Below are 144,179 nucleotides of genomic sequence, written 5' to 3' on the forward strand. Positions count from 1 at the left end.
TTTTTGGAAACAGAGAACTAAATAAATCAAAGAGTTGTCTCTGGTTTTTTTTTTGGTAGAGATGATTCGTGGGATTTATGATTTCATTTCTCCAGCAAATCTCTGATCCTCAGATTTCAAATAACCTCTCGCACCTGTAAAATTCCATAGCAGACTCTTTAGACAGATATATAAGCTAAGTTATAGTACCACGTTCCATCATTTATGTATTCATTTATTCAGTAGTAACCTAAACCCTCAGTGTGAGCAAGATACTCTCTTAGGTGCTGGGATTATAAAGGAAAGCAAAAGTATTTTTGGCTGTCAATTAGCTTATGGTCTAGTATGTGTTATTTGAAAGCTAGATCCATGTGTAATTAATCTTTCTGTCAACTTCTGTGCCAGGCATCAGACTCTTACTAAATATTCAGTCATGTATTATTTAATTATTATTAGATTTTATTATTTTAATATTATTAGATTATTAAATTATTTCTTTCATAATTGGAGAATTGGAAACCTGGTGTGTTTGGTTCTGTATTATCATAAATATTGGCTCTTGTCCTTATTCCTGGACAGAGGACACTAGGATTTGAAACAAGGCTTAATTCTTCCCTAAACCACTAACTACTTGGTCTTAATAGTTTTTTCTTCCATCAAAGTTTGTCACTCATTTCTATGAGCATATTGTTGACCCAGTAGAGAGTATATAATATTTTGTAATTTAAACTAAGACACAAAATAATTCAATAACACAATAATTCAAAGACAGAGTAATTCAATAAAATTCAAGTAAAATATTCTATTTAGTATACAATTTTTAAACCCATTTTCTTAGATTTAGTAAAAGTAGATAAATAGGCTGTCTTGAAAGTTTAAAAAAGACCCAGAATAATGTAACTCATGAGTTTTCTTTGCTTCTACAGGTTGAAAGACCACCTTGATCCTGGTCAGGACTAGTGAACTTCGGGATACAGGGTACCCCTTGGATCTATAATTGATAACAAATAGATATCAAATGATAATAAAAACTGAATGAAGGTAAGCCACCCATTATACTTCTTGTAAGGTATTGACCAATAAGGACTTTTGCTCACCCACATCCTAGCTTACAAGTGACCTTTGATCAAAAGGCTAAAGGTTCTGTATCTCATTACTGATCTACTAAGCCATGTTGCACTGTAACGCTTCAGAGAATCCCAGTTAATTTGATGGTTTAGGGTGTATGGATTAGCCTTTAATTAGATACATGAAATATTTGTACTCCAGAAACTATCATAGTTCTAATCTCAAATTCTGCCATCTAAGGCTCATTAGTACTCACCAAATAAAAATTAAGAAAATTAATATTCCTGAGATGACTACCTGAAGAATTATCAGTTCATTCATTCTTCTAGATACTGTAAACACTAATGTTGGATTAAACTATACTATCGGTTCTGTATACCTGGATCCCATCATTCCAGTATACCTTGATTTTCCACTACATTGTTTATATTAAATTATGTTTTACCATATTGCCATTTATTCACTTTGAATATTTTATTAAAAAAACTATCACAAAACTCATTATATTATGTGCTATCAGGAGGTTTAGGTCATTGTTAATTTTATCATAAGTGTAGAATTGAATATATACCGCAAAAGGGGTTATTTCCAGGTGATGAGATAATGAATTTGTTTTATTTTTCTTTTTTTCCTTATAAACCATATGAATCAATTTTCTAACCACAAGGAGAAAAAAGCAAAAAAACAAAAAAAATGTGAGTTAAAAGAGAACCTTGGATTGAGGCGTTCACTACAGATTGTGCTATGTATTATTCAAAGCCATTTTTATAGCTGCAAAAGTTATTATTCTTTGTAAAATGTTAGGTGTATGGAATAACTTCCACTTGATTAATAGGATTTCTCGGCAACTTCTTTATTTTTTGTATGAGAAATGCTTATTCTCTTAAAATAGTTTAAAACATCTAAATATGATTTCATTATAGCCTTCTGTAAGTTGGAGCTGTCAAAAATAATTGCAGAAAACAAAGTTCTAATTTTTTTCAATTTTATGTTGTTTGAAAAATATTTAAAACCTCTTAAATTTACATATGGACAAAGTGAGTTTATAAGCATACAGCAAAAGGGCTGGGGGAAGGAGAGAAACAGATTTCTGTATGATTTTAATGAGCCAGACAATGTGCTAGTTAAGTTAAATTTGGCATATTATTTAATTCTCACAGTCGTGTTAGGTAAGTACTCTATTCTCATTCTACTCAGGGGAAATTAAGTTTAAAGAAGTTAAATAACTTCCTGGGGTAACACACTAGAAATTGATAGAACAGATATTTATGCCCGGTTCTGATTCTTTCTACCATCTGATAATGCCCCTAAATAGAAATAGTAACATTTAAGTTTAGGGAGATTTAGAGCAAATAATTTTCAAATTGTCTTAAATCATTTTCTCAATTGTTTTTAACTGTTTCATTTTTTTGTTTTTATCTCATAGCTAAAACATATATTGAGATACTTCTAGTAGTCTAATGATTTCTATTAGTTTGAGTTTATGATGTTAGAAGGGAAATTTTGTGTTTTTATAAGTTTGTGTTCAGTGTAATGATGACTTTTCCTTTCCTCTTTGGTTCGGTGCCTTTTTCAATTCCGACACAAAATTGTAAGAGCTGATGGTGCCATATCCTTGACAGCACAGCAACCATACTGCCTTCATTTTCTGGAACAGAACCTCCAGAAAAGCAAAAGACTGCTGCATTCTGAAAATCTAGAATGGTGTTTGTTAGGCATTCAATATTTGTGAAATGAATGAATGCATGTATGAAGCTATTGCACTCTTATAGACAGTAGTACCACCTGTCAGGGGGTTAAGGAGAGAGGAGGTCTTTATTTTACCTCCTCATAGCCACACAAAAGAAAAAAAAAAGCAATATAACGTACGTGTTCTAGGAATACAACTTCAAAAGTCTGGAATATTCTCTTAATCATATTGCCTCCTGTAAGTTCCTCCTGAATAAAATTCAGAAAGCCCATTGCTTCCACATGTTTACAAAATAATTTGAGAAGGCTTATTTTCAAACCATCATAGCCACATTAGAATCAAAAAGCAGACCAAAAGCTGTATAATAAAGGATAGTGAAGCAGTGGCCATGCTAGAAAAATATAAGATATGCAAATAAAATTAAGAACAAATTTAGGTCCTAGTGGACTTCCAGGAAAGGGAATATGGAAATATATCACTTATATAATTCTTAATATTAAGTGGGAGATGCATATTAGTTTCTAAGAAAGAAAACACAGCATATTCTTTCTTAACGTTAAATTTTTAACTTTATAATTAAGAACATAAAGAACACACTCATAAAGATGTCCAGATGTTCCTCATGAGGAAATGTCTGTAGGGATACTTTGCAAAACTATTCTCTTGCTTATTTTATATTTCCTATCTAAGTAGAACAGTACCTTTGAAGAGAAATAGTTAATTTCAAAAGCCTTTAAAGTCTTATTTTTCTTTTGGTCATTTCAGAAATAACAACGTTTTCATTTCCTTAAGAGAAAATTATATTTGGTTATCAAGTGATCATCCTTAGTGACTTCTGCTTCTAAAAATATGGAATAGACATATTTTCCCTAGTCCTCCTACTAAGGTACATCTAAAAATCCTGGCTAGTACATATAAAACAAACCTAAGAAGACTTTAAAGGGTGGAAAAGAGAAGGCAGAATGGCCAGGTGACCTGAGGAACAACCCAGTATTGAGTTCCTAACCACTCCGCTCCCACCAAACACCGTGGAAAGCAACCTCACACCTGCCAGCAAAAGCTGGAGTAGTGTCAGAGAACACCAAGAAAGGAGGCAGAAATTTCACCATCATGAGGGCTACCCTGAGGCCTACTGCCATAGCTCTCCAAAGGCTGAGTGGACGGGAAGAGAACTGAAATAAGTCACTTTGAGGCGTGCCAGGTCTTCACTGCGTCCACTTTGGAGGAATGGTCCTCCCAAAGCTGGAGAAGAGGTGAGAGGCTGGACAGGTATCTTCCAGGCTGTAGAAATCTAGGGGCAGATCTGGAAAGAAAACTGAACCCACCAGAGATTTTTTAAAAATTGATTTCTTACTGTAAAGTAGAAGAAAATGTCCCACAGTGTTGTAATCACCTCTTCTTCAGCCCCTTGGTGAGGGAGGAATTCCCACTCTAGGGTTATGGGGACGGCTGAACACATGACCCAACCCGACATCGGATAAACGAAATTGGCAGCAGCGTATACACATACTCACAGCTCTGGGGAGGAAGACATGACAAACCACACCAGTCACGCAGGGCTTGCACTCGGGGACAGAGTGGACAATCGAGGACTATGGGAGGCACACTTTGTAATATCAATAGCCCAGGGTGTTCCTTGGCTTCCAAAGGAGGATATGATTGGCTTCCTTGAAGACTTCTGTGGGTTGGCAGGAAGCTGAAACCCACTACTCAGGGATAAGCAGGGACAGTGCCTGGTCCCCCTGATAAGGGGGCTGGGTATTGGACCTTATCCACAAGAGCACAGTGGGGAAGGGAGCTTGTGGTTAAGGCCATCAGACGCCCTCTGGTTTCAGATGTCAAGGCAGCACATAATATTGGATCTTAATTTTAGGCCATATGCCACGCACAATTTAGAAATCTTTTTCTCTGTGTTAGAAAGGACAAAGAACTCTCCAGAGCTTTGCCCCTGCTCAGATCTCAAGCTTAGTTGGAGAAACAAATATTCTAATCATGCCCTCAAAGTAGTTTAAGACCATGATGAGTTAAAACTAATTAAAGCTACAACAACTTTGGTTTAGAGGAGACCTAGCTCAATTACACATTGGGGTAACTCAGCTCCCACCATACAGGGCTGACAGGATAAGGAGTCTGTCCTGCTCTGAGGTGAGGATTCTTTACTACAGTCTTCACTGGGTTTTTTAATTCACAATGCCCCTATTCATATAATCAACAATTATGAGACAAATGAAGAAATAAGGAAACATGATCTATGGTTAAGACAGAAACCCTCAATAAAAAGAAAAATCCAATTGAAATAAAAATCACAGCAATGGTATGGTAGGATTCATAGCATTTGTAGTGAAAATGAAGGACAATTATAAGCTGGGTGTGCACTACACCCATTAGGTGTGAATATACCCATCCCTTCCTCTGGGGGACGGACGTGCTTGAAGCTCTGACTCAGGCAGGGCAAAGGCAATATATGTAACCTAAACATTTGTAACCCCGCAATATTATGAAATAAAAAAAAAAAAAGAAGCTGGCAGGTGGGAAGTGATAGAACTGCCATCTGAGCCCAGGCCCTTTTACTTTAAGGCTTAACCCTGTCCCCCAAGGTAACTTGATTTCATCTTTTAATTTAGATTCTTAGTAATTTTGTTGACACACACAAGTCAACTTCTGCTACATTGGAAAATGGATGGAAACAGCAAACCCAGAGCTTGGTTTCAAAAGAAAAAGAAAAAAGCATTTGTATTTGTAAATATACCATTGTCCTCCCCCAGGCTTTCTGTACCCAGAGCAATCAGGATATCTGTAAAATTAAACCAGCAACACGCCGTGTCCCAAAGATTAACAGTTTCACAGCACAAAGGTTGTTGATTTAGTGGTTGATGTAGCCTGTCAGCTAAAGTGCTGTAAGCGATAACATGATAACAGTAGTCAATATAGATGCTTTTCTTCAGGCTATTTTCATATGTCTTGTGGAATTCTGCTAGAAGATTTTTCTCTGCACACACATTACTGGATTATAAATGCCACACATTTTTTAAAAAAAATTGATACTTTTTCAAAAAAGTCAATGAATGTTACACAAAGTGTTGAAATATTAGTACTCAAAACAGACCTGTAATCTCATTAGAAGCAACAATAGCAAACTTTGATTTTTTTGAGAAAAGCAGAATGTTAATTAAAAAAAAATATATATTGGCATCTCTTACCTTAATAATCTTTGCCCATGATGTATCCTAGATGCTAACATATAGAAACCTCTGTTGGCTTCTCTGTAGGCTGTCTCCAAGTATTCACTTATTTTCAGAAGTGGAGAAGGGGGAGTTTAAAAAGGGTGGGAGAGAAAGCCACCCTTACAATGGCCCTGCCATTGTTCTCTCAGCGAATGCCTAGCAACAGAAGTCCAGGGGCCTAGTAACTTAGATGCCTGAGGTCACTGACCCCCAGCCTGTCTCGTGTCCTTTCGGTTAGCCCTGGACCATAGAGCTCTTAGTGAAAAGTATTATCCAACCTGAAGATTTAGCCACCACCATGATTAAAGTGTTCAGAATAATGTAAGGCTAAGAGAATTTTCTCAAATATATTGATGGTATTATATTTTGTTAATCAATAATATTTAAGCCAAACAATAGGCATAATATATAAATCTTATATATTAAGATTTAGACATTTAAGTCCACCCACTTTAGAAACAAGAAAAAATAGTGGAAGCTGGGCTAATCTCCTGCCCTAGCTTTTTGATTAGCACAATTATTGCAGCCCGGGATTGCATTCCTGGTCCCATTTCATAGTCACCCCCACAACTCACAGATAAAATCTCTTAAGACTTTGCTAATGCAGGATAGAGTTTCGCATACAGCTTCGTTACGTGGATGGGGAAAAAGTTACTGGGAATCTTTGTCATAGAGAAACTTCAGTGTGCTTTAGTCAGCGGAATCCCTTTACACTTGGCAGCTTTGTTGCAACATTCGTCACATTTCTTCTGTTGAGTAAATATAATAGATCTTCCTCTGCAAACTGATGGTGGGAGGGACCTGTGCTTTGTTCGTCTTTTCAATATGGAAGGCCCAATCTCGAGCATGATAGCTGATCAATAAGTGTGTTGAACTGAAGTGACTTCCTATTTGCTTTTGTAGCTCAAAGTAGTGGAAGCAGTGACATAAGTTTGCGTTCTTCCTCACATTTATTTGGCTCCCTTATGGATTTTCTTGACTCTCTGATCTGCTGAAACTCCCCAGCTAAGGACATTGTTCACTGTTGAAAAGCAGTCTCCAGGCTGTTCCTTGCTGAAAAAGTCTCCAGACTTTGTCACATTCAGATCACTCTGCCTGAAACGCTTTTGAAAGTTTAGACTGATATAGGTGAAAGTGTTCATTGTATCTAAATTTCAGTGAATTTTTAAAATATTCTGCTTTTCAGAGACAAAAATAAAGAAAAAAGAAAATATAAAATCTATTTAGAGGAAAGAAAAACTAGAACACGGTGTTCTTTCTTTTTTTGTAAGTGAAGCAGGCATTTCATTAGTTGCCCTGCTTTTATGAAATGAGTAGAACCATAATATACTATTATAAATCTCTCTCATAAAATAATTCAAGTTCTATCACAGAATTCTCCACCAACACGACCTACCAGGAAGAGCACTGACTTCACCTCTCCCCTCTCTGTCACCAGCCTGTCCTATTTAGAGTCAGGGTACGCAACTTCTTAATGGCTTTATAAAAACATAATCCTGTCACAAGTAGACTAAATGAATGAGTCATAAATAAAAACTAATATTTTTGCTTTGACACATATGCTTGACTTAAGCATTACCTTTTAAAATAAATTATGCTTGGGTGTACATATTTTCACATAAAATTAAAAAAGGCAAAGATATTTAAAGCAATAATTGTCTAATGAAATAAAAATTTGAAGTTCATATCATAGAAACATATAAACACAAGTCTGTGAATTCAGCAGAGAATACTATGTGGGCACGATGCAAGCAAACATCAAGATGACACTGTGGGCCAGGCGTGGTGGCTCACGCCTGTAATCTTAGCATTCTGGGAGGCCGAGGCGGGTGGATCGGTCGAGGTCAGGAGTTCGAGACCAGCCTGAGCAAGAGTGAGACCCCTTCTCTACTAAAAATAGAAAGAAATTATCTGGCCAACTAAAATATATATAGAAAAAATGAGCTGGGCATGGTGGCACATGACTGTAGTCCCAGCTACCAGGGAGACTGAGGCAGTAGGATTGCTTAAGCCCAGGAGTTTGAGGTTGCTGTGAGCTAGGCTGACGCCACAGCACTCACTCTAGCCAGGGCAACAAAGCAACACTGTGTCTCAAAAAAAAAAAAAAAAAAAAAAAAAGATGACACTGTGCAAATTACTGTAGTACAGTTAGTAGTACCCTTACTCAAATGGTACAAACAACATAAAAACTCTTAATATTAATGCATAATTTAGTATATAATATATGTGACATTATATATACTATATAGGATATATATATGTACATATACATACATGACATCAAGGTACAGCACATAGAATATATGCATAATTTAGTATATATAGCATATATATGCACACATATGTACACACTAAACTCTACTAGAAGGTGGAAAGGAATAAGCACTTTAAAGGGAAAAAACAGCTATGGGAGTCGTTCAGAGGTTTCATCCATTCATTTTTATAAATTTATATGTGTGCATAGATTATAGAGAGGAATGTTCACGCAATGACGAAATTGCCTAACAATGCATTTTTCAGAATGTATCTCCACCCTTAAACAATGCATGACTTGTATATCCATAACAGTGTAAAATTATATTTACCATAGAGATACATCACAGAGTGCACTGCTACAAACCTAGGTGGTGTAGCCTACCACACACCTAGGCTATATGGTATAACCTGCTGCTCCTAGGCTACTCACCTGTATAGCATACAGTAACTGAATACTGTAGGAAATGGTGACACGACAAGTAAGTATTTGTGTGCCTAAACATAGAAAAGGTAGAATAAAATACATTATAAAAGAAAAAAAATGGTCTGCCTATCTAGGGCATTTACCACAAATGGAGCATGCAGGACTGGAAGTTGCTCTGAGTCAGTAAGTGTAACTTTTTTATCTTATAAACTTTTAAATTTCTTAAAACTTTTTCACTCTTGTAATAACATTTAGTGTAAAATACAAACACATTATACAACTGTGTAAAATATTTTCTTTCTTTATGTCTTTATTCTATGAGCTTTTCTTCTATTTAACTGTTTTTTAACCTTTTAAACTTTTTTGTTAAAAACTAAGTCATAAACACACACATTAGCCTAGACCTACACAGAGTCAAGATCATTAATATCACTGTCTTCCGCCTCCACATATTGTCCCACTGTATACGTCTTGTCTTCCCAACTCTGTCTGTACTTTGTTTGATGTAAAGAACAAAGCATTGCTTTATTATTAATTCAGGAATATCATGCTTCCCTGTTTTCCTGGCTTTTGTGTCTTCTATCTTATTTTCTAAACACTGTAAGCAGAGTTTTAGCATCGAAGTTTAAATATTCTTAACCTAAAATATGTGTGGTTAAGTTTTTCATTTTATAGCCTTTTAGCATGTAAAAACAAAACAAAACATTTTTGATTAGATAAAGTGAAGTATTTCTTTCATGTAAATTGTTCAACACTTTAAAATTGTCCACTCTATATCCATTTTTAAATAACCTGAGCAGTTTTGCTGAAACTGGGTACACTGGTATCAAAATACCCTATCATTCAATTTGTGTTTCAGTGAGCCATTATCAAAAAAAAAAAAAACTTAAAAAAACAAAAACAAAATAAAAATTTAAAAGTCTGCAAAATCATATATTACTATTTCTAATAGATTTCTGTGTTGATGTGAATATGGTAAAAAAAAAAAGAAAACAGAAAAAAAATCTGTCTATACTCTTTGCCTTCAGATATAACCCCATTTCTCTGTTCATTTTTACTGAAAATCAGTGGACCATACTCCACGTGTCCACTTCCTTATATCCTAGTCTCTCCACAGCCCCTACTGTCCAGTAAGGTTTCATTATTTCTTATTCTGCTAAATCAGTTATTCTCAAAATCTCCTTGACCTGGCTCCATAATGATTTCCATCCTGCCTAATTCTAATGGTCAATTCTCAGATGTCATATTAATTCAGCTATCAGCAATATTTGATGTGCTTTGTGGCCCCATCTTTTTAAAAGCATTGTCTGTACTTGGAATGTAGGAAACAAGACTGCTCTTCATTTTTCTCACCATCTCATTGGCCGCTGTCCGTCTCTTTTCCTTACTCTCCCTACTCTCCCCATCCTCTAAAGTTAGAATGCCCCATAGCTGAGTACATGGCCCCCTTGCATTCCCTGTCTTATATTTAGTACCTAGAGGGTCATCTCAAATCTGAAGATTTTAAGCATCATCTGTGTTCAGATGACTCCAAAATTTGTATCTCTGACCCAATATTCTCCCCTGCACTCCACAGCTAATGGCCTAATTCAAACCTCCACTTAGGTGTCTATGGGATAAGTTCAAAACTGAGCTTTTTATTTCCCTGTCCCCATTAAAAACAAACAAAAACAAAACCAAAATCTCTCTTCTAGCCACTTCACTAACAGTAAATGACCACAATTCATCCAACTGCTTTCTCTCATGATGCATATCCATTACACAGACAAAAGGGACAGCTCTACCTTCAAAATACATCTGAAATCTAACCTATTCCTGTGACCTCCACTCATTCCCATTTAGTCAAAGCCATTACCATCTTAGACGTACTGATATTCTTTCTAGTCCAAACACATCAAACTGATTCCCATCTCAGGACTTTTTATTTACTGTTTCCTCTCTGTGTGCTTTTCATTCTTACATTTATGACTTTTCTGGAATACATCTTTTCCAGCTGTCCTTTTATGACCAACTTATTACATTTAGCCCTGTAGTTAGTTCTTAGTTGCAAACAATAGAAGTCACTAAAGGCAGTTTAAGAAGAAAAAAATTTATTAAAGGATATTAAGTAACACATCATGTCAATACTACAACTCATATCAGTGACTCTAGGGCCCCACTCACACCAATATTGTTGGGAACTATACCACAGTCAGCCAGTACTGGTCCTGAAGACTGGATTCCTCTGCTATCACATCTATCAAGAAACGCAATGTCCTAAATGAAACCAGTGTCTTCATGATGTTAAGGTCATATTGAAATCTTAGGTTAGTGTATGTGTTTAGTATAACACAAGATATGGTCTGCATCCTAGCTGAAATTGGTTGGGAAAGTACGTTTTCTATCTTCCATTTTGCAAAAGGTAAAAATTCCTAATGTAGAACATTATTAAAATGTAATGTGAGTCCTTAAAAATATTGGTCATCCTTAAATGGCATGCTCATTATATACTTCTATCATTTTTATTGCACTTATCGCTCTCTGATATAAGATATGCTTATTATTGCCTGGTTGTCTCCCTTGTGAAAATATAAGATCTCTAAGAGCAAAAACTTTGTCTGCTTGGAGGACTGTACATTCAATTGCCAACATAACAGTGTATAATTTTGTTAGTGGATAGACAGACACACTAATACATTTGACCTTGGAGTTGAACATTATGAAAACTTTTGTTTCATTTAGGACACTGAGTTTCTTGGTAGATACAAGAATCTGTGTCTTCAGCAGCAGTACAGGCAAAGTATCAGACATCCAAGTTAATCTTACTTTCCAATCCTCGGTTGCTTCACCTGGAGATCACAGTAGCACCTGCTTTATAGGATTATTATGAAGTACAAATAAAATAGTCTAGGACTTAGTAAAAGACTTTCCATCTAGAAAATGTTAGATAAAAATATTATCAATAATAATGTCTATTTTATCTCTATCTTTGTATATGACTAAGCAAGGGCTCTAGCTTAGGAGGGAGAATACATCCTTGTGTGGACACAATGACTTATTTAAGACAAAAGTCAGTTGAAAGTAGAGATTTTTATCTGTTTAAAAAGTCCATAGAACATCTGTACAGCAAAGAATCCAAGAACCACACTGAAACCACTGGGAAGAAAAAAATACTAAATTACCAACTTAAATTAAGGGACTAAAAGAATCCCTTGTAATTAACATTTATCTGTGAAAGTGGAAAAAGAAACAACATTTTACATTTAAAACGTATCTGCAAAGGTGGAAAAACAATTCTACCTGCTAGAAATTAATGTAATATCCAATGCCAGTCAGAGATCGATTTTTATTATAAAAACTTTACACGGTGACTTAATTATCTCAGACTTTTCAAATTTCATCTTCCAAAAGAAATCTCCCTCAAACTTGAAGGAGACGGATAAATTTGCCATCAGTCAGCATATGATCATTGAAAGATGATAGGATGATTCATTAAGCTTCACTCTTTTGTTAGCTCAGGTTCAGTAGCGTGTACTGGAAAATGACACAAATTCACATTTTTCTGGAATGTGATGAACGGCATCATCAGCATTAAATCATCATCTACCCACTCTCCACCAAGTGCCTTGCTATTGAAGACCCCTTAATAAAGGAAAGGCAAACGCAATACACACACACACAGAGAGAGAGAGATGCTGTCATTGATTTTGCGTGAAGAAAGAAGGGACACTTTTTTATTTTTATGAAAAATTTGTTTAACCTTTAGGGAAATATACAAAGAAAACATTTCAGGCTTTCTAAAACTCCTGACAGATTTTATCACTGAGGGTCCATATGGCCTAAATCAAATGCAGCTTTGTAAATGTGTCGCAATAACGTTGGAACTAAGACCTAATATTACTAATTGTGATATGTGGGACAAATGCTTATTCGAAAGAATGCTGGGCCTCCACTTATTCCTGCTCCGACTATTTTCATTTTCTATGCTCTATCATCATCACCTGGGCTGCTTTTGTTATTTTCTTTTCTCTGATATTTCATGTAAGTTTAAATGCACTGAAGCTGTTAAGTATGTAACCTAAGCCCTCTATGATTGAAAAAAATAAAATATCAGATATGTGATTTAAGTGATAGTGCAGTGAATTAGTTGTCTTAGTCATGACAATCACAAAAATTACACAAATGCATTATATGGATTGAGCACCTTCATTTAAAGTCGCATATAATGCCAATTTTAATATGCTTATAAATAAAATTAACTGCTTGATTCTCTCCCTAATTTAGTATGCAAGGAAGATTAAAAGATTTTTAAAATAATACGCATTCAAGGCAAAGCTACATGTACAATGAAATTGTCATTACTCTTTAAGAAATGCCACCAAGTTGGGTGTTGGTTTAAACAAACCAATTGCAAAAAGACATTTTGAGAAAATAAAAAAATATTTGGTTTTGGACTAGGTGTCAGATAACTAATTTGACTTAGTTACATGTGATAATGATTTTGTAATAATATAAGAATATGTCCATATATTCAGATATGTATGCTGAAATATAGGAGGGGGCAATAATATGGAATTGCTTTAAAATACTTCAGCAAAAGGAAAAAAGAATAAAATAAAAATTTTGTCAAAATCTTGATACTTTTATCTGGATATTGGGAATATGGGAGTTTATTTTATTATTTTATCATTTTCTAATTTCTTTAGATGGAGGACTGAGTAAATATGCAAAAGCAATGAAAAATTGGTTGCTTGGAAGTTCATAAAAGAGAAAGATACTGATTGTTTTAAAAATACCATTCATTTTGCTTATTTACATCACTTCTCTTGCAGAAGGTGATTTAGACGGAAGAACTCCTTCTTGGGAATTTGTGATATTTGCCATTGTCCCTAGACCACTTGATTTCCTTTATAGAATGGCTAACAAGCCTATGCAGGCTGCACCTCGCCCCCATCTGACCTTGTCTCTACACCGTGCCCATTGTGGGCCCGCCACACTGGTCTTACCTCAGGGCCTTTGCACAGGCTGTTTCTTCTGCCAGAAACACTCTTCCTCAGGTATCCAAATGGCTTTCTCCCTCACTCTTTCAAGTCTTTTTAAAATTATCACCTCATTGAGGCTTTCCCTGATTATTTTTTTAAAAACAGTAGAACCTACCCCCGGCCCCAATATTCTGCATTTCCCTGCTTTATTTTTCTTATAGTGCTTATTCTTATCTAATATATTATACAATTTACTTTTAATTTTGTATGTTGCCTTCCCCCTCTCTACTAGAATATAAACTCCATTAAGGCAGAATTTTGTTCCTGCTCTAGGAACAGCGATATTTCTAGTCCTTGCTGCATAAATTCATAGGACGGGTTATGAAAGATAGCAGACTAGCTATATTTTTACCTGTGGTTCCTAAGCAAAGATGTAGAGACCAGGAGAAGGTGGTGAAGGAAGGACAGTGTTGCAAATGTGACTCAGCCCCCAGTGGCCACAAGGCACAGAAACAGTCCATTGTGCAAAAATGTCTCAACTTTTCATACCATAAGATTTCATTTAGGTTCAAAAGTTATGTTTTAAATTAACCCTTTTAGAAAATTAAACCTTTACTTCATGATGAAAGACTTACATAATAAGTTCTGCAGCAATCAAGAAACGATGAATATTTTCGTTGTCATGGGAATCTGATGAATGATTGGGTCACATTGGAGAATATATCAGGTAGGGTGGAGAACGTTAGACACACAGCTCTGTAGCAGATGGGTAGAGATGGGGGTTCCCACATATGTATGATGCTGATATTTAAATCTATTATACTTTTATCTGTAAAAATATAAATTTTATAACAAAATGCTATGGTTAAGAAATGAATTCTTTTAAAGATATCTAAAATCCGAAATCAGAATTCTTATCCTATTTTTAAAGTGTTATTGAATATATTTAACGAATGTTTAATCTTGTACTTTATAGAAGTAATTCTCTTAATGAAATGTCCTTATTTTTATGAGCCTCGTTGTTTTCTGATACTGTTTCACCTGAATGTCTGCTTGGATTGTCTTGCACCTATATGCTGAGATAATATTATCATCAAATATAATTTTACATCATCTAGTTAGGCATCTCATTCAATAAATATCAAACTCAGACAATGTAGATTTCAGATCAAAAAATATTACCAGTGATAAATAAAGTCATTTTATAGTGATACAGTATTCAATTAATCAAGAGGACATAACAATTTTAAATGTTTATGCACTGTATCAGTTTTATGTCACTGCATAACAAATTGCCACAAACTTAATGTTTTAAAAAGTATCCATTTATTAGCTCACAGTTCTGTAGGTCAGAAGTCTGGACACAACATTCTTCTATTCAGTTTCATAAGGATAAAATCAAGATGCCAGCTAAACTGTGTTCCCGCCTGGAGATCAGGGTTCTCTTCCAAGCCACAGGCTTACTATAAAATTTAATTTCTTGCAGTTTGAGAGCTGAGGTTCCCGTTTTCTTGCTGGCTGTCACCTGGTGGCCACCCTCAGCTCCTAGAGGTCGTCTGCATGCCTTGTCACATGGCCCCCTCCATTTTCAAAGCCAGCAACATGGAGTCCCTCTCACACGGAATTCTGCAAGAGGGCTATTGATTTTGTTTATCCTTTCAAAAAGCCACATTTTTGTTGCATTGAAACTTTGTGTTGCTTTTTGATTTCCATTTTGTATAGTTCTACTCTGAGCTTTGTTATTTCCTTTCTTCTGTGGGCTTTGTGGTTGGTTTGCTCTTCCTTTCCCAGTTCCTTGAGATGTTTCTCTGTTTGGAATACATTGAGAACATGAACAAAATTTTTTCTTGAAAATTAACAGAGAAATTGCAGCTTTAAAGCACATGCAATTTTGTTTCTAAACAACAGATGGCACTATCAAATTCTAGATTCACATATAATTATTTGTCTACTTTTGTCCTTTCTTTTTTATTAAAAAAAATTCATAATGACTGTCCCAGCTTCAGAAACACAAGTAGATTTAATTCAGGAATTAATTTTACTGGCGTTCAACCTTGAAGTAAAATGTTTTGTACTATCTTGAATAAAATATTGCTTGTTCAGAATTGACATCTAACAGTAGTTGAGAAGCTGATTGATCACATTTTAGAAACATTAACATTAAAGCATATGAAATCAAGCTCATAATCAAATTGATTTACCCAGATAGCAATTTAACCCTCTACTTTGAAACCATGATATTCTCTTCTGAGCATGGGTGGAGCTAAGGATTGTCTGTGGGGGAAGAGGCTGGACTCTTCCAGTGGAGACTAGAACTTCATAGCCATTGGGAAGCCCCATGCCTGGCAGTCACATGGAATTTACAAAGTAAAGTAAAATAAAGTAGCAAAATTGTCAACTTGTCTTTTCCTTTCCCTCAAGAACTATAGTCAAGGGTAGAACATATGGGGAGAAGGAAGGAAGAAAGATAAAAAAAAAATTGTTTCGTTCCGACAGAAGATAATAATACCCTAGTCTGGTGTAGGAAAAGCAGACTCATTTATTGTAGATTTTTGCCATGGACTTGAGTTCTTTGGCAGGTGTGTTTAAATTCAGCAACTTTATCTCAATGTCTCCCTTATTCTGGTCCACCTTGGGGCTGACGGTGAGGGCCAGAGGTAGAGTTGCCAACTTTAACCATTCATTTATGTCCTTATGTGTTCTATTACATCCTACTTTCAGCAATCCTGGTGATATACCCTCTGTTGTGACAAGTATTTTTCCTTAGAACAACGTTCTGGAAATTTAGTCTTAAAATATTCTTGATCTGTCATTATCCTATTTCTCTTATTTATATCATTTTTCTTAAAAAATATATACTTTTCCTCTCTAATGTTTTCTTTATCATTCAAGAGTAATTTATCCCATAACTTTGTTCTCCTCACTTAGCAAAATATTAATAATTTATCCTTTAGTATTTTCCCTACCCCACTCCTTTCAAATTCTTATTTTGCTTGACAAAATAGATCTTGAATATAACTAAACTGCTTTAATCTCACTTAATGTATTTTTTCTATTTCAATGTATCTCTTCATATGTAGCTTAGAAGAGACTGCTATTTTAGTTTATATGTTCACTATTTCTAGTTCTCTATAGAATTTATATAAATGGATTGTTCAACTGTTTTGAGTATTCTATGAACAGTATGCATTTGCTCTGCTAATTTAGTAACATCGAGAGTAAGATTTAATTATCTTTACCTATTTTCCCAAGACTGAAAAACAAAATCCTTAAGTAGTCACTCCCCATTTCTGATTATGCAAAAGTCTAGGGCTTTATGAATTATCTTGGTATGTCATGATGTTCTCACAAGCAAAACGAGATAAATATAAGGAGTGTCTTAGGTGTATTGCGATCTCTGATGGGGGGATGTCAGGTTAAGAGTGGGGTTAAATCCCTGAGAGCTGCCAGCATCCTGTTGACAATCCAGAGACCACCAAAACAATAATAGCAGTAACAGGAGTAGTGAACTCAAATGTTTACAGGTGACAGACATATATGTATGAATAAAGATCATATGAATGAATAAAGATCAATTTTTCTTGAAAAATATAGATGTCTAGTCCATCTTTCATATTTCCACTTTTCATAGAGATATAGCACGTTAGGATTAATATAAACTGCAAAAAGCAGAAAGATGCAAAAGAACAATGGCTTAAATAGAAATAATTTCTCTCTTGGAAAAGTTCTGAGAAAGACAGTCAAGTGCTGGAAGGGCCACTCTGTTCCAGAAAGTTCTCAAGGACCCAGATATAGCTAAGCCACTTCTCTGCCATCTCTAGTTTATATCTTGTGTCTTGAGGGTTCAAAATGATAGTAAGAGCTCTCTCCACCATATCTGTGTTGCAGGAGGTAGCACAGAGAATAGATGGGAAAGAAAAGGAAGCAAAGAGTGTGCACAAGATGTCTTTTAAGGAAGATCCCAGAGGCTGCTATAAAACACTTCTGCTAATACTTAACTGGCCAAAATTTAATCTCATATCACACCAAGCTGCAAGAGATGCTAAATGTACCTTTCTTCACTCTACCTGGACATTATTATAGAGTATCGCTCAACATACAGGCCTATGTAACCAATATCGAAAGGTAAGAGTGGACAAAAACCTAATCCTTTATCTCTATTTGGAAGTAGAAATGCTCTAATTACTAGTCTCTTTCTCTGTCTCTCTCTTATTTTTGGTTTTGGCAATCAAATCTAACGAATTTGATTGAAAACAAAATCAAGGAAAATGCATTATACTCTGTTGTTATGGTAACTGGAATGGTTGAAATGTATGCATTATTTCCACAGCACAAATAATACATTCCTAACCATATATTCCAAGAAATTGCCAGAGAGTGGCAAAAATATAATGGAATATTCATTTCTCAGTTGGCAAAAATACAGTTTTTACTAATTGGACAGATTTTTAGCAGATCTGTAATTTATTTTGATTAAATTAAATTTTCAGCTTGTTTTCACGATGAGCTATTGGAAATAAAAATCTAGGAGTCTAAAGAGGAGAAGTTAAAATTTGAATATTTTTGGTTGAATGACTTATAATTTTCACTTGTAATTCACAGACAGAATAAATAAATTCTTCCACTGGATATGAACCATCTCAAAGAGAACATGACAAATTCCAATATTACTAGGGATTTAAAGTAACCTATAGAATATGTTCTGTCTCATAGTCCACAAAATGTTATAATTTGTATATTAAATATTAAGAAAAACATTGTTTATGACATGACACCCACATGTAGGAGGCATGCATGTGGATAAAGAGAGATAAAGTTGTGAAAAATGTTTAAAGTTTTGTCTACAGTCAGAATTTTCATTTTTCAGAAAAACAAAATGTAAACTACTCAAGCATAATGAAATCAATACATGTAATCAAAAATATTTGTACCCCCGTAATATTTTGAAATTACAAACAAGGAACAAAATGATCATTTTTAAAATACATGTGCCATGGCTGTATAAGATGTTAATGTCAGAGAGAACTAAATGCAAAATATACAGGAACTCTTTATACTTCCCAGTTCTTTTGTAAATCTCATATCATTTCAAAAGAAACAATTTTAAATATGTTCAGTCTTAAAATATATTAGAAACATTTATCTAAAGTTGTGTTTGGTTCATGTTAATATATTAATAAGGTTACATACAAGAAGGCAAAGAATACACCTAAAGTTAGTTTGAATATGACTGTTGTTTTAAGTCATTCGCATTCAACCTTATCAATTGCCTCAAGTTGGTCCATATTATCTCCCAACATATAAACACATGGTTACACTCAGCATTTAAAGTACACAGCAGGAGCACTGAGATATCAAGGATCTGCTCTGTGTCAGGAAATGATAAAGTTTCCCAGCCTCTCGTCCCGTGTGCCAGGCTGTCTTAGGAAAGCACCTGCTACAGCCTTAAATAATGACCCATGGGTTTGAAAGGCAAGTAAGCAGAAGTGTTTGTCCTAGCAATGCATGAAAACATTGAAAAAAAGAAAATGAAGTCTGTTTTCCTCAGAACCACAGTGTCTTCCTGCCTCTTTCTTTCACAATTAAAACTGCCACTATTTTTCCAGATGCCCAAGAGAAAAAAATTAACTCAGAAATGCATGCTTTTGTTGCTGAGATACAGGTTTGTTGTTTATACTCAACAGTCCTTTCCATTGCACTCTTCTAGCTCAGCTTGCTCTCACAGATGCTGCCTCTTGGTGCTGCTTACATAATTCATTCCGTGAAGCACCGTCAGATTTTTCTAGTGCACGTCAAAATCTCTGGGCCTTCCATGATGCCCACCCCCCCTCCACCCTCATGGACATACATACACATTCAAGCATCGTAAGACTCAGTGCTGAACTCCAGCATTTAGTTCTATTTAGGTCAACAAATCAAAAGCACATTTTATTCCAGGCTGTATTTAGTAAACACTTTCATTCACAAAGAATTAAGATGAAATTCTTGCACTTGAGGAAAACAGTGGGGAAGTTGGTCATTTAACACTGTTCTCTTTCCTATCCTTCAAATTTACTGCTTGGTATGTTTTCACAAACCTAACAGAGCCATGTAACCAGCACCCAGACCAAGAAAGAGATGATAACCATGACCAGAAAAGCTAGGCTTCCCTGCTGGACCTGACCTGACCAGAGAGCACCAGAATGATGCCTCAGGTGTGAGCCCCAGACTTCTTTGGGGTATCTGGCTGACTCCATAGCTGGTGGGTCTAGGGTGTCAGATTAGAACTTGGAAAGGGAGAAGGGACTGGCTCATCGGGACCCTGTTCAGGCTGGGAGTGCCTTTCCTGAAAGGCACTGCACACCCTGCAGATCCTGGCACGAGCTACCCAATTTAAAATCACCAGAAAATGGTTAAATCTTACTTCTTTCTTTAAGCGACCTCCATGTTTATTATGACTTTTGAGAGGAGGGCAGCCTTCCAGCTGAAGTTTAGAGCGTTGTCATACGTCCCTGAGGTATAGCTCCCCCCTCGATTGGAATCTAGGGCACGGAACCCATAAACGAGGATTTACACAAGCCTGTGTTATTGTCTAGGGAATAAATTGTGGGCCATAAAAGTGAAATATACAATTCCCAGTGCCTTTTAAATGTATAAATATGCCCGGGCAGCTCAATGTGCTTTGCATTGGATTAACAACGTGCTGTTACACAGTGACACTGCCCAAAGCACCTTATATTTCAAAGCCGGATACATTAGTGCTAGAAAAAGAGGAGCAGAGCTCTGGGGTATATCCCTGATGCCTCTGTGAATTTGTTGGCTAAGGCAGAACAGAAGAGCATGCTGCCAAAAACAATGCTCCAGATCAGCCCCCACTGGGTCCTCAGTCCCAATCTATGGCCTTGGTGATTCTGTTTCCTTATCTGCAAAGCGAATATCATTATTAATACCCAGCACACTTCAGAGGATTAAATGAGCTTGATTAATTTAAAGCACTTAGAGCACAGCCTGGGCCAGAATAGGATATCAATAAACACTTACTCATTTGGGACATGGAATGACAATATATGCATAACTTGCATATATAAAGAATTAATGTAAGAAAAACTATTTTTTAGAAATAGTTAGGCTATTTTAGAAAATAGCCTAAGGTGCTAAAAGAAATAGAAATTAAAGTAGTAAAATTGTGGTTTAATTTAGCTTGTGTTTGTTTGGCACCAGCCAGCTGGACATTTCAGTCAGTTTAGTGCAGTCATTGTCCAGGGGTGGTTCATAGGACAGCAGCACCAGCGTCACCTGGGGAACGAGTCAGAAATGCAAATTCTCAGCCCTCCCCTCAGGCTCACCTGAGAACCACCGATGCAGTGTATGTATTTTGGGAGGTTTAATGTTTGGTGCTGCTATTCACCCAAATGAGGACATCAGGATGAGAAATAAGTTTTAGAGGAGCAATGAATAAGACAGAGAGAGAGGAATCTATAAAAAAAGACTGTGAAGAAATAGAGAGGCAGGAAAATAATCAGCAAAGAACCATGTAGAAACCTGAGGTTAGAGAGTTTCAAACTGTAGAGGATTATCAACAGTAAAAAATGCTACAGACTAGTCCACGATTATAAGAACAGAAAAGAATAAGAAATATATTCCTACGTAGGCATCTGAATTCAATCATGAATGCTTTTGCCAAAATCATGGCATAATGTATAAAAGCTTATTTAATTATACTTCACATTTATTGGAATTGGTTCTTCTAAGTTTCAGGGTTTAGGCTGGGACCTGTGCATGCTCACCTGGACAGGACCAAGCTCTGACACCAGGACTCGCTGTTCAGAGGGCAAGTCAGACATGGAAACCGAGGCAGCCCCTGTATTGGGCAGCTTCACCTGGACTGAATGTAAATATGAAGCTTTTTTATTCACTTGATTGCTTTTAACCACACAATGTTTGCTTTCTCTTTCCCATCCTTTCACAGAATCTGGGTAAAACTGATAACTCTATGACAAATTTCAATGACTATATTTAGTCCAACAGATGCTAAACCAATTCAAAACTTCCTCCCCGCCCCCCCCCACATTAGGCCAGAACTGTATGATATCTCTGGAGACATCTTCTCACACCTTTCCCCTTTGCAATACACAGAGATCAATTTATGCATCCGTGGTCGATACATGGTGTGAGCACATCACGTCCCTGGTCGCTATTGTGTTCTGATTTCATCAGCTGCAGGTAGTTTTTGCTAATACGTGGCTCTCTGTGCAGGGTTTGCCGGCAGTGTCAGACTTTCTGGTGGTCTCTCGTTGGTATGGAGGAGTGGCGTCGCCCTCATCAGAGGTTTTCACGGGTAGCCCTTCTCTGGATGCCTCACGACAGATGCCTTACAGCCCCTGCCTGCAACCTCTCTCCTCCTTCACTGGAGGCACATGAAGTACTGGGGTCTTCGCTCACATGCTCCAGGGCTGCAGGGAGCTGCGATGGCAAGATGCTCACCCTGGGTCTCCTGGGCACGTGACAGTACAGTCCCTTCCAAGCCTTCAGGTAACATGTTTCTTCCACCTTCAGAAATCTCTGAATCCGAAATAGGTCTCAGTCTCTGTTTATATATCCCTCCTCCAACTCCAACAGGTTGGTGTTAAAACTCAATTTTGTTGACCAGACAAGACAATCCTTCAGATTCCACATCTCAGTGACCACCCAGCCAATGCAACAATCTCTTCTTTGCACCCTAACTCTATGAGTGATTTTCTTTCAGGAAGCTCCAATATGGCTATTCAGAACTCTCCTTATGTGGAAAGTAGGGCCTGAGGCTTCAGTGGAAAAGAAATGGGTGTGTTTTTCCAGGTACAGGTACCTAATTGTTGACAGATCTCTTTAGAATGTGGGCGCTCATGCATTTTATTCCTAAGTCTTGGGTCTTTGCAAAAATTCTGGGAATTAGGGAGCATAATACCCAATAGCCTGTTAAATACATAATTACAAAATACTATGTTCCCTATAATTATTTTTTTATAAACCCTCTGCCCAATAATGGCTAATTCCAGTGAGCCTGGAATTGGCCTGGGTTATTTCATTCACTGCAATTAGCTGTTATTGGACTGAAAGCTTATACCTTTTTTTTTTTTTATGAAGTTTAGTGATTCGCATGTTCCCTGGACTAAAATGCTAACAGATACAGTTGGTGATAATATTAAATTTAACCAGTAGGAACAGTTTAGCTATTCTCAATATGTACACATGTTACGTAAAGCTCAGTAGTGTTTTCCAATAGGGTGCGTGTGTTGAAGGTTGGTTGATAAACTGATCTGGACTGGTTCTAATCCTAGCAGCATAACTCATACTGGAAGGTCAAATATCAACCTGACATGGGCTTGGGGAGAGGGGAGAAAAGATACTTCCTGACTCTGACCCCGCATGGTGATTTTATCATGAAGGCCTTGAGCAAGGACGAAAGAGGATTCCTGAGTAGTCTTTCTGGGAGTTACTATTTTGGAGGAAAACATACGACTTAATCACTTGAGATCTTATTTCTTTTTCTTGTGAACATTCTGTGTTTACAGAGAAAGTTGCTGAAAGTGGCTCTTTATCATTTTGGTCACAAAATCTAGATTTAAATGTATAAATTCAGTGCTTTTACTGCTAGTGCCTCTGAATTTAACATATTCCCTGCATAGAATCTGTCTGGCACTTTGTCCTGTGGGAATTCCTCAAATTTTAAGCAAACACTGAGTGTTAATGCATGTCAACTCTCCTCTTGCCATTTTGAGATTTTTGATACCTTACTCGCTTTGAAAGTTCAATCAGGTGAAAGACACTGCAATGTTTTTAAAATTTAAATCTCAAAGGCCTGGAGACATACTACAAGATTTTTTAAAAATATAAGTGTTTTTCAATAAATAATAAAGAATAATTTGTTCGAAAGAAGCACAACAAATATGTGACATAACTGAAGCATTCAAGCAATGGCTGTATTAAATTCCCGAAATTAGTTTAAAGAAACATAAGATCTACGTATTAATATGCATGACTGTTTGTAAAAAGAATATGAGTTAAAATTTCCCTCAACAATTGATATTAAACACAATGTTCAAACACAATTGAGAATTTAATTGGGATTCTTAATTAAAATCATGTGACTTATATGCCAATTAAAAAAAAATGGGATCACTGGGAGATTGGCCTTTTTAGAAACTCATACAGGGAATGAAAACTGTGGCTGTTGTTATGAATTGTCACTGGTCAATGAGTTGACCATAAACACATATACATACATATTAATACATGCAATAAATACCACATGAGATTTTAAAAAAGCTATGCATTTGTGGGAAAGCAACTCAAACTTTTCACAGATTTTAAATGCAAATATTTGAGAAATGAATGAAGAGGAGAAGGAGAAGGAGAGGAAGGAGAGGAGGGGATGGGAAACACACCCTGGAGAAACAAAGTGTGATATATTGGTGCATTCTGGGGAAAAAAAAAAGTCATGTGAAAGAGAATTGAATGAAATTGGCAACTAGAGATTTAACTTGTTCTTTCCATATAATGACCATATTAAATAGCAACTAGGCTAAGAATGCATTAATGGAAAACAGCAGGCATTGGGGGCAGGAGAACTGGGTTCAAACACTGGGCCTGCACTTTAAGCTCCCCAAGGACTCAGTTTCCTCACGTTCCAAGTAAAAGAAAGAAAGGGACTCACAATTTTGTAAACTGAAAATAAAATACTGAGCCCCTTAAACACTACATGGACCCCTACTCCTTAGCCAAGAAGACCCTGGAGAAATCTGAAAAACTGAGTTCCCTGCCATGACCGGACAGGAGGTCAGACATGCATGCCTCGTTATACCCTCTCCCTTTTGCAGTTTAGGCACAACAACTGACCAGCATTAATGTTAAAATAGAGATCATATGACTGACAGAATGGACTTTCTGTGGCAATAAGATACCAAAATATAAATAGGTCACATTTGGCAGGCTTCGAATTTACTACCTGGAGAAGGTCTTCAGATTCATGGCTCACATACTGTTCCTGAGTAAAGAATCTTACTGTGAGTCTCTTGAGCCACTGATGTGCAGATTAATACATAATCTACTGACATTGAAAGGGACACTGATATGTTTCTAAATCATAAAGTTTTGTTGATTTGTTTCTGAATCATGAAGTTCTACTGATTATCTTAGCCTGTATGTTGTCATCTGTAGCCAAAGATTGTAACCTCTGTATTGTACCCTCCAATGAGAAAAGACTAGTCTGGTATGTCCTCCTAAACTTCCTTAAAAAGCATTCCAACTTGTAACAGATTTTGGAACACTCTCAACTTTGTCAGTGTGTCTTCCCAGGTTGATCCTCAAATTTGGCTTTCAAAGAACCTTTAATTATTTCTGCCTTAACAGATTTAATTTCGGTGGACAATTCCTACCTCAAAGGTTAATGTAGGGATTAAATGGTATATGAAAGAAGAAGCATATTACCTGCTACATGCTAATGCTCAAAAAATATTATCCCTTTTTCATATTCTCCATATGAAAAGTGCTGAGTTCTTAATCTTCATACATTTCCGTGTTTGTTTTACATACAAGTAGAGGGAAGGCAAGAAACTATCTTGAGTCATTTTAATCTATGATCTAGAGAAAGGATGTTTTCGATCAAATTATCCTTGTTCATTGACTTCACTATACTAGATAGAATAAGTATTAGTTTGCAGACTTCAGGGCAACAATAATAAAATAGAATCCTATGTATCTATAAGTTTAAGTAGAATTTCCACTGTGGAATTTTAAAACTTTTTGTAGTTATTCAGACTCTCCTAGTCCAAATTTTTGAATCAGTATTGAAGTAGAGACTGAAGTTTACTTTTTCTTTCCTTCTTTGCAAGAATTACAATAATAACATTGAAAACATATACTAGAAATATTGTACATTTGATTTGTTAATGTTTATTGTTATTTTAGGTATTATATAAACTAATAATATAAAAGCTTTGCTTATTCAATCTGTTTTTATGTTCTTAAGATAAATTTTTTGTAAAGTATTCTATAATTTTACTGTCATTAATTCAGAATAGTCTTACCCATATTTTATCCAGATCACTGAGTATATTAGTAAAGTCTTAGGAAAACAGCAACAACAGCAGATTTTCAACAGAGAGAATTTAATATAGGGATTGGTTCAATTGTATTGAAGGACTGCAAAAGGACATAATGGGATAACAGAAAGTTTAATAAGTGTGCAGGAAGCAGGGATCTCCCCTAAGACTAGGGCAATAAAGGGCAGAAGTTGGGGTTAGCAGAACCAACAAGCTTAAAGCAGGACTTCCGTAGAGTTGGCACTCACACTTCTAAGGAGAGGGTGCCCCAGGCTTATGCTTGCACCTCAGGAGGTCAGGGGAAAAGCTTGAAGAGCTGCAGTCAGACCCATGATCCAGGGGCACTACCTGGATGGCTGATGCTGGTAACTCAGGATTCCAGAGGAGGAATCCCACATTGCTGGACCCCAGACATCCAAGGAGACAGTGTTGCTCTCCTGGTCCTGGAATCCCTGAGGAGAGCAATACGACTGTTTCTGGAAATACAGAAAGAAGCCAGAGGCTGGAACTAATTGCTGCTGTTGGAATGAAGGAAGATGACAGAAATGGGGTGACACTGGCAGTCACAGCCATCAAATAAGAGGATCAAATCCCTTTTCCTCTGCCTTCTACTATCCTCTAAGGTCCTCAGTTGGTGGAATCTTATAGAAAGTCAGCCAGCACAAGAATACAATTTGCAGAGCCTGGCCCCAGGACCAGAACAAAAAGAAAAGAAAAATAGACTCAGACTTAAAGAGCAGTAGCTTTGTAACTAGCACAGTGACATTTTGTAAGTTTAGAAAAATCTTTCTCATCAGCGTTTTGTTCAGCAAATTCACTTATTCAGGTATTAATGTGTGCTGGTTTTGTGACAATCCGTCAACAAAGCATTGAGTATCTGGTGATTGTGGAAAGAAAATTAATGTCTTCGTATAATTTTCAATTCAATATTCGATGTCTTGATTTAATACAATCAGAGAACTGTTGAAGTATCACCATCTGTTCAACTGATTACCCAAATACGAGGATCTAGTTGTAAAACTGGCATTAATTCTGACATACTATTACTTGTCATCATAATCTTAGATATTCATGAACAAGATACATCTTCTGTTTTAGGACTCTAAAGTTATTAATAAGTGGATTATTACTATTATCTAGTGCATAAATACCCTGCTGTGTTATTTATTGAAACAGCAGTATCCGATACCCTGAATCAGTCCAATGTTGAAGTAATTCTCTTCTATTTGCTGTGTCCAGTGGTAGAAAATGTGACAGTGATCTGATTGGGATAATAGATATTTGATTTTAGTTTTCAACGGCAGCTAGCCTTTCATGTTGCCCAAATACTTACTGCTAATATAATCATCTTTATTCCTGGTGCTTGTTTCAGCATCTACAAAACCACATTTATTTTAAAGTTCCACTTGAATCACAATTTTGCCACTTGAACATAAAGAACACTCTGTTGCACTTGGAAGGGCAGGCCATTTGAAGAGTACAGCGTAAAACTAATGTTTTAAGCAGAGTACTCTAATTTTTCCCAATGGACCCGTGAATCTACACCCCTCTGGATAGCTGCTCTCAAGGTTTTGTTTTCTTTGCAGAGTGTTCAATGGTTCTGTCATTGAAAAGTGTTGCTTCCAGAATTGATGGTGTTAAATAAAATTTATAGGAGCCATTGGTTTGGACTGAGCTCCAGCACCAGGCCCCACAGATGGAACGAAAATGGAGTGACTTGTGCTAAAGTCCCACCTCACCAAGCCCAAACCAAGTTGCTTATCTGACCTTCCTCGAAATCAGGAAAGTGGGAGACAGCATGGCCAAATCCCCAGACAAGCCCGTTTTAGGGGGCATGATTTGGAAGTTCTCTGTGCTTTGACTTTCACAAGGAAAGTAACTTCGAAATGACCAGTCTAGTTTTTGTTCTGTGTTTCTGCTTTCCTCGGCCCTTTTCTGTCTATAAAACCAAATTCCTCTGCTCAGCTCATTGGAAGACGCATCCTCTTTTATAGAGTGAAGTGTTGCCTGACTCTAGAATCACAAATAAAAGCCAATTAAGGTCTTTAAACTAAATTTGCTGTAATTTTGTCTTTTGACAATAGTTTCTGAACTGAGTTGGGGAAAGAAACAATCTGACATCCAGGTGAAATGAATGGAAATAGATGAATGAGTTCTTCAAAGCTGTCTTTTCTTATTCTGACAAATTCCATCACTGTACCAAAATAAATAATTCTACTGTCTGGATAAATTTGATTCATGAATGGGAGAATAAGAGTAATATCTTCAGTAAAAGTGGAAATTGTGGGTAAGAAAGGGAAAGAATTAAAGTGCCTGAACCAATCTTATTCTGGTGAAAATATCCAATAGCCAAACTAGTATGATGCAATAACATTTTGAACCAGAAGTAGTCATTTCATGCAGAAAAAAGTCTGTGTTTAGGAAGCCTTCGGGGCCAAATGCCAAGTTCCAAAGACAAGTACTGTCCAGACCAAAGCAGGCCCCTGGAGTAAGTAGACAGTTTTCTACTGCAAGAAGCAATGGAGCCAAAGGAGAGGCTGAGTACTATAAACTGAAGATCAGCAGGTGTAGAATTGCTTGGGAACCTCCTGAGTACTTGCTGTGAGCACACGCCAGGCACTGGAGATGTGAAGGAATGTGTGGTCCTCAATTGTTCCATAAATTGGCATCGATTTGTGCTAAATATTCAGTAACATGTCAGTTCATGATCAGAATTTCAAAGCCCAAATACATTTAAACAAATTTATTTTTAATAAACATATTAAAGATACATTTAAAGACATTTAAAAGGTTAATCCCTTAGAATATTCTCTATTGTCTATGCCCTATTTAGCAGTCAACATGTGCACTTTCTACTGAATTGTCTAGACAGTTTCGAATGGAAAGTCCCACAGAGGAGGAAGTTCAAGAGTTAATAGATGCTTTTGTTCTTCCAAATGGTTCTAGTAAGGGTGGTAAAATCAGAAAACACATTCTTTATAACTTGGTTATAATTCAATTCCTTATGTTCTCAGACCTAAACTCTGTTTACTATACTGATGATTTTTGAGGTTAACCCCCTCTTTTTTTTTTTTTTTTTTTTTTTTTTTTTTGAGACAGGGTCTCACTTTGTTGCCCAGGCTAGAGTGAGTGCCATGGCGTCAGCCTAGCTCACAGCAACCTCAAACTCCTGAGCTCAAGGGATCCTCCTGTCTCAGCCTCCCAAGTAGTTGGGACTACAGGCATGCACCACCATGCCCGGCTAATTTTTTCTATATATATTTTTAGCTGTCCATATAATTTCTTTCTATTTTTAGTAGAGATGGGGTCTCGCTCTTGCTCAGGCTGGTCTCGAACTCCTGAGCTCAAACGATCCGCCCACCTCGGCCTCCCAGAGTGCTAGGATTACAGGCGTGAGCCACCGCGCCCGGCCTAACCCCCTCTTTTTAAAGAGTGAAAGCTGAAATTATAACAGCAATATGAAATTGATGAGGTTGGTTTTAGAGGCTCAGATTCAAGATTCAGAACTTATTTTTAGTTGTACATATTTAAAATTGAACAAAATGCCGTAAAATATATGTCTTTGATATGTGACGCTTTTTCTTAGGATACATTTCTAGAAGTGGAATTGCTGAGTCAAGACGTATGTTGAATGATTTTGGTACATATTTTTAAGTGGGCTTTTAGGAAAGGTAATTTTTAATAGGAAAGACAAAAGGTTATCTCTTGTTGCTGGGCATACTGATATTTTGCTTATTTTTTCCTTTTTCTTATCTGCATCTACTTACTTTTCTTTAATGAACATGTACTATTAGTATAACACGAGAAAATAAAGAAGAATTATATTTGTGGAGGGTTACGGCAGTTTTTCCTGTCATGGAAATCCACTTTGTCTTTTAACCTACCTTGAGTATGTTATTTTAGCTATTTAAATATTCCCTATAGGTTAGGACCATAATTCAAGATGATTAAGGAGGTTGAATTCTCATTTGATTGTTGCTGCAGACACTCACACAGAGATAAACAAAGCCATTAAACACAGGTCTCGTTTACATTTAAAAAGACTTGACACATAATTTCACCACTACTCTTTCTTTAGCATATATAACGTCTGCATTCTGTGTCTGTGCGTGTATGTGTGTGCATGTATTCTGTTCTTTTGTCTCTATCTTAATGATCTGGTAAGTATATGCTCTTCTTTACTTGAAAATGAGCTGCACACATTTGAGTAACAACAGGGAGGTTTGTTTATATAAATCAGTTTTTCCTTTTGAATATTACACTATGTGAAGATGCTTGGATACTATTTTTTCTTTGTTATACATGTATTTAAAAATATGACTGTGAAATATCTAGCTAGACTTTCTGTAGGAATCAGAGATTTACTATGTAAACAGATATATTTCTGTACTATAAATTTTGATAAGTAAAGTAAGAATTCACAACTTTTTCAACCATTCTCAAGTGTTACTATCAAAAAATCTTTGTGGTCAATGTGATTACTTGGAGTTTCTTCTTATTCCGATTAACCACCCCCCCCCCAAAAAAAAATTCACACATAGCAACTTTTAGTGCAATATTTTAATGTGGAAAGTTAAAGAGAATTTAAATAGAAATGGACTGAGAAAAGAACCAGTGAGACTTAGAGAGGAATCATTGTCTACTATACAGAAGTTGATTTAAGAGTAACATAATGATGTTTAAATATATATAAAGGATTAGTAGACTGAGTATATAGACAAGTTTTCCTACTCTTGGGAAGACAAAAGAACAGAAATTGAATTCAATTGATGTATATTTAAAAGTTAAAAATACAAACAAATTAAAAATAGATGATTGATTAAACACACACTGTAATGTAACATTTTATAGTCAAAATTATGTTACAAACCTGTATTGATTGACATAGATATGTTTTCATATCAAAGTCGCTATCAAATAACCACTAAAATAATTTCTTCTCTGAATAATTTCCTTTTTTAAATTTCTTAATAACAAAGTTTCAGTGTTATGTGGAATAACAAGTTTTCAAAACAGTAATGATGTGTTTTTTATATAGTGGTGAAGAAAATCTTAAATGTCACTTCATACTCTCAAATTAACTAAAGAGGAAAATATATTCGACGCCTGGGTATTTTTGATGTTATAAGAAACATGCTCATTTTATTAATTGGTTGTGATTTCTCTGTTTACAAAGGCATTTGTACTTGGCAATTGAACTTCAATTCAAAACAATACACAAAACATAAATTCCTCTGAGGTTTTCAAAATTCATTTATTCTCTGCCTTTTTGAATACAGATGCTCTTGAAAAGTAGATTTGTCATTGTCTCATCAGTCTGTCAATTCGTCACTCACCTGGAATGTTAGAGGCTGAGTTCATCTCTGACTTGGATATTCATTCTGAAGCCTTTCTGAGCCACTAGCACAAAGAATCTGGAAAACTTGGAACACCATTTCCTGTATCATTTTATTTTTCTCTCTTGGAAAATCAGATAATTCATACAGAAGAACTCTGCCACTGTCCCTGTAAGTAAACCAGGCTTAAGGATACAAAAATGTCAATAAAGATAGTGAATGTTAATTCTGCCCCTGTTATTATGCTTCATCACTGCTGCTAATGCAAACTGCTCTGACTGATGTTATTGTAACCCATATATTAGGGAGAGAAAAGAGACGTTTGGCAGCTTTTTCATTAATGATCCCTATCAATGCTCCTTGACTCCTCCCACTGTCTCTCCACCACTTCCATCCCTAGTTATTGATGGAAAGCATCAGATACCTCCTGTGTGTTGCTGGTGGGGTGGGAGACTGGGAAGGGCTGAGAATAAGGTTGAAAACAACTGCAATGCAAAAAAGTGCTTCCTAGGGTACCCCCAAAACATGGGGGCCAGATAATAATAACGATGGCTACTTGTGTTGAGGACTACCACTGTGCCTGACTCTTTGTTAAGAACCCTATTATTTACCTCTTACAACAACCATGCAAAACAAGCAAAATATCATTTCATTTCTACAGATGGGAAACCTAGAGATCAGAGAGGTGAGATACTTGATCTGAGTCACTGCTAACGAGTAGTAGAGTCTTGGTAAGTCCCTGCATTGAAGTTGCACCTAGTACCTTTACTCTCAGAAGTCTACCATGCTCACCAGAGTTGAGTATACTTCTTGGGCTCATCAATATGGTTTTTGTCAAATATTAAAATCATTTGAACTTTTTAGATCCTAAAATATTTACATCTATTTTCCATCTGGCTTTAAATCGTTAATCTTGAAATTTTACATGTCTTCATATTCTTATGACCACGAAAACCACAGGGCTATTTAAAATGATATCCAATTGAATTTTAACATGTTTAACACAGTGTTTTCCAGCAGTTACAATTCATAGTCATTCTAGATTGTTGCCCATTACTTTTTGCTGTCTATGGTATTGTAGAAACAATATGAAGTTGCCCATGAGTCAAATCAGAGAATCTTATTTAGACACTTACTTCTCTTCCTATATCTTTGGAGTAACTCTATTGCCCTGTCTCAAGCGGACTCCCTTTCCAAAATCATGCATAATGCCATCCTAACAGTATACATTAGGCTTTCCCTCTTGTACCCACTATGAAATTACAGGAGAAGCCTATTGAGATCCCACTACTGTATATCACATTTACTTACAGAAGATGAGAAGAAGGTACAGATAGAGAATAGAGCAGGTGGACCAAGGATCAACATGACATTACCCCTTGTGTTCACAACAAACATAGAATATCATCCAAAGATAGTAAAGAGTGTATTTTCTTCACTTAAACATATCCAATCAATTTTAATCATTTGGTCACAGGCTGATTCCTTATTTTGATGCCATTCTACACTGCTGTCATTGCTATAGCACAGGCTCACCAAACAACATATACCTACAAATTCAGTTGTACTATGGGGAAAACACAGAAAATCTATGTTAAGCATACATTTCATAGAATGTTACCCTCTGGTTAAATCACTGAATTAAACCCAGATAAAACAATCCTATTAAGAATGTTTAGATTTCATTCATCAGTGAGAAAACCAAACATACATGTGGTGCACATTAACAAAATGTGCCTATTAGTAGTGTTTCCCAGTGGGTTATTATTTCCGACTCCTACAGGCCATTCAATTAGTTTAAATTTTAAAGTAATATTCAGAGAGGCTAAAGATTTACTCAAGACCATACTGTTACTCAGCGATGAAAAGAAAAAGAAAAAACACTTTCTTATAGATTCCACTTCCCTTCTTTGTCCTTGAATAGCTCTGCCTCTTTAAGAATACAGTGCTAAGAGACCATAGGTAGAACATAAGCAATATCACTATTGATATTATTTGTAATTAAAAGTTCACTGAATGCTCACTGTGTTCAAGGCACTTTGAGGAGTGAAAAAGCAAAACATATAATTATAATTCTACATGACAAAATATTATTTAACGGTTTTTGGGGTGTAGTGAGAAATCATCTCCCCATATTGCCAATAAAGAAGAGGCAAAATTTCACATATGAAAGTACTGTTTTATAATAGCATAAATTCTCCCTGATTTCCATTGTCACATACAAATTCAAAGGCTATTTCTAACACATCTGAGTTCTACTTTTTTCCTTTCCAGCTTTACCACACCCAATCTGTGAGTCTTCAGAGAATAACTGCTAATTCGGGAGACAGAATTGTTGCCCTCTGGAACAATCCCTGTTGGATTATCTCAGCTCTGTCACTTAAAAGCTAAATGATCTCAGCCTTTATCACCAAAATTCTTTGAGCCCCCAGATTCCCTGTCTATAAAAGGTACGTAAAATTTAACTTATCCACTTGTTATGATTAAATGACATAGTACATTAGTCCTCTGCCAAACATAAAATACCATATAAAAGTGTGGAATCATGCTATGTTTATGAGAAGCACAACCTTTCCCAAATAATTCCCTTTTTGGTCTGCTAATGAGACCTAAAATAGCTGTCATTATATGCACCTCTTTGACTGAAAGTACCAGGACTCAAGAAGTTCCCCGTTAAACTATCAATATGTCATATGAAATAATATATTAAATAATTATTAAAATAGTCCATTGAGGTACCTAGTTGTGATGGGTCACTGTGGAAAACATTTATTATTGGTAGTAATAAAAAGAAACAAACTACTGATTCATGCAACAACATGAATGGACCTCACAAATATGCTGATCGAAAAAGAAGTCAGAGGCAAAACAAAGGTCGTAAAATATGATTAGATTTTTATTAACTTCTAGCATATGCACAAGGAGGGTACAAGGGAATTTTCTGAAGTGATGAAATGTTCTGTGTCTTCAAAATGGTGTGGGTTATGTTAATACATGAACTGTTCAAAACTGATTTAAAGGGACACTTAAGATCTGAGCATTTCACTCTATGTAAATTATACTGCAATTATAAAATAGTCTAATGCTACTGTGGTTATTTTTAAATAATTCTTATACTTTATGGAGGTATGCTGAAATGTTTTCAAATGAAAAGATATATGTAAAGCTTGAAATTAGTAAACTGAAAGAGGGAGGGGTTGGTAGTGAGAAAGTGTGTGAGCATATAGATGAGACATGATTAGCTAAGCACTGAAAAATTGTGGAAGTTGGGTGATATTCACATGGGAGTCCTTTCTTCTCCCTACTTTTATATATGTTTGGATATTTTCTGCAATAAAAAGTGGAAGAGAGGGATCATCTGGGTTCATCCCCTCATTTGCAAAAGAGAAAACTGGAAATAGAAAAACATAATTTGTCGAAGGTCTCAAAACCAGACAGGAAACCTGTTTCCAAGTCCAACCTTCTTTCTCTGATCCCAAGAAAACATGGAATTTGAGCTACTGCATTATGGAAAAAATACTCTTCTAAAAGACAGACCAAGAGTGCAGGGATGTGTTTAAGCAATAAATATTTGTGACCTTACTTCTTTGTTTTTTTTTTAGTATACTTTATTTCATATACATCTTTTATATATATTCGTTTGCTTCCTGTTCCTTGTGGTTTCAAACAGTTGTTTTGTAGATTTAAATTGGATTTTACTCAACTTTCAGAACCCAAATGAGGGAAAGGATCAGAGAAAGCATTATTTTCTACAAAAATAAACCCAAAACAAAATTAAAAAAAAAAAAAAAAAAAAAAAAAACAGGCAGCAAAAATTTGTTTTTCCTTCCAGTGCTGAACTCATCTTCCCAATCCAGGCGCTGCAAACAGAGGCAATCTGCTAGTGGGAGGAGCTTGGTTGTCCTTTCTGGTGTGATCTAGGAACAGCTGTCTCCTCCCGCAGCTCTGAGAGAGGTGAAAATGTGTTAAGCGATGCAAAAACATGTCTTGAAGTTCGCGTGTGTCTGTCTGTGTGCGGTGGGGAGGAGAGGAGGGTGTGGGCTCCGAGGGCAACGCGGATCATAAGCCAGAGAGGTGAGTGGGGTGTAGAATGAATGTCCCTTCCAGAAGGAGCTGAAGAAAGAGGATGTGATGGTCCAGGAGGATACGTCACGCTGAATTTGTCGCCTGGACCCCGGACTTGGGTCTGGAAAGTAATTCCCATTTCGAGAGCGAAAAGCCTTTTCTGACCGCTGGTTTTAGACGGCTGGGGCGTGTTTATCCCGCGTTCCGCCGATGGGAAAAGAAGCGTCTGGCAGCCGCCGATTGGCGGAGGAGGAAATGGTGACAGTGGGGTGGGACGAGGATTCGCTGCGCCTCCTCCTGCCTCCTCCACCTGTAACTCCTGCTCAGCCGTCGCCTCGCCACCCGCGCGACCCTTTCGGGCTAGTCCTACCTTGAGAACAAACGAAAATCTCGAGGCTATTTGAACTAAAACGACCCTTCACGTTGTGTCCTGTGGCCATTTATGAAATGTCCGCGACCCGAGGGAAACGCGCACTTGGCGGTGCCGGCGTGATGTGAGCAGCCTTCCCGAGCCGCCCGTCCCTTTCCGCAGCTCCGCAAGTGACAGGCTCTGCCTTTGGGGGCCGACCCGGGAGGCCCCCGGCTCCCCCACGTTGGCTCTGACGAGGGGGTCCCCAAGAGGAGGCAGAGGGAAGGCGGAGACAGGAAAGGAGGGGGATGGGAAAGAGCAGGAGTCCCGGTGACCCTGAACTTGAGCTGGAGCGCAGAGCTCCCCGCCTTCCCGCCTCGGCTGCGGTGGGTGGTACCCGCTGTCCCCACCCCTGTCCCCACCCCCACCGCCACCCCCACCCGAGGGAAGGAGCGAAGCGCACGCGGCGGGGAAAGCAGCGCGCGCGGAGAGAGGGGCGGGCAGAGGCGCTGACAAATCAGCTGTGGGGGCGGTGAGCCGAGGACAGGCGGGAGGAAGGTGGGGAGGAGGAGGAGGAGGAGGACCGCGACGAGGAGCAGGGGGCCCGAGAGAGGGGGCGAGCGACCGAGCGCCGCGACGCGGGAGCCAGGTGTGTGCGGGCTTTAGCGCAGACCCGGGTCCCAGCCCTGCCTGGAGCATCCTTCGCGCTCCCTCCCCGCCTGCCCTTCCGACCCTCTGCCTCTTCCTCCCGGATCCTCTCGCGCGGGGGACGGGGAGCGGCAATTCGACGACAGGTTCGCGGGTTTGCCTCCCACGCCCCCAGCCTCCTGTCGCCGGGTGGTGCTGCCAGCAGCCTCCTCTGGGGACCATCCCTCTCCGGGTTCCGCCTCCGCCCTTCCTGTGCGCTCCTTTTCCTCCCTCTTCCCATTTAAATAATATTTGGGAATTGTTTAATTTTTTTTTTTTTTAAAGAGGGGGGAGGAATCGGAGTCGTGGAGAAGCAGAGGCACTCAGGTAAGTACTTGGGGATCTAAGCGGACATCTTTGGAAATCCTGGAGAACCTGGGTGGGAGAGGAGTCGTCGTGAACGCCGGGAGGGGGGTTGGTGTCGCGGTGAGGACCCGCAGTGCCACGTCTCTGGGCGGTGAGCACTTGTCCCTTTGATGAGCTTAGGGAAAGTAAGTTGCCCTGGCTTTCCTCCTGCTCCCTGCGTTCCCCTCTCGTCCTCCCCAAAGGCTGAGAGGGTCAGGCTGCTTGTCTTTGGGGAAACGCGAGGATGCTCCCAGGAGCAAGAGCTTCCAACTTTTGTTTCTCTCTTACTCATATTCCTCTGACCGTTTTCTCGGTTTTTTCCGTAGAGTAAGCTGCATTTGGCAAATAATTAAATGGGCGTGCAGGGAGGGCAAGTCAACAGGTGGTAAAGGGTTAACCAGTGAAGGCGCGGGGTCCGCTAGGACTCCCGCTGAGAACGGCCCCTCGGGTGGCTGGCGCTGGTCCCCAGACTGCCCGCGGTGTGAACCCACGGCGCCTGCTCCGGGGAGATAGCTGAGGGCGGGGGTGGGTGGTCTGATGGATTAACACGCACCCTTGGGCTCGCCAGTTGCCACACCCGGAGTGAGTAGTTCCCTTCCTACCCCTTTCCAAGATGAACCTGTTAACCTTCTTGCGGGATTCGTTTTAAGGATGTCCCTGACCCTAATCCTCCAGCTCCCTTTCTTTTCCTTTGCTCTTTCTTCTACACATGCTTCTAACTTCCACTGCCACCCTTTGGACGCCGGGAAGTTGAAAGAGAGGTCTATCTTTTCATGCAACTCCACTTCTGAAATGCAGTAGGAACAGCTCAGATGATTCATCCTAGTCCATGTTTAGGCGGCTAGACTTTTACTAGCCAAGATGGATGGGAGATGCTACATGTTTAATGCCAAAGCTAAAAAAAGGCCGCTTTGTCCAATGCTTGAAATGAGGGTACACTTAAAAGAGTCTCACATTTGGGGGGGGGGGTCTATTGATTTTTCAGTGTTTCTTTTACCTCGGGTGGTTTCAATTCTGTTTTCTTTTACCCAAAAGTTCTCATTCAAAGTGTATTTTGTGCTCTCCAGTGCGGTGTAAAGGAATTCATTAGCCATGGATATATTCAAGAAGGGACTTTCAAAGGCCAAGGAGGGAGTCGTGGCTGCTGCGGAGAAAACCAAGCAGGGTGTGGCGGAAGCAGCGGGAAAGACAAAAGAGGGTGTCCTCTATGTAGGTAGGTGAACCCCAAATGTGATTTTGGTATTTGTTCATGACTGAGGGGTTAGCATAATCAATATTGCAAATGCTGCTAGTTCTCCCCGGATTCATCTGTGCATCACGGCTTGTCAAAAGGATGCACTGAGTCAGAGGCATGTGTAGGTAAGTGAGTGTGTATGTTTGAGCTAATAGTAAAAAGTGGGGCTAATTGTTTGCTTTTCCAGATTATTTACTTTTGAGATAATATTTAGGACTTTTTCATTTCTTTTTTTTTTTAAATGACTGTTTCTGTGCCCAAGTGATGTATTTCAGAGGGCAGTTTTAAAACTCGTAAGCTTTTAAAAAATAAGAATATTCTTCAGAATCAAAACCATTCATAGGCCTTTGATTTCGATTATCATCATGAATAATAGTTGCTGATTTTAATGTATTCTGGTTTTAAAACAAGACTTTGATATGGTCCTGCAGTGTGTAAAAAGAGACCTATTGTGGTCTTGAAATGGAAAGAACAGATTAGTCTTTGGTGGAAGTGGTCTTGGGAACTCTTGGTCACTGTGAACATTGGGGATTAGGTGCTGAAGAAAGCGCTTGAGGACTGCTACTAATATCTTAGAAATGTTGATATGGTTCATCTGTCAAATGACACATGCTATTAATAAAGAGATTGGTGCCTATCACCTTACTTGTTCTTAAATTCCCACCTTGGAGAATACACCAAGGCTCTCTTTTCTGTATCTTGAGCTGTTAACTTCTGTCCAATTCTCCTATTAAATTGGGTGTTATTTTGCAAACCACTTCAAATTCTTTGGGGAAAGAATAGACACACACACACACACACACACATACACACACACACTCTGCTCATTCTTCCTCTCCTCTGCTTCTCTGAGCTCTTCCACACTCTGGTGGCAACTATAGTAGCAGGAGTCCCCTGATGAACAGTTAGGTGGAGGATGAGCATGTTGGGTGGCATGGATGATATGGGTGCTCCACCTATGTCTGTGGGTGCTCCGCCTATGTCTATGGGGTAGAAGAAAGCTACACTGTCTTGCCAATATATTATAGATGAGCAGAAGAAAATTTAAACTTGGAATGATTTTTTATGAATGCTTTTCATCGAAGTTTACAGCAGATTTCTTTTTTTCTCAGTCTTCATAGACTCTTTTTATATTAATCTTCGCATAAATCTTCAGTTAAATTACTCTTTCTTTCTCTACCTTAAATCATATTTTCCAGAAAATCATTGAAATAGTGTTATAAGAGGGAAAAAAATGAGGAGTTAATATTGTGAAGTCTGAATTATGTATTTTTAGATAGAATTTGGAATACTGAATAAGGGACATGCAGATTATCAATATCTTTCTGTTTTGTCCTCAATTTTCCAAGTTCTGCAAGTACGAGTTTGCTTCTATTCTATGACTTCAGTTACTTTATAACTTTTCATTGAAATCATTTCCTCTGTCTGTCATGGTATTTAACACAGAGCATGTTCTATACATTATTTATTGGTTATATTCTAAGGTCTAACTGAAAGATGAACTCACACACAGGATTCAAGATGAAAAGTGATCATGTGAAGACACAATAGTATAGTCCAGGAGTTGGCAAAGTTTTTTGGTATAGAACCAGATAGCACATATTTTAAGCCATAAGATCTCTATCTCAACTACTCATCTCTGCTGTTGAAGTGTGAACCCAACTACATATAACTCGTGTGGCTGTGTTCCAATAAAACTTCTATATTTATTTACCAAAAGAGATGATGGGCTGGAATTGTCCATAGGTTGTAGTTTACTGACTACTGGTGAGGTGGAAAGAAAATGGACTTGCTGTCATACAATCCAAAATTTTCGTCCAGTTTACATGACTTATTAGGTTTAGGGCCTTAAGGAAGATGGAGCATCACATCTTTCATTAGTAAAAGTATGATTGAGAAAAATGCAACTACCTTGCAGAATTTTTGTGAAAATGTCATACTAAAACAGAACATATGAATCATTGAGCACACTTTCATATACAGAAGCCATGAAGATATGAAAACTGAGAATGATTTAAGCCTATGCTCAGTCAGCATGAATCCCAAACACAGTACAATTTTATTAACTGCAGTCCTCATGTTGTACATTAGATCCCTACACTTGTTCATCCTCCATTCTTGCTACTTTGGATCCTCTGACCTGTGTCTCCCCATTTCCTACCCATTCCCTTGCCTCTGATAGCCACTGTTTGGCTCCCTTCATGCTGACTGAGTAGATTCTAGCTGTCCTTGCCACAAAAACAAACAAAAACAAAGGTAACTATATGAGATCATGGATATAGTAACTTGCTTCACTATAGTAACCTTTTAACTCCCTGTATATAGCCCATAACTTTGTGGTGCATACATTCAATATATACAATAAAATTTATTTTACAAAAAGAAAGAATGCCACTAAACCAAACCATTAGAAATTATAATTAATTATATTTTATAAATATCTCATGTGACATATTTTATATTTTTTGTACAACTCCAAACAAAGAAATGAATACATACCTAAAAAAAAAATAAGAATCCTGATAAAGTTGCTATGTATCAGACCAATCACCTGTTCTTTGCTGTCATAATTGTTTATTAGTAATCTGTAATCGATGATCAGCCTTTAATTCATGAGTATTCTGTAATTGATAAGACATAACTACAAGGTGGGTACCAATTGGATATGAGACTAGCAAGATATAAATGCTGAAGGGACACCAGAGCTGGTGGCTTCCCTGAGCTGAGGTGGCCCACACCCACCACCCTGCCTTATTTCCTACAACCTCACAAGAGTATAGCGTGGAGAAGATCAAAAGTAACACCTGGGAAATTCGAGAACTCAGCTACCCCATTGTTGTGCATGTCATGTTGACTTTGTCAACCTGGTGAGGTGAAGCACATTGTGACTTGAGAGTTTGCTGTCAATCATACTGATGACCACTGCTGCTGATTGTGAGCAGAGTGGCACTGGAAGAATTTTGAAGATGATCATTTTCTTGCATTTATTGTTACAATACTTGGTATTATATAGAGATAATTAAATTTTTTTCTGCTTTTGAATTTAAATCTCATTTGTAATTTCTGAATCATTTGATGGAAGAAATTTTTGTCTAATAAATTGAAGTATATTGATTGGAAATTTGTGTATACAGATGAAGATAAATGGAGCAAAAACCATAAAAATAATACTGATTATTATGGCAGATCTTCAATTAGTTAAAAGGTAGCTGCCAAAAGCATATTCTTATGAGGAATGAGATTACATTTCATATGAGGCTTCTGCTAAAGTTCTTCAGCCATAAGAGAAATTATAAAATTTTCTTTGGTCACGTCCAATCTTTCATACTAGTTCTTAATAATAGTTTTGTTAATGCAGGATGAAAAAATAAACAGAAAACATGTTGGAAAAGTAATTATTCTGTTGGAGAGTTTATTTGATAATAACCATTTTCTTAATTCTCTTCTGTGTCTTGGTAGAACTATTAATACATTATTTGAGTTATAGGTTAGTTTTCAAGTCAATATTTAATCCATTGTGGTTATTTTCTCCAAAAATATTTTAATTAAAAAACTGGTGTGAATTACACTGAAAAAGGCAGCATTAGAGAGATTATGAATAAAATTGCTAACAAGCTCAGTTTTAATAATATACATATAATAATTATTTGTATAAAAGTTTAGTAATGATCAAGGTTTGGGAGAAATTCTTATTTTGTGTAGAATATGCTTATAGCCTTTTATTCCATGTGTAATATTAGGCAAATCACTTAACTTTGATTTTTACTTTCCTCATTGAATTTCCTCATATATAAAATGGGCATAATATTTCTGTATTAAATGGATATTATGGAGATTACATGAGATGAAATGTAAAACACCTTTTACATAATGAGTGTTCAACAGATGTTAATGCCTTCCTTCCCTCCCCTTCTATTTGTGTTTCATGCGTTAACTAATCTCTCTGTTGTGCTGTACTTTTAAAGCTTCTGCAGTTATGAGTCCAAAATCATCTTCTCACCAAGCCCCAGTGTTATCTCACTTTTTTCCCCCCTCTGTAAGTTGGTATGTGAAGTGAGAAACAAGGGGATAAGTAATTTTGTGCTAAAACCTTCATTCGAGAGAACCTCCTGTTAGCTTTGCTCTCTTCTACTTGCTGCAGTGGTTGCTGGATTTCTTCCTCCTTTTAGGTGTTTTTTTTTTTTTTTTTTTTTGTCCCCTCAAGGACATGGGCATCAAAAATCACATACACGAGCATCTGAAGATTGAGATTTCCTAATTAGTCGTATAATATTTAAAACTAGCTAATCAGCAACATAAGGCCATTTGGAGACTTATGATTTGAATTTGTTTGTTTTTATAGGCTCCAAAACCAAGGAAGGAGTGGTGCATGGTGTGACAACAGGTAAGCGCCCTGAGGCTCACATCCAGGGGTGGGATTCAAAACATCTAGGAGCCAGCCTGTCCCCAGCACTCAATAGTCACAATGTGATTGTAAACCATCACTGTGCCCACAGCGGAACATGTTAAGACAGCATCAGCCTCGTTTAAGCTTAATTCTTTATGAAGTATTTTAAATAGGTAAATATTTATTATAAATAAATAAAACATTGAATTGCCAAGAATGATGACTTTGAGTTGACCAGCTGCGTTGACTTTAAAGTAGTTGTGCATTTAAGTATTCTGACCAAAAATGTATTGGCAAACTGCTGGCATAAATAAAATGTAAAGATTACCGTGTTTCAAAAGATCAAAGTAAAATTTTCTGTAGAGTACAATAAAATATTCCAACCCTGAACTATACTGATTACATTGCCTTGATGATTCTGAGTACATTTTGGGACACACCTTGGATAATCGATAAATTATTTATTGTTTTTATACTTGTAGTATATTTGTATACCAAGAATTTGAGTAAGTCTGTGAGAAGATTTACAAAAAAGAAATAGCAAAAAGGATGAAAATGATCATCATCAGATTACGAGATTGATAAGGAAAATCATAACAGAAATAGAAAAATCAAAGGAAAACCAAAATTTAACAAATTAAGAGCCCAGAGACTTGCTATCATTGAGTTTCATGTCGTCAGTACTCCACACTTCCTGACAGGTGTGGTGAAGCAAAAGATATAATCAGGAGCATAATTCATAGGATCAGAAAGCATGAAACGTAATAGTGCCTCATAAAAATAAGATGTTCCTATCACTAAATTATAAAATAGAAATGGAGAAAATGAAATGGGAATCTTAATGCAGTGTTTTAATTAAGACTATAAACACTGAATTCAGACCTCCTTGGTTCAACTTCCTGCTTACTTCTTACGAACTGTGTAATTTTATGCAAGATTCTGAACCTCTATGTGATTTAGTTTCCTTATCTGTAAAAGAATTAAGCGAGTTAATAATGTACACAAAGCAACTAGAAAACTGAAAGCAAATAGTATGTGTTATATTAGTGTTACTTGTTGCTTTATAGTGGACTTTTCTTGAGCAACATTTTTACAGCTTACAGAGAAAAGTGTTTCATATGAGTTTTTAAATGTGTATTTCTGATAAAAAACAAGGGCTTAAAAATAAAAAATAATACTTTTGCACCTGATTCTCTTAGAAGGTAATTATGCATCTTTCAATGCCTCTGTTGCAATCCAATATATAATACAGAGAACTAGGCAAGTAAATAGACTGTGTTGCCTTCTAGTGACCTTCTGTAAATATGATATTGTTAAACTTAATTTTAACAAGAACTGGCTAGCAGACAGTTGGGGACTGTACTACCTGAAGAGGGCTAATCTAGATTAATGGTGTTTCATTTTGATAGTTGAGGGAGAAATCATGTGGTTTAGCAAGCAGTTACGCATGTGGCAAAGAACTAATACTGTCACCTAAAGATCTAATGGAGGCTATGGAGATGGGCAAGGGTAACTGTTGACAAGCTCAAAATATTTTAGTCTTCTTCAGAATGCCAGAACACAAACACGAATTTGAGTATGTGTTTGTGTTTGTGTTTGTGTGACAGAGAGAGAAAGAGAGGGACCGAAGTTTGTATAATTCGTCAACATTTTACAAAACATTTTCTGAAGGACAGTGACCCACAAGCTTATGTTTCCATGGTTTTATAATGTTGAGAAATTTTGCATACCCTGTCTTCCCCTTAGTGCATTAAAGACTCTGAAATGTCCTACATGGGTTCTCAGGTATAAAACCAAATATTGTGACAGGTGTTGCATTTTTTATTAGATTTTCAGCTTGACTGTTATTGGCATATATGAATGCCACTGATTTCTGTGCATTGATTTTGTATCCTGAGACATTACTGAATTCATTTGTCAATTCCAGGAGTCTCTTAGTTGAATCCTTGGGATTTTGTAGATATAATATCATACTGTCAGCAAAAACAGAGATGTAGACTTTTGAAACAGGACTGAGAACCCAAGTATAAAACCATTCTCATGTTGTCATCTAATTTTTGACAAAGCAAACAAAAATATACACTGGGGAAAAGAATCTCTATTCAATAAATGGTGCTGGGAAAACTGGATAACCACATGCAGAAGATTGAAACAGGATCCACACCTCTCACCTCTCACAAAAATCAACTCACAATGAATAACAGACTTAAACCGAAGGCATGAAATCTTAAGAATTCTAGAAGAAAATGTTGTGAAAACTCTTATAGACATTGGCCTAGGCAAAGAATTTATGAAGAAGACCCCCAAAGCAATCACAGCAGCAACAAAAATAAATAAATGGGACCTGATCAAATTAAAAAGCTTCTGTGCAGCCAAGGAAACTATCATTAGAGCAAATAGCCCACAGAATGGGACAAAATATTTGCATGCTACACATCCAGTAAAGGTCTGATAATAAGAATCCATATAGTACTTAAGAAAATTAACAAGCAAAAATCAAACAACCCACAATTGCCCACAATTAAAAAGTGGGCAAAGGACATGAACAGAAACTTTTCAAAAGAAGACAGAATAATGGCCAGCAGACATATAAAAAGGTGCTCAACGTCTCTAATCATCAGGGAAATGCAAATCAAAACCACAATGAGATATCATATAGCTCCAGTAAGAATGGCTTTTATCAAAAAGTCCCAAAACAAGTGCTGACATGGATGCAGAGAGATACATCATACACTGATGGTGGGACTGCAAACTAGTGCAACCTCTATGGAGAGTAATATGGAGACACCTCAAAGAGCTAAAAGTAGACTACCAGTTGATCCAGCAATTCCACTACTAGCCATCTACCCAAAGGAGAAAAAGACATTTTATAATAAAGACATCTGCACTTGAATGTTTATGGCAGCACAATTCACAATTGCAAAGATGTGGAAACAACCCAAGTACCCATCAATATATGAGTGGATTAATAAAATGTGGTGTGTATATATATATATATACATACCATGGAATACTATTCAACCATAAAAAACAATGTTGAACTAGCACCTCCTGGGTGGAGCTAGAGCCCATCCTCCAAAGTAAAGTATCACAAGAATGGAAAAACAAGCACCACATGTACTCACCATCAAATTGGTACTAAGGGATCAACACTTAGGTGCTCACGTGGAAGTAATATTCATCAGGTGCCAGGTGGGTGGGAGGGGGGTGGTGGGAATGGGTAAATTCACAACTATTGGGTGTGGAGCACACTGTATGGGGGATGGGCACGCTTGTAGTTCTGGGTTGGGCGAGGCAAAGGCATTATATGTAACCAAAATGTTTGTACCCCCATAATATTCTTAAATTTAAAAAAATAAATAACACCTCAGAGACAGTGCAAACCATAAAAAAGTAAAGTGGTGGAATTTGTGTTATATGAATTATATCTCAATAAAAAATACCATTAAAATGCCAAAAAAAACCCTGTCTTTATATATGATATGTGGCAAAAAAATCCAAGCATTTCAAAAAAAAGCTATCTTTTTTCAAAACACATATTCTTCAAAAGGAAATTTCAGATGAACATTTTCCCCAGTTAGCAAAGGTCACTGATGAGCAGGATGATATATGCAAATTGTTTGAAGAATACGCAGCTGTTATAGACCTATTAATTGAAGAATACAATGAAAGGTTCACTGACTTTGAGAATCATGACATCACACTCAAATTAGCATTTCAGCCTCACCTAGTTGATATCATCAAGGCACCTAAATAACTACAGATGGAATTGATTGAGGTCTCAGTAGATGACTTTTTAAAGTCTTTGTTTAATGCTAAGAAAGATGCAATTGAAATACGGAGAAATGCAGCAGAATACCCACGCCTTCAGCAACATGCCCAAAAAATTCTTTCTTGCTTTTCAACCACTTATTGCTGCGAATCTGCATTCTCCCACCTAACCCTAATCAAGACGCCCTTAAATTCAAAAAAGACTGATACCCATCTAGAGGATGAACTGAAACTGTGGCCCTCCACACTGCAACCAAATATTCAAATGCTTTCCAGCAAAAAGCAGACACAAGCAACTCATTAAAAAGTTAGTTAACTTTAAAATTAACAAATAGTTTTCAGTTTTTGAAATTATTAATTCATAGTAGTTAGATTTTTACTAAACAACGTACATTTTTAAGTATATCTAATTGAAGTTTTTTGAATGCGCCCTTGTTTGATTACAGCAAAATTAATGTGGCCTTCCAACATGAAAGGCTTCCCCACTCTGGTCTAGATTCTTTGTTACCATTAAAATTACTGAAAATCCATTCAATTATTACAGACCTTCTGTTTTCACTATCTGAAGGCCCATAAAAGGATCAAAGTTCCTTTATAGCCATTTCTTATGCTGTTGTTCATTCATATGTGTTAATACCATGTATGAGCACATAGCTAAAGTAGTATGCGTTCTGTTACTGGGAAGGTGTGGTGAAAATGAACTTGCTGAGTGAGGTCAAAGGAATGGCATTGAATTGAAATAAAGAAATAAATTTCGTGCTGAGTCTGATTCAACTATTACTATAACTGCACCTGTCAACATTACTTCCTGTAAATTTTCCTTAATATAAATCAAACTCAAATTGTGCATGGCTTTCTATTCCTGATCATTAAACCTGAAGCACTTTTTAATACCTGCATGATTACAGCAAAATATCTTAGCAAATGTTTGGTTGAACCGCACTCACTTAGGTATCTTGGTAGCTTCCCGATCAGGAAAGTGGCATGAAAAGAAAAGAGGAAAAATAGAAAAAAAAAAAAAAAAAAAGGGGAAATCTTAGTAGTTTTTGTTTCTTATGACCCCTCAGTTGTCTATAGCATGTGTAGATATAGCTGTGTAGAAGTTGCTGGCTAGTGAAAGTGGAATTCTTTTAAGTCACTGTCATTCTACCATCTTTTAATCTGTTGTTGTTCTTGATTTCTCACAGTGGCTGAGAAGACCAAAGAGCAAGTGACAAATGTTGGAGGGGCAGTGGTGACAGGTGTGACAGCCGTAGCCCAGAAGACAGTGGAGGGAGCAGGAAGCATTGCAGCTGCCACTGGCTTTGGCAAAAAGGACCAGTTTGGCAAGGTATGGCTACGTGTGTTTTACATTATATTTATAAGTTCATGAAATTACGGTTCATTTTCATGCGATACGTTGAGGCAGAAACTGCTTACTGTGGGAGAAGGCGACCCAATCCTCCCCTTGTAAAAAAGTGCTACTTTTATATGCATCTTGTTTTTTGAGGTATTAACTGAGATGAATGCCATGCAACTTGTACAGTGATCACAATTGTTTCCATTTCTGGAAGAAAGTTAATAATATGAAAAATGTAGTAAAATGCCAAAAGGAACAGTGACATTTCAGAAAGAATGGGTGCTTTCATGTTAACTGTAAATCTTGGAATTTCTTTGCTAGAATAACACATCTCTTTGTGCCTCATCTCTAAATTCCCAAAATTCTTGACTTCTTTGTAATGACATCATCTCTCATTAAATGGCATATTTGCATATCACATAACAGTTCACTACCAAATACGTATTTGTGGGAGCTGAGAGACTTAAAATATGTGCCAACCAGAGATCATGGTTTTGGAGTGATTTAAAAATTCTCAGAAGAATTTTGGCTGCATTTTTGAATAAATATGGGACTTGTATGATTGTATAAAGGTCATAACTTTCATTTTAAACATGGAAGTAATAGAGTATGAGATGTCAACTGAAAGGGGAAATTTTATAGATTTCATGACCACAACAGCAAGATAATCTTTGCTTTTTCCCTGTCGTAATGGCCTTCTTGCTATTCCTCGAACAAATCAAGCATACCCTGGCCCTATCCCCTCTCTCTTCCTGGAAAGCTCTTTCCCAAAACCATATACTGTACTTGACTCATGTCCTCAGGTCTTCGTTAAATGACACCAGATTCTCAGTGGGGCCCTCCCTGACCTATGTAAAACTGGAACCATTCTCACCACTGCTATTCTCAATCTTCTACTCTTTTTTTCCCCAAAGTGTATATCAGCTTTAAAGTTAATAATTTACTTATTTCGTATGTATGTTGTTTATTGTATTTCTCCCTTGAAGAATGTAAGCACCATGAGAGTAGAATATATTTGTTTTGTTCACTGATATTTCACAAGTGTCTATGAGGGTTCCTGACACATACATGACAACTAATAAATATTTATTAAGTGAAGGAGGGAGGGGGGAAGGGCAAAAGTGAATAAGCAGAATGACTTTTGTTTCTGCGTCTTTTATAATCACATGCTTAATATAAGAACCGTGGCTTATCTGAAGCCATCCAACCATCTGAAAGTTATAATCAAAATGGTTTTGGATGGATATCTTGAGAACTGTTAAAAAGAGGTTTTATTTGAGGGCCGACTGCTCTGTGTGTCTTCACCTCATGTAATCAGTCCTGACTAGCAGCCCTACCTTGACAGCCCATTAAAATATTGATAATACAAAAGGCAGTATGAAAAACCTGTGCTATATTTAGATTGACCACTTGTAGTTCCATTGTCTGGTGCCATTGATGCTAATTATGGAAAATCTGAACTGCTCACCTGCTGTGCGGCCTAGTTTAGGGACCTTGGGGTTGGGGACTGTGGCACTATATCCCTACCCCCACCACTTCCTCAAAACCTACCCTCCTTTAGGTCTTCATAAATTGAATTATGAAGAACTCGATTTAAATGGAGAATTTCATTGTTTCACAATATTAAGAAACCAGGAAACATGTGCTATTCCCTATTTACCTCCATTTAAGGCACACAATATAAATTGCAAAAGGAGCATGAAGGTGCTTCATCTTGTACAACATTGGGCTCGTTTTCCATCCTTCTAAAAAATATTGCTGCTTATTTTAACATTCCAAAGCAGCAATCTAAATGATGTGACAATACCATTAGGAGATGTTCCTCTTATCAGTACTATAGATTCTTAACAAACTTCTAATATGAAAAATGAAGCCATAAAACCTAAAAATTGCAGCATGGTGGTGAGGAAACCATTGGACTGGAAGTGAAAATGGCTGGTCTTTGTCTGTGTTCTCTCACCACCTGGCTGAATAACCTCTAGCAGATCTCCTAAAACTCCTTCTCAAGTAATGAACTCTACTAGAAAATTGTTAAAGCTCAGTCTGGCAATAAAGTTCTGAGTTTCTATGATAACTCAAGGAATACGCTGATGAACACCTGTAATTCTGGCCACATCTGTGGGATGCCAAAAAACCTGGAGAGTTTAAATAGAATCATTACATTCATTCATTATGAAATTTGAAATAATTTAATTTCATCTTTTAGACTCTAATAAAAATGATCCTGGTGAGAATATAAATAAGCGATTTTTTTGCTTTAACATCTTACTAGTGACTTTATTGAGACACTAATTTATCATGCGAGAAATAATGATTGCTCACAATGTGCCAGAAACTTCCAGGAAGAGGAGTGTGGCAAGCAGGACTCCTAGATGTGTAGCTTGTGGAAGTAGATTCATGACCGTGCCATTCTCGTGGTAGTTGGTACCTCTTTTTAAGATCAGGAACACCAGATGCAGTGGCTCATGCCTGTAATTCTAACACATTTGGAAGCCCAAGATGGGAGGATCTCTTGAGGCCAGGAGTTTGAGACCAGCCTGGGCAACATAGTGAGACCCTGTCTCTACAAAAAATAAGAAAGAAAAAATAGCTGGTCGTGGTGGCATGTGCCTGTACTCCTAGTTACTTCCTAGTTGCTTGGGAGGCTGAGCCAGGAATATCACTTGGGACCAGGAGTTTGAGCTATGATTGCACCACTGACTCCAGCCTGGGCAACCCTGTCTCTCTCTAAAAAAAAAAAAAAAGAAAGAAAGTAAGAAAAAGAAAAGTGAGAAAGAGAGAGCAGGAACACTGGAAGAGGAATGGAGGAAGGATGGCCTGATGGCATTGATTTTTTACCCTTCATGCTCTTTGGGGGTATTTGGCCCATCACCCTCTTATTGCCAAGGGGCCACATCTCCTTCCCTCCTTCCTTCCTTCCTTCCCTTTTGTTTCCTTGTTTTATTTTATTTGACACCAAGAGCTCTAGTAGCACATTTTTATTTTTTATTTGCTAAATTTATCTTTTTGGGACATGCTTGCTTTGATGTACTACTGTATCTACTTTTGATGTTAAAAGAGATATGACCACAGATACCTAAGTGACTCTCTCCCCATTTTACTAAGTATAATTGATAAATAAAAATCATATATATTTATAGTGTATAACACTATGTTTTGATGTATGTGTACATTGTGAAATGATTATAAAAATCAAGATAATTAACATACCCATCACCTCCCATAGCTATCTTTTTCTTTTTTTGTAGTGACAAAAGTTAAGAGCTACTCTCTTAGCGAATTTCAAGTACATAATGCAGTCGTGTTCACTGTAGTCACCATGATGATCTCCAGAACTTATCCATCCCACCTAATTGAAACTTTGTACTCGTTGACCAACACCCCACCACCCCCATTTCCTCCCCTCCCCCTGTTAACTACCATTGTCCTCTCTGTTTCCATGAGTTTGACTTCCTTAGATTCCACATAAAAATGGGATCATGCTGGATTTGTCTTTCTGTACTCTCCTCAAGGTTCATCCATGCTGTGGCAAATGTGAGGATTTCCTTTCTTTACAAGGCTGGATAGTGTTCCATTGTGTGCACGCTCATCTCGAGGTGTCCACGGGTGCTTGGTTCCAGTGCCCCATGGAGACCAAAATGCCTGAACGCTCAAGCCCCGTATATAGAATTGCCTGGTATTTTCATATAACCTGCACACACCCTCCCACGTACTTTAAATCATCTCTAGATCACCTATATAACGTCTCTATAACACCTAATACAATGTAAATGCTGTATAAACACTTGTCATACTGCATTGCTTTTTTATTTGTATGATTTTTTATTGTTGTATTTTTATTTTTTATTATTTTTTTCAAATAGTTTTGATTCGGGGTTGGTTGAGTCTGTGAATGAGGCACCTGCAGATACAGAGGGCCTTTTAGCATTTTCAGGAACCTCATATTGCTTTTCATAAGGGCTGCACCAACATTGCCTGCAACAGTGTACAAGGGTTCCTTTTTCTCCACATCCTCACAGAACATTCCATCCAACAGAAATACATGTTCTTTTCAAGCACTCATGCAACATTTTCCAGGATAGATCAGATGTTAGGCCACAAATCAAATCCTAACACATTTATGAAGAGTGAAATGATATTATTTTTTTCTGACCACAATGCTATAAAACTAGAAATCAATAACAGAAGGAAATTGGAAAAAAACACTAATATGTGGGAATTAAATAACCCAAGTCTGACAAACCAATAGTTCAGAAAGAAATCAAAGGAGATAATTGTTTTTGTGAAATTGATCATATAAATGAAGCTACCCTTAGTAATAATTTTTACTTGGAAAACCTTAGAGGAAAAATAAGTTATCTTAAATTTAAAGCTTTTGTTTTATCAAACATTATGAGCTTCTCTATTTGATACATCAGAATAATAGATCTTTTGATCTACATTTTTACTTGTGTACACAAGAAGTTATGGGTCATGCAATTAATTTCCTGAAACTTATTCATTTTATTGGCACAGTAGAAACAGGTTAAAAATGCACTGTAAGAAATTTTAAGTTCAAACCTAATTGTGAGGTTATACAGATAAAATTTATGTTTCTGAGTTCTATTGAGGAAGAAAGATCTGCTTGTACCAAGAATATTGCATACAGAAAATAACTTGAGTCAGAGTTATTCTGTAGTGCTGCTATGTGTACAGTGTAGAACGAGTCACTAGAACATCGGTCAGTCCCAGCTCCTCAGCAATGCCTTGCATGTCACTGCTACTCAGACACATCCTTGCTGAACAAATGAGCATCTCTTTAATGCTATATGGAATGCTCTAGAAGAGTTGGATCTTGAAGTTTTTATATATTTGTAATTTTCTGGATTTTTAGAGAGTGAAAGTCCACAGCTTTGTTATCCTGTCCCATTTAGGCACTGACTTATCTACATGGCGATTAATAGTTTTCATGCAAAAAATAAGCTTGAAATATCTATCGCCTGAGATAGTTGAAATATCCAGGTTCAGTGGTGTTATTTCTTCTTCTTCGAAATAGGCCATAAAGAGCTTTTAAACATGTTGATTTCAAATGAATAAAAGGATATATGCTCTGCAATTCTGACTTAATTCATACAAGGATAACTAAGCAATTGTGTCCTAGATGAATAAACTGAAGGCATAATGAAAAATGTCAGGTTTGACATCACAATCTATAACGTTGAAGCCTTCTTCTATGTATTTTCTTTGACTTACCAGAGCTGTCATGTTTTACTTCATGCAAATTTATTTTTAAACGCTTCAGTGTTATGAACCCTCTGATTGAAGGATGAATCAGATGATGTATGCTGCCTTCAGCTGAATCACTTCATACTGATTTCACAAACAAGCCACAGGTCACAGGCAGCCTTCCAGGTTCCTTTGCAGAAGCACACACAGATCATAGGCATAATCTTCATATCGTTTATAAGAAGGTAGTAATGAAATGACAGTATTAGTGAAATGTTTTAATTCATAGCAAACTTTCTCCTTAAGTGTTTAATAATGATTGATGTAATACATTGCCTCAAATAATTGGAAGCTTGATCAAGGTGCCGGTAGGTTCAGTGTCTGGTGAGGGCTGGTTCCCCCTTTCCAAGAGGGGACCTTGTTGCTGCGTCCTCTGGAAGGGACAAATGCTATGTCCTCCGGTGGCACGCTGACGATTAAGTTCCAACACATGAATTTTCACCATTGGAGCTGTCATCCTCTTATTTTCCTGTATCCTTAAAAACTTTGCCTTTCTCATTTTAATATACTTTATTCGCAGCATGCCAAAATCCCTAAGCTTACAAATAACCTTTCAGTATTTTTGTTAATCTGCTGGGCAAGATATAGGAGGTTGCAAAAATGTACTTTTTTAACAGACTTTTTGCTGTCGTCAATTTATTTCTACCATAGTTAGATAAGCCCATCCACCATGTATGGATTTATTTTATGTATGAACAAAGACCTAATACATAGACTGGGTCATTTTTATTCTTTGGTGCTTCCCTTATAATCTCCGAATATGATCTTGTTAGAAAATACCATGTTAATAGTAAGTAGCATGTGTGATCATTCCAAATGTCTAGGTTCACATTTTTAAATGAGTTATATTTTTGAACCTAATAGTTTATTGAAACATAACAAGGATTAAATCATAGATACATGTATTTGGAAGTAGAATTCAACTGCAAATAGAAGTTAGTTCTTCAGATTTAAGAAAATATAAAATAAATGAAGGCTTTAGGGGAAAAACTCCCCTGAGTGCCTGTTTTTCATGTGATAAATATCCTGAAACTATTTGAGGAAAAAAAATGTGTATTTCTTACAGCTAACAACTATTTGTGTCTTTCTTCTTAATTGGGTGAATGAAATTTCTTCTCTCCTTCACACATTCTGCTTTCTTATTAGAAACTAATTGGTGCTTTTATAAAAAGAAACTGCAAGGCACTGACTTTTTTATTTTTTGGTACTGGTTTATCGTATGACTGGGGGTTTAGTGCTGCATGTGTATGTGTGAGTGTGTATGTTGGGTGTGGGGCATGTGTGTGTGTAATGGGATTTATGGTAGCATTTTGCTTTTTAGAAATCTGCTTGGTCTTCTCAGAGCTCAGTCATTTTATAAATGTATCTACATTGACCTCTATTTTTGGAATCCATAAGTTGGCTTTTAGCAGTACTTCCTTTAATGTAGTGTGCTGAAAAGCTGGAAGTTACCAGCCAGATTAGCTCTAGAAAATTAGCCAATGGCTTTCCATTGATTGTAGGTTCAAGGCCCAAGGCCTACTCCTGTTACTCAAGGCCCTGTTTTATCTGGCCTCTCTTTCTTTTCACCCATACATCTCACAATTACTCAACAAAACTCTTCACTCTAGGTGGACAAGTATCTTCAAGATACCTCCCAATTACCGTAATTACAGTATACATCTTTCCACTCTGTCTTACTTCTGAGAAAGCTTTTATGTCTCCTGTCTGAATTTTATCTATGCTAAAAAGTCAAGCCTCCAGAACTCCAAAAAGCTTTCCCTAAGTGCTAAAATGCACAGTAATTTCACCTTACTTTGATCTTATAACATTTGTAGGCATACCATGCATATCCTTGATTCTTTTCCTTTCATACCCTTTGTCTAATCCTTTAGCTGATCATCTTTCCTAGACTGTATTTCAAAACACATCCCTAATCTTACTACATCTCCCTTCTCCACTGTTGCCGCCCCAGGCCAGGCCTTCATCGTTTCTAACCGGGACTCCTTGCCTGGCCTCTAAACCCATCTCCCTGCATCCTAGCTCGTCTATTCTTGACCAGTCAGAGTAATTCTTTTAAAAGATAAACCAGATCACATCTCTCCCCATCCAATGGCCTCCTGTCATACACAGAATGAAATACAAATCTTTGCTGTGGTTTAAAGGCCGTATGTTATCTGGCTCTCATCAAATTCTTATTTTCTGTCCTTTTTCTTCTTGTACGCTGCCTCCCACCTCCAGCTACCCTGCTCCCTGTTCCCCTTCTCCTTGCTCTTTGAATCTGCCAACTACTTTCCTAATACTCCGTAAATACATAGAAAATGAATTATTAACTAAATGTGAACTGTTTCCTTCTGAAAGTAAAGATAAATGACATGATCGTCTTCTCCAAAAAAAAAAACAAAAAAAAACCGATCAGAATTCCTAATCTTAATTTTAAAAAGAAAAACTGCAGAAATATGTAAAATAGTAAAGAAATCATTGTCTACATCAGAATTCCATGTGCTTTCACTATATATTAGTGATTTGTGTGTTACAGAATCTGAGGGTATTCTATTGTGCTTAACTATATGTTTCATACTTATCACAAAAGCTCTTGCATTCTCATACTTCTGTAACAGCTCTAGTTATCTATCGTACATGGATACATGAAATTAATTTTCTACTTATGAACAAAGCAACCATTTCACTCATGAGATGAATCTTGGAGATTTAAAAATTACTTATACATTATTCATATTCCATCAAATATTTTCTAAGTAGACCACATAACTTAGAATGACTGTTGGACAGATGGGCAGAACCACATGCCTCCAATATTAGGCAGTTGGTGAGCAGAAGATGCCAGAAAGAAGATTAGGAATATCAAGGCAGGGAGCTTCCGGGGACTCTGAAAACGTTGATCCTTTACCCTGACTCCCCACGATGTGCTTCCTTTGAAAAGTGATGTTTTCCAAAACAACGTTCCACATTTTATATTCAAACATCATGCTTTCTCGTGGTTATTGGTATATAAATAATAAAATGAAATGTTTAGGCAGATCAAAAGAGGATTTTCCCCTTCCCTCTGCCTTTCATGCCAGGGTGACAGCTATAAAGTGTGCAATACATTTCCTCTGCAAGGGATGTAACAGCGTTCGGTTGCAAGAAGATGAGAGGGAGAGAAAGGTTGTGCACTGAGGAATAGAGGGTCATTTGTCACTGCCTGGATTCATCAGCTGTGTGGAACCCTGAGAGGCACTGCTGAAACACGAGGCTCCTTTACTTATTTCTTCGGAACACTTCAGCAGTAAAGATTTCACTGGAGCAGAAAAAAAGGTTTAAAATGAGTTAGCTTTTGTGATGCAGAGTAGTCATCTCTGAATATTGATCAAGATTTAAGAGGAAGGCTTTGTAATTTATTTTATGCATCGGTTATACTGATGTATCTAAAAAAATCCTAATTTCAGGAGGTGTCTTTAGGTATGACAGATCTTCTTTCTAATAAATGAAGAATTTATTCAAAACTACAGATACATTTTGCCTACTGTACTGTTTGATCTAGTCGAAACCATTTTAACTTAACAATTTCTCCTCTGCAAGAGGGAATTAATTGATATCCTACAGCAAAATTATGTGTAAGGGCCATTAGCTTCACAACCAATGCAAATTGTGCATGTATTGACTCTTGCCTGATCCAAAATATGTCTATCAGATCTAGATGCCAGTGAGAATTGTTTGAGCAGGATGGCTTAAGGGCCACAGCTCTTTTCACTTCCTCTTCTCAGACCTCTTCTGACCCCTGGAGTGAAACTACAAGAGCAGAGGTAATAGCCACCCCAGTGATGGGGCTCACCCTCACCTTTTCTTGCCATGTAGATTTGGATATTGGCTTGGAATTAATACTTTCCACCACATTAAAAATGTTGGGAAATTGGTTATATGAATCTAAATGCCATTTTTTTTTCTTGATTTATTCACTATATTTTGTAGGGAATTATTTTTGCCCTACATTTTCACTTCATTGTTCTCTACCCAAAGTTTTATATGAACCCAAATCAGCCAGACACACAGACATGGCTTTTGCCACCATCCGGGTTAATTCTTCTTTAAAAGTTAGTTTTAAAAATTTGGTAGAATATGGCTTTGAAAATTTGCATTCATCTAGTGTTTCTCATGCACTTCCCTCCTTTTCCTTTGATTATATGTTTCTTTTTTTCTTGTTCAAATTGATTTTTAACTTTCTTTTTGTGTCAGTTTCTATAAATATCTCTCTCAATTCTGAATATGCTTTTCTTAATTCGTTTTCTATATTTTTTGATTATTGAAAGATTTAGTTTTTTTTTTCATAATTATATTTGTTACCTTAGGGAAGGTGTTTTGAAATATTTTAAATGGAATCACCAGTTAACACAGCATTGGTGTTTTTCCTTGTAGAGATAATGTTTACTATACATTTTATTGTGAGAGAAGTCACTATGATACTGTTATGATGTATTTGGCTGGTATTTACTATTCTAAGATGCATTATTTTTCAGAATATCATTGTTTGGTCCATTCAGACACATTTCACACAAGCTCATAGCTGTCAATACTTTTTTCCAAGATCTATTAATGCATATACTATATATTAAACCTTGAGATCTTTTACCTACCCATTTCAGAACCCTTATGTGATCTAAGCTAGAATAGTACGCTTACAGTTTTAGTTTTTATCCTTTTTAAACATTGTATTTTGAAGGAGAGTTGAAGGTGACCCCTAGATAGAAACCAGTAATGATTCTAACAGCAAAATTATCTAAAAAGCAACCTTATAGGCAAATGCAGAATACAAGTGAGCCCACAAAATTTATATTACATCCTGTTTACACCACTGCCTCCTTTCACATGCAATATTTGACTAATATTTAATGAATTTCTGTGCAGCACTATACACTATTATAAATTCTAGGATACAAGAATGAATAAGAAATGTTCTTAGATCTTAGGGAAAAGGAACACAGTATCTCTGTGTAAAAGTTATTCAAACTCCTCTTTTCTGCCTCATTCCCATATTAAATATCAGAAAAGCTAAAGTAATAGTTATCCCAGATCTATTTTAAACTCCAGACACTTGGTTCAATGTCTGTTTCTCCTTATCAGACTGGAATAACTCCAAGCCTCTTAACTTCTGGGGAGCCATGATAATGAGACAGAGAGGATACTAAATCTGCCACAAATTCATCTTGATACTCTATGTGGTCGTACTCGATACTGAAGGTCAAATAGAATAAGGTTATTGTTGTGGAGTCTTTTTTTTTTAATAGAAGAAAAAATAACACTATGAGCACAGAGTCAGTGTCAAAAATTGATTTTTACATGAATAGGAATTCTGCCCTTAAAGACTTCCATGCAAAGAGGTCTCCTATTTTAGCAATCTCGATAAGCTATAGGGTAATGTATGGTATGTGGTATGGTTTGAATTCTGGAAATTTGGATTCGAGAAATGGCCCCTGCAGTTAAGGATATATAATGTAGCCTTCTCTAGTTTTCTACTAAGAATAGAAATACAGTGTCTTCGTTAGCCGTGTGACCATGAATAAATGGCTTCATTATTCACTTACATCATTTGTATGAAATGTGAATAAGAAAATTTACATGTTAGAAATGTGGTAGATGCCACATGGGATAAATGCGGTCCCAGAGCCCGGCAAAAAAGAGCTTAATATTTATAGTCCTTTCTATTCCTAAAGGAAGTTTGTTGGAGCACAACTCTAGCACTAATCAAGTCATGCTCTGGTTAGCTTCATGCTTCCCCGACAAACTGTAAACTCTTTGGTGTAAGGACCATCACTAACATGACCTTGCATTTTACATAGCGCTTTATGATTTTCAAACTGTTTGCGTAATTTCAAATACACAGTATATGTATTAAGTGCTTCTTCTTCTTGTTGTTGTTAATATCATTATTATAACAGCTTCACAGTAGGGTGAGCAGAAAAAAATAATAGAATTTCTATTTTTCAAATGCATTTCTGAGGCTCACAGAAATCAGGTGAACCAAAGTCACATGGACAATGAGTGACCTGGAAGAAACAAATGGAAATCCATGAACTCTGAGCTCAGCGCTCACCCTACTGCATCACAGAGACTTTTACGCATCCCAGGAAAGTTTCAGAGGGCTTATCACGTGATCTCATTCTGCATATTCAGACATATTGCGGAAAAGGCCTTGTCACTCAAAATTGCCAACAATTAACAGGCACTGACAGTCATTAATGCTGAAATCTTTACCAAATGAAACATTGATACCAGTGCAAGAATGCAAAGTGAAAGGTTTATATCTTCTGTATATCACAAGTAAGATTTATTCAATCACTCATTATTAGTATAACTGTTGGGAAATTCTTTGTATTTAGCACCCAACTTTTCTGTAGTCTCAACACATTTGCTCACTACTTCAACAGAAAAGCATAACCTTTGGTTCTCTGCTCTTTTCTTGGCTCTTGCCAGTCCATAATATAGCTATTAAATAGTAAAGCTCACAATACACCTGTTAGAATGACTAAAATCCAAACCACTGACAGCACCAAATGCTGTCAAGGACACGGAGCAAGAGGAACTCTCATTCATTGGTGGCAGTAATGCAAAACAGTCGTCACGTGGAAGGTAGTTGGGCAGTTTCTTACGCACCTAAACCTAGACTTACCATATGATCCAACAATCATGCTACTTGATATTTACCCAAATGAACTGAAAACTTATGTCCACACAAAAATCTGCACATGGACGTTGATAGCAGCTTCATTCATAATTACCAAAACTTGGAAGCAGCCAAGATGCTCTTCAATAGGTGAATGAAATGAACTATCAAGCCACAAAAACACATGGAAACTTTGATACATATTTCTAAGTGAAATAAGCCAGTCTGAAAATATCGCATACTGTCATATGGCTGGAATCACAGCTATGTGACATTCTGGAAAAGATAAATCTATGCAGACAGTAAAAAGAACAGTGGTTGCCAGAGGCTCTGGGAAACGGTGAAGGGATGGACAGGTGAGCACAGGGCACGTTCCGGTCAGTAAAACCATTCTTGATGCTATAATGGTGGACACATGACATGATCCAATGTTAAAACTCACAGAACTGTACGACACAAAGAGTGAATCCTCATGTAAACCATGGATTTTAGTTATGATAACATATCAGTATTGGTTCATCGGTTTTAATAATGTACCACACAAATGCAAGATGATGATAAGGGAATTGGGTGGTGGGAAATGGAGTATATAGGGACTTGCTGTGCTTTCTGTACATTTATTCTGTAAAGCTAAAACTTCTCTCAAAAATAAAGTCTACTCAAAATGATGCAAAGCCCAGATGAGATAGCAGAATAGTAGGAACTTTATTTTACATTATTTCACCCATCCTACATTGTACTATTGTGCTCCACTTTAGTAAAACTCAGTATGCAAATATCTGAATTTGAGATTTCTGGGGACAGTGTATTTCAAAATAATCTTTAATTAATGTCCTTCTAAAGTAGGCATGAATAGAGCGGTTAATCCTTCATTTGATCACAGAAGAATGATGTGCATAAGCTTCCACGTAGCACTGTGAGTCATTATGTTTTTTTTCTCCTTTCTTCAAATTCCATTTAACCACATATTCAATGAATATTTTTGTGGGCCTACTATGTGGCCCCTCACTGGGCACTGAGAAGACTCTTTGTGATTTTGGTGATGTAACATTCACATTTTACCTCACCTACAGCCTTACTTCTGTGTCTCAGAAGATTGTAAATTCTTCCTCAGATTAAGATGTCTTACTCCCTCTTTGCAATCTCCACAGTATCTAGCACAATCAGTGCTTGCAAAAACGGTAAGCCCCAAGAATTTATTGACTCAGTGAGTGCCTGCATGACTAAATTCATAAAATAACCAAGTTCTACTTCCCTGCTTATTTACAAGGTATGACAATAAAATACTGAAACAGGTTTGCATTACCCAGGGACTCAATCTCGTTTCTTTGCAATCTCAATACTTCTTTCTTGTGCGTAGTGCTGTTTTACAATTTCACTGACTTGCCACTCCTTATATAAATTCATATCCCCATTTCACCTGAGGGTAGAAAGGGTAAGCAAGTGTTTTTAATGATCTTTCATAGCGCACCTTCATTGAGCAAATCAAAGCATAACAAGTAATATAGGTGTGAATCCACGATGGTGATATGGCTGTGTGCGCAAAACATTCTAATGATTGGGACTAATATGAAGAAAACATCTCAATGATTATTTAGTATTTTGCTTTTCTACAAATAATTTTTTTTGACTTTTTGTTTTTTAGAGACAGAGTCTGACTCTGTTGCCCAGGCTAGAGTGCAGTGGTATCATCATAGCTCTCTGCAGCCTTGAACTCCTGGTCTTAAGCAATCCTCTCACCTCAGCCTCCCAAATAGCTAGGACTATAGTCACGTGCCAACATACTCAGCTAATTTTTAAAATTTTTTGTAGAGACAGAGTCTTGCTTTGTTGCCCAGGCTGGTCTTGAACTCCTGGCCTCAAGGGATCCTCCCACTTTGGCCTCCCACAGTGCTGGGATTACAGTTGTGAGCCACCACACCTGGCCTTGTAAATATTTTTATATGTCCTTACCCTGTATCAATTATAATTCCTGCAGGAAACAGATGGTGCATGTAAATTAGGTAATTTTAGAGAACTTTATGAAAGAACTAATAGGAAGTTTCAGGCAGGGTTAGGAAAAACACCAGGAATAAGTGCAGTACTTCAGGATGGAAACAGAGGGCACCATTGCAGCCACTAGGCCAAAGAGAGAAAGAGAGAGAGAAGCAAGCAAGAGCCATGTGAGGATGGCTGCCCTGCAGGAGCTGTGGTCTAGAATGGCACAGCTGCCCGCACTGGCCTGGTGGAGCATGTAGTGCACGTCTGGGAAACAAATCACCTGTCCTTACTTCTCTCCCTCCCTGTGTCCTCTTTCTGGTACCCCCACCGGCCAAACCCACAGGGTAGCCAAAAGGCAAAGGAGTGCATTGATGTAGCAGTGCTTCTAAACCAGGAGCAATCTTGTTCCCAGGGGACAGTTTCCATTGTCACAACTCTGGGGAGCAGAGAGAACAGTGCTACTAGCACACAATGGATAGAGCCCAAGGATTCTTCTAAACAATGTACAGGACATCCTCCCATGATGAAGCGTCCTGTGTAAAATGTCATTGCTTGAAAAACCCTGATGTAGTCCACATGGTCCATCTTCCCAGGGCACAGAGCAGGAGTAGGATGGAGAGAATTTCCAAAGGGAGAAAAAGAAATAAATCAGCATGTCCCGCAAAAGAAATGAATGCAAATAGCGGACGTGGGCAAAGACAGTACTGAAGATACAAATGTCTCTTGAGTAAATCTGGTAGTGTTTTATGGAGTGTATTTAGATTTAACCTGGAGTTAGTAATATTTAGCAAGTCAGGTTTGTCTTTAGAGAAATCCTTGTGGGATTTAGACAAGGATTTATTAATAAAGGGCACACACAATACTCATATTACAGTCAGTCTGGTTATGTAAAACATGGACACGAGCATAAAGGACAGGGTGGCATATTCATAAAGCATCTCATGATGACACAGATAACCCTCGACTGCGTTCACTTGTGTGCTGCTGTGTGCTGATAGTTTGCACAGTGATATAGCCAGGGAAGACAGCAAGCGTGACATTTATACAGCTCATATGTTTGCGTGCACCCAGGTGCGTGGCCTTTCTGTCTAGTTGCTATTTGATTCTTTTATTCATCTCTAGTTTAGTCCCCAGAGCATTCGACACAAAACCTGTTTCTTATCCCTGACTTACTCTCCAAGTTTTTCTTTTTCCTTAACAATGTCATATATTCTTATGACTGTTTATCCGTTTGTCTATATTTCTCATCAAATCTCTTGCCTAATATACACTCTCATATTTTGCTTTGTTACCCCAAACAAGGAGTTCCTCCATGCCAGTTACCACGATTGACACCAGTAATTTTCTTATGACCCACAATATAAGTCGTTGATGCATTCATGGTCCCTTCTCTCTCACATTGAGCCATAACATGGTTTTAGGATTCTTGTCTTTTCCCATCTCTTTTATTCCCTCTCCTGTATCTTCCACTGGGAAGTTGGGCAGGACTCTCATCAGCTCATGCCTACATCAGCGCAATAGATGCTGAGCTTGTCTAGCTGTGGTTTACCTTTTCATCCCAGGTAACTTCTTTTACCTACCACGTACATGGCTTCACACATCATCTTTCACCCAAACATATTTAACTGGCTCTTCATTCATTAGAAGCTGAAGTTTGTCATTAGACTGATATTTTAAACTTTTTACATTTTTTTCTCCATCCTTGTTCCAATGTTTTATCTTTTGTCATTTGTTCATTCATGCATTTAAGAGTTAGCTAACCCTTGAATGCCCAAGAAATTGTGTCCATGCATTGTTACCGGAACTTATCAGGCTTTTCCTACCTTTGTGTATATGTTTGTCATATATCATATGCCTAAAACTCTTTCTTAAATCTCACATATCTAAGACACTCACTTCTGCCCAAGATTACAACAATCACTGCCATAAATTCTTATGGCGACTGTTGCCCACTTTGCTTCTGCTGAACTTCTTAAAGATGGCTTTTTTCCTCTTGGTTTCCCTGGTACCCAGTATAATTTCTTGCATATGATAGGTACGTGCAAATGAAATGTTTCCTGTTGATTTCTACACTGGCACTGTCCAATATGGTAGCCACTAGACACATGTTGCTATTAAGCACTTGAAAAGCAGCCAGCCTGAATTGAGATGCAGGTGTAACATGCACAAGGGATTTCAAAGATGTAGTATCAAAAAAATGAACACAGAATTCCTCAATCATTTTTGTATAGATTGCTTGTGGAAACTATAACATTTTGAATAAGTTGTATTAAATAAAATCTAAAATTCACCCTTTTCTTTTTTCTTTTTTAAATGTGGTGACTAAAAGTTTAAATTTACATATGTGGCTTGCAAATAATTACCAAATAATTACCCTGGACAGTGATGCTATAGATAGTAATGCACATGAGTATTTCATGTGTGCTACAAGCAATGTGATCAGATAAAATATTTAATGTTATTCATGGCTTATTATTCCTAAAGTTGATTACCATGTCTATGGATACAGTTTAATCATGGTAATGGGAGAAAGCAGCTTAATTAAAGGTTTTCATATTTTGACTAACTTATTAGGCCACAGGAGAGGACCCAAGTTATCTGAATGCATAACTCAGGTAGTTTGTATTCACTTGCAGAATTCCAAGGATGTTTGTACACCTTCATATTGCTTTTAATTTGATTTCCTGGAGGAACTTTTTCTTAAAATAAGTATGTGTTCAAATTTATCCTTGTTTTCTGTGATTACCTTTTCCTAGCACTGTGGTTTCCAGGAACATTGAATTGTCTGCTTCATAGTGTATTACATGGAGTAGGGCTCATTGTTCTTCTACTATTTGAAACACCTGGCACGATTGTTTGAGTCTGGTATACCTTGTGTCCAAGCTTTTGCTGTTTTAAACATAAATATTGAATACTTTGATGAAACATTATGGGATCTCTAAATGGCTCAAGAAAAATAACTTCCCTTCCCATGAGGAGCAATATGGTGCCAGGGTTAAGAGCATAAATCTAGAGTCAGAAAACCTGTGCTGCCCACCTGTGCAGAGTTACTCACCCACTGTACTTCTGTTTCTTCATCTGTAAAGTGGTGACTATAGGAGTGAATTCCAGAGCGATGCCATGAGCATTAAGTAAGATTAAGCATTCGAGTGTAAATGGCACTTAGTAAGCTCTCAAAAATGTTAGGCATTATTATCTGTATTCCAGTCCTTTAGAAATCTTAGTTTCTTCTCTATCAATAAAGCTAAAGTTAATATTTTAGATAAAACTCGCAGATAAACAATGGAGAGATACCAAGTACATTGTATATTTCCAACCATTACTTTATAATTTAGTAGGAAAATGCATATTTCAAAAACAAAATGCAAAAATTAGCATTCTAGAAATAAACACAGGTAATGCCGAGATCCTATATGTCTTTGTTTTTCTTCAGAAGCATCCACGATACAAACCATCCAGAGGGGAGAAAATTTTGTGAAGGTCTTAGTACAAATAAAAAAGATTTGCTTTCCTCAAATTGGAAAGCCCTTTTCATGTTGAGTCCTTTTCATTTTTATTTCAAATGACAGCAATTTGGAGGGGTCACTGTCCGTGTTTGAAGGTAGCTGAGTCAAAAATACTTGTTTACAGGACATTTTTACCTGTAGGAACTATTGGCATGTAACATAGAAGCAAGAAATTCAGTAGTAGATGTATGTATAAAAAACTAGAAAATTGTAATCAGAATGATTTTGAGACAACCCTGTATTGTCACTTTTTAAAGTGATTTGTGTTAAGAACATTCCCCAGGCCAAGTGGTGGTGACAGGGGAGGGGGTCACAAGAGGGGATTCATAGTGTGTTGCTCTGTGGACAGAGAAACACATTTTTCATTTTTTTCTTACAAAATCACAGCTGCCTAGAATGTATTAATTTATTCTTCTGAGGCAAGAAAAAAGCCACCAAAGGAAATCAACAAACTTGCCCTCCTCACACCAGGAGAACAGTGAGAGACCGATGTCTCAGAGACTTCAGTTTTAACTGAGAACACCTTTTAAGAAAAACAAATTAATACCATGACTGTCCTACCTAATCTTTGACCTTTATTTTATGAGATTTTTCATAGGGCTTGCTGAGCTGCCTCAGTTACGTCAATTGTGCCTCCCGAGGTAGGTGAGAGGAGACCACAAATAATACATAGCACATAAACCCTTAGCAGCAGCTATACCAGAACATCCCTCCAATAAGTATGGTGTGATTAGTTCTGACTAATGTCAGAGAGCATGCTATAAAACACTGAGTCTGGGCAGTTGAAGATATTGAATATTACTATGGGAACTAGATTGCAATGTTCCAATTGGTGTATTAAATGGATACCTGATGAATATATGTGTGTGTATACACACACACACACACACGGCTGAGATGATTTTCCCTAGACCGGGATCACATTGCACAGGTAGGCTGCTGTTGGAATTGTCCCTCCACCCTTGTTTCATTGTCCTTAGTCATTGCTCGTACCTCTTCCCACTCTTATTCCACCATCACGTTTGTCACCAAGGCCACGGCCCTTTCCCTGCCAAGTGCTCCTAGAGCCCTAGAACAGTCTGAGCAGCATTCACAAGCTGCCAAGACCTGGACCACAGTTGCTGTCCAAAGCTACTCGTGGAGACTCAGTCCCTTTCTGTAGCAACCCCTGCTTTTACATAGGAACCCTTCCTCTACCCAGAGTCCCAGGACTTCTCTCCCTCTTAAGAACTAGGAAAGCTAACTGCTGAGAGCTAGTGTAACTAGCACAACTAGAAATCGTAGAGAAACCTGGGTCTTGAGAATAGACTATGAGAATTTCTTAGTCAGAGATGTAGTGCGAACGATACAACGTTATAGTTTCATGACACAGTGAATAAAAAAGACTGTTCTGGACTTGCCTTGGGAACTAAAAGACATCCTTAACGTAATTTCTATCGTGGAAATAACTTCTTTTTTTTTTTTTTGAGACAGAGTCTCACTCTGTTGCCCAGGCTAGAGTGAGTGCCGTGGCGTCAGCCTAGCTCACAGCAACCTCAAACTCCTGGGCTCAAGCAATCCTCCTGCCTCAGCCTCCCGAGTAGCTGGGACTACAGGCATGTGCCACCATGCCCGGCTAATTTTTTCTATATATATATTTAGCTGTCTATATAATTTCTTTCTATTTTTCTTTTTTAGTAGAGATGGCGTCTCGCTCTTGCTCAGGCTGGTCTCGAACTCCTGAGCTCAAACGATCCGCCCACCTCGGCCTCCCAGAGTGCTAGGATTACAGGCGTGAGCCACCACGCCTGGCCAGAAATAACTTCTTTGCTCCAGCAAAAGACATACAAACACAGGTGGGGAGGAAATACATTTATAATTGAGGAGACAGAGCCCTAGGTAACAGTGTTGTCTTCCTGTCATAATTTTAAATCATGATTCATTTTCTTATATATCCTCATTTGTCTCGGTTCTTTTTAGCTCAGCTTAATAACATTATTGCAGACATTGAAGAAAACCTTTACTTGTCTGTTAATTTATCAAAGGACTTGATAAAATTTTATACATAGGACAATTAATCAAGAGATTTTGATAAGATTAACATAATGAATAGATGCTGAAATTATCTGGAACCTAAATGATTATTGTTTTAAATAAGATACTGCTAATCAGTTGTGTCTTTATGCATTTGTGAGAATTTTTGGCAAGCTATTGTGAGTATTCAAGGAAGGAAATATATTTTTTACAGAAATCTTATAGCTCCTACATAGAAATGAGGCATTTATTGAAACATCTATGAGATAAAATGTTTCTGAATGTGTACTATACACTTCTTATAAAACTCTTTTCTTGTATAGTTATATTTCAGAGAAAAGCTTGGCTTTGACAAAAAAAAAAATCATGTTGGCTTACACATATATTCGTAAGCAAGCAGTGTTTGGTTTGTGATATAGGATCTAAAAAAATAAAAACGTTAAGCACACATAAATAAGGCCTTATTGGTAATCTGAGTTATGCCACCGGACAGGTGAAAGAATGTTCAGTGTTCTCATGTGGCCTTTACACTGTCCCAAGCCTAGGAAGATAGGTTACAACCAAAGGAGCAAGGGAAGGAAGACTTTGATTTTGATCTGAGTGATGAATCCCGCGCTGGATGTTGGATCCCATTATTTCAAGAGGTAGCAAAACAGAAGGCTGATCAGCAAGGAGAATTATAAGTTTGGCAGCCAATTCTGATTTCTCAGCCCCCTCAACTGTTTTTTTTAAACTCTGACAGAATTTTGAGTGAATGTAAATGACTGTATGAAATAGCCTCTGGGGATGTTCTTACTACTGACTTTCAAAAATGTCACTTGCTGGCATTTCTTTTCATGGAGCATTATATCAAAAATGAATTCCTTCCTCCACCTTCCCCAGCCCTTCCTGTTTTCCCTTCCTATTCCCGTCTCCATCCCGTCTTGGAATGGGGACATTCAAATGTTGGTGGCTGATGTCTGAGCACATCTGCCCAGCAGAGGTCACGGGCAGTGAGCCCAGCAGCAAAGAAGTGGGAGGGAAATGACAGGGGTGCAGAGATGGTGGGTGAAAGAGGAAGCCAGAGTGGTTATGACATTTGTCACACTGAACACATGATTGAGCAAACAATAAGCATATAATAAGTGTCTGACTTGGATGAGAGCGTCGTATCAGTGTTGACTTCCTGGTTGTGGCAGTTACGCAGTGTCCGTATAGAAGAGAATCCTTATTTGGGGGAGGTACTTGCTGATGCATTTAGGGTTAATGTATCATCATGCCAGAAAAAGATACACATACACACACACACAAATGCATACATATATTAGGCATGGAGAGCAAATGAGGTTAAAATGTTAGTAATGAGGGATTCCGGGTGGAAGGGACATGGGCATTCTTTGTATTGTTATTGAAACTTTTGTGTAGGTTGAAATATATTTCAAAATTTTTTAAAAAAACCTAACTAAAAATAATTCATCTATTGAACATCTACTGATCATCTGTATATAAAATGCTGTAGCATGAACTTCTATAAAAATGCTCAAACACTATAGAAGTTTGTTTCTCATTCACCTAAGTCCACGGTAGGTGTTTTTGGCAGGTGGGTGATTGTTGCTTAGGGGGATTGAGGGACTCAAACTCCTCTCATGGTGCAGCCCCACCACCTTCTAGGGGGATGCATCCATCTTCCGTTTGCAGGAACATGCATGATTTCCTTTCGCACTCTGAATACCGGCCACGATGAATTCAAAGTCGACTGGAAAATGTGGTCTATAGACACACGCCCTGACAACGGACTGAGAACAGATGTCAGTGGACAGCCAGCAAACTCAAGCAACCTGTAATTAAGCGCTGTGTGTGGACAGACGCTAACTGGAAGGAGATTATTTTCCTTTCAGCAAACATACCCTGAACACAAACCTTTCCTTTGGTTGAAACTGAGCTAGGTGATGGGGATATAGAAATTTTATAACGTGAAGTCACTTCTTTCAATAAGCTCACAAAGAATGGATATGTGGAATATAGTCATACCTACGTAGGGTTTGTGCCACTTAAGAGAAATGAAATAATCTTTCGAGTACGATTTAGCAATACATTTTTGCGGGGTGGTTAGAAGTAATCTTTGAATGTTATTGTGTCAAGGAAGAACATGTTTTGGGTTTGGGGGGCTAATAATTGTAGTTCAAAAGAGTTTTTATTTTTTTACTCTTTTTTATTATCTAAATATATTTATACTTGCTAACATTCAAGGGATAAAGACTGTGTTTACAACCATAACAAGAATAAAACATTTAATAATGCAAATGCTACATTTTTCACAACGAGCTAATCATGTAAATGGCTTTGCATGGAAGGATCATTGAGATTGATCTGGCCAAGTGTGTCATCATGGCCAAAGACCATCTGTGTTGCAAATTTTCTCATTCACTGTTGTCCAAATGTTTCTTAGATTTTTATTAGTGAATGCATTTTAGAGGTCAGACACCTTCTTGGCTAGATCATCAGCTTTATAACAAAACTATATGCTATTTTCATGGAAATATATTTAGATGTTGCCCCACTGGGAATTTTTTCAAGTAATTAATGTACAGCTTGTGTATCAGCTTGATCTTGGCTTCTTGGAAACAATTCACTCTTACCAGCATCTAATGCCACAAGAGCATTTGAAGCCTCCATAGGTGTTAGCTCAGAACTTTCTTTTATTTATTATGTCTGAGTTATCTTTTCACTGCTATTCCTCTTTGGCTTCCCTAAAGAAACCCAAAGTATTATTTTGGTAAGTAAAGTTTAGTTATGAAAAAAAACTCAGTGAAAGTATTGACTTTGGCTTCTCCCTAACCTTTTAAGAGACTTAATTTTAAGCTCCATTTAATTCAGATGTTTTGTTGTCATATAAAAGAGACGTTCTGAATTCACAGTTTTTAGTTTCCACTAGAGCATCATGCAACATTGTGACTTCTGATGGAAATAAAGACTTTGAAAAGATATTTAATATGAGCTGGGCATGGTGGCACGCAGTTGTGGTTCCAGCTACTCGGAAGGATGAGGTGGGAGGATCGCTTGAGCCCAAGAGTTCGAGGCCAGCCTGGGCAACATAGTGAGATCTCATCTCTGAAAAACAAAAAATAAAACAAAACAAAAAGTCAAAACCAAAAGATACTTAGTATGAAGTGTATTATCTAACATTCAGCACATGCAACAACCTGGCAGCCTACTGTTTGGCTCTGCTATAATCTATTTACCCACTCATTTCACTTTTCTTTCAATTTAAAAGAATAATGTTTTTTAATTGCAATTATACACAAGCCCTTACCCATACACGATGAACAACTGGGAAAACTCTCAGTCCTACAACTAGAGTATGATATAAAAAATGTCTCGGTACAGAGAGTTCTCTATCTGCAGATAGCTAACAAGGATTGAATTCCCAAATCTGCTAACTGCTGCCGTGTCTATGGGCGAATCAGTTTACTTGTGGCCTGGTCTCAGTTTACTTGTGAATGCAATGCGATCCACCTGTTTTTGACCACTGAAGTTTTTCTATAATTTATACATTTTATAAATAATGTTTTGATAAACATCCTTACATCTGAATATTGATTTACATCCTCATCAATTCCTTAGGAAAGATTGGAGAAGTAAATATTGGAGATGTGTATCTTCCATTAAAAATATTGAAAACTCCTGAAGCTTAATTAGTAAATATTCCTCATTTTTTAATTGCTTCACCTTCTTGCTTTTACAGTAGTTTCCTGAGCAAACGCTTGTAAAGTAACTAAGAAGTTAGCAGAATATTATGAAATCCTATAGCTGTATATAATCTTTTAATATCAATGAAACCAGCTGATCCTATAGAAGTGATTTAGAAATTATAATCAGTAGTACATAATTTAAGAGCTCTGTGACCTTTTTCATGTTATTTACCCTTTCTAAATCTTCTGTATAAGGGAGTCATTGTATATAATATATATACATGCATGTATGTATACATGCTTACGTATAATAGTGGGGTTATAGTGAGAACCAAATGGAAACATATGTAAAGGTACTTTAATAGCAGTAAAACACTTTTTTTATTACTATTTTTTTTGATAAATAAAATGATCAAATTTACTTAATGATCCTGAGTTTCAACTTCAGATTATATTGATTTTCGTCTAATATTTTTTTAAGATTAATGAATAAGGTATTTCTCCTAATAAATATATTGACCATTGTCTTTCAACCAGACATATTAGATATATATTTTACAGTAGCATCCGACATGGTGAAATTTTGAAGCTCTTTATAGGGGACAGGTTTATGAGCTATATTAAAAGGAATAAAATGAACAAATGGACTTTTATGAAGCATCTCCAAAATCGTTTCATCTCTAAGAGAGGCCAATTTTAAGAAAAATTGGACTTGTTTTTCATGGACATTTCAAAATAAACCTAGCTCATATGGTACAGTTTTAAAGAGGGGAAAGAAATTCCTGGAATTCTGCCGGAAGTATTACTTGGCATTTTATCACACCTTCTGGATGCTATTGATTGACAAAAGTGATATGATGCCAGGGGTGTAGTAGGACTAGAAGGAGAAAACCAGGGAATTCAGTGTTCTTGCTCCTGAAGAACAGCTTGGTTTTTGAAAAACAATAAGATTTTGCCACCCCGTCTCCAAAACCTATATAATATGATTTGAAATCAATCCTTTTTGTGTTGCCAGACTTCTACATTCTCTTCCCATGCTATATTAGAAGAATGAACATTGTTTGATAAGTATTGATAGACTCAGGCCATATTTCTAGAATAGAGTTCCTTTAAAGTTAAATTTATGCACCTAGATTAAAATGACTGAGTAACCATTCAGATATCTCAAATAAAGTATATTGTTATCACAAAAGGAAAATAGATTCTTAAGTTTTATAGTCAAGTAAAATAATATCAACTGTAAATGAGTTTCTAAGATTTGCACAGTTTCCACTACCTTGGAAAGGAACAGCCTAAAGGAAATTTTAATAAAAACATCTCTTTATACGCATGACGGGGTTATGTTTAGAGACTACCACCATAGAGTTTTTTAATAAATAGATGTTAAATTCCTGATAGTCTTGAGAAGCTTCAAAAATGCAAGTGGAGTTTCCAGGTGTAGCTGTGTCTGCAGAACCACCAGTCTTGGTGTTGGAAGGAATCAGTAAGGCCCTATCTTCAGACTCATCCTGGGCGCAGAGTAATTGATTGACTTGCCTGAGGTCACAAAACTGGAAAGTGACAAGATGAGCACTAGAATAAGTATCACTTTCCCTAGGGCTACCTAATGCACACTTCTATGTTCTGAAAGTAGTGAAGAATCTCTCTGCTGCCGATGTCCCTTTTCCTAATCGGTTTTGTATTTTCAAGCAATGGAGCTACAAACTCCATACTCCTCATTCTCAACCCGTCTTAGAAGGAACGATATTCTTCTTTTTTAATGTATGGTCATCCTTTTTCCTTTACCTGCAAGATGCTTGATAGTGATGACATTCGATATAAATGCTTCCTTTCACTCCAAGGCAAGGTTTCTCTGTTCATTAGGAGAAATATTACATGCTACCAGGGTGCAAAAGTTTTCTTCCACAAGGAACTTTCAAACTTTCTTTCCATCCCCTTACTATAAAAATCTGAGCTTTGTAGCCCCATGTTCTCCTAGTGCCTGTCTTTAGGTCTGTTTATTCACAGGTGAAGAAAGCATTGCAAATGAAATTTTCACTTGGACTGCTTATTCACGATCACAGAAGGGTCCCCAGGCACAAATATCCACTCATCCATTCATCCAACTACCTATTCATCCATTCCTTCCGCTGATAATTATTGACTGCTACTGAGTGCTCCTCAGATTTCGTTTCTGTCATTCTGCCCTGTGGAAATATGGGGAGAAGCCACAACATACTCTTTTCTCCTTTTTTTTCTTCCCCTTATTAGTATATTTACTTCCATCTTCTCTAGCCCAGTCCCTGACCTCTTCGTTGCACTTCTGCAGCATTAATCATTCTCTTGGTCATTTTGATTGTTTCTTCACTTATAAAATTAACTCGGAAAAATGACCCAAAATTATCGCAGTAAGTCACAGACCTTAAACTGTGTCATACTGTGTATTGTATTATATAGTTTAGCATATTTACAGATAAAGTGTCTTAAATACAGATATTGAAAAAAGATATGTCTCCTATAAATAATACAAATAGATTATTTTTTGGTTTTTTTTTTTTTTTTTAACTTCCTCTCCACATTCTCCAGGCCAGAATTTAAAAAGAAAATCTGTCTTAAGATGTCTATCCTGGAAAAAGGCCCATGATTGTAAATGGGTTTCTTAGTAAAGCTTGTAAACCCATAGTTAAAATATAGTCTCCTAAGGATCCACTTAGCTGCCAGACATTTAAGATTTAATGGAAAATATTATGTTTTGCTTCTTCAAAAGAAATATTTTTAAAATTTTTCATAAAGGCATTTTTGAAGCTAGAGATAATGAAATGTTTAAATTGCATTTTTCATCCCACAAGTGAACAAAAAATGATGAATCATTTTTCCCATAATGTATCCTTAACCATACTTAAATTTGGACTCAAGGAAATGGAAGATACCTGTTCTACCATTCAAAAGCCATGTCTGTAGCTGGATGTTAAAATCAGGGATAAAGGCAAACTTGTTTTCCTTGATTGCCAATGGCCCGTTCACTTGTCCACAGGAACAGTAGTAACAACAGGTAATGATCACCTAGCTCAGGTAAGAGTGTATGATCCATCAGAATATACGTGTAAAGACTAAGAAGAAGTGTGTTTTCTCAAGTCATTTTGTAAAAAAAATTTAAATTAGGAAACTGTAAGTGTGATCTTAAAAATACATTGCAGACCCAATCTGTTAGCCTTCCTGTTTCCCAGTGAAATGTATCAAATAGCTGAAAACTGGAGCTGCTATTCTCATTTTAAAAAATCTTTCTTAATATTCTGTTAATAACTGGGACAAGCATAACTCTTTTTTACCCAATTCTTCCAACATCAAAATGATAGGACCTTCAAGTAGACTTTGGTTAGAAAATAAACAATAATTTAACTACTGATAGAAGTTAGAACTAGGCTTGGAGTTCTAAGGAATAAAATAATTCTAGAAAGATTTGTATTTAAAGCATTAGTATGACAAAACGTATTTGTCTGTGCATGTAAAAACAACCCATTCCATATGGGTGCTTGTGTTCACAAAGGAATAACCACCCAGATTTCCCCATTGTTGCTCCAGAGAGAACTGGAAGCAGGAGTACTTCTCCAAAGATATAAAGATATTTTTTTGAAAATAATATAAGTGTTGGTTCAGCTAACGCATGGCATTTTCAATTGGAAATGGCTTTTCAAAATTAAAACGAGTTCAGCATTATAGGTCATTAACCTTGGATATGTTCTTCACTGTGAAGATTATTAACCATCTGTTCTCAAATCTAAAGATTTTTTTCTTTTCCAGATCACCCTCATTCTCACATAATTTCATCATATTTAAAGACACGAAAACTGTAAAAGTAACACCTTCCACATTATTTTTAATGAAGAATTCCTAATGAAACACTGCCCTCTGAGACAGAGAAAGAAACCAGATGCCATTTATGCTACTTAGCTTGTTTGTGCGCCAGTTCTAAGTGGTTTCTGGCCATGTACATAAAAGACAACTGGAAGAAAAATAGCAAAAGTCAGGTATTTGGCTATATCTATTAATATTTTGAGAATTGTGTTATATAAAAACAGTTAAGAAATATTTTCCTTTTATGTTCTTAGTTAGAAACAAGTTGTAAAATTTAAGATTTTAAAAATATCTGAGGACAGTAAAGAGTCCTAAAGTAAAGGAAAGTTGGGTGCCACTGCTGTTAGGTAAAATACCACCTAACAGTTTTATTAGAGTCACTTAACTGAGAATATAAGAACAGGGCCTCTTGTTTAAGATTGAACGTGAGCTACGCTCAGGATTCTGTACTCACTTGGACATATAATTTTCTTTTTCAATGAATGGTTTGAAGGGTCTGAGATATCTGCCTCTCTTATGACCATGGCTTGCATTACAAAGCAGCTAGTTAGGCTTAGAGATAAGCTCATTGTGTATGAAAGAGCAGTACCTCTGGGTGAAACTATGGGGCTACAAAGGCTTTGTCTTGGTGAGCAGAGTTCAAATTAGGAAGCTGCAAGACTCCCAGTTGCATTTTTACAGATTAGTGAGATACATGTCACAGTTTTCTTGCAAGATATTATTTATGCAAACCTTGTTACAAAGTACAAGTTGATCAAGCAACTGATTCGTAGTAGATTCTTATATTTTATGTAAGGGCATATGTGAGGCGCTATTCATGAGACCTTCTACAGAAAGTATAATTCAATGCAGCAATCACTTACTGGGCCTCTGTTCAATCGCCCTCAAGCCTTTATAAACTAATCAGTAAATTGAAATTCATTGGTTATTTGTAACAACAGATCACTTAGTATTTTAAATACTAATTTAGTTAATCATCAAATAGTATAACAAATTAAAATTAATTCATTAATAAATAAATACTATATGGATACAGTAGTTTTGAAGAAGAATAAATAATTGTAGTAAAAGGTTAGTTGTCTGACAACTAGTCATACGATAGTGAGTTTTAACCAGATCCTTGAAAACCTTGAATGAGAGAAAAAATACAATGAAATCAAAGCTTCTGAATAATTAATCTGATGGAAATGTGCAGAATGCTTTTAAGAGAGAAGAAATAAGAAGTTAAGAATGACAATTTGAAGGCCATAATAGAGTTGTCTCAAAATCTCAAGATTTTGGAGTGATTTTTAATATATATTCTAATTTTCTATATTCTAATTGATGCATAGTTGATGCTTGAACAACATGGAAGTTGGGGTGCCAATCCCCCACATAGTCAATAATCCATGTGTAACCTTTAACTCCCCTCAAAGAACTATCACTAGCCTACTGTTGACCGGAAGCCTTACCAATAATATAAAGAGTTGATTAACATAGATCTTGTATGTTATGTATATTATATACTGTGTTCTTACAAAAAAGCAAGCTAGAGAAAAGTAAAGGTTATTAAGAAAAATATAAGGAAGAAAAAATATATTTACTATTCATTAAGTGGAAGTGAATCATCATAAAGGTCTTCATCCTCATCGTCTTCATGTTGAGTAGGCTGAGGAGGAGGAGGAGGAGGTGGGGTTGGTCTTGCTGTCTCAGAAGTGGCAGAGGCAGAAGAAAATCTACATATATGTGGGCCAACACAGTTCAAACCTGTGTTGTTCAAGGTCAACTATATACATTTTCATGTATCATGATACATATTTTACATTTTCTAACAAATATTTAAAGGGTAGTTTCTTTTTTTTTCTTGAGACAGAGTCTCGCTCTGTCACCCTGGGTAGAGTGCAGTGGCATCATCATGTCTCCCTGCAACCTCAAACTCCTGGGATCAAGCAATCCTCCCACCTTAGCCTCCCAGAGTGCTAGGATTACCGGCATGAGCCACCACACTTGGCCTAAAGGGTAGTTTCTTTAAGATAAAAAATTCTGTTAACAATGATCCATGCCTAATAATTTCTTAAATAATATTCTCCTTATTTTATACAATAGATTTAGAAAGACTTTTGAAAAACAATTTGCATATTCCTAATCAATGGGCTTTATAAGCTGGTATAGTGTTTCTGAAGGTCACCGTTATAAAAAACATGTGAAATATTTGTTATTGGTTCTGAGGTATTGACCACAAACAATTCTATGACAGCCAGTTGTTTTTTGAAAGCTCTTGAGGATATTTTTCATCTTTAGCATTTATTATCTTTGTGTTTGGGTTTGGCTTAGGGTTGTACCCTTCATAACAGGGCAACAAAAAGAGCCACCACACAAGAGGTACAGCATAGGTCCGAAAAAACAGTGGCTCCAGAGGTCTACATTGAGGGTTGCAGAGCACATGAGCACATGAGTGGAAATCTATGACAGGTCCTTCTCATAAGTCCAGTAAAAACCGCACACACACACACACACACACACACGCACACAGATTCATCTGTGAGGCGGGGAGGGAGGTCCATTGTAGTACACAGATAAACATCCTAAATGGCCATCAAGGAGTGGCTTTCTGTTTCCACAGGAACATGGCATGGACACAGCCTAAGTGAGTATAGCTTCTTGGCATTGAGGAGAAGGAATGAAAGTAGAATCCTAGCTGTACAAATTGAGGCATGTGGTGCAGGGGAACTAGGTCTCTGGGATATAGACTTAAAAACACCCCTCTCGGGACAGGGCCTTGCATGCCATGTAGGGATTTAGATGTGTGTTGTGGGACACGGATGTCAAGGAGATGATTCCGTGCACCAGGCTGCTACCACTAACCTGTGAACAGACCAACATGAAGGGAGACGTAGGTAAAAGGTAGAGAGATGCCCGGTGGTCAGTTCTCAGGCACTTCCCAGATGAACCTAGCAGAAGTGTAACTTGGCGTCTGTTGTGTCCCATGACTACTAATGAGAAGTGAATTAAGGACCTGTTATGGACAGAGAAAAGGGGGCAGAGACCCATTACAGTGCTACCTTAGACAGGCATTGGAAGTCGCTAAAGTACCTAGAGTCTTAAGTCCGGCTGGTTCTGGAATGAGAGAGTGAGTGAGCTTCATGGAAAATCAGCAGGGTAGTTAGTTTTGGTTATAATTAATCTCACAATAGTTTGGAACCCCAAATATTAAATTATTGAGAATTTTTTTAAAATTCTCTATTTTTTAAAAAATAGTTTACAAGAGTCAGTGTAGTTTACAAGAGGAGATTATGAGCACACGCTTCTTAAAAACTGATATTTTAGGCCGGGCGCGGTGGCTCACGCCTGTAATCCTAGCACTCTGGGAGGCCGAGGCGGGTGGATCGCTCAAGGTCAGGAGTTCAAGACCAGCCTGAGCAAGAGCGAGACCCCATCTCTACTAAAAATAGAAAGAAATTATCTGGCCAACTAAAATATATATAGAAAAAATTAGCCGGGCATGGTGGTGCATGCCTGTAGTCCCAGCTACTCAGGAGGCTGAGGCGGTAGGATTGCTTGAGCCCAGGAGTTGGAGGTTGCTGTGAGCTAGGCTGATGCCACGGTACTCACTCTAGCCCGGGCAACAAAGCGAGACTCTGCCTCAAAAAAAAAAAAAAAAAAAAACTGATATTTTATTGTCTCCCAGTTTCTCTGTGATTCTGCAATTGGTCATAACATTTCCATACCCACTTAACCACTCAACCTTACGCCACCCATAAGTCACAGAACATTTGTGCAGGTCCTACCGTGGGCATACTCTGGGGGTTGGGGATACAAAGGTGAGTAGAGGTCACGGTGACTCAGTCAGAGAATTATAATTCAATGTGACAGGTACAGGAATGGAAGTTAGTATAAAATGACATAAGAACAGAGAGTCAAGAGTTGAACTCTGAATGCGAAGATTGTGGAAAGCTTCACAGAAGTGTTTTCTGAACTTCAGCAACACCAAACTGTTTCTACTCAGGCTTTTCTTACCATGTGGCTCTCTCCTCTGTCTTCTTTCTCTTTCTCTTCATCAACTCTTCCCTATACTTCAAGATTTCCTGAAGGCACTGTGCCCTCCAATAAGTCTCCTATAATCCTCTCTCCCTCCCAGTATGGCTTCCATACCCTTCCTCTTCATTCCCATGGCACCTGTGCATGTCTCTGTCATTGTCCTAGCCAGATTGTGTTATAATGATCTGCTTGTCTCTCTGCTCACTTAAACTATGAGCTCACTGAGAGCAATGACTGTTGAATTCGCTTCTGTATCCTCAACACCACGCTGAGAGCAAGAGAAGGAACATCCAGAGGGGAAGCTGGAAAGACAGTTGTGCCATGTAGTGAGTGACACTTTATGCCATGCTAGTTTGAACGCTACAGCCAGTGGGCAATGTGGACACAGTTTTTGAATAGGGGACTAGTAGAATCCCATTTGGGTTTTAGAAAGAAAATTCTAATGACATGCATAGAATTAAGAGAATGTAATATATTAGAAGTAGGAATTCCATTTCAGAAATTTAAGCACATAAACAAGAGATCACCAAAGGTCTGAACCAAATCGCAAATGTGAGAATAGAGAAAAAAGTTAACAATTTGGATGTGAGAACGTGAGGAAGAGAAGTGTGAAGAATGACTAAGTGTGACTCTGTTTTTAAGGAGTGAATGAAAATTTGAGTATTTGACCTAATCAGGCCTAATACTGATTTAGTTGGGATATTTATCCTCTCCAAATCTCATGTTGAAATTTATCCCCAGTGTTGGGGGTGGGGCCTAATGAGAGGTCTGTGGGTGATGGGGGTGGATCCTTCATGAATAGTTAAGGACCCCCCTGAGAGAGGAGGTGAGTGAGTTCTCACTCTGTCAGCTCCCATGTGTGCAAGCTGGTTGTTAAAAAGATCCTGGCACCTCTGCGCTCACTCTCTTGCCTCCTCTCTCACCACGTGATCTCTGCACACGCAGGCCCCCTTCCCTCCGGCCAGGAGTGGAAGCAGCCCGAGGCTTTCCCCAGATGCCCAGTCTTCCAGGCAGCAGAACTGTGAGCTACATAAACCTCTTTTCTTTATAAATTACCCAGCCTCACATATTCCTTTTTAGCAACACAAACAGACCACAACACTCAACTTTCAAACAAAGCAAAATGCTTGCAACTTACCATTGCAACTGTGGCCAAAAAAAAATGAAACAATATAAATGCTCACTTTATAAACTCTTTTTTTTTTTTTTTTTTTTTGAGACAGAGTCTCACTCTGTTGCCCGGGCTAGAGTGAGTGCCGTGGCGTCAGTCTAGCTCACAGCAACCTCAAACTCCTGGGCTTAAGCGATCCTACTGCCTCAGCCTCCCGAGTAGCTGGGACTACAGGCATGTGCCACCATGCCCGGCTAATTTTTTGTATATGTATATTTTTTAGTTGTCCATATAATTTCTTTCTATTTTTAGTAGAGACGGGGTCTCGCTCTTGCTCAGGCTGGTCTCGAACTCCTGACCTCGAGCGATCCACCCGCCTCGGCCTCCCAGAGTGCTAGGATTACAGGCGTGAGCCACCACGCCCGGCCTATAAACTCTTTAACATTCTGATTTGACAAAGGAGTCCAGCCCCATGGCCTCCAAATTCCATTGCATCTGAGACCAGCAAAAACAAGTGACTTGTACTTAACCCCAGAATCCTATATGACAGCTTTTTGCCTTTTTATTTTCTAATTGTGTTTAAGTATGGGTGAAACTTTTATCTATATTTTAATAAATTTTTAGCATAACATTTATCTTCATAAATATTTCAGGTAAACAAATTGTTCCTCTAACCTGATAAATTTGGGTAAAAGTATTTTTTCCCCAAAACATATATAAATGTTATAATAAATATGTTTGGGATTAACTAATTAAATTTTTTAAAAACAGTTCAGTCACTTAAAAAGTGATATGATTATAAAAATACTTAAATTTTGCCAGCTATTTCTGAGACTGTTTATATAATTTCATATTTTTATATTCATCTTTTCTCCAAACCTTGATGAAGCATATTTCTGTGCACTCCTAACCACCACATGAGAATCCACTTTTACTTCTTCATAAACTCTAGTTTAAGGCTATTGGCTAATAACGTTGTAAGGATATGCATGAATTTCATTTAAGTAAAAGTTTTATTATATTTTATATGCAATCGTAAATATAAGATTAACCTTCAAGCCTATAGAACACTGTTAAAGGAAATTGTCAGAAGACTCTGACTTGGTTATTACAAATCTCATAAACCTTTCATTGGTGGGTTAGTGAATATTGTGTGGAGTGACCATGGAGAATAAGATTTAAGGCTGGCTACAGCAATCAGAGGGCCAAAAGGACGTGGAACTATGCATGATCCAGCGAAAACATTCAATATCTGTGCCAAACTATCATGTCTTTCTCCAGCATTAACAAAGAAGAAAACTTGGGGAGCACTACATGTTTATAGTTCTGGGTCCTCAACAATGAAAACATGAACAGTCAGAGTGCTGGTACCTGGCCCAGTGCACGGCTGTCTTGAGATTGCTTTGCAGCATGTCTAAGATGGTAAAACAAAGTGAAACTTGCTTTCGTCCTTTTTGTCTTCAGACCACACTTTTTTCCCCTCTCCAGGTTTTTATCTCTAGGTCTGAAGCCTGACAAAAGGTGCTGGCCTTGTTTTTCTTTCTCCCTCACAACCTAGCAGAAGTTATACTGGGGCACTATTACTTTTTTTCCAGACTTTGCCCATGTCTGGTCTTTCGGTGAGTCACTTTCCTTCGTTTGCTTTCATTCCACAAATATTTTTGAGCTGTCAATACTAGGTGCTACAGTATTAAGTTTACAGGCGTGTGGGTTTTTTTGTTTGTTTCTTAAAGGTTACAATTTAACAAACAGCCCATAACTGAGAATTATGAGTGCTTGTATCGAATCACCAGACATTTATTGAAGAGCTTTAGTTGGCCGGGAACTGTATTGACCCTAGAGATTCAAAGATAAACAAGAGAAACCTGATGCTTAAAGAAATTTTTGTGATAAATTCTGTAAGAGAGCTAAGTTCAGGGATCTTGGTGGCACAGAAGCAGGATGAGTTTTAAAAAGAAGCTGGATCTTGCGTTAGCTTGGTTTCATTGCCCTGGAAGCGGAGCCTCAAGTATAGCGTAAAAATGCAGGTATTTGATGTGGGTGGCAATGCCAGGGAACAGGAGACAATATGACAAGTGAGGAGAAAAAGGCATTTTATTGAGGGCAACAGGGGTTCTAATCCTCAGGACCCTCTCAAGAATTGTGCAGACAGGTGCCCTGAATTATCTGCCTGAAGCACAAAAGAAAGAAATATTTATCCATTAGTTCCTGCCTCCCGTTGAGAGCTGCCACTAGGATATTTAACTCTGAAATTCTGCAGAGGCTTCCTCTTACTGTTGGCACCGGAGATGCCCCTGGGCACCGGAGATACCCCTGGGTAGAAAGCAAAAAGGCACAGCAAACTTAAGGCAAGATGCTGGCACAGAATGAATGGAAGCCCTTAGGAAACTGTGCATCCAGCCCGGGCTGGAATCTGAGACATTGGCACGGGGCTGTAAGGAGTGGCACCTTCGATGTTCCTTTAGATCTGACGTCTAGTTCTTCCTGCACACCTGAGTGCAGGTGTGCCGGACAAACAGATTCACGTGTGCTGAGGCACGCGGGAAAAGAGCATATATTAATTTAGAAAGAGGCAAGAAGCGTGTTGCGTTCTCTACTCTGCCTGAGTCAGTTAGCAAAGGGATGCGTGTGAGAGAGAGGTAGGAGTTGAGATGAGAAGGTTAGGTTGGTGCTCTCGTGTTCGAGAGAGTTAGCTTCATGCCACAGGTGGTGAGAAGCTCCTGAAGGATCATCTACAATTTGTATTTTAGAAGAAAACTACTGAGTTCTATTTGGGGGGCAGCGAAACTAAAGACAGGAAGACCATTTTGATGACTAATGATGCAGATAAAAGAATAATGTCATCCTGAACCAAAGCATGAAGCTTCTTGTGCTATGTAATAAAAAAGATTTAACTGATTTATATATAAAAGGAGAGGGAGGGGAAAAAACTGCTTTGTTTTGATTTGTTCTTTTTTTCTCCTTATCCCTTCCTTCTGAGTGTGAATAAACTCCATAAAAGCTCTGTAAACTCTGTAGCCCATGCTTTTCACTATTGTAGTACTTTCTGCATTAGCTCCCACATTTATTTGCAATCCGAATAGTAAAAGCAAGTTACAAACTTAGTATCGCCAATATATCCACTGAGTAAGCTTTATTTTCAAAATGTAGTTTTATCTCAGTTTAATGAGCGTGGCATATTTTCAATCATATTTGCACATTATATAATAAGGGCATGGTTACAGATATGTCTGTGTCCTGTTCTTCTTCACCGTGATGGAACAGAATAGCAAATGCAACTGTTAATTTGCAGATACCCACAGCCCTGTGGGGTCTGAATAGAAATAAACACACCTACGGCAGAGAGAGAAAGCATGTGGAATATTCCAGCAAACAGAGGCCATTCATTCCAGTCACAGCCTCAGGGCAAAACAACAAGCAAACAAAAATTTCTGATGCAAAGTTCAGAAAAAGTTCATTTCAGCAAACTATGTCCTACAACGACTTAAAAGTTCTTGTCAAATCCTGGAGTTCTCCATTGTTTCAGATTTCTTCTGCCTGTATCAAATTAATAGATCACGGCATGGTTTTAATGTGCTCTGATTTCTTAGTGAGGCATGAAATAAGCACGTTAAAACCATCAGCTCTGGGTTGTGTTGCTGGTGTTCGAATTCTGCTTTCCCGTCGCCAGCTGTGTCATCTGAAGGCAAGTCCCTTTGCCTGTCTCCCGAATCTCCCGAATGGAGGACAATGAGAACACTTACCTCAATTAAACGAGCTACAGCAAGAAATTGTTTAGCAAAGTGCCTGGCACACAGTGAGCACTCAGTGAGCACTAGATTTTATTATCTCATTGGAAGTGGAGAGTGGAATTATCAAAGTTATATGTCCCTAAAATCCTCTCCAATAACAGAAATGGAGAAATTACCAGTCTGTTTAGGAGAGCTTTTCAAGAGCCGTGACACATGTTTTTAGGACAAGACAGTTTGGCTTCAGCTTCAAATGAGAGAGGATCTCTGCCTCCTTATTCCTGGGTGCCAGGCTTCTCGTCCCCATCTTGAGATAAAGAGGTTTTGTTGGGGGAAAGGGCAGCATCTTTGCTTTGGCTCCAAAAACCTTTCTTGACGGAGGGAGACACCCTCCACCCCAGCCTCGAGAGTCATCTCACACAGATGAAGGTGCCTAGCTAAGTACAAGCAATTGTCCCTTCCACGCAGTCTAAATTCTTATAACTTGTAGAGGTATTTTTAAGTCCAGGGAATGCTGTGTGTGGTGGGTTTTTATTACATAGGCCTACCCTTCCTGGGAATGAAATGCGTCAAAGCCAGGAACCAGTGTCAAAGCCGTAACTTAGATGTGGCACCTTGAGAAGTTCATTTGTATGTCACTTGCATAAAAACCTTAATGACTGCGACTTGATTTCCATTCATCACTCAACCGCTATCCACGGAGCGCCCGCTGTGTGTCTGGTCTCTGTGCCAGCCCCTGGCCTTCTGTGCCTTTTCTTATCCTGTCTTCATCTGCTTCCCCTACTCCCCAAATCATAAACACATAAAGTGAAAAACTTGAAAATCTTTTTGTTCTCTTCTCTTCAAAATCATTTTTTTCAAAATAAACTCTGTGTTTATTCAAAATACAAATTTTTATCCTAATAAAGCTAGTATTAAAAGTTTTTGTAGCACTCTTCCAGAAATAGACATATGTACTCACATGCGTATGTTTTAGGTTCTCTTATACTAAGCATATTGTCTGGTGCACATTTATTCCATTTTGCTTCTTACCTGATCCTTGCTGTCACCTTGACCTAGTTGAGCACGGCTTATGGGACTCCAGAGTCCACCTGGGCTACCCTTTCAGTGATGAAGCGTGGCTTGTCATGGGATTTCATGAGTAACTCTAAGGAACACGCATTTTAAAATTAGCCTTTCTGGTGAAGTGGTGGGGGGAAAGAGTTATGATACCTATTTTATTTTTGCAACTAGGGAACTGTCTTGAACATAGCATGATTTTAATTATATAGTATGTATGTGTGTGTGTATGAATAATTATGAATCCCCCTGAGTTATAGAAACATAAGCACAATAGCTAGTCATTTGAATTTGCCAGATATCCAAAGGATCTCAACCTTTCATAAACACATTCAGGTACACTAAGGCCTACATTTCTTTTCTTCTGCAGACTGTCTTTCCAGAAATTGATTTTCAGTGCACGTGAAAATCTAGCGTCATGACTGCATGAAAGATAAATTTGAAGCTGAAGAACCCACACGTATAGACCATGCAATGAAAGGTTTATAATGATGACACAAGAGGCCTTATAGCATAGTGATTGCAAGCTCTGTCTTTACTAGCAGGTCATTTGCCAGCTGCGAGACCTTGGGCAAGATGCTTTTTTACGTGCCTTGATTTCTTGACATGTAAAATGACAATAAAAATTACCCTTAATTCATAGGGTTTAAAGAAAGTGTTTAGCATAGTACCAACCAGATAGCAATGGCAATTCAATGGTGGTTATTATCCTAAAGGAAAGATGACTAGCTTTATTTTCATGTTTAATATGTTTGGATAGATATGGATTACAGCCTTGAAATAGAGGTTAAGGTTAGAGAATGACCTGGAAAGAACCGGCCACGGGATGATTGAATATAGTGATGGAAGAATAAGAGATGGCCACAAAATGTAAACCTTCAATAACGGGAAGAATGAAGTCGCTGGTCTCATGGGAACTGACATAGGGGAAAATCAGATCAAAAAGATTATTTATGGTTTTGGCTTCCTTTGCCAAAACGGAAATGAGAAATTCAGAATTAAAAATTAGAGCAATGGTAGCATCTGGTTTCCATATAATTCTTGTTCCTTAAAAGAATCTATAAGAAACCCCCCAAATAAGAAGCAGCCATGGGTAGCATTACATTTCAAACCATCTTTTAATTGTTGAAGTTATAGTTTAAGTTTCCAACATGAACATAAAGTTTGCAACTTAAAAGAAATGGTTTCCAAATTTGAGACAGGTTACATAAGGATAAAGCCTACTAAGGGATGAATTCCATCTCTTTAGACATCTAGTGCATGGTTTATCAATGTTCAATCAAGCCTTTAATGGATACATTTAAACTCATTATAATTTCAGAATGTTGCTTAATGATGCCAATTAACCAGACGATATCTCTGGATAGCACATAGCCCTAAAATGATTTAGGCAATTTGATTGTTAGTAAAACTGAACTGTAAGAAAAGTTCATATTCTATGTGAATTTATACAGAAATGGAATATTAGTGAAGTCATATCTGTTGGGATTGGAAATAAGTGAAAAATTTCATATCTTTCTATTTCCTTTTTTTCTCAATGAGATGCTCTTGTTAAAGATAGCTCTGCACAGAAAGGTTTGTATAAATATTTTTTAGCTGAGGTTAAAGGAGGTGACGTACTGGTTCCAGCACAGCTATTAAAATGAATTAGTTTGTGTGTAACCATAGCTTTGGTCCTTTTATAATTTTCCATTTAATTTTACACAGTGGGATTTTAAAAGTTGAATGTCTTTGGTGTCTATGAACTTTACAGAAATATGTACTCATTTGTTTAGGTCTGCCGATTTTTATAAGCATGATTTTATGCCTATAGATTTATTGTAGAAGTAATATATGTAATTTATATTGCACTAGAGTTTCTCATCTTATATAAATCAATAAGCTTTTACTTATAGAAAGCAAGTACTGATCTGCAGTTTCTTAAAAGATGAATAAAAAGTGTTATAACTCTAAATGGTGTAGAATTTACCTTTGAAAAGTGACATGTTAGGAACTTCATGTTGTCTGGGTATACTGGAAGTTATAGATAATTCATATATTAACTATGTTACCCTCCAACACATTTCTTTCATGAATAATATGAAATTTAGCAGTGAAAATATGACAGGGTGCTAATAGTAAATAATTCAACTAACTTAGTGATGACCTCTAAATCCATTTTTAATTTGACACTATAATTTTCCACTTGACCTTCACTTATTCATTTATTAAACAAATAATCTATCGAGTACCTACAATGTATGAGACATCGTACTCAGTCTAGGCAGTGTAAATTATTTTATAGTATTATCCTTTAAATATTTTTGAGGATACTAGGAAAAGAAAGAAGAGAAAAGGTCTGAGGAAAGATGAAGGGTTAATTCATTAAAAACTAACATTGGAGGACTATTTTCTTTGCAAGGCACAAAGTTACTATCTTTCTTAAGAATAGATATGTCACCTAGCACTCTGGGAGGCTGAGGTGGAAAGATCTCTTGAGCTCAGGAGTTCGAGACCAGCCTGAGCAAGAGTGAGATCCTTGTCTCTACTGAAAATAGCAAAAATTAGCTGGACAGCTAAAAATAGGAAAAAATTAACTGGGCGTGGTGGTGTGTGCCTGTAGTCCCAGCTACTCGAGAGGTTGAGGAAGGAGGATTGCTTGAGCCCAGGAGTCTGAGGTTGCTGTGAGCTAAGCTGATGCCACGACACTCTAGCCCAGGGGACAGAGCAAGACTCTGTCTTGAAAAAAAAAAAAAAAGATTTTAGGATATGAAACTCCAGTTGCAATAACGCTCATTGAACAGCTGCTACACTGATTAACCTGCTACATGAACTCTGAGCAATGTTGCATAGTAGCTACATGCTGCAGCTTTCATGATGGCTAATTCCTTCCATTCTCATTAGTGATTTTCTGAGCTTGGGAACTTCCTATGGTACCTAGGATATAAAGCATACTTATCTAAATGAAAAACAAAGAATTAGATGTGACAAATGTGCATGGAACATAAGTTGACTTTGTCACTTTATTGTAGCAGAAAATGGATGTGAGAGGAATTAAAGCTGCTGCTAGAACATATAACTGATATTTAGCTAGAAAATATTTCAATTTTTATGTACTTTGGGGTTGAAAAGCAAATGGAATTTATTTTTTGTGCACTGTCATCACTTTTGGGGGAAGAACTTTCTTATGAATGAATTGAATGTAAATATTTCTAATTAAACATATTACAGTAATAGTATAAATAGAGGTTTTCCTGACCCAGTTTCTAAATAATAGATGCCATTTTAGGAGTGCCCCTAATACCTGACCTTTTGCTGCAAGCCATAGCAAGGTGCACATCTAGTCTACATTCCACTCTCATTCCTAGCCACCATAATATTAATGCTATTCAGATAAAAACTGCTGGTTCTCTCTTCATTTGACTCACACCAGCTGGACCTTAGGATAGTGACTGGTTGTGCCTATTACGGTTTTGGGAGGAAAGGCAAAACTTCTAGGTAAAGTGTCATGAGGAAAAATAACCCACCAGGCAGCAAATTGACTCATTCATTCACCATTTCTTCACTTCAAACAGTTCTCCTGAACCTGTAGTTAGTTAGCACAGATCAAAGTCAAGTTTATCCATTCTTCCATTGATAGACATTTAGGTTCATTTCACATCTGGGCAGTTGTGAATGAACATGGGAGTTGTGTAGCAAGGTATCACATGCACTCCATAAATACATGCAACTATTATGTAGCCATAAAAATTAAAAATTAGAAAATATTCAAAAAGTCAACTTTAAAAAGCTTGTGGTTCTTAGCAAACCACTACCTTTCCTGGCACAAAACCAAAACCACTGTGGAAGTAGACACAGGGATATTAATGTAGCCTGGTGAAGCATTTGCCCACTTGCTTGTGATAATTCAAGAAATGTGTAGCGTATGCCTAAAAATTCTATAATAGGGACTTTTTTCATCTATATTATTAAAAGATTAGATGTCGAACAGATTACATGCTGGAAAGGCATTAAGTGAGCACCTTAGACTAGGCACTCGAGCACCACCTGTTTCTCACCACAAATCTGTTTCATGCGTTGCTCAATTGTGCTGAATCTGTTTTGGATTTTGGTGGGTAGACAATATTCTCTTTCTTGGATAAATTTTTGTCCTTTCCTAGTGGTGCCCAGAACAGCATTAGATAGTGGCTATTTTCTGTGGCTTCCCATATTTCTCTTTCATAGTCACCTTCGAATATTTTAAAGATCATTCTTAAAGTACAGCCATAGACCATCCATGGTGGAGTTCAGGTAGAGGAAATTTAAAAGGGGTTTTCATTGAAGGTCATTTTATTGTCCTCAGATAACAGATAATGTTAATCAAATGGAAAACAAACCTGTCACTGAGCAGAGCTCAAAACACCATTTGCCGTTTGCCAAATGTGATCTTTTTAAATAGAGTGCTGGCGGTTGAGATGAGTGTTCTTGTCACACTTGAGAGAATCCGGGTCCCTGAAGATTTATATGAATGCTCAGCTATTATCGAACCATCTCTTCATAGATGACTTAGTAAATGTCTGTTTTTGCATCAGATAATGGCTTACAAGTTAATCTCCTCTTGCTCCGCATTATACATACAACACACCTTCTTCCCAAACGGCTTATACGATGAAAGACTTTGATTTCTTTCTGTATGATTGATAATATCACACAGACCACTTGATCATCATCTGTTAGTCACATTGGCAGAGGCGACTGTTTTAGAGACACTGAAAACAGTGCATATATTAGGAAATCAGCGGTTGTCTGAAATAAGTTTTACTGTAGTTTATAAATTACCTAACATTTATTTTTAACCTCATGTTTTATGACATTTGATAACAGGACTGACAAATTAATTCTGAAGTCAACTGTTTAGAATAACTATCACAGCAACCCCTTAATGCCTCAATTTCCAATCTTCCCTTCCTCCCATAAATTGAGTATATAGGACCATGGTCAGCTCCAACAAAGTCCACGTCAAGATCCACTGCATTGATACACAGGCATTGTTTTAAGGGCTATTTCAAGCCAAAGCCATCAGTAGTGAGTCAAGCACATCTTAAAAAATAACACAAAACAGTGAATTCCAACCTTTCAAAACACTCACGCACATATTATTTTTATGTAAAGATGACATTGTTCCTTCCATTGCATTCTGTATGAACTCCTTATAGTAATAGAATTTTTATAAACCATTTCAGCATCTCTGAAATAAACATCTATATTTTAAACTTTCTCATCCCATCAAAAATGTCTTATGCAGAGATATTGCTGCAAGTGTGTATACTTGTGCTTAAGACAACGGCTGCAGAGAAGTTATAAACCAAATCACCAGTATAAATGTGTGTGACTTTTTAACAACTAGAAATAGAAACAGTTTCAACAAAGAAATATGTTGTCCAGTTCAGATTGCATTAGATAAAAATTTTTTCCTGGCACTTTACACCTATTCTATTCAATGACTGGCTCTCTCTATTATATACACAGATTTTATATTTTTAGTCATCTTTGGAAGTGGTGCCTAAAAGATATTTGAAGAATAAATGACTAGCAATAGGAACAAATGCCTATACAAAAGCACCCTTTAATTGGGTGTAATTCACTACTTTGAGTTGTTAATGGCCTCTAAAGATGACAGCAGCAATTAGTGAATAAACCATTGTGTCTATTAGATCACTAGACAGTTTGTAAGTCCAAATAATGCCTAAAGTACCTATCTCACATTCCTGTTGTTTAGATTATCAGATAATGATTCATTTAATTATTTTTCCCAATTGTTCCACTTAATTTTTTGCTCACCCCTTAGCTGAATGTCAAGATAAAACAGGTCAAAAGTGGGGAGGGTATTGAAAATGCTGGGCCGGGCGCGGTGGCTCACGCCTGTAATCCTAGCACTCTGGGAGGCCGAGGTGGGCGGATCGTTTGAGCTCAGGAGTTCGAGACCAGCCTGAGCAAGAGCGAGACCCCATCTCTACTAAAAATAGAAAGAAATTATATGGACAGCTAAAAATATATATAGAAAAAATTAGCCGGGCATGGTGGTGCATGCCTGTAGTCCCAGCTACTCGGGAGGCTGAGACAGGAGGATCGCTCGAGCTCAGGAGTTTGAGGTTGCTGTGAGCTAGGCTGATGCCACGGCACTCACTCTAGCCTGGGCAACAGAGTGAGACTCTGTCTCAAAAAAAAAAAAAAAAAAAAAAAAAGAAAATGCTGGACAACTACACTTAAATGCGTCATTTGTAAATATACTTGTTTTTGTATTGTGTGTCATCTAGGGCTTTTAAATGTATTATTCTTATAAGTCTTAGTTTTGGATAACATTCATTTAGAGTTCAGTAATGAAAAAATATATAATTGCTTTTAATTTTTATTTGAAAATATTAAATTTTAAAAAGGGTAGGTAACTCTGCATCCCACATTTATGTCCAAATATTTGATTTTAGCACTTTTGCAGACTCCCTAGAAAGCTATCTATCCATTTACTGTTTAGACATCTAAGGAATATATAACAAATGTTTTTCAACTTCCCCTGAGCTCCTTAAAAATCTTTGCTTTTTGTTGACCCTCTTTGTCAGGAGTTCTGAAGGACTGTGTTTTATCTTAAGTCTCATGAAGCATTTAGAAGACTGTTTAAGCTTGAATCCTTTTAAAGTTGTAACTTACAGGACAAGTAACACTGTATGTTTTGGGATCATCTGTTATTTTAAAATTGAGATTTTTAATATCGACAAAATACAATTTCAATATTTAAAATATTTAATAATTTTAAATTATTTAAAATACATTGTGTTCACAATTTTTCCATGCTAATAATCATAAAAAAAACCTTACTCGGTGGTCATATAGAGTATGCTTTGTGGAGTTTCTTTTTCGTATAAAAAAATTCGTATATTTTCTTTAGTAGAACTGATGAAATGAAAATATAATATGGACACATATGTGCTATTATTTTACATTTGCATTTTGGGACACTTATATTTGAAACAAGTATTCCAAATTTTCCAATGAATTCCTTTTGTATTTGTATATTGGGTGCCTTTTTATTTTCAAAATAGGTGGCTTTTTAGTTTCACTGCATCATTTTTAACATGGTTCTACAAATAGTGCATCTCTCTTGAAATTTATCATCATGACCACAAACTGAAGTTTCCTGAGCTCCAACTGGAGTCCGAATAGATGACTGAACCTTGTTCTAAACCCCCCACTGCCACACAATATGGCCACACACGAGAGAGGACGTAAGACCCGTCTGACTCAGTCTCAGCACCATAAATGTATTCATGGTTTTGTTGGAATCTGGAAATGGAGCTGTCCACAGATGATGGCTCTCATTATTGTCTCCTTCACAAATTATAAGAACCGAAATGCTAAATTAGCACTTGTCAAAAACTTATAAAGCCTTGATATTTTGACTCTGTGAGTGAATAAAAATACCTGGAGAAATGAAATCTTGATCATGTTCAGGAATACCCAAGAGGTATCAAATACATGTTTAAAGTTTGAAACCATTTGCTATTCATTATAAAAAAAAGTGTCAAATGTGATTTAAATATAAATTATTATTTGCTTTAACTTGCTTCTAGATGAAAAGTAAATTTTCACCAATTTTAAATAGTAATCCTTGTGATTAAAACAGTAATTTTGTCTGTTATAGCTCAGTTAAAAATGATCTTTAGTATCGGTTATAGAACATATATAGTTTCTTCATTGACCAAGATGATGTTTCAAGTAGGTAAATCTGTAGAGGAAAAAAAAAAAGTTCATGCTCTATTCAATTCCCATACATGCCCATTTGTTTGGTATTCAGAAAAAAACCTAGTTACTGACCACAAACTCTACCTGCCTCTCAAATGCATCCCATTGGACCCACAAGGGACTGGAAAAGATACAAGATGGTTCGTGATAGTCTGTCAACCTCCCAAGAGCAAAAACAGATGTACTGACAGCTTCATATGATCATATGCATGTGAGTGAGAGCATAGTCATATTGTCAAATCAGTTGCAATTTTTCACGGCTGAGAGTCAAGTGAAAGGCTCAAATGTATGAGTCACTGGAGTTAAAGACAATTACAGCCAGATTTATGGCTGTGCTAAAATAAAGCTAGTTAGAAAACAGACTGAATTCCCTGACGATACCCAGTCTGACTAATGCTTCACCTTAAATTTGGGAGCAACATTTATTCTTACTTCTTCGTTTGTCTATTTGACAGGGAAAAGCACTACGTATGTGCATGATAAGACATTAGATTGATGTGTGGCTTTGCATCATTCCTGGATGCTGTTATCTGTTTTGGTCCAGAGATGCGTTTGTAACTGCTAATAATCGCTGACTCTTACTGTCCTGGGGATTATTTACTTAACCCAGGTATCTTCAGACCTGACACCCTGAGGATAAACACAATTTCCCTCCATTGCAAACTCCATCTGAGGGCCTATGCCTCTCTCACAATCTCCCCAGTGATTTATTGGCATCTCCAAGGGAATCTCAATGTGCTCAAGAACAAGTCTGCTCACTTTTATCTGCCTGGCTTTCCTTTTTGAAAACTGCCACCTTCAAGTTACTAAGGGAAGAATCATGCCACTGCCACCCTCGCCAGTGACCTTGTGTCTTGTGCCCTAAGTATTCCAATTACTGCAATCAAAGCAACAGCATCAGCAGTTACTGAAGTGCACTCACTCTCTCTCTTTCTCTCTCTCTCTCTCTCTCTCTCTGGATGTTAGATCTGATCCCAAGAACCAGACTGGGGAATAGACTCCATTTCCCTTTTGTACTTCCACACCGTGACTTCCATGCTCCAGACACTGCCCCCTCCCATTTTTTCCCCAAGCAAAGCATCATAAATAGAAGCATAGAGAGAAAGTAATAAGAAAAGGACAACCCATTACCCATTTGGATTTGGTCAGACAACCCAGCTTAGGGAAAGTTTATACAGGAAAGTCACATTTAAATTGAAATCAGGAAGGCAAGAAGGGTCCAGCCATATGATGAGAGAGAGGATGTTTGGGTGCGGGCTTAGTAGAATGTAGGGTGGAAGTATCCAAGGCAGAGCATGTGAAGGCTTTGAGGATGAGTGAATCTGATGTGTTTTATAGCATAAAAGATGCCAGAGTAGCTAGAATATAGTGAGTGTGAGAAGAGATGAAGGCTGGAGATAGGGCAGACTATTCTAGATCTTATAAGCCATAGTAAGAAGTTTGGATTTTATGAGTAGACTTGTGGGAAAGCATTGGGTTTTATAAAAAGAGGATTAACATTGTTGTTTTCATCTCATTTCTGATTTATAACCCCAAATGTGCCAGAAACAAAAAAAAAATAAAAACAAAAAAAAAAAAAAAAGAAGAACAGCAACAATGAAAGTGTGCTGATGGTTTTGGCCACAAAATGCACACATATATCCATTTAATGAAGCAAAAATATTTTATTAAGTTTTAATATAAATTTCGGTATGCATGAGTTTATGATTATTGAAGTTTATTGGAAAATATTGCTAAACATGGCATTTATTGCATGGTTGCAACTTACTAATGGGAAACATCTCAATACCTATTGAGTTAAATGCATGCACATTTTTATAATCCTAGAATGCTATGAGAAGAAATTGTTAGATAATATCTGTGAAACACTTTCAAGTAATGCTATAAATAGAAAGAATTGTAACTGGAAGGTCTTGACAGCTTCCAAATCATCACTCAAAAGTGAATGTAGAATCTTCTTATCAAAATGAGCTCAGATTCAGCCAAGTTCTCAGATGCATTTGCTTCCACAGATTTTTTTTTTTTCCAAAAAACCAGGGGTCTTGAATTTAAATTGTGAAATGTCTATCTCAGAGTAGAGAAATCTTAAATCTGACTGTATTTTATCACTATATTATATAAAATTACTAAAATTACAAAAATAACTACTTTATATAAAATTATTTATGCTATGGTTAAAAACAATCCCATCTATTTGTGCCTTACTAAGTATGTGTCTGCTTGTAGCATCGCAACTCTTTCTTGAAGGTCCTTAGATCCTCGGAGCTTCCTATAATAGTAGGTGTCTTAGGTACAATTTTGATCATTTTATGTAAGCCTCTTAGGATAACAGATCATCACCAAAAATGCACCAAACAGTACAAAATTACATTGTTTTACTCTTACCACAAATAATTTTTTTTGGCTTTAAGCAGTAAAGTCCAATAATATTTTCCTCTCTCTCAAAACATCTCCCTCCCTCTTTATAAGTTTTATATTTATTCACAAAGGAATATTCCAATATCGGATGTTTTTGTCTGTGTTTCTTCCTGGATCAAGTGTTAATTAATCTCTTTGGGTTTATATGTGGAGTGGAGGGATGGGGATTGGGGAAAAGAGATAGTTGTCTAGGGAGCTAACTGTGTCCCTCCAGGAGGGCAGACAGATACTGTATAGGAAAAGCTTTTAAACAAGAAAATGGAGCAGCCACTTCCCCAGAGCTTTCCCAGTGGTTGGACTTCTTCATTGCTTTAGATCCTCTGGCTTTTGTCCTTCCAAGGCAACTGGATTGGATGGGTAGTCATTGTTCTTCTTCTTTTAGCACACTTATCTGTACTCTTCAGAAAAGGTGTTTGGAATAAGTTGCCTACTTTCCCTAAAATCACCAAAGTATGTAATACATTGCCAATAAAAAGAGAAATGAAAGACACAATATAATTTATGTAAGTAACTTAAAGCAACACCCCATGGAATATGTATTTTTTTAAAAATCTGCCTAATATTTTTCATTGAGCTCCTATTAGGGATTCATTATATTGAGTATGGCTTGGAGATCTGGAAAACAATTTTTACCTTTTTTTATGTATTTACCATTGTTTCTGGAAATTTTCATGGGAGTTTACTTAGCTAATTTAAGTATCAGATTATACTACTTAGGAAGTCTACAAATATGAGCCTACAACATTTTCTGAGCTTTTAAATAATCTAAAATTGTGTAGAATTTTAAAACTAAAAGAGGAAAAAATAATTCAACAATGCTTCAGTTGAACTTAGCAATTGATTCTTCTACAGTGTGCGAAAGTACAGTTTTCTAAAGTAAAAAAAATGACTTCTGTACAAAAATAAAATGAACACCTGTCAAAGATTTTATTCAACTAACTAATTAACGTTGGAACCAGTCAGCTGGTAAGATATGTTTAAAGGAAAATCTGAGAAATAAAAATGTATAGAAACAATGAGTCCAGTTCTGAAGTGAATTGGCTAATAGATACAAAGCTGGTTGATATTTTGCCTGACAAAATAGCTGTAACCATTGGAATTATGCTTTCTATTGAACAGAAATCTACAACTTAACATATAATGTCAAAGTGTTGGAGCTCTAATCAAATAGTAGCAAAGTCAAACTCAGGTTTTTTTCCTTAGATAATTTAATAAGCATTGAGTGAGCCTCTCAAAAATAACATTTAAGGGACATGTAGTTGTTCTCTTTCTTTATTTTCAAATTTTCAGTAATTTTTCTCATGAGGAAGAATGCTTAGAAAATTTTAAATAATAACAATAGAGACATCACACAGGCCCCCAAACCAGCTCCAAGAAGGCATTCTAGTCACATGCAAGAAAGAAAATATATATACATATATCTGATATAAATGTATTTACCCATATATTTGTGTACATGTATATTTCTAACTAAACAAAACTTGCTGGGAGTTAGACTGTTATTAACTGATTTTGGAGGAAATGGTATGCTCTAGAGAGAGAGAGAATGGGAGAATAGACAGTATTATAATAATCTCTTGCAGTTATATTTAATCTTTTTTCTTTTTCTGAATCTTTAATAGAAGTCAGCTAGAAGATATTAGTTTTTGGGAAATGTAACAAGATTTAAAGTCAAATCCAGAGAGAACTAAAGGCTTATGAGTAAATAAGTAAATGTTATCTACAGAAAGTGTTTTTTCTTCTTGTGTGAACTTGAATATTTCTTGTACTTGTGTTCACATCATACTGTTATAAAAGTTCCCATCTAGCTGTTATATTTTATATGTACTGCTGAAAGATACACAGAGATACAGACTGATGATGAATTCCAGTAAACTACTAATGGTTTAGAAGTTGCAAATATTTTCTTGTTTATCTGGAATTCCAGCCATTAATGTAAACATGCAGTTTCAAGATAAATAACACTGTGATATGCATGTAGGCCCAAGCGCGTGCTCATGTACATATAGAAGTGCTTCGAGAGGCGGTCTGGCCTGGTAGTTCAGAACATAACTCCTGGACCCAAGCTTCCTGGTTCCATTTCCTACAAACTGAGATAATCCTCCTACCTATCTCCTAAGGTTATGATAAAGCCCCTAATGAGTATCAAACAAGTAGTAAATCTTTAAAAAATATTAGTGACCATTATCAAGATACTTTCCATTTAAGCATTGTCTGTATTCATTCATTTTTTTGCAACTCCGAAAGACCAGTTTTTAAAATGAAGTACTGTAAGTTTTATGCATGCCTTCCTTTATCCAGATTCCTAAGCTGCTGGGAGAGTCCCATTGGTAACACCAGGAATGGAAGATGGGGCCATCAGTAATGAGATTTGAAAGCCCCTTTTGCATTTAAAATAAATACCTAGGTATTTGCACTTATAATAAATACCTCAGGTGATACCCATGCAAGTTGTGCTTGATGCTCTGTAATTATATATACATAAAAGCTAGATAATTTTTTTTAAAGCTTGCAATGTGGTTTAAGAATTTAATATCAAACAGTGTACATTTTTGCCTATAGACGACAACTTACGATATCTTCTTGGGGCAACAGTATCAGCTATAAATCACTGAGGGATTTTTAAAACAATTGAGTTAGTTTTCTTAGTAACTTTTCATTTTCTGTTTTCTCCACTGTTTGTTGTATAAACATTTATTCATTCTTTTTTCCCCCATTTTTCAGTTGGCCTTATTTGTTGGGCACTGGGCAAGGAAGGTAAAATGTATGTGAAGTCATCCTTGCTCTTAGCTTCTTAAATATTTGCTCAGCACTTACTAAGTGCATACATCTTCTAGGATCTAAGCATAGGGGGATGAAGAATGCTTCATCCTCTCAGATCCCTTTTCTTCTAGGAAACATGTAAGACCCAAAAAGGTAATTAGAGAAAATGGTAAGGAGACTGAATCTGTTGTTGTCACTCAGTTTATTTGCTTTTGTTTGTATTTTTATCTTAATGCAGCACAATGTAATGACATGTCCTCCAAAGTCTAGGACTGATACACTTTAGCTGACATTTCTTCAGCCAGGAGCCAGTCTCTCTCCCATCACTACCTTAACCCGAGCAGACCACCTCTAGGTAGATTCGAACTGCTCCCTGGCTAATCAATTATCAGTTTACTTCCTGCCTCGGTAAGCTTTGACACCTTACAGTTGTGAAACAATGTAAATATAACTTAGCATCTTGATCACAGCAAACACCTGATTCATATTTCTTCATTAGCTCTAATTTAATCAGATTAGAAAGGTACATTGCAGGTCATAAAATGTGTGAAAATTTCATAATGACCTCCTTTTAAAAATGTGCAGAAATAAGACCATTAAGGCACATTCCAGAGGGTTTCTTTTTTTTTTTTCTTCTTTTTTGAGAATATCTTCATATCAGAAAATTTGGCTGAGAAGCAATCTTTTTCTCAATGCTTTTTTTTTCCTCTTTTGAAAGTAAAGGACTAAAAATACTTAAAGATGCAGAACAGCAACCTTTCCCTAGTGAGGCTCTCTTAATTAATGTGGTGATCTATGTAGAGAAAAGGGACAATTGGAAGAGTCCCTCAATAATTATCTAACCAAGGGCTTCAGATAATTACAGCAGGAAAATTTTCAAGACACAAAACACCCTACAAAATTTGACCTCTCATGTTGATTCAGGCCTTTTATTTTTAAAATCTTTTCTTTTGTGTCAATGTTTGTTTATGCTTGACAAAGTCAGCCTAAAGTCGATGGAAACCTGGAACTCAAAATATTACTGAATTTATGGTGGGAGGATGTCAATATAATAAATGACCTTTTAAAAATTCTATAGTGAGAGTGAGAGAACTGAATAAAAAAATCAAAACATGCTCAGGTAGAAATGAATAGAGAAATGTGAACTCAAATAATAAAACACATTCAAAAAAAGAAGCATTTGGCAAAGAAAAAATTAGTTTCAAACAGCAACATCTCTAAATCCATTTGTAAAGATGATTATTAATTTGTGGTCTTGCAATGAAAAAGATTGGAGAAAATTTGCTGAGCTTCTATATTCATGAATATTAAAATCACCCATTAGCAAAATCTCCTTTTTACTTACTTCACAATTGGCAGTCTATATAATATCCAGTTTTCCTCCATTACAATAAAAAAAAATAAAGGTTTTAGCCTTCAGGTAAGTCTCTGGACTTTATGAGTTTAGTAGTTTGGAAACTGCATAGTAATATTTTGTTTCCATCAGGAGCCAGCTTGCCCTCTTGATCTTTCTAAGTCTGCTACATATCTTCCATCAGCCCTCTCCCTCGCTTGAATTATGCTTTCCAAAAATGGTAAACTCCATCTTTTCGGTGTGCTTCAAGATAGAGTATAAAAGTCCTCCTTAGTGATTGAGCTCTGAATTCTAAATTGTTCTTCGTGAGACCAAGAACACTTTGCTTTGTATCAAATGGCCACAGCATTAAGTATAGCCGTGGGCAACATTGTATTTTCTAAACATCTTATATTCTTTTAACGCCTGACATGCATTAGATTACAAGTAGACAAATGCATCTCTGTTGTATTTTCATCACGTTGTAGGTTTTTTTTTTCCCAAGTTATTTTTCTGGTGTTGGCTTCCTTTTCTCTCGGGTGCCTTTTGCTCCAAGGTGGTGTGCGTTCACACTAACCAAAGCAGTCATCTACCTGCCAGAAATAGCTGTGACATTTAAAGAGGGGGCCAGAGGAAAGTGCAGTGCTTAACATCCAAGACTGAAGAGCTAATAGTGAAAGTGGGGCATCACCTACTGAGAGATTTAGAAGTGATAATGTACAGGTTCATCTTTAAATAGTCTGTGGAAGTGATTTCTGTTCTGAATATGATTAAAACTAACCCATGTCAATCTGTTTCATTCATTTATTAGCTCATTCAATTATATATTGTGGTAGGCCTTGAAGAAAATAAAACTGAAGTTCTAAGGTTTCCCATCTGGATGTTCACTGAATACTTGTTTTGTAACATCTGACTCTAACTGATGGGAGTTTGTGTTTTGAAAGTCTTCATTTTACAGGTACACAGAAGAGGTCAAAGGACATTAGATACTGTGGTCAAATTATAATGATTTATCAATGGGGCATGATGAAAGGGGCCTCAAGTTTCTTAATCAGTGATAACCCATTATATCATGCTGGCTTTTCTGATGTAATATGCTCATATCTTTCTTTTGATGGAGACATTTATTTAGTTCATTACTGTGGTTTTCACACTTGCTCCAAGGAACCCTTAGATGTTCCTAAGTCTCTTGCCCCATGGGGAGAAAGAATGATGGGCAAGAACCACTTTTATTCATTTACAACAGAGATTTTTTAAAAAATGTCTTTGGAAGAAATATTTTTTATACTTAATAATGGGATGAAGATACAAAGGTTTCAATGATTAGATTGTCAAATCCAGAACTGTTACACTGTAATGAGGTTTAATCATAGAGAAGTTGCAACTTGCTTATTTTCTGGGCATAAGCACACAAGAACAACACAGTTCTATAACCTGGCTGTGTTCTTCGTTGTTGTTGCTGTTTGGAACATTAGTGGCTTTCAAATATTTTATTCCCAGGAAAACTCAACAGAGGCAGAGACTCTTTTCCAGGTGAAATTTGCTGAGTCTGCAAGGAAGTCAATTGTATGCAGTGGCTCTTTCGCTCTAGTGCACTTTCTAATAAAATCATCTTTGTGCTGCCTACGTCTTCGTTTCCATAGAGATGGGACAAATGGGTATTCCACAACAAATTATTTTTTGAGACATGAAAAACGGAATAGGAAAGCCACAGCTCAAAAAAAAAAAAAATACTAGCATTGGAAAAATTAGGGCTAGTGACGATTAAATCATTCCCTAGACTTAACATTCAGAAATATCAAAATTAAACAAAAGTAGGAGGAATCTAAACATGGAGGGTAAGCAAAACAAGAAAATTTTCTGTAGGAAAAGGGTGCAAAACAAATGCAATATTTGTTCAGAAAAATTAAATAAAGATAAATTGTATCAAATTGTTTTTAATCTCAAAGATCAAATTAGAGTTTCACAGGTACAGTACTGACCCTTGTATGAGGTTGAGCCAAGAGACTACCAAGGAAAGGCCATGGCTTTTAATATATTGTGTATCTTGTTTTGCTTCAATTAAAAGAAGAAATTATTGCAAGGATAAGAGATGCTTCTTACTAGCATTATAAATATCGATAAAAGCATATTCATCTTTAAGTACTGGTGCTGCGAGTATTTCTCACTCTCATTATGATATAAATATATCGCTAGCTCACTGCTTTTGCTTGTAAGTCTTTGTTAAGAGTGATTAACACAATGTTCTTGTAGCATTTGCACTTAAGGCTCTGTAGCATTTGCTTCGTGTCTATGTCACAAGGATGTACTTAGGATGCAACAGGCCTATTGTCCATTACTCAGGTTTTCAGCTGTGTTCCTGTGCAGCTGAGAGAAAATGAACAAAGAGGAAGACCTTGCACAGCTTGAGAAAGGCAAAACACTGAGGTTCATTGTAGACTCAAATGCAGATAGTCAATGAAATAAGGCAAAAGTTGCCATTTTTTGAAATAATGGAGTTTTGTTTCAATCCTTTCCAAGACAAATTTTGTTTCACAAATAAAATTAGCAATATGATGAAATATAACAATGATGTAATCTTTATTGAGATACTATATGATATACATTTATTGTGATACTTTACGAAATAGTGCTTAAAACAATCTACCACATAATAGATGCTTATTAAATATATGGTATTACAACTGTGCAATGGTCATTATGGACTACATTATGTATTCATATATCATCTCATTTAATATGATAACACTCTGAAAAAAGATTTTATTATCATCGTTTTCCAGTTGAGACATCTGCATTGCTCAAGATCTCACAGGTACCATCTGCCACTAGGTCAGTCTGCCCCCAAATCCCATGCTTTTAAAAGTATATCTTCCCCTGGGTTTCCAAACAACAAATAGTGTACTGTACACAACTGTTGGAGGGAGGGGACTAGGGTACAAAGTATTTAGATTGATTATGTAAACACAGTTTCAGTTCCTTAATGAAGTGATAGAATTAGAAATTGTCACGATGTATATTTTCTCACTGTATATTTTCCCAACACAGACACACACAAGCACAAGCATACTTACACACACCCTTTCTACACCTTGCAACCATGGAGACAGTTGCAGCATTTAAACATAGAATAATCTGTGTGCTGTTGTTTGTTCTTCCTCTGATACATAAATCAAGAGTTCTTACTCAGTACACCCCAAAGGAAGATATAAATGAATCAAATTAGAGGAGGGAGAATTGTTAAAAAAATTAAATACAGAACTGTGTATTGATTTATTGAGAGTTCAGTAACGTAAACCAGAAATAAGGGAATAGATGCTTTAAAAGTCATTAAAAGAGTACAAATAAACATTTAGTTTCTAATTCAAGAAAGAGAAAAGCCAACATCAGACAAAGCAAAGGATATTTATTTGTTGTGATGAGGAAATAATCTTTTATTCCTCTTTAAATTTTCTGTGGAATAAGGAAAGGTTGTAAATAAGTAAACATCTACCCCATGGACTTAATGGATCATTATGTTTTGTTGTGATAATCAAAATGAACTTGTTGCAGGGGCTTGGAAGGGACCTAAAAAAGATAAGGCCTCTGACCCAGTCAAAAGATTTATTGGTTGGTCAAAAGGAGTGAAGTAGGAAACTCAAGCGATATTTCAAACCAATCTAAAAAAAATTCTACAGTAATACATTTAGGGAACAAAAGGAACAATTTATTTCCGACAACTTTATCGTCTTTACTCTGTTAGAACACACTCTAATTAAAGGTCTAAATTAACCAGAAAATGCTATGCATTGAATTCAAAATAAGCTATTTTTCCCTTTAACAAAAAGTTCATCAACTTAGTGTTTGCAGATTTAATAATCATGTAGTGATTGAAATTGAAATATATATATATATATATATATATAGACACACACACGCACATATATATGCATGTCTGGTTTTTGCCCTTGCAAAAATATCACACACACACACACACACACACACAATCTCAACAATTCCTTTAGCCTCCTATTTTTTTCTGATAAAAATAGTGACAAACTCTAAATAGTACTAGAGATACTTCAGATGTTTAAGCAGAAAATATTTTATGTAGCATTTTGAGAGGATTAATATTTGGGAACTTAGTTTTACCTTAAGTAGCCCAGCTTAATGTTTTATTAAGAAGATTTTTGTTTTCCAAGAAGAAATCATTTTTCATAGTAGTTGAGAGTGTGGCCTTTGGAGCCAGCGTTCCTATCTCTGTACATTCATTGATAAAATGGAGAAAATAGTGGTAACCTCCTCATAGGGTTGTTTTTTAAGATCAAATAATACATGTAAAACTCTTGGAATGGTACCAAATAGAGTAAGCACTCAATACACATTAGCTATTATTGTTAATCCATGTCAGAGTCAGATGGAAAATTAAGCATTTAAATATGTCATTGGAATGACCTTTTAGGAAAACACCTAGCCCATCTGTTAAGGCATGGATAGAGGTTTTCAGAGGAAACTTTTTCTAAGTAACCAGACTTTTTCTAGCAACTGCAACCTGTGAGACAGAACTTAACAAAAAAAGAATTGACAGGATAAAGTAATTGCAACGCCTTTCGAAATCGGCTACTGGGGTCTGTGGGGTGTTGTTTCCGCAGCGCCTTCTATCTGGGGTAGATGCTAAATAAGCAAAGATAGTCCCACTTGAAGGCTGAGGTTCATTTGAAGAGTTTTCCTTCTAGATCTGGAGGGCTCCTCAAACTTCACTTGGCATCTGTTTCCATTAGTGTGGGGACTCCTGGGACCTCAAGGTATCACATGCACCTGACTGTAGTGTATTTCTACTCTGGCTTTCTTAAAGCCTTTCCTAGTCTTTACTCTCTTTGAGAATGAAGACACATTCTTACCCTTTAAGATTCTTCTGGGTTTTACATCCACTGATCTTGAAGCTATTGCCTTCACTATCAGAGATCAGTAAGTCCTATCCACCCTTTTGTATATGAGCAGTTTGTTTTGCTTGATGTACTTTCTCCCTGTAAGATATTAAGACCAGTTTCCATCTATTTTTGAGAGCCTTGATTCACCATTTTCACAGCATATTTCCTCTTTTCTAAGAATTTTTAAGCATTCTCTAGGTTTAAAATAAAGAAGCAGACTCCTTATCTTATACTTTGTCAAAGCCTGCTCTCCCCACTGATCCCTTACCCAGTTGCTAGCTTGAAGACTTGCCTCCAAATATCAATGCATTTGCAAAGATGAAATGACTCCTTGATTCTGAGCTCAACACGAGAGCAGACCTTTCTCAGCTTAATCCACTTGCACTTTGTTGATGTCTCATTCATTCATTCACCACCAAAAGGAGCTGATCTTCAAGAATCCATTCCATGCAAGCTTAAAATAACAAAACAAATTTAAATATAGGCTTAAAGATACATAATAATATTTTTTCACTAATATAAGAGGAGGATCAATTCTTCGATATGAAAGGTGAAAATAGTTTATTCCCAGATTTCCTATTGCGTACTAGTATTTGCAACCAGGTCTATATCCAAGTAACAGGGAAAAAAGCTGGCAATTGTTGCTTGCTGTGAAGTCTTATTAGATGAGTCAGCTAATTACACGGTGCTATCATAAATACAGCAGGCACTGTACTGCCTGTTACGTTTGCCAAGGAGGATGAAGATTTAAGAGAGCATACTACCTCTTTCCTATATGATGAAATTCCTTCTTAATGATTTTATACTGATTTCTGATTTATACACCAATTATTTTTTTAATTTATGGTTGAAAGTATTTAAAACTGGATTCAGGGATAACACTAATAAATAGCATCCAAAAGTAATCACACATATATTTAATGTAGCATAATAGCTTTACTCTCTCATCCACTCCCAAACCTTTAAAAACAGTAAATAAACTAGTTTTTATTTCATCTGTTCCCTTTATCTTTCTTTCCTTTCAAAGAGATTGCCAAGATTATCCAAAGTAGAGTGTGAATGGCTTCTAAACATGTATTATTTCTATGCCAGACTGGATCCTCTAGAAATGTCATTTAATTAATATAGATTTTTATTCTTAATCTGAAAAGCTTCCCTGTAGGTATGAACAATGTATAATGTGTTTAATATGTTTACTCTGTGACTTACAGTATTCACCAATTTGACTATTCCCAAGTGACCCAGATGGTTGATGACATACTAATTTGTAAATTTGCTGAGACACAATCTGAGTAGGCGTATAACAGAGCTGAGGGAGAGTAAGTCCATTTGCCAGTAAGAAGCCCAGCACATGACCCAGGGGCTAAATCTAGATCACTCAGCCTTGCTTCTAGGTCTTGCTTGTTGTAACAAAGTAAATTTATGATACAAATCATATGCTACAGTTGCACTTTTTAATTAGGAGATTCAAGATGATCTCAGGAGGTTGCACCAGAGATGATCAGTGGTCTACTTTAATCTGTGAGAGTGTGTGTGTGTGTGTGTGTGTGTGTGTGTTCCCGTATCCTAAAGCATGCCTTGTACAAGAAATGAGTAGAAAATGTTGATAGAAAATTACAGACTGCAGCATCTAAAACACAATGGACACTACATCATCAAAATTTGCAACTTTTTATCTTGTAAAGTCAGGCCAACAAAATGTATTAATAAAATACTGCTATATTGATATAGCAGTGTAAAATATTCAAAATACTATAATTATAGACTTGTAGGTATGACTGTACCAGGCCTGTCACTCTGTACAAGGCTGATGCTTTGCCCTTACACTTAAACCATTCTCTTTTACATCTGTCTCACTAGATGTACTATTATAGATTATATTTATATTATATGATATGTCAGACATATTATAATATATTAAATAGTATTAATAATGTTGCAACTCCATCTCTTTTGTCTACATAATTGCCTCCAAAAGAACAGATTATTCCAATGGACTTCAGGCGCAACACGTAAGAGCACAATTTTACCCTCTGTATTGAGTTCAAAATAAGTAATACGTATTTTACTTTATAACCTGTAGATATATAGAGTGCAATTTTTAAAGAGTTAGGTAAATGCATGCTCAGCAATGCATGTATTTTTTTAAAATAAGCAGCCATTCAATATTTAAAGTTCATGGGGATGGGATTTCAGTTGATACCAATACATGATCAATTTAGCGAAAGAATTCACAAGCAACACCCAATGTTTCTTGGCTGAACTTTGAAGAACACACACAGTTACACCCAAATACACATGCATACACATAACCAGTAACATTCATCAGTCTTAGTTGTGTAGCAGCAATTCATTTGTGATAACCAAGCAACTAATGAGCCAGATCTGTTAATACCATTTATGCTTGTCCTGTCTATATCAAAAATCTTCTAACAAATTATATTAGAAAATTATATCTCTACTTTTCAGTTTCAAAATTCGTGGAAACAGGAAATTTGCCTTATTTTCTTCATATGTGGCTATCACTAATAGTTATCTAAATATTAATGAGAGGGTTAGTGTTGCCATTTGCTTCTCCCAATAATAAAGAAGGTATTGCTGCCCCATTTTGTCACTGAGGCTAGTTAATGCTTACAGAAAGCCTGAGAAACCTGTCAACATCACAAAAGATCTGTAATCTAGAGAAGCTAGAATTTGAGCTTGAGTCTTGTGACACCACAGACCTTGTGACTAGCGACCACACGGCAGAGCTTGTATCCTTGACTTGTACCAAGAAGTGGAATGCTGTGAAAACAATACCTTTACTTCATATTTAGAAGTGAGGTAGTTTAGGGATGGTTTATATTTTGTTTAACTTATAAATGACTTGGATTTCTTTGGTTTATAAAAAGGGCATTGGACAGGGAGAATATCTATAGGCTTCTCTGGCCAGCTACCATAAACATGACATTAAGTCTGAACTTTCTCTCTGTCAACCATTTCCTTATCCCTCTGCCTAACTGTCAGTCACGTCCATGATGAACCCATGGGGTGGCTTTAGTCACATCATATTGTCAAACATAAGCCACACTGGCTGAGGGAGTATTTGATCTCTTTGAGTAAATCTGTTTAGTAGCATTGCCTCTCTGCTTTCAATTTTCAGTGAACTCTATCTTTTCAAAATTACCTTGCAGGAATAAATGCAAAGCAACCAAAGTATTTAATGAAGAATACTATTAAAGCCATGACCATTTCAGGCTGAATTTTGTTGTACTGAATTTCTAAGAGATACCTAAGAAAAATTATCTGGCCATATATTTGCTTTTCTTTCTCCGATGTGTATAGTCTCAATCTTCAAATTTTAGACAAGAATTTGTTACTTTGCTGTCATTTGAAAATAATTTATCAAATATGTATGCTTTTACATTGTAAATGGTTATGTAAGTTAAAAATCTAGAAAAAAGGAAAAGTAACATACGTAACTACCCAGCAAAATGATTTTCATATTTTGTTGTGTTTTCTTCCGGTGTTACCTTTGCATCTGAATTCTACATAGGTTGTGTCCACCGTATCTACAATATTTTATATCCTGCTAAACATTGTACCATAAATAAGTTCTCATGTTGTCATGTCATAGCAATACGTGTCTTTACAGTGATCTAGAGTAGTCGAATGATAATCTTTTTAACTCTTCATCATCTATTGAACATTTTTATTAATTGTTTTACTGCTATCATTGATCTTGTGAAAAATATCTTTGGGCTATAACTGTGGATTATTTCCTGAATAGTGAATTACTTGGGCAAAAACGTTGTACACTCTCAGGATTAGTAACCTGTGTTGCCACAATGTTTTCCAAAAGGCAGTGTGTGGTTTAGAATGCCAGCAATAATATTGTTGTGCCATTTTTACAACATTCCTATCTATATTTATGTAAGATTTTTCCAAAATAGGTTCGCAATTTTAAAAAATGGAAAATGGTACCTCATCATGTTCTTTTTGTGCTTCCCACTTTAAATATTAGAGTGAAGAAGGTGCCCCACAGGAAGGAATTCTGGAAGATACGCCCGTGGACCCTGACAGTGAGGCTTATGAAATGCCTTCCGAGGTAATAGTTCATATACATAAAGCTCCAAAAATAAAGTTTAGAAGTTCAAATTGGGTCTTTCTCATAGACAATACCCAGACTCTGTTCCTTTCAGATTTCTCTTGCATTAGTCCTTATTGAGAAGCATTTGCCCTCCACATGCACAAGTTGGCCAAAGCCAGGATATGTATCGTGTGGACAACTTTCAAGCTAAGAATGGTTTTTATAATACATTTGTAAAGGGTTTTGAAAGAAGAAGGAAGAGGAGAATGATGCAAGTATGTGGCAGAGACCATATGTGGTCCATACAACTTAAAATATTCACTACTGGACCCTTTGCTATAGAAAAAGTTACAGACTCCTGCATTAGAGAATTATTTTATTAGAAACCTTACATTCTGAAATAAATTCCAAAATGGAAAGTGAGAGAAATCAACTGAATGTCAAAGGAAGACAATTATGCATTGCCATACATTTCCAGAGGGATGATGGCATAGCAAGTAAGAGTTCCCTGCAAAAGTTGCAGGGTAGACAGATAAATGCGTGGTTTGCAACAATTGGTATATTTCAGTCTAGCATTTTAAGCAGCATAATTTGTTTGTTAATTTTATGTTGTTTGAAAATAAAAACATCTTTAATAAAAAGTATGTCAAAAGAGAAATTAGAAAATACTTTTAGATGAATAAAACTGACTCAAGAAGAAATAATAAATTTGACTGGGTTTATAACACAGTAAAGAGGTTAAATTAGTAATCAAAAAGCTACCCACAAGGAAAATCTCAGGCCCACATGGCTTTCCTGGTAAATTTTATCAAACATTTAAAGAATAATTGATACCAATTAATTAGAATTAATACAAATTAGTTCCTCTTATGAAAATTAAAAGAGGAGGGAGCATTTTCCAACCAATTCTGTGAGATCAATATTACCCTGATATCAAAACCAGAAAAAGATATCACAAGAAAAGAAAATGTATTATTATTTCATTAAAAATTGAGTTCAAGTGTGTTACAGATATGTTATATATTATTCTTAATGGCATTGTTAAAGGCATATTGATAATAATCCTATTTATAGGATTAAATTATTTATTTGTCTAATAAAATTTTACCCATATTGTTGGGTTTTCTTATGCAAGTCACAGTGCTACCACCGTAATTCACTTTGGTCTCTGACAGGTAAGACAAAACTATTAAAAATAAGATTATGTTTCTTTGTAGCACAATAGTTGCAGAACTGTTGCGAGTATACATGTTATTCAAAGTGGCAAGCCATGTCTATCTCATTTGCTGTAAATCCCAACGACGGACCACTCACACTAACACCACATGCTGTCTTTTTGATTTTCCTAATATTAGGAAGGGTATCAAGACTATGAACCTGAAGCCTAAGAAATATCTTTGCTCCCAGTTTCTTGAGATCTGCTGACAGATGTCCCATCCTGTGCAAGTGCTCAGTTCCAATGTGCCCGGTCATGACATTTTCTCAAAGTTTTTACAGTGTGTTTTGAAGTCTTCCATCAGCAGTGATTGAACCATCCTTACCTGCCCCCGCCCAGCATTCCGGTGCTTCCCTCGCGCTGAAGCCAATACCTGGTAGCAGGTCCTCGTGTGCTGTGGATATTGTGGCTTCAAACCTAAAAATGTTAAAACCAATTAAAAAACACCTAAGTGACTACCACTTATTTCTAAATCTCCACTATTTTTTGGTTGCTGTTGTTGAGAAGTTGTGATTTACTATCATATAAGATTTTTAGGTGTCTTTTAATGATTCTTTCTGTCCGAGAATAATGATGTATTGTGAAATTTGTTAATACATATAATACTTAAAAAGAGCATGAAACTATGCACCTATAAATATGAACTATGAAGTTTTACCGCTTTGTGATGTGTTTTATTAACTTGTGTTTGTATATATGGTGAAAATTAAAATAAAATGTTATCTCATTACAAAACTATTTGATTTTTTATCCCATCTCATTTTAATATTGATATCATGATTATAAACAATAAAAAATGAAAACTGACACAATGAACTTAAATATAAAGGTCTTAACAGTCATTTGAAGAAGGAGCAACTTTAGAGGAGTTAGAAGAGATAGACTATTAACACTACACTCTGTGAATTCCCTGAACAACACTGGGCAAAGTGTGTCTTGATATACACTGGTGCCTTAAGAGGCTACGCTGCAAAAGTGGGTAATATGGAACTAAGAAGTGTAAAGATGATTTTGACTACATTCCCTTTAGATATTCAGAAGACACTTAGCAGGTAAAAGGCTCTGAGACAACCTGGTTAACTTTGTTTAACTCATCATTCCTGTCCTCCGCTTTTTTAAAAATAATCAGAAATATTCTTCCCCAGGAAATGCCTTAAAACATCTCTGGGAACTACTAGAGAATCAACTTAAGAAATGCCAGTTCTCTAGATGTACAGAAATCTCATGGACTTTTAAAAATTTTGCTAAATATGTTAATTCTAGAATACTTCTTCCTTTAGGAAAGATTTTTTTTCTCTTTAGGGAAAATCCGTAACTCCTCATGGGTGCTGACAATAAACCTGACTGTGAAAAACCCTATAAAAATTAACTGCAAAATTATTCAGTTAATATTTTTTAATTATGCAGGAAAAAATGGCAGAGTCACTTTCAAAAGTCAACAGGAGAAAGTATAATTTCAAGAAAGAGCATTCTAGAGGTGTCAGCAGTTTATATGTCCTTGTGAATAATGTGATGTATATCGGGCATTGGCAAGGAAGAAAGGAAGAATGAGTGAGTATAAGGATGGTCACCATAGAAACTTCTTTTTTTGCCTAATTGGAAAGAGACTACTACAGAGTCTAAGCTGTGTGTTGTCACGCACTATGGAGAAGTGGTAAGTCTCTTGTTTCATTTGTTATATTTATGCAAGTAAAGGATTGTTATTGAACAATATATTTCAAGGCAGGTTAGAAAATGATGGTTAGGGTATATTTTAAATCTACCTAAAGCATCATATCTTAAAAAATAAAAAGTACTGGTATTAAAATAAAAAAGAGAACAACAGACTGGCAGCAGTGATCGAGAGCACTTTGAGATTAGCAAAGTTGTGACCATGAACTTAGGTATTTATATTGGTGGAAATTCTACTCTAAAATGCTTCTTCCCTTAACATTTATCTGGCTGTTATTTGTGAATTATTTTGTCTATCTTAATAGTTTATTTTGCAGCAAGCACTAAAATGCAAGCCTTTTTCAGAAAACTTCTCTTACATTCACTCCTGAGACATTCACCTGACAAGCGGACTGAGGATTAGTCTGGTCCTAGGTTTATTTTGCAGATATATATTCTCCCAAGTCTGAGTTATTCAGCCTCATATAACTCCATCGGGAGATTTACCTAAAAGTTCAAGGAGGGCTTTGGCATACAACTGACAGCAGAACAACCTCGTGTGGTTTAGCTTGGAAATGTTGGATCTTTTTCAAAATCTCTCCTCCAATGTGAGATGCAAGTATGTTTCCTCATCTTTCTGATTCATCCAATAAGTAGCTATTTGAGACATAGTAAAAAAAAAAAAAAAATAGATATATTTGGTTTCTGCTCCCAGTTCCTGGCAAAGAGCTTCTAAAACCCTTGTAATTTTGCTGGCAATAGGGACGCCATGGTCATCTTTTGTTCTAATATTTGATCTTTGACCCTGGTTTCTGACACAGAGCTCCTAAATCTCTTGGAATTTCCTGGGTGATAGGAGCATCTTCTGTTCTAATCAGGTGACCCTTTGTGGGTTCCTGGGTGGGCTCTGCTCACCAGAAAGGTCAAACTGCAGGGATTAGAAGCTTGGAACTTTCAGCCCCACCCCCATCCTCTGGGAAGGGGAGAGGAGAGGAGCTGGAGATTGAGTTAGTAACTGATCCTACTTACATGAAGAAGCCTCCATAAAAATCTTGAAAAGACAGGGTTTGGAGCAATTCCGAGCAGGTGAGCTCATGGAGGTTCTGGGAGCGCGAGGTATGTCCAGAGAGGGCTCCTCACTCCTCCCCCGTACCTTGCCCTGTGCATTCCTTCCATCTGGCTGTTCCTAACTTGTGCCCTTTTATAAAAAAACTGGTAATCAGGAAGCAAACTTTTTTCTTCAGTTCTGTGAACCACTGTAGCAAGTGATTAATACCAAACCTGAGAAGAGAGTCATGGGGACATTGGATGGAGAGCCACATCCAACAAAAGTTGTGGGTAAGCTGAAGACCCATCCCTTGTGATTGGCCTCTTACGTGGGGAGCAGTCTTGGGGGACTGAGCCCTTAACCTATAGGTCTGTGTAACTCCAGGTGGATAGTGTCAGACTAGAATAACAGGACACCGGGCTGCTCTGCACAGAGAATTGCAGAATTGCTTGGTTTAGGGAAACAACCGCACACATCTGGTGTCAGAAGTGAAGTGTTCTGGAAATATTGAGTGATGTGAGTGAGAGTATAGAAGGTAAATCAGGTTTTTATTCTCACATATACACATACAAACTCATACAATGCAAAGCCAACCATTAATTCTCAGAGTTAGTGCCGTCTAAGTCCATACTGAGGGAGAAAAACATTTTTCTAACTGCAAACTTGGCAGACTGCCTCTGTCCACCACGCTAATGACACTCTGTATTTATCTGGGGTGAGTTCATCCTACTTTGTTCTTTCTGTCTTGGGCAGGTCTGGAGGGCAACGGGGCTGGCATTTTCACGTGATCTCTGTCCCTGAAATTGGATATACTTTTCTAAAAAAATTATTGTGTCAAAAATAGATGTAAGTGATTTATCCATATGAAGTCATTTAATTCTGGAAACAGCTCTAAGAGGTCCCATTATTATTCTAATTTTATACATGAGCGAACTGAGGCACCCATAGACTCAGTAAATTCTCATGGCCACCCAGCTATTAAATGGCAGAGCAAGGAGATTCTATCAATATAGCACCACAATCTGTGCTCTTGGCTCATAGGCTCTCAGGAGGAGGATACACAACCATGTAAGATAACCTTCCAACAGTCTAGGGAATGGGATAGTAGTTCTACTTTCTAAATATAATTATTAATGTATTTCTATTTTTCTTTAGGTGTCTATGTCTGGTATAAGTGATATTATATATATGGAGATATATTTCTAATTCTAGGAAAAAATTGTCAGCATCAGATACCTATTTCCTTATAACCAAACTATGCTTATCCTGATTATAGAATTAAATGATTTATTTTCAGTAGAAAATAAATATGTTGACATAATAATAACAACAGTCTACAGGAAGACAGACTGTCATTTTCCCTGTTGAATCATGGGTACTTGGCTTCTGTCAAATAGCCGAAGAAAAATACAATTTAAGGTTTAACTAGGATTTTCAATTATATAGATTTAATAACTTAAGGACTGAATTTATAAACAAATTAAACAGTAAAGGGCATGAATTAAGAATCTGCGGGTATAAATAACATTTATATCTTAATATTATATAATAAGCTTTGGCTTTCTAGGTGTGTTTTTTGATGCAGTAATTATATATTTTATTTCTTGAGTAAGCATAGAATTGAAGAACCTAAAATGCAATAGAATAGATATAACACTGAAACTTTTTCTAAATATGATTGTAGTTCCAATGTTTCTTGTATAATTATCTATGATTTTCTTTAATGTTTTTATTGCTACTATAGTATCTTTAATTATTCTAAATCCTATATTGGAAGCAGTTAAGTACATTCCTTCAAAAAGCCCTAGTTTGCACCTCTTGTAAGTTTTGCTAATATAGTTTGGTTCTAAAATCAGCTAGGATTGCATAGGGCATTTCAAAATGTTGACCCTTCAACTATAAGTTGACATACTGGGATGGCTTCTCTTATGAACCTTAGGAAAATGTATCCTCGGATTCCCTCAAAGGTCAGTGACCAGAAATTCCCTCTGTTTCTATGGCAACACAGCAAGATACGGTGCCTTGGAAAAGTGCTGCATTTTAATTAGTTTTCCCCTAGGGCTTCCTAACTCCCTTTTGCAGGTAAACTAAATACCAGCTTACTTTTTCTCTTGCAGAAGATGAAAGCTAACCAGTGTCTGTAAATGTCAAAGCTAAGCTGGGCTCCAGGAGAGTCGAATCTAAACAAATACAGTAGCAAGTCTATGTGTTTGTCTTAGAAAAGAATACAGTATTTTTTACCTACAACAGTCAGGGATGCTTGCTTAATGAGGCTGGTAGGAGTAGGAGCGAAGATCCTAGATTCTCAAACCAGACTATGTAACTTTCACTCCTAGTCATGTCACTTCCTGTGTTGCTTTGAGCCAGTTAATCTCTCAGTGTCTGTTTCCTCATTGGTAAAAATAGGGATGATAATAATAATATATCATAGCATCGTTGTGCGGATTAAATGGGTTAATATAAGTAGAGTGCTTAGGCTGGTAGCAGGTGATCAATGAGTCAATGATGCTACCAGTAGTAGTAGTACTAGAATACTGTATTTTTAAAAGAAATAAGAAATATTCATAACAAAGCTTTAAAATGTTCAGATACATTCATTTATATCTTCTCAATACAAAAATAGTAGTCGAGATCAAGATGAGACACTTTGGAGACATAAGGCAGTGGCTATTTATGAATAGCATGGGGACATTTTAATAGTTTCATAACCAATATTGGCATAGTTGTGTGTACATAGTAGAATATCATTGAGTAAAAAAAAAAAAAGTTGGGAAAGCATAATTTACTAAGAGGTGAATATGCACCGAATCCATAAACACTATGTTTATAGAACACATATATGTTTATAGAACACATATCTTTAGACTCAGCTGTACTCATCAAGGCATATATCTTCTCATCCAAGTGAGGTGTGTTTTACATATATAGAGAGAAAAAAAGGACAAAACATATAAGTAAAACTCACTGATCTAAAACAGATTACCAACTGCAAGGAAAAAGAAAATCAGCCACTTGAATCTCCATTGATTTCCCAAATCCAATCCATTTCCCATTATCTTCCCCCGTCCCCCTTCCATTTGGTTCAATCTCTTTTTGACCTAAAAGGAGGTAATGTTTATCTGACAATTTCTACATTTCACTAGAAACAACAGAGATACCAATAATTACGTTTCTAGGACATGTATTGTTTGTTTTCCCCTTATGTTTTGGGGGAGTCCCTGGGAATCAGGATCAGAAAAGAGCGAGTGAGCAGGTGAGAGGCTGGCTGTGGGTGTACTCTGTCTGCTCAGCCTGTGCCCCAGTGTTGAATGTCGATCAGTAGGACAATGCACATTTGTCCTTTTACCCTCTGGACACTTTGTCACAGCCTAGGCTAGAGTCGTAGAAAATTAGTATTCAGTACTGTATTTCCTAACAAAGATTAACTCTTGTGAGAACAAACAAAGACTAAATATAGACAGATGAGCATCTAATGGGTGTTGTGTAAGGCCTCATCCAAATCTCTCTGGAAATGGTCAAAGCACATCTTGAGAGGCTGCCAAACATTTGTAATTCAGCAGGACTGACTCCCGCTGCTGAAGATGGAGCGCCATGTTGAATGATGAGAAACCTGGCACGTCATCTTGGCACACTGCCCTGGCAGTCAGCCTTGGGCACCCTTCGTGGCTGGTGCCACGCTTCCAGCCAGGCCATCCTCTCAGAGTGATGAGCAAAGGGGTAAGAGCTGAGAGAAGGACCTTTTCTACCATTTTCTTAATGTCATCTAAATCAAAAGAAGGCACATAATCTAAAGGAACTGTAAATTCTATAACACATTCTAAATAACTGAGCTCTTATTATTACAGCAATGTTTGGAGGTAAAACCCTGGTGAATATTTGGTGCCATTGTGAAAAGGAATCTAACACAACCCAAAGTTATGTCTAAGAACAGCTCCATCAATTCCTATTGTGGAGTTTTTGATGGCCGTTGTTTGACCGCCCATGGTGGGAACGTGCATTCAAATGCTACATTCTGCTAGTTCTTCACGATCAGACCTCATTCCAGGCCACTAGACTTAGCTTTTAGTCATCGTTTTCATGCCAACTGCTCCTGGGTGTGCTAGAAGCAGTTTGCTCAAAGTAATTCTGTCTGGAATAACAATGATTTCCACATAATAGGCCCCCTTTTATAGATTAGAATTCATATTGACAGTTTATAATTGACTTGAATTCCTCAAGCAGTTTCTTTCCTGACAAACCTCTCCATCCTATCCCCACACACACACAGTACCAGTTTAGGGCAGACCAATTTGCAAACTTGCATATTTAATTATGGAAAGTGTTCAATATGAAAATATGGCTAGCTAATCCTTAACGATATATGTCTAATATATCTGACTTCTAAATACATTTTTATTTAAATCTAACTTATCCCCAAAATACCAAGATCTGACTTTCAATAACACAAACAAGCAAACTACCAAACAGAAGATTACATTGGACTATGAAATAAAGCTAAATTTTTTTAAATGAGATATCATTTATAGATAGTGGAGAAATTAGATTACTGAGCATATGGTAAAGAATAATGTTTAGGCCCTATACTTAGATCTAAGTTTCTTGGTAGCCAACTCTGTATAAGAAACACAAAGATTACTTAATTTTCAATGTTTATAGGAAGAAGACATTTTGTTATTATTTGTGATCATTATTATTAATATTATCTTGCAGAGGGGCAGAAGAACCATTTTAATTTTTCCTATTTTTATATCCAGTAGAAAGTACCAAACAGCTCTTTTAAAAACATAGCACAAACGGCACCCTTCCAAGTCATAATTCCCTGTATAAAGATAGTCAAAGACATATTTATAACCAGTATCTTTCCTGAGAAAGAGATAGTAAAAGTTCCAGGCCATCCTAACGATGCAGGGACCCGGGCAAGCTGCGGTGACTTCCCCTTTAGGGCAGGCCACAGGAAGGCCAGAATAGACAGGGACAAGTATTTCAGTTTGTCAGTTCTTCTAAGTTTCTAGAAGCAATTAGCCAAAAATGTCCCAAGCACTGCTTTCCTAGTGACAGAGTTAAAAGCATTTCTTTTCTTTAAGGCCCAGTGGGGGTGACCTGTGCAAACTGTGACGTCATCTCACAGCATTCAGGTATACAAGACTCAGGTACTTGTAGTACAAGACGTGTAGGAAAAACCTTTTGCAATTTACTTATCTATGGGAGAAGGAAAGGCTGGGAAGAAGTCTAGATGGGGCAATAGGGAGAAGAACATCCAATAAGTGACAATGCACTAATGGTCCAAGAAGAAGTAGCCAGAAGCATGCAGGGAACGCACTAAAAATACAGAAACAAGGGCTATTCACCCAGGCGGTGGCAGGGAAGTCTAACAGCAAGCAGCTGCAGAGCTAGAAGTTTGGCACTGGGATTCTGGATCCTTCCGTGAATTGGCAAGACCAAGTTCAGGCTACAGACTAAAAGACCAGGGTTCTGAAGAGATTAATTTATTGTTAATCTTTTTAGATTAACAATAAGCTCTATTAAAATGCCTTATCACCATTTCAGCTAGCCCAAAAATGTCAGCTTTGACTCATAGCATTTGGCAAAACAAAAGCAAAGCTATTACCATGCTCTTGAGACTTTGAGAAATTTTAATTTTTTAAGAAGGGTCGGTGCCGCCATTGAGAATTTTGTTTCGGACCAAATATTTCCATACATATCTGAGGCCAAGGTGAAGGAGAAATATGAAAACTGCTATTTTGCCATGTTTAGGACTTGTATTCTCTAAAATAAAACGCACACTTTAGTTCATTCTGTGTTATGTTTCCTTTCAGGAAAAACCAAAGCCCCCTAACATGCAAATTCCAGGAACGACATTGATTGGCCTTGTGCATCCTGAAAAGCCTCAACCAGTACATTTGGAAAAAGTTCAGGCTTCTAGGTGGTGTTGCCTCTGGCTAACCATTGTTTTCTTTTTGGTGGATGTGTTTATCCTGCTAAGTTCAGACAGCAGTTGTGAGTGGGATCCTATCGGGAGATTCCCTGAGTGCCATCAAAGAGAGAACAATGCAAAGGAGTCTAGATTGTTAAAATATAAAAAAAAATCAGGAGTGAGACCAGGTCAGGATTTAGAATCTAACACAGATGTAGGAAAAAAAATCAGTCTGAGCAATTCTGTACATCAGGGCTGGCAAACAATTAGTGCTGACAGCTGCCCCAGAAGACTGATCCTTCAGCCCATCATCCCTTCCCAGTGGTGAAGAAGCCCTACCCCAGTGTGACTACGAAGTTGTGGGTTGGCTCAGGATCAGAGAGTCACATACCTTTATAACTGTCCGATGCCTTCATTTTATAAATAAGCAAACACCCAAGATTACAGAGTGTCTTGTTATTTTCAATAGAACGAAAACAAACTTTCAGCCAATAATACTTTATTGCCACAAATACTAAGGCCAGTGGATTTCATTTGAAATCGTGACAATATTCCAGAATATGTCTGTAAGAAGAATATAAAATATTGCCACTGAGACCCAACATACACTGGAAGCATAATAATGCTCCCAGATGTTGGCAATTCTCCCATATAACAGCTTCAGGACTCACTACTTTCTGCTCCTTTGAGCCACTCTTACCCTTGCACTTTTTTTTATTGCTGTGGGGAAAAAAATGTAATTTTTAAGTAATCTAAGAAAAGTACAATATAAGTTACATGTAAATGTATAAGAAAACACGTTAAATTCCATATCTGACTATTCAGCACAAAAAATAAGAACTTCATATTTAGGCTAGGAGCCCCCTGATACACCCATACAAATATAATTTCATTAAGTTCCTTACTGAACACATTTTTGGGCTCTACCAGTGCCTGGCAGAATCTTTCTCAGAGTGAATATCTGAATGAATGAATCAAAGACCATTAAATGTTATTCTTAAACATAAAATTTCTTGTACTGCATATATTGACATTGAGATGGAAATAAACCCATCTGTACATCCACTAAATAAAAATGACTAAAACTTACTATATCATTCAGATATACAATTAATATCTTCAAAAGTATAGGGATAGATGACTTTCGAGGGCCTATCATCTAGTACAATGACAGTTACTTTGGAAATGCTATTTCTCTGTTCTTTAAACCATGACCAAGTTGTCTTGATCCTTTAAAGAAAGAAACTCTAGGTCACCAGAAAAAAAGAAAGAAAAAAAGGGGTGGGTGCTAATCTTCAGGCAAGAGAAAACCTCAGTCATCTCAGGACACCATCAGCTTAAAAGAAGACAGCGCTTTTTTGGGACTAGGTTTGACATTTTCCACATATTTCAAGAAGGTCTTACTGATCTGAAAGCGCAGCAGATGGAGAAGCAGCAGGTGTGAACTCAGCAACTATACAAGAGACAAGATTCCAAACTAGGCCAGCCACTTCAGGTCTTCCACGTTTGAGGTTAGGGAGGGGATTTACTTTAGAAAAGACATAAAAGGGTCTCTGTTTGTGTGTATATGTGTAAAATGCATTAAAATCCATGACAGCACTTTTTTTTTATGACCTATATCCCTGTCTAGATCCTAGGGTAGGGATAATAGCAAGGAAAACAGAGATAAGAGTTCTACACCAAAGTAAAAAGAAGAAACCTATTTCTGCCTACTGTGCTAACTAACTTAATAGTTACTATGCTTTAAACCTTAGTAATCTGCTTCTCTAAAGGCAAATATTTACTTCAATGACCTCACCCCAAATACTTGCCCTGCCAGTTATTTCAAAATTATTTAAAAAATAAAAGCATATTGGCTGTCTTTTCAACCAGATTCTCTGGGTTCAACTTTTAGCTCTACTACCTTCCAGCTATGTGACCCTAAAAAATATCTCAGCCTCTCTAAAACTTAGATATAAATTGGGAATAATAATATTCACTGTACTTCATTTTAAAGATTAAATGAGATCTACTACAATTAAATTACCCAATAATACCTACTGTTTATTCATTTCCATTTTCTCATCTTCACTGATGTAAGAAAAAATCAAAATTTTAAGAGCTAGATATAATATAATTAAAATGATATTGATATTGTTCAAATAAATATGCAGTTTAAATAAATATATCTGTTTGGGCTTACAATGTAATAATTCCTTATATTACCATGGTGATTATTATGCAAAAAAAGAAAAGAAAATTTAAAAAGAAAACCTTGAGCAATAAGAATTTAGGGCAAAAGAAGCCAAAGGAAATATGTTTGAAATAATGTTTCAATCTTGATTACCAATAGAAGAATATCTCCCCATACGTTATCTTAATTTCCAAAAAGCCTTTTGATTTGGTAAGAAGTACACAGACATAGAGATTTAAAAAACATTGGAAAGCAACATCTTTTTATATATTTATACCATCCTAATTTACATGGAGAAAAAGAGAAAGTAATAGAAAAGCTAAAAGTACTTCATCCTTAGATATATTTGAAATAGACTACACACAAACTAAATGCAGTCTGCATGTCTTACTTTTAGCTACAACAGAGCACAAAGGAATGTTCTACAGATTGTTGAACTGACCTCAATATTATTCTTTTCAATGTCATAATCTAAACAGAGTAGGGAAATCCTAATATATCTTGGAATTTTATCCACTAAAGAAATGCATCTAAGATTTAGTATTCTAAATGCTGTATGTCAGAAAACATACAAGGAGGGATAAACAACCTTGGCTTCCTTTTTCTTGGTTCTTTGATAATGTCTCTATCTTTCCCCTTGCAAGTTGATTCAAAACGGCATGACAAAAGTGAAAGGCACGTTTACATTAAGTAAAGGGTTGTAGTAAAACTTTGCAAACCTTACAATATCAACAGCTAAATATACCTTACCGTAGATGTACCAAAAAGGAAGCTTACTTCGTAAGTGAACCAAGAGGTTCAGGTTTCCTCAAAACCGTGCCAATGGTGGATTTTAAGTATCATCCTTAAGTCATATGCAAATTTTTGAATTTTCTATAAAATTTAATGTCCATATGTCTATATAACTTTTTCTGGCTAAAAAAATTTCTATTCTCCATCCACTTCTAAAGTGGATGTGACCCAGAATAGATTGAGAATTAAAAGAAGAATAATATTGTGTAATTACTCAGGATCACTGACTAAAACCTCATTTTCACAAAACGTGTTGCATAAAACACAAGTTCCCAGGAGCTATACAGATATAAAAGAATCTGATGAACAAATTAAACTTCTATACTGCAGTATTTTTCAGAGCCATTAACATTGTAATGAGCATCATTCATCTCCAAGAGCGGGATACATGCACAGTGTTTCAAAAACTCACCTACACGAGGAAATTTCCTTACCTAGGGAGCATTGCCTTGCTCCAATATTCCATGGAAAGGATTTGGAGAAATGGTGATCTAAGACTCCACTTAATGACCAAACACTGAATGTTAATCAAGTGACGATTTTATAATTAAATTCAAATCAACCCATTTTTAGTGAGTAAAATAGTGACTGTGTCTTTGGCATCATGCTGTTCTCCAGTGAGCACGACCATAGTTTTGCACAACTGGGTAAATTGACAGGTGGGTCCTGATTGGATGAATACTTCACATATTCTTTAATCATCAAGGCAAATTACCTTTAAAAAACATATCATCTGACTGTGTTGTTCCCAAGGGATCCTTACTATCTCTTCCCTAGGTAGTCAGCTGGTATACTGAAAAAGACAGAGGTCAGCACAGTAAAACACAGAGAAAAAAAGAGAGACTGTTTGACCTGCAAGCTCCAGGAATTATAGAATCATTGGCAAAATCGCATCAAATGTGATACCTATAGCCAAGAGCTGTATTTTAGCTTCGGGGTTACCAGTATTTGAAGTTTAATCCCACGTAAACCTAAGTCAAAACAAACAAAACTCAAAAAGAAAGAGGTGATTAGCAGAGAATCAAACACACTGCTGCTAAATAAGCTTGATAATAACGAATCTCTGTTTTCATACTTCCTAAGACTTAAACATTCGATGTATGGCTTCCACTGTGATAAAAACCTGTAGGATTGATGTTCTTTATCAATGAATAGGAACCATATTTTTATTTCTACTAAAATCACATCTGTAATTTAAAGAAAAAAAAATAGACTTGCAGGCCATTCTTTTTTTCCTTCCTTTCTACTTTATCAGCTGTTCAATTACATCCACCAACTCCATTTAAGCTGACAACTGGTATTTTTCTTTTATTCCCTCTGCTCCCGCTAATGTTTTTTCAGCTACCATGTTCTTGCCTGGTGTCCCCGTCTTGTTTTGGCCTGCATCTGTTCTTCATTAGCCTCCCAGAGAGGTAAGCCTTCATTCAACAAATATTTATGGAGCATCTATGATGAGCATGGCACTGAATATACGTGTCTGGCAAGACTTATTCCAAGAACCAAGGACGTTGACAATCTCACGAGGGAGCAAAGGACAAAAATAGCAGCCTCTTTATCCAAGAATAAGATGAATTTTTCAATAAGTGGCTTTTTTTGTGTGTGGTAAATGAGATATGGCATCACTAACTTGATTCTTCACTTGTAAAATGCTATTTTGATATGACCTAAGGGTTGCTATGGAAGCTGATATTATTCCTTATTTGTGAAATGGCAAGAGGTTGTACATTTAAAAAAGAATTGTGAACATGGAATATTTTTAGGGCATTTACATTGTTATAAAGCTCTATGTTAGATGTGTAACAATATTTAAAATGCTGAGCTGATCTTTATTATACTGAGTTCTTTAGCAACTATCTTTTATACTACTGTCGTTAGCTAGAACACTGAATTATGGAAACGTAATGTGGTATACTAAGCAGCAGAAATGAGCTTTCTAAGAATATATTTGTCTAAAATACAGTACCTGAATTTATTTAAATTCATTACATTTTGACAGAAAACCTTCTGCATATTTAGATTAAGGGCATATTGTGCCAGCAATATTATTTTAGTGAACTATAATATTAAATGTGGATTTTTTTTTAGTATTGATATACTTGAAATTTTGTTTCATTATGGTTAATGCAAACATTTTAATCTGAGTGCAAATTTTCAAGGAAAACTATTTGTTCTACATTTGTTAGTAGGCAGGAGAAGTGTAAAATGACATTATGTTTACCATGTGAAAACAAATGTATACGCATGATAAAAATAGACAAGGTATTAGTTAAGTTTAATTTGGTTGCAAAAACAGATGCCAACTGGAGCTAGATTAAATAATGTTTTAGGAGGATGCTGTCACAGCTCACAGAAGCTAAGCTAGACTCGAACAGCCCAGTCTCAGGTAAAGCAAGTGTCAGAGCGGGGTCTGGCTACGGGAATTCGTAGGCTTCAGGGCAACTGCCATCAATGAAAGAAACTCAGCTACCAAAAGCTCTCAGCCTCTGTGTCTTTCAGTTCAACCTTCTAAATTCCTGGCATCATCTGATTGTCACAGCTTAAATGAGGTGTCCTCGGCAGACCCAGTCAACTGTAGCAGATGAAGTGGTTTATATAGCAGAGCCATGACTGGTGGAGAGGCAGTTTTCAGAGAAGGAGAACTGTTGACTGCCGTATACTAACCCAAGAGCTATTCCTACAATCCAAGAGAAAAGAGTGTGATAATTTACCAAATTTAATTGTAACGATTATCAAAGTTGATGGCTATACCTTTAAGACTTAATATTTAGTCACCAATTATGGGTAAGTTATCGCCCTGTTAAGCATACAAGTAAAATACATGCTCAGTCTTCCTTTGTAGTACGTGGAGAGCGACATTACAAAATGTATTCAAATTTATTTTTATAAGTAAACACTTTGATCAAAATCTCAGCTCAATTGGCTTTATTTTTTTTTTCTTTTCTACTCAATCCTTTTGCAAAATCTTGGATGTGAAATGTAATCATTCGACCCTATTGAATTTTAAAGGCAGTTGGAAACTGTATGATAAAAGAATGAAGTAATTTTTCTATATACTGATACATTTATTAAAAATATATGGGTTTGATGCCTTTTTGGAAATAAGCTGGGGTTTCCTTCTCTGCATTATAAGGTATTAGAGCTTTAGGCTGCTCTTGGATTAAAGGATTTTACTGTGTTACTAACTGCACTTGATGAAGTTAGTAAAGAAGTGTATTTGACTTGCTCTGCAGGAAATTGATAACCATGTATTAGCCTTATTTGCTTTAATATTCAGAACTTACCAAGGAATTCAGTGACTATACAAGTGGCACATGAGTGAGCAAAGAACAAAGAAAACATAAGTTCTTCAAATAATTGCATAATCTGTCCTTGATGTTTAAATAACAATAAAAACCATACTCTTCTGCCCATCGTGTAGTAATATAATGAGCTGAACAGTGGAAATTGTGGGGGACTCTTTATAATTACTGTTAATTGAGGTAAGAGCTGACTTCAGTGGCTCTTGTGAGGACCTCTGTGGTCAAAAATAGCTAAATTTGTCTCCCTCTCTCCCATGATAATCAAGCACTTAACTCCTTTAATGAATTCCTTTTGTCTGCTCTTGGGAGGAGAGCGTGGAGAACAGGAAATTGCAAGATGAAGAGACAGGCTCTCATTGTCAGAGCAGCTGACTCCTGAGCTGGAGCAAGAGCAGAAATGATAAAAAAATACAACAGGAGCCTTTGTATTCATATGTGCTGTGGTGCTGTTAGATTCAGGGCCAGATACCACCAGTACATGGAAGACAGGAAGCGAGCATGGATGTCCAATGAGGAAATGAAAGCCTTGCTGTTGTGCACACGGGCAAATGGCAGGTGTGGACACACCAGGGTCATTCCACAAAGCTCCATCTTTCTTGTCCTTCTTTCTTTGGAAGAAGGAAAACATCCTGGGAGCCCTTGACCCCACCCTTAAGGATGCAAACAAGCCAGAATAGCACTCCCTGTGAGATGGCCTGCCAGGCTGCCTCAGAGGAACTGCACTGAAAGCAGAGGCTTCTGTGAGTGTAGACAATGGGGCTCTGACAACTGATTCCATTGTGCTCCAGCGGTTCAGGCAGCATTGCTGGCATCTCACTGGTATCCACTGTGAGTCAGAGCAATTCAATGTTAGTGGGAAATATATATGTGCGTGTGTGTGTGTGTGTGTGTGTGTGTTTGTGTTAGGTAAAGGTGATAACTTCTCTGTGTAATTAAAATGTCTGGTGCAAGTAATTTTTACATAGTTGATTTTAAAATGAACCTAACTGGAGTTCATGTTATTATTTGTGGATGGGCCCCTGCCAAGAATCCTTGTGTCTATTTCCAACAAGCTTGAACAAAAGAGGAACAGCCTGGAGCCGTCTAGCTGAGACCCCAAACACATCAGATTGGCCTGATCAGGTCAGTTTTAGAGAAATGATAACCTTTAGGTTAATTGCAATCTATTTCTTATTGTGAATCAGACTGCAATAGACAGAATCCAATTCCAGCATATCAGCTAGTAGAATTAGCCTTATTCTATTTACATTATATTAACAAGCAACCAATTATTGGACTTAGTGAAAATCATCACACAGGCCATAAAAGAAATCTAATATTTACATATTCAATAAATAGAGTGATTACATTGTGCCAGACACTTAACTGTGTCGTTGTGACTCATTTTGAGTATTGCCTGGTGGAGAAGAAAGGTATCAAACAAGAAGATAGAACAAAGTTTGATGCGAGTGATGGTTATTAAGCTTTCTCATTTGCAATGGAAGAAACACCAGCAAATGGAACTGCACGGGCTAGTACCACATGTCAGGCTTTCGAGAGGCTCAGTGGAAGTACTAATTATGAGGACAATGGAATCAGATGGCTCTTGCAGAGCATAATTGATGCATTGGAGAAAGACACGGAAAGGCTGAGGGTAATTAATCACAGATCAAAAGCAAAATGTGAAAGTCAGAGGTCCTCGTTGGCAGCATATAAAGTAACTCTTATCTTTTGCAGCTTTAGACAGAAAAGGCAGAGGATCCGGGCCAGTAGCAGACACCAGAGGAGGCTCAATTCTCAGCTCCATCAAGTCAAGGCTCTGGTTGGAGAGGAGTGAGACTCTGAGAAGTGGGTTGGTGCCATGTAGGTAGAAATTTTTTTTTTTTTTTGAGACAGAGTCTCGCTCTGTTGCCCGGGCTAGAGTGCCGTGGTGTCAGCCTAGCTCACAGCAACCTCAAACTCCTGGGCTTAAGCAATCCTACTGCCTCAGCCTTCCGAGTAGCAGGGACTACAGGCATGTGCCACCATGCCCAGCTAGTTTTTTCCATATATATTTTTAGTTGTCCAGCTAATTTCTTTCTATTTTTAGTAGAGATGGGGTCTTGCTCTTTCTCAGACTGGTCTCGAACTCCTGAGCTCAAACAATCCTCCCACCTCGTCCTCCCAGAGTGCTAGGATTACAGGCGTGAGCCACCACGCCCAGCCTGGTAGAAAATGTTGAAGCCTCAGACCCTCCTAAATTCTCTGGGTCTACAGGAAGGTCCCACTCCTCCTGTTGGAGACTATCAGTTTTCTTCTGCTTGAAGACAATGCAGCAGTCTCTAGCTTGCAACCCGACTTAAAAATCTAGCCCCACCTCCCTTCCCAAGCACCAGGCCAATAAATACCATCAAGCCTCAACATGAACTGGCCAGGGAAGTGCTGGGAATAGAAAAGGGGAAATGGACTATATCCCAAAGAAGCTCCACGATCTAGGCAGCATGTACCGCAGGAGCCAGAAAAGGATGGATGGGCCTGGATCCTGCATGTGCTGCATTGAGAGTTGGGGAATGGGTGAAATAAAAGTCTACATAATGAAGAATTTATTGACATCATAGTATTCTCCCATAATACACAGTCTAATTACCTGGTAAGAACTCCAGGAGATCATGCTAATATGCTGCTAGGATGGCACTTAGATGTCTGGAAACAGCAGTGGCCTGCAATTAATGAAATAGAAATGAAACAATTGCAATGGCAGATGGAGGAAACCGGCACGCCAGAGTGAATACTGATGTAAGGTTAGAAAGCCTACCAGGTGACCACATTCCACGGGTGGAGTTGGAGGACATTTCTTTTACCAAAGAATAAATTTTGCTCTAGTGAGAAAGGTATCCACATCACTGATAAAGCCAGTGGTGACTTTTCCTCTGTAGGTGAGGAAAAACTGCAGGAGATTCTATTGCAGAACTGGGCAACGGCAGAATTCCAAACTAGTAGATATTAGGCGGTGGTGCTTAGCTGTCAGAATCAAGGCGCTTACAACTGATGCAATGAACGGCAAGATTGACTTGGCAATCAGCGGGCGCAAACCAGAAGGCACCATGGAAATGGTTGCTAAAACCTAGGTTCCCTAGGGGCAAGATCCACTGGTAACTTAAGATGATATTGTTCAGTCCATATAAGCAAAATAAATCAAGGAAGGAGGCTGAGGCTACTAGGCCTAGTAAAATAGTTCAAAGACTTGCCAGTTCCATATCTGAGTGAGTTTTCAGATCTGAAACACATGCACTAAAGGACAAACTGAGGAGGAAGGACAAATTTCAGGAGGAAGAACCCTGCCTAACCCTGCAAATGGGCAAGTATGTAGGAAAATGACTTCCAACATCTTTCCTGAAAGGATTACAGCTATTTACTCAATGATGCTCATGGAGCGTATATAAATACAGTATTGTGACAGGTTGTCCCCACAGTGAGTCCAGTGGGTCCCCAGAACTCTTTTTCTAGTGCTAGCCCCAAATCTATAGTTGGTATAGATACGCTAGGTTGTTATTAGAAATCCTACGTGTGTTCCTGTCCTGACTGCTGGAATATATTGTGATGGGGAAGGCCACACAGAGCCTATGAAACTGTCAACAACCCCCTCCCCACCGGCCAAGTTGTTAAGTCAAAAACGATACCGCATCTTGGAGGGAATGGCAGAGATTAGTGCCGCTTTTAAAGGCTTAAGAAATGCAGGTGTGGTGGTCCCCATTTTACCCCAAATTGATTCACTAATCAACCGCATTAATTCTGTTTGCTGTGCTGGATGTGGAATAATTCACATGGGCTCAAATACGTGGTGTGTGGCCATTGATCTGGCAAATGTTTTTATTTCCATTCCCATTAAGAAGAGGGAAGCAAATACGTTAACAAAATATGATTTTTGCTAAATGCATGAAGTACACAAAATGGGCGATAAACCCTGTGAAGAATCAGGACCAACTACACTGAAAAGTTTTCAGGGGCCCAATGGTCTGGACAATGCTTGAATGTCTCCTTCAAAATAAATAAAAAAATCACTGTGTCTCGCACATCCCACCGCTAAGTATAGAGCATCTTTGTGTCCAAAAGGCAGCATATTCCATCCTTGGGAATAGTGCTTTGACCCTTAGTGGATGGCATGGAAGGCAGCCAAATTCTAAGGCATCTAGAGCAGAAAGGTGCCCTGCAGCACATCCAGGCTGCTATGGAAGCAGTTCTGCAACTTGAACCACAGTGTCGTGAAACCGATATTTTCCATTTCTGCATGATCTGGGCTTTTTGAGTAAAGGATGATGGAATAGCAATACTAAATATCTTTTAGTAAAGATGACTCTCCCCTGGAGCCATTTGTTTATATCCCAAAATGATAAACAAAAGCTAGAGACATACTCCTCCTTTCCCTGAAGAAGGTTTGTTTACATTGCGGAGCACAAGCCTCTCTCTAGAGAGAAGGAGGAACAGATGTGCCAGCTGTTCTATATAAACTCTGACTCACAATCTCAGGGTTCCTCTTCTGCAATGCAACCTCTGCATGCACAGGTGATATCTGCCTTTCATTGCATTACTCAACGGGGAGTTGAGACACTGTTGACATACTCTGTAAAAAATATAGTCTCTTCTCTCATCCAGAGATTTCTATAGATAGATAAATCGATAGATAAATAGCCTAACTTGTTATGTTGCAAGTAGAAGTTCCACAGCATAAATCGTAAGGGTTCTGGAACAAGATCATGTCATCCGTAGCAGAGAATTAGACTCTGTTTATAAAACAAATCCTCGTTGTTTATAAAACAACTCCCTTGTTCCTTAGCTCTCAAAGAGGTGAAGATAGTAGTAGGGCTTATTGGTATGAGCCATGAAGAGGCATGAAATGTTTATGAGAAGGCAAAAGAATAAGAGTCTGAAATGATGGTGAAGAACACACAGTGTTCAGACCCTGCCTCTCAATGCCAAGTGGGAAAATACAGCAGAATACACAGCTTTGCTTGAAAGAGGAATATGAATGAGATTTCATTTGAATCCCAGGTGTGAAAGATTTTGCAGAGTTTAATGATCTCCACAGTCCATTAATCATGGAAGAGTGGACTTAGGGAAAGAGTTGAAAAGAAACAGAAGAAAGACAGGATCAGGGACTCTTATTTCCAAAGAGTCTACATTTGAGTGATGGTTGAAAATAATGAGAATGTGAAGTTAGGTTGTGTTGGGAGCTAGAGAGAAGAGCATGATACTGAATTATGCGCAACTCAGGATTCAAGTGTCACCAGGAAAGGAGGCCAGGCGGTAGCAGCTATAGCATAGAGTGGTGCAATTTTTAAACATTTGACCGTAGGGAGGGAAGATGGTGGACTAGAAGCAGTGCGCAAGCGTGCTGCTCTCAGGAAAGGCGTGTGAATTGCAAGCAGATCCCTACCTATGGACAGCTCTTCCAGGAAGGAACATGGTGCAATCACAGAGGAGCAACACGGGACACTCAGTGTGAAAAAGAAGGTGATGGGGCCATATATTCGACAAGATGGAAGGGATCTGTGGGGAGGCGTCTACGCGTAGAGAGAATTAGGAGGCTTAAGCGCTGGGGCGCCTTGCTCGCCCTGCAGGGACGGTGGCCGAGTTGCGAGAGGGCTCCCTCCACTGCCACAGGCTCTGTCTGCATAGACCCGGGAGCTGCCTAGAGTCTGTGCAGAGTCATTGTGCCGGACAACAGGGACAGTGAGGATCTGGCGACAGCCAATCCCAGGTTTGTGCAGCTGATGTCACCCTGTGCTCTCAGGAGCACGGCACTGGGTGGGCACAGGATTCAGCTGTGCAGCAGTAGCCGTCAGATGGCCCCTGCCAGGCCGGGGAGGGGGCAGACCAAGCGGAGGCTCCTCTGAGCCATACCCCATGGCTGGACGCCAAGCCTCCTCCCCTCCCGTGCGGTGGGATCCGAGCAGAAGAGTCGCCTTGGGTACCAAAGACTACACGGCACTTCCCGGGCCACTGGAACTGATGCCTGCCCACGTGACTTGGCATCCGCCGCCTGCAGAACAGCCAGCTGCCTGCGTGGACCTGCCTCCGCCCTCCAGGTCGGATCAGCCCGCGGCCCACACGGCCCTGCTCTGGCTCCTCCCCAGTCCCAGCTCCAAGGCTCTCATGCCGGAAACCGAGGCTCAGCCTCTGTGGCTCCAGAGGTCCTGCCAGGCCCAAGACACCACCCCCGGGATTCCAGCACTGCACCTGGACCCCAAGACCCCCACCTTGGAACCTCCACCACCGCCGCAGGGCCAGCAGAACTGCTCCAAGTTCCAACGCCCCGCCAGGGATGGCCCCGCCTCCAGCTGCCACTACACGAGGACCTGGTTTGAGCAAATGCCCACAGCCTACGAATCCATGACCGCTGCCTAAATAGCCTCACCCAGCTGCCACTGTCCCTCTGTGGGGAGACCCCAGGCAGAGCAATGCCCACAATGCCAGCCTCTGTCTCACCCAGCTCCCAGCTGGAACTTCCTACAACTATCTGGGGGAAAACCCAACACCCAGCACAAAGACCATCCGGCACAGGCTTGAACAGTGACAATCACAGGTGAACAGGACAATCAGAACAGCTGCACCACAGGCTTTTAGCGCACACTCCCCTCCCCTGCCATGTCAACATTCCAAATAAGGACCTCCCCTTCTTCTAATTAAGCAGATGAGCTCCCAGCAAAGAACAGGTGACCTGCAAACCTATCAGCCTTTAGGTGAGAAAAGAGTTTTTCAGATGAGAACAAATCAGAAAAAAAAAAAAAAAAGCCATGAAAAAACAAAACAGTTCAACACCCCCAAGGGATCACAGTGGAACTACAGTAGTGGACTCCAACCAAAAGGAAATTGCCAAAATGACAGAATAGGAATTCGAAGTAGGGATGGTAAATAAGATGAATGGAATTGAAGAGAAAGTTGAAAACCACAAAAAGAAACCAGAAAAAATTTCAGGAAATTAACGAAGAAGTCATTGAAGAGCTAGAAAACAAAAGAAAGGATAGGATAAAATTTAAAGAAATGAAAGAGCCATTTAGGGAATTTCAAAACACAGCGGAAAGCTCCAGCAACAGACTAAACCAAGGAGAAGAGAGAATCTCAGAGGCTGAAGACAAGACTCTAACTTGCTAGAAGATTTTTGATAGAGACTGGACAAGCGTATATAGTATTAACAGATCTGGCTCATTTGTTGCTTGGTTCTCACAAATGAATTGCTGCTACACAACTAAGACTGATGAATGTTACTGGTTTTGTGTATTTGGGTGTGTCTGTGTGTGTCCTTTGTGAATGTGCAGATTAATGTTTTTCATCAAATATGAAACAATTTCTGCCACTATTTCTTCAGATATTCTTTCTACCTTTTTCTCTCAATTTTCTTTTTCTGGGACGTTTATTGTGTCTATGTTGGTATGTTTGGTGGTGACACACATGTCCCTGAGGCTCTGCTCAATTTTTTTCCATTTACTTTTCTTTTGTTCTTTAGACCAAATAATCCAATGGATCTATCTTCAATTCCATTAATTATTTCCGCCATTTCAAATCCTTTTTTGAGTCCCTCTAGTAAATTTTTTATAACAGTTATTTTAATTTTTAAGTGCAGGATTTCTACTTAATTTTTAAATTATTTTTATGTCTTTATTGATATTCTCTATTTGAAATAGTTTCATACTTTTCTTTAATTTTTAGACATGGTTTCCTTTAGTTCTTAAAGATATTTGTGGTAGCAAATTTAAAATCTTTTGATTAGTAATTCAAATGTCCTACTATTCCAATGGCCTTTCTCAAGGATAGTTTCTATTGCCCGTTTATTTCCCTTGTGTATGGGCCACGCTTCTATCTCATTTCTTTGTGTGTCTCATATTTTTTTTTAATTGAAAAATGAGGGCTTTAAAACAACATACTGTGGCAACTCTGGAAATGATATGGAAATCAGGCTCCCAACGTTTGATGCTATTACTGTTTGTTGTTTCCCTCTGTTTATAACTTTTCTTTTGTTTATTTGTGACTTTCTTCAATTAATTCTATTAGGTCTACATTGTTTAATTTCCTCATCAGCTAATGACTGGACAGAGATCTCCTTAAATGCCTTGGACCAACGAGTTTCACAGCTTTTGTTGATGGACTCTGTTTGTGTTCAGGCCCATCTTCAACCTTCTGTCAGACAATCTACAACTCTGCCTTCACCTTTACTTCCCAATCGTGCGAGGACTCAAGGTCAGCCATATCAGGTGAGCGATCAGGGCCTCCTCAGGTGTTTCCTGTACATGTCCACAGTCCTGCACCTGCATGTGGCCTTCTAGCTTTCCAGGAATATGCAGAAGTTTTCAAAGCCCTCTAAAGTCCCCTCATGCCCTAGTTTCTCCTTTTAAGTTTCTTAGCTTCTTCTTAGCCCTAAGTGGTATCTCCACTTCCGGAAGCTGTGACATTAAACAACTGCCAATGTTTGTTTCGTACACACACCTGGGAACGTGGCTGTTCTCACAGAGAAGGCTCTAAACTAGGATGGATATGGACAAGCCCTGAGAACGGGGTTTTCAGGTGGCTTCCGCACAGGTCAAGTGGTTACAGTCACGCGGGATGGGGATATGGGTGAGTTCCAAACCCCTTCTCCCGCTCCGTTGACTGCCAGGCTGGTGACTTTCACAATGACTGTGGCTTGAATCTGCTGTTTCCAAGGCTGTCGTGGAGCTGATGAAAGGGGAATGAGAATAAAGCAAGGTAAAACTCCACAAAGCTCACCATTTTTTTTTGTTTGTTTGTTTGGGGTTTTTTTTTTTACCAATATTCAACAATTTTTATAAAATAGATGGTCCTCAGATTATTGAAAGCCTCTGGTGACTTTCCAGACTTCTGAAAAAGTTGACTTTCGCAATCTTTGCCAGCATTCTCACTCCTTTTAGGAAACAGGGGGTTTTGGAGGGTTTTACTCCCCCATTCTACAAGGGCTTCTCCCTCTTCCTTTTCCAGTCATTGGCAAAGATATCCAGTGACTGATAATAATGAAAGGATGTATAACCAACAGCATTTATATTCAACAAAGTAACATTCGACGTGAAAACATAAACAGCTGAAATATTTTATTCTGATTAAATATGCAATAAGTATGGTCTTTGCCTTGCAAACAACACGGCTTTGAAAAATGTAGATGTAGAGAGAGAAATAGACTTAAAATCATGCTAGGAAATCATTGCACATAGCCAAGAGTAGCACAGTACTAGAGTATTACACAGTACTCTAATAATCTAGGTTTCATAAATCTTTATACCTGACAAACAGGATTGTTTACACTCTTTTTAAAATCCCATGGTACAGTTACAAAAGTCTCTTCAGCTACAAAGAGAATCTCTAAAAATTCCCAAAAGTAGACTTTTAATGCATGACATTTTATGAGCACAATAAAACTCTAGTTTAATAGAGAAAAGACAGAAAAAGCAGTAAAATAAACCTGCCTAATTTGAAAGAAACACTCTTCTAAATAACTCAGAATAAAGAGAAAATCAAAACTAAAAAAAAAAATTTTAGATGTCTATGACTGTTTTAACTTTCCAAAAAGCTATCTTTTCAAATAGCAGCTATTATTCTTTTGTGGATACATAAATTTCTTGACATTCCCTGAGAATATGAATTTCAAATACAAAGTTATTCTCTTTGTGCCTCCTCTTTGTTAAAAGCAGATTTTGACAGCACAAAATATGATAATGTCCATAATCACATTTTCTAGAGGTAACCACTTTCGCTACTTCTATATTGTGCTATTCTGGTGATTATCTCCTTACCTCTGAATAAAATAATTACAGCTCTATTTTCTGGATTAACAATTTTAGACATTATGCGTTGTCTTCTTTCTTTGAAAGATCAGGATTTACATTATTTACCATTTCTTCTTGCCTTTGTCATTGTTACACTTGATACTTTAACTCTTCTGTGGTCACCTTAGTAATTTTAGATAATACTCCTAAGCCATTCTTTCTCTTGATCGTAACTTTAGACAAATATCTGAGCTACCTGCTATGTAATAGGTGAACGTGATTGATCCTATTATATCATTATCTTCTCCTCTCAAGCTTCCATGTAGATACTTCCATTATTATAGTGTCAAAAGGACAACAAAATGACATTCATCGGTGCTTAATCAACAGTTTGATCAAATATTTAAAAACAACAAATTGTAATTTCATTATCATGATTTGTTCACTCTGAGCCAAGTAATGTACTAGCATTTACCTTTCCTTCTCAGCAAGCTCAATTCTGTGACATCTGTCACAGCCACAAGTACCAAGTCAAATGGATTCTTTATTCTTATCCACTGACCACTCAAAATCATGCCGCATTTTACTTTGCTTAATATGAAAATCATTATATTATTGTGCAGCTTTTAGTTTTTTCCTGGCATTTCTTATCTTCCTCTTTGTTGCTATTAGCAAAGTCATGGGGTTTCGGGAGCAGTATGTCTTGAAAATTATCCAGCCTTTTAGAGACCTTTGACCAAAAATTATAATCCAGTTGTGTTTCTCTTTTGGGCTATTGATTTTTTGCAAATGTCTGGTGGTCATTTTTTTTTTCTTAATTATAAGTGGAGAACTAATTTGGTTAATATTGCCAGTTGACACATAATTCTGTTGTGCTTAATGTATATGTTTCCCTAAATGTCTTCCTTCTTGAAAGAAAAAAAAATGTCATCTCTGGATGCATGAGGAAGTCATGTGAATTTGCAGGCTCTATTTTAGAAGAATCACGGGCAGGTAGCAGCCAGGCACATTGACCCCACCTCAAAAAAATAAATAAATAAAAATAAACAAAAGACTGGATTTGTATTTGCTTCTGCCAGGCATTTGGGGGAAACTACTAATTGGAGACCATTTTAAATTAAATTTTTATTTAGAAAAATGTTAGGATATCTGCAAGAACAAACAGAGTTAGGATATTCCAGACATCAGTTATTACAGGCAGCTGCTACCCCTAGAGGTGGTATTACTGGAACCCAAGAGCCAAGATCATCCAACATGTGTCAACTACCGTGGCCTGCCCAGCAGGGATTTGACATGGAGCATGTGTAGCGGTCACTAGTGGCATAACCCCAGACAGAGAAAGGGAGCGATACCCTAGCAGCCTCTTCCTACTTTGTGCCTTTAACTTTATGATACTACTTCTCTTTAGCCAAACTCAACTTGAAACCAGTTAGCAAGGGAGCCTGGGAAATACATTTCGCAGGGATTGGACTTCTACTGTATAGACCTAATGAGAGGAGAGGCAGAGAAGGAATTGGAGAGAAAACATCATCTTTCCTAACTTGTCCCTCAGTTTCCATGATAGCTGTCAGCTCACCGCCACTCCCCAATCAATACATATGTGTTCTGTTCCAACAGAGTAGGCAAAGGGATCCTTTCATAAATAAAGACAAATCATTTCACTCTTCTACCTCTTGCAAATTGTCTTCCCATCTTGCAGTGTAAAAGTCAAAGTCAAACTCATCACAATGGCCTACAGTGTCTACATGATCTCCACCCCCCCCACCCCACCCCCCGCCCACCATTGTGCCCCTTTGATCTGATCTGCTGCTTTTTCCCTAACTCAATTTTTCCCTGCCACGGTGACCAGCTTGCTGTCCGTAGGGGACACTAGGAGTCCTCCTGACTCTGGATCTTTCCTTCTGGTGTTATTCTTTTCCCCTAACACCTGCTTGGCTTACTCTCTCACTTGCTTCAAGCTGTTCTCAAATATTATGTCTTCGGGTTAAACAATGATCCTTGGGCATCATTGCCAAGAACAGTCAACAAAAAGTACATTGTAAAATAATGGAATGTGAAGATTTATTTGGTGCCTGCTTGCTTTTACTGCTGCTGTTGATTCCTTTATTACATTATACTGGGCTACCTTAACACATCTTTGTGATCGTCTTCTATGATTTGATATCTAATGAAAAACATTACATTATTATCAAAGTGATAACCGTAGAAAGAATTGAACAGCCAGAAATGAGAATGCAGATGACACCCCAGACCATTTCAGTTGTTGATGTTGTTCAATACAGTTCATTTCATGGTTCAATTCAGCACAAGATCCTGCCTGAACAAAATAATGAGGAGGAGAATGCAGAATAATAGAGGAGAATGCAGGAGACTAAAGCAACAGTTTAGCTATTATACCAAAAACAAGTGCTATCCGAATGAATCACAAACTTGACAGATTTTGATATGAAGAGGCTAATTTAGTAGAACAGTCATGATTGTCTGTATGTCTCTCTCTTGTCGTTTGTTGCAAGGAAATTTTTATTTAATGCCGACGGAAGCATACAGTGGCATGCTGCTACATTTTGGAAGTGTTTCTTATTTTTCCTCAGTGGAACAATAACAACAAGACAGCACATGATTTAAAATCTGCTGACAAAGCAGCAACCAATGTGTGGCTCCTTCTCTGCCTCAGACCTGTCCCACACCACAGAGGTAATCTTTTACCTGCATGGGAGATGACCTAACTCCTTGCCCTCAACCAAGACCAGTGTTTTCAGTGTTGACATACCATCAATTTTCCTGGCCAATGGTAAGCACGGCACATTGCAAAAAATGGCCACAATTCTCATTCCTTTCTTTATCCCTTCCTTTTTCAATTGATTTTCAACTCCTCCCATTAAAAGATGGGGTCCATTTCTTCACCTCTGTACCTGGGCTGGCTTGCTAAATAGAATGTGGTAGAAATGACAGGGCGCTATTTGCAAGGCTAGATCCCAAAAGCCTTTCATGGCACACTGTCTTCAGAACTCTGCCACCCCCGTGTGGACGCGGCTGGTCCAGCCTGCAGGGACAGGAGACACAGAGAGGCGAGGAGCCGTCCCAGCTGCGGCAACCCTGGGCCTCCCAGCCTCCAGCTGACCCAGCAGTAGACTCTACACACTTTATTGGCCTAGAAATAACACCCAGCTGAGCTGAGTCCGAACTGCCAATTTGCAGATAGATGAGCTCAATGAATTGCTGTTAGAAGCCACAATGCTTTGGGATGTATTGTTACAGGACAATTGTGAGGTAGCTTCTTTCTTAGCTGGCAAATGAGAGAGAAAAAAAAAGATACCGATTTCATTCTGAGCAGGTCCTCAGAGCCAGAAGCAGGGCCTGCGAGTGGCCGGCTGATCTGACCTGGAGGGCGGAGCCAGGGCTAAGCAGGTGGCAGGGTGTTTCTCGGGCTCGGGGACCGCGCAGATGCCAAGTCACCTGGGCATAGGTCAGTTCCAGTGGCCCAGAGACCAAGGAATTTTCCTTGCCCTCCCAGGGGCCCACAGAAACCGTCACCCAAAGCCTCCCAGGTCCCAGCCTGCATGCAGCAACCCGGTCAACTCCCACGCTCAGATCCCCATGCGCTGGAGGTGAGGGGCGCTTGGTTTCCAGACACAGGGTACAGCTCAGAGGAGCCTCTGCTTAATCCGCGCCCTCCCAGCCCAGTGGGGGCGATGTGAAGGCCACCGGCACAAAGCTGAGCGCCATGCTGACCTGTTGCCTTGCACCTGAGCGCACAGGATGGCTGCAGCTGCAGAAACCCCGGATGGGTTGCCTCTCCACCCGCCCCCACGCCTGTGGTCCAGTGTGACGACTCCACACGGACTCCAGGCAGGTCCCGGGTCCATGCAGGCAGAGGCCTGTGGGGTGAACATGGCGCCCCGGTGCCCTATCCTCCTATTCTACCCTGCGTGCAGATGCCCCCCACCCCGATCCTGTTGAATGCATCACCCCATCAACTTCCTTTTCACACTGAGTGTCTCGTGTTGCTTCTCTGTGATTGCACAATGTTCCTTCTGAGAAGAGCTGTCCATAGGTAGGGAGCCGCCTGCAATTTACACTGTTTTCCTTGAGAGCAGTGCGCTCCTGGGCTGCTCCCAGTCCGCCATCTTTTTTTCTCCGTCAGAATTAACTTTAGATTGTTAGCAATAATGAGCACGTCAGAGGTCAGTCTTGCAATGTTAAAGGGAGGCAGCTGGATAGGAATGTGTCCTGAAAATAAAAAGTCCAGTAAAAATGATAAAAATGCATGTGTTTATGGAAAAAAAAAAATAGAACGAACTGTGCCTTGAAGACTGAATGACAATGACTATAAAAGCCAATGTTGACTATGATTTTTATATCTCTGAAAATTGTTTTTATTGTTTGAACCACATGGCTATATGAATTCACCAAGGGAGTTATCACAACCATCACCTTTCTGAACTTCCTCCCGAAATAAAGCAAAACTCTCCCAATGTATTGAAGGAAAGCTATACAGTCTGTTGAATCGTGTTCTCATGTGTCTCCTGAAAACTATAATGGAGGAATATATGACTTCTCCTGAAGGTAGAAAGTGGTAAAATCAGTTTGTTGGCATTGTTTGCACTATGTGTCCAGTGGCAATAGCTAGAGGTGGCCTCATGCACAGACGAAGCATGCAGCTTTGCAGTAATCCTTTGTACTACAATCAGGGGAGCACCTGGAAGGAATGCATCTTCCCAATACTCCATAATGCAGCTCAAAATAATATATTACCACAGGCCTGTAAAGGAATTCTGTTGGTTTGTCGATTTAAACACACATACACACAGTTTTTTGGTGTTTTTTTTTTTTTTTTTTTTTTGCAAAGTTTACAAATCTTTTTGCCATAGCTGGCCTTAGTACCCGAAATTCCACTTTCAAAGATTCATTTAGAAATCAGAAGGCTCCTCAGTCTTCAGGTATCTTCAGATAAAACATAAACAGCTCTGCGAGGCATAGTCCACTGATCTTTAGCATCCTTCAACACCTGCAAGGAGTTTCTCCTGATGTGATTAGCAGGGAATGGACCAGGGACAAGCCACTGTGATGACAGGAGGCTGCGTACATTTGGGTGAGGAGCATGAGTATTCTAGGCACTTGGTGGAGCAAGTCTGAGACTGAAATTTATGTGAACTGGAAAAAGAGACTCAAAAATCTGAGCCTGTTCTGAAAGTAGAAAAAGCCTAAGAAATCAGATTATAAAACAGAAGATATAATAATTAAAAGCAGCTTCAAGGTCTTCAAGGGGAAGGAGCTCATTAATATTTCAAGTTTGCTCTCAGAACAGATGCATTATTAAAGGAAGACCCCAGGACTGCTGTGGCAGGAATTCTTCCTTTGCCCGTGGGCTGTGTAGCTAAATTAAATGATGTTCCAACTGACTTGGCCCATCTGATCTGCCCAACAGACCAAGGAGAGGGAAACTGAGAAACGCCACCAACCTTTCTGCCAGCCCTTGGCATCCTGTCCCCTGCCTCCTCTCCAGTAATCTCCCAATTCTCTGCCCTTCAGGAAGTCCCCATTTAGACCCACTCTAACCACATCCCAAAACTTAGGGAGCCCTGGCTTAATATAACTTTCTCAAGTGACCACATATCCCTGGGAAAATGCTGCATTTATAATAAAGTCTTATTCTAAGCAGAGCTGCCTACACTCAGCTGAGCAAGACAAAGTTTGTTTAAATACAGCACAGCTCTGTCTCTACTCAGAAAAGGATAAGCAACACAAACTCTAGGCAAAGGACTGATGTCTCCAAAACTGGTCTTCTGTGCCTTGTCCTGGTCACCCTTTCCCGGCCTTCCCTCCAGCTTTTGTCTTTCACGATCGAATGCTCTCATTAAACACCATCTCCCTCTCACAGACAATGTGCATTTTGGAATGGCAAGGACTCCGTTTCTTCCTCTTTTACATCCAGGAATCTATAACTTCCTCCTAGATCTTTCCTAACTGTCACCTGTTTAGCTGATGCTGATTTGTCACTCTGAGGGAGCTCCCTTCCCATACTCCCCACATTGTAAAGCTCCAGGATCATCAGCCTGGAACCCTATCACCCACCTGCCTGCCCCAGTCACTGCTGCCTCATGGGCACAAGAAGAGTGACCTGGAATTTGGTTCTTTTTTTTTTTTTTTTTTGAGACAGAGTCTGACTCTGTTGCCCAGGCTACAGTGCCGTGGCATCAGCCTAGCTCACAGCAACCTCAAACCCCTGGGCTCAAGCGATCCTCCTGCCTCAGCCTCCCAAGTAGCTGGGACTACAGGCATGCGCCACCATGCCCAGCTAGTTTTTTCCATATATATTTTTAGTTGTCAATATAATTTCTTTCTATTTTTAGTAGAGATGGGATCTCGCTCTTGCTCAGGCTGGTCTCGAACTCCTGAGCTCAAACGATCTGCCTGCCTTGGCCTCCCAGAGTGCTAGGATTACAAGCGTGAGCCACCGCGCCCGGCCTTGGAATTTGGTTCTTGTTCTTTGATTTGCTGCAGTGATATTCTTTAGAGAAAGGTAACTCATGTCTTTGGGCCTCAGTTGCATCTGTGAAAGGGGTAAAAATACCTTCCTCATAACCATGTTATGAAGAGGAAGCCTGGGCCAACCAACACCTTGATTTCAGACTTCTAGCCTTCACAACTGTGAGAAGATAAATTTCTGTTGTTTTAAGCCACCCAGTTCATGGTATTAATAATTTGTTATGATAGTCCTAGGAAACTTATACACTAGGCTTCTAAAATTTCTCTAGGATACATATATAAATATAACTATGTAGACCCTTTAAAGACATATCTTTTCTTACCTCTGGAAATGTTCTGTTACTATTTCTTGGATTAATTTTTCCCTCATTCTCCCTGTTCTCTCCTTCTGGACCACATTGACTCACGCAGAGGGCCCGTCATCACTGCAGGGATGGTCATTCCATCTTTGTGAGCAGGAGGAAGGCCTGTCTGCAGCCTCTGTGTTGATTGCAGCCTGTACTGAATGATCCCGGTGGTTGTTCTAGAGTGCCTTCCTGCTTTGTTTCTGTGTATTCTGAATGTGGAATTTCTCTGGGCTTTGTGAGATAAACTGCCCTTTCCTGCCCGGTCCCTCATCTCTGCATACACTCTTGATATAGTTTTCTCTATTCTTGTTTTTCTACCATCTGATCCTATTTTCCAGCTTCTAGAATTTTTCACAATTCCTGGCTTATTGTTGAAATTCATTCTTGTTTTACAGGCTTATTCTTTATAAATATATTTTCCATTACATCAATAGAATTGCTGGCAGGCTACGGGAGTGAACGTGTGCTGCTCAATCTGTCATTTCGATTCGGGCCACCGATGACTTTTTCTAATCTGTTTACCCAAGTTTATTTTTTCCCATCAGGCCTTTCAAATCATATTGGTGTTCGAAGGGTTTCTGTAATTTTTTTACCTGGTCCGGGGCCCAAGCATAATTTTTGGCTGCCTCTGAATATAAACAAGGTCGTTTTTCTCTCCATGGGAGAATTATTGATTGATTTTATGCAAGCTGAAATTTTAAAAATCTTATTCATATCAGAATTAGCAGTTGTATGGTACTGGAATAAGATCCCTTACCTAAGGGCAATCCCTAATGTCTTTTAGAATGCCCAGGTTTAAATTTATTTATGTTCCAAACTAGTCATGTGTATCAAGAAAGCCTTAAATTGGAGAAAGGCTAATTTGTCTTCATTAGTAGTAAGTACTGCCAATTTAGATGTTTTCTCAAATGCCACAAATAGTCCAGTTAGATTTTCTGGCTTAAAGAAACACAGAAAAAAATAACACAATTATACTACTTCCAGTATTATCTCCTAAGGCAAATTTAGTGATAGAGAAAGGTTCTCTGAATCATATTTTAACATAGATAGATTTGTACATCAATGTATGTGTGTGTGTGTATATACTTTGTATTTTTAAGGTTGATAACAGAGTCCTTGAATTAATATTTTTAAATTTATCGTATCTTTTCCTACATCGTTATTTTAAAAACATATAGAAAGCCCCAGGAGCAAGCGCACTGGTCCGTTCTTGAATGAGGAGATCTGTGTTGATTTTCTGTCTCTTTGTGGCATTGGAATGCAAGTCAGTCGGGGGAGACCACAATAATCTGTGAAGGATGCCGCTCATTTTCACATTCAGCAATTATTTGGATGGCCCTGAACGTGCACTCTTCTCCCTGGAATGAAGAGCGCCATCTACTGGTTGTATTTTTGTCAGGCAGACAGAATCCAACAAAACTTGCGTGGGTGGGAACTGACATCACACCTAATGCGCTTCCCTGCCTGTCACCCTCATACAATGGCTAAGTGAAGAGCTCAAAGTCACCGCTGACCCAACACACATGGCTGTTTCAATTCAATAATGGATAGTATCATCTTTGTAAGGGACAGAGAACTTAGATACTTGGAGCCAGCCATATTTGAGTAGATAAACAAGAATTTTTTCATAGCACAGTAACTTCTCCAACTTTTTAAAAAGTATTTTCTTCAGTAGAAAAATTCTATAGTGAAACGTATTACATTAAAGGTACTCACTGGTTTTTAATATTTTATAATGACATAAGAAGAAACACATGAGCGTCTCGAATAAGGAAGCAAGACAGAATTCTCTGCATCTTTAGTGCAACCATCATTAGTGAGTGGTCCTTCCTAGGAGAAGATGGGGCTGTGAACCGCTTGGTATATTTGTCAGTTTGAGCCTCAGTAATGAGTGAGAAGGACAGCATGGCTCTATCAGCTAATAAATACTAACGCAAAGAAAACAGCTCAGTGAGACGGCAATGATATATCCCAAATAAAAGCCTCGTTAGTGTGTTAATGTATTAGAGCTTCAGAATACAATGGTAACTTTCAATCTCCTTATATTGTTTCAAACTGCCCTTCAGAATGTTGGTCCTAGGTTGCATTTACTTTCCCAAGCACGTGAGATAACCCGTTTCACTGGATTTAATTGTAATTGTGAAGTAAAAACTTCATGTCTCCTGATTGGCTCTCCCAAAGGACTTTTAAACTCCACGAAAGATCAGCATTTGGCGATCTTAGTGATATTCCACTGATAGTGAAAATGAAACCCAAAGCAGAAAGAAGTAAGTTCCACCTTCCCTTGCATTAATTTAGAAAAAAATAAGAGCAAAAAACTTTAGGAGTGGATTTTTAGAAAGAGAAGGCTTACTGTGGCATATTCAAAGACTCGCTACTTCCCACCCACTTGCTGAAATATTTTGTTGTTGAAAATTTAAAATGTCTTAATAACTGCAAACAATTTTATAATCATCAACTTTAAACATTGAAAAACATTTCATTTTTTAAATTTCTCTTTTATTTTGAAATATGAAGGGGGTACAAGTATTTTTGTTACAAGGATATCTTGCATAATATTTAAGTCAGGGCTTTTAGTGTACCCATCAGCACAGTAGTGTTCATGGTACTCAATAGGTAAGCTTTGATCCCACCCTCCCCGCTTCTTGGTTTCTCATGTCCTTTATACTGCTTTGTGCCCATGTGTACCCATCTATTAGCTCCCACTTATTAGTGAGAACATAAGGTGCTTGGTTTTCCATTTCTGAGATACTTCACTCAGGATAGATACTTCTTTATCCACTCAGAAACTGAAGGGCACTTAGGTTGATTCCATATCTTTGCAATTGTGAATTGTGCTGTGATAAACATTTGACTGAAGGTGTCTTTTTGATTAAATGACTTCATTTCCTTTGGGTATATGCCCAGCAGTGGGATTGCTCAATCAAATGGTAGGCCAACGTTTACTTCTTTTTTTGTTTGTTTGTTTTTTGAGACAGAGTCTCACTCTGTTGCCCGGGCTAGAGTGCCATGGTGTCAGCCTAGCTTACAGCAGCCTCAAACTCCTGGGCTCAAGTGATCCTCCTGTCTCAGCCTCCCGAGTAGCTGGGACTACAGGCATGTGCCACCATGCAGGGTTAATTTTTTTATATATATATTTTTAGTTGTCCAGCTAATTTCTTTCTATTTTTAGTAGAGACGGGGTCTTGTTCTTGCTCAGGCTGGTCTTGAACTCCTGAGCTCAAACAATCCACCCGCCTCGGCCTCCCGGAGTGCTAGGATTACAGGCATGAGCCACTGCGCCCGGCCAACATTTACTTCTTGGAGGAATCTCCATACTGTTTTTCATAGACGTTGTACTAATTTGCAATCCCATCAACAATGTATAAGCATTCCTTTCTCCCTGCACCCAAGCCAGCATCTATGGTTTTTTGACTTTTTAATAGTGGCCGTTCTGATAGGGGTAAGGTGGTATCTCATTGTAGTTTTAATTTGCATTCCCCTGACTAGTGATGTTGAGCATTTTTCATATGTTTTTTTGGACATTTTTCTATCTTCTTTCAAAAAACTTACGTTCATGTCTTTTGTACACTTTTTGGTGAGATTGTTTCTTTATTTCTTGCTAATTTGTTTGACTTCTTTGTAGATTCTGGATACTGGTCCAGCTCTGTGACTCAAGGTACTGGGGAGCCCTTGAGAATGTATCCATCCCAGCCCCTTTAAATAAAATAACTACACAGGAGAAAGTGGAAAACAGATTTATTTATAAACCATCCTACGTAGACACAAGGTGCAGTTTTGTTTTCGTGACACGCCACCAACTCTTTAAATATTTACTGTCAACCTGGGGAATTCATGTGTTGACTGATGGCATATTTAGGCCTTTAATGTTCCATCTCAGCAGGGCCTGCTTAAGGCTGCCCATCTGGAAGATGAAACTTTAGAGCCAATTTTGAAATATTTTTTCAAGGACAGATAAAACTGTTTCTAGCTGATTTACACCAAGACATATGAAAGGAAACCTGGAGCTTTTTGATTTGAGAGTTAACACTTAAACCAGAACCCCATACTTCTTTTCTGGAACACCTGTAGCAAACTCCTGTACAGTTAAGCCTAATTTAGATTCAGTTCTATAAAACTAGCCTGAGAACAATGTATGAATCATAATAGAGAGATATATTTTCCTTTTATGGCACCAAAAGCGGTAAAAAATCGAGTTAGAATTTTATTCCCATCTCTCCTCTTCAGATTTAATGGAGAGGTATAATGTGTTAAGTCTCTGCCAATTGAATAAAATT

The 144,179-nt window shown here is 37.6% G+C and overlaps 1 protein-coding gene across 1 annotated transcript; it reads left to right on the forward strand.

Moving 5' to 3' along the window:
- Positions 1-37,535: 37,535 nt before the first annotated feature.
- Positions 37,536-108,700, forward strand: SNCA (synuclein alpha). The gene is made up of 5 exons (XM_069485509.1): positions 37,536-37,656; positions 42,020-42,061; positions 47,023-47,165; positions 107,181-107,264; positions 108,602-108,700. Exons 1-5 carry the CDS (start codon positions 37,536-37,538, stop codon positions 108,632-108,634), a joined length of 423 nt encoding a protein of 140 aa, XP_069341610.1. The 3' UTR covers positions 108,635-108,700.
- The last annotated feature ends 35,479 nt before the right edge of the window (positions 108,701-144,179 follow it).

The sequence above is a fragment of the Eulemur rufifrons genome, chromosome 13, assembly GCF_041146395.1.
Source record: "Eulemur rufifrons isolate Redbay chromosome 13, OSU_ERuf_1, whole genome shotgun sequence".
Classification (NCBI taxonomy): Eukaryota; Metazoa; Chordata; class Mammalia; order Primates; family Lemuridae; genus Eulemur; species Eulemur rufifrons.

Excerpts from the sequence above, each read along its gene's own strand:
- SNCA (XM_069485509.1), top strand. The coding sequence starts at position 37,536 with ATGGATATATTCAAGAAGGGACTTTCAAAGGCCAAGGAGGGAGTCGTG. Across the intron at positions 37,657-42,019 it reads AGAGGGTGTCCTCTATGTAG|GCTCCAAAACCAAGGAAGGA; the intron begins GTAGGTGAACCC and ends TTGTTTTTATAG. Across the intron at positions 107,265-108,601 it reads CTTATGAAATGCCTTCCGAG|GAAGGGTATCAAGACTATGA; the intron begins GTAATAGTTCAT and ends TCCTAATATTAG.